The sequence below is a fragment of the Alosa sapidissima genome, chromosome 1 (genome assembly GCF_018492685.1).
Source record: "Alosa sapidissima isolate fAloSap1 chromosome 1, fAloSap1.pri, whole genome shotgun sequence".
Lineage (NCBI taxonomy): Eukaryota > Metazoa > Chordata > Actinopteri > Clupeiformes > Clupeidae > Alosa > Alosa sapidissima.
The window spans coordinates 14,591,834-14,736,012 of record NC_055957.1 but is presented as its reverse complement, the minus strand read 5'-3'; the positions used below and the strand labels follow the sequence as shown (position 1 = coordinate 14,736,012).

At 38.7% G+C, this 144,179-nt stretch overlaps 17 gene segments (V, D, J or C); all 17 read left to right on the top strand.

Annotated features, from left to right (window-relative positions):
- Positions 1 to 639: 639 nt before the first annotated feature.
- On the top strand, positions 640 to 7,901 carry LOC121723255. The segment is given in 5 exon segments: positions 640 to 771; positions 879 to 1,192; positions 3,319 to 3,323; positions 6,107 to 6,238; positions 7,898 to 7,901. Coding segments are annotated over 5 exon segments (501 nt in total).
- A 1,471-nt stretch (positions 7,902 to 9,372) lies between these two features.
- LOC121717848 lies at positions 9,373 to 10,214 on the top strand. The segment is given in 2 exon segments: positions 9,373 to 9,702; positions 9,857 to 10,214. Coding segments are annotated over 2 exon segments (402 nt in total).
- A 1,771-nt stretch (positions 10,215 to 11,985) lies between these two features.
- On the top strand, positions 11,986 to 12,752 carry LOC121719591. The segment is given in 2 exon segments: positions 11,986 to 12,215; positions 12,308 to 12,752. Coding segments are annotated over 2 exon segments (348 nt in total).
- A 13,478-nt stretch (positions 12,753 to 26,230) lies between these two features.
- Positions 26,231 to 26,776, top strand: LOC121723250. The segment is given in 2 exon segments: positions 26,231 to 26,326; positions 26,430 to 26,776. Coding segments are annotated over 2 exon segments (405 nt in total).
- A 300-nt stretch (positions 26,777 to 27,076) lies between these two features.
- Positions 27,077 to 28,329, top strand: LOC121716642. The segment is given in 2 exon segments: positions 27,077 to 27,285; positions 27,467 to 28,329. Coding segments are annotated over 2 exon segments (426 nt in total).
- A 1,440-nt stretch (positions 28,330 to 29,769) lies between these two features.
- Positions 29,770 to 30,969, top strand: LOC121715935. The segment is given in 2 exon segments: positions 29,770 to 29,900; positions 30,547 to 30,969. Coding segments are annotated over 2 exon segments (465 nt in total).
- Positions 30,970 to 38,732: 7,763 nt separating this feature from the next.
- Positions 38,733 to 39,328, top strand: LOC121718146. The segment is given in 2 exon segments: positions 38,733 to 38,823; positions 38,935 to 39,328. Coding segments are annotated over 2 exon segments (387 nt in total).
- A 3,658-nt stretch (positions 39,329 to 42,986) lies between these two features.
- LOC121723134 lies at positions 42,987 to 45,251 on the top strand. The segment is given in 2 exon segments: positions 42,987 to 43,366; positions 44,830 to 45,251. Coding segments are annotated over 2 exon segments (465 nt in total).
- A 5,459-nt stretch (positions 45,252 to 50,710) lies between these two features.
- Positions 50,711 to 58,237, top strand: LOC121723091. The segment is given in 5 exon segments: positions 50,711 to 50,842; positions 50,950 to 51,263; positions 53,391 to 53,395; positions 56,179 to 56,310; positions 58,234 to 58,237. Coding segments are annotated over 5 exon segments (501 nt in total).
- Positions 58,238 to 59,709: 1,472 nt separating this feature from the next.
- LOC121717692 lies at positions 59,710 to 60,551 on the top strand. The segment is given in 2 exon segments: positions 59,710 to 60,039; positions 60,194 to 60,551. Coding segments are annotated over 2 exon segments (402 nt in total).
- A 1,771-nt stretch (positions 60,552 to 62,322) lies between these two features.
- On the top strand, positions 62,323 to 63,089 carry LOC121719515. The segment is given in 2 exon segments: positions 62,323 to 62,552; positions 62,645 to 63,089. Coding segments are annotated over 2 exon segments (348 nt in total).
- A 13,478-nt stretch (positions 63,090 to 76,567) lies between these two features.
- LOC121723059 lies at positions 76,568 to 113,825 on the top strand. The segment is given in 3 exon segments: positions 76,568 to 76,663; positions 76,767 to 77,071; positions 113,769 to 113,825. Coding segments are annotated over 3 exon segments (420 nt in total).
- Positions 79,584 to 81,073, top strand: LOC121715550. The segment is given in 3 exon segments: positions 79,584 to 79,672; positions 79,862 to 80,243; positions 80,890 to 81,073. Coding segments are annotated over 3 exon segments (507 nt in total).
- Positions 113,826 to 115,946: 2,121 nt separating the features above from the next.
- Positions 115,947 to 117,192, top strand: LOC121718994. The segment is given in 2 exon segments: positions 115,947 to 116,176; positions 116,805 to 117,192. Coding segments are annotated over 2 exon segments (360 nt in total).
- A 2,321-nt stretch (positions 117,193 to 119,513) lies between these two features.
- On the top strand, positions 119,514 to 141,847 carry LOC121719752. The segment is given in 2 exon segments: positions 119,514 to 119,536; positions 141,441 to 141,847. Coding segments are annotated over 2 exon segments (327 nt in total).
- On the top strand, positions 125,023 to 125,751 carry LOC121719267. The segment is given in 2 exon segments: positions 125,023 to 125,318; positions 125,404 to 125,751. Coding segments are annotated over 2 exon segments (348 nt in total).
- On the top strand, positions 133,167 to 134,434 carry LOC121718924. The segment is given in 2 exon segments: positions 133,167 to 133,396; positions 134,037 to 134,434. Coding segments are annotated over 2 exon segments (360 nt in total).
- Positions 141,848 to 144,179: the final 2,332 nt, after the last annotated feature.

Genomic DNA, 144,179 nt, shown 5'->3' with positions numbered 1-144,179 from the left:
TGACATCAAAATTTGTCAGTCAACCTTATGAGTGCAGTTATCATTTCAAACTGAGGGGGCATAATTGTACTATAAGACTGCCCGTTTCTCACTCATCAGTGCATCCATGGCAATGTCCCCCCTACCTACTCACCCCACTAAACCCCACTAAACATGGTCCCTCTGTTCTACTCACTCAAAGTGCCTCCACACCCCCAGGACAAGACTTAGAACAAAGAGCCTTCTGTTCTGCTGCCCCTCGTCTGTGGAATGCCCTCTCTGACACTCTGACGGACTGTCACTGCCTACGGACAGTTTTAAACGGAGACTTAAAACATTTATTTTTAGCAAAATATATGACTTTAACCTGGCTAGCTGTTGTTTAATCCTGGTGGCTGTTGCCTCTTATGATACTTAATGTGTTTTTCCTTCTTTCACTGTTTTTAATGTTGCTTTTACCCTGTAACACTTAGATTGGCTGAGAATGTACAGTATAACTGAGTTAATCTGCTCTGCAGGTTGGTCTATGAAAGTGTCCGTTGACGTCTTTGAATATAAGGCTTGTTGTGCTGCACTTTCTGCTGTTCTCATTGTGAACTGTGGGGGGCGCAAATGTAATGTCAAAACCTGCTAAATGAAGCTCCAATGCACCATATGTGTGTGTCAGAATGTTATATAAGAACTGAAGGAGACAGACAGAGTCCAAAGTGAGCTGCATTATCACTGGTAGTAACCACAGTTCAACCATGGAATATTGCATCAGAGTATTCATACTAGTTGCTTATTTCAGTGGTAAGAGATATCTTAAAATGCAATATATACTGTAATGTTTCACACAATTTCTGTATTTGTTTTTAAATATTCTTTTTGTATTTCATGTGGATCTATTGTCTTCACAGTGTGCTCTGCAAAGGGGGACTTCATTACTCAACCTGAAGATGAGACGGGTCTGGAGGGCAGCATGGTGACACTCAGCTGCCAGTATGAGACCACTGCATTAGCATCTCAACAGTATCTTTTCTGGTACCAGCAGAAACCAAACGGATTCCCAAAATATATTCTACAGAAACCAGCTTTAGGACAAGACAATGGCCCAGATTTTAAGAGGAGATTCAATGCTACACTCAACACAGACACAAAAGCTGTTAATCTGACGATCCAGGATCTGCAAGTCTCTGACTCTGCTGTGTACTACTGTGCTCTGCAGCCCACAGTGACAGCTGCAGACTCAGCTCTCATACAAAAACAATCATAGTCAAGAGACACCTGGAAATGGTAATAATACAAATGTGGAAAACATCATTTAATTGATTTTAGTTAAAAAATATTCAGAGAAAATGCACATAATAGTGTTGTGTTTGTAATGTTTTAAAGACAGAGCCTGATACATTCCCTACTTTCTGATGTGAACACCTACTGTAAAGCGGAGAGGGCAATAAACACTAACCAACCACCAAGATTGTTACATCTGGCACACATAAAAAATATTACTACAAATAATTCTGTGAGTGGCTCAAAGAAATAGCAAACAACATAACAACAACAATGTATTCGTTCCGTGGAGAAAACTGATGACCTAAATGAGAAATGAATAAATAGAATGTAACTTCTGACAATTCTGAACCATCAATTAAAAGTAAGTGACATTTCTATTGGTCTGACTGACCAGCGGCCACCAGTCACTCCATTTTACTCGTAGCTATACGCCCACATTGCCCCTTATCCACAGGGAGTGCCAGTGGAGATCGTTTGTGAGCATAATATGCATCCCATCCCTTTTGGACCATGGCCAGCTACCAAGCCACACATTTTATTCTCATTCCTACCATAAATTATAAAGTTGGTTATAGATGGGTGTCCTTTACACAGATACAAACACAGTGCAATGTGTGTCTAACACAAAGCTCATGAAAAACACTATAGGATATACACTGGGAAATGGTATTTCAACAGTCATAACAGTACAGTGCTGTGCAGATTGATGACAAGACCTGCTGATGCATGTGTCACGGTCGGGTCTAGAACCCTGGCCGTCGGAGTGGCAAACTGACTTTTAACCCACTAGGCCACTGAGACTAATGACTCAAGTGCAGAGCAGACAAAGTAAGATTAACTGAGTTTATTTCAGGTTTTAGACACAAAAGCTCAGAAGATCCGAAAAAAAGTCAAAAACAGTCCAAAAAGTTAAATCCAAAAACATCAATCCAAGGCGTAATCCAGAAAATCAAAGTCCAAGAGCCAAGCCAGGGTTCAGATAACGGAGTTCAGTCCGAGGGAGGAAAGGCAAACAAATCCAATAGGAGAATCCAAAGGAGATACCTTAAACAGTCCGGGTCAACACAGAGGTAAAGAATCCACAGGGCAAAAACTTCCACAAATTTCCACAAAGGCTTAGAGCTTGAGACACACAGGGTAATCATGAAGACTTAGCAAAGACACAGACAAAGAGCAGGGTTTAAATACACTGACACAATGAGGAAATGAGACATGTGACCAGAGACAATGAGGAACAGGTTAATTGGATAACAAGAGGATTGGGTAACAAGTGACTAGCTAGGGACAGAACAGAAGTTTTTGGCGACATCTAGTGGCCAAAATAGTTAATGCGTGACAGCATGTGTAACTAGATGTACCGCAGAGCGGTACAAAATATGACACCGCTCACTGGTCTCCCAGTCCAGCACATTTTTTCCACAAAAATAAATCACGCCTAACTGTCAAACTGTCTCACTAAATTGCACTATGCACACTCAATTATCACTGGTATCTGCTGGACAACAAGTACCAAAACATGAATAGTTCATAGATTTCACATGTAAAATTAATTTTATACAACCCCACCACCATCTTGCCTGTTCATAATTCTGAGAAATTCTTGAATTGTGTGCATGTGTGCGTGTACATGTTTATGTGTGTGTGTGTGTGTGTGTGTGTGTGTGTGTGTGTGTGCATGCTTGTGGGTGTGCCTGCGTATGTGCCTGTGTGTGTGCATGTGCATGCATGCGTAAATATGTCTACTGTGTGAGTATGTGTCATACGTATGATTACTGTGATGTGTGTGCGTGTGTATCTGTTTATGCACATGTGTGCATTTGGAATGGGTTAACATGACCCCTGGAGGCAAACATACGCAAAAAATTGGTCATCCTAGGCCCTACGGTTCTCAAGATATTCACAGAAAACTCTGTTGGTGTACGGTCACTATAGTCTAGGTCAATTTTTAAAAGAAATTAACCCTGAAGGCAAATCATGTTAATTTTTGGCATACAACATTTTTATTTATTTTTTTAAATATATATTTTTTGGGCTTTTTATGCCTTTAATGACAGGACAGTGAAGAATGACAGGAAGTGAGTGGGAGAGAGAGTCGGGGCGGTTCAGCTCTCTCAGAGCAGTTCATGTGCCGGGGGTCTTGAATGCTGCGGGCAACATCTTATCAAGAGGCGGCCCACATCCCGGAGAGTGAAGGCTCTAGTTAGCTTCTTCCTAGGCTAACTAGCTAACGTTTTTTAGTTTCTTATAATATATTAATTATTCTGTTAGCCTATACATAATCCTCACATAACAATCTTTACATGCTATTACAGATGTATTACATGGTCCTAAACAAATTGTTATGATATGTTATAGTTTACCTGTTACTGCTGAGCATCATGTGAGGGGAGCGACATAATTCACAAGCACCTACTCAGTGTATAGATAGACGGTGTGGCCTCATTCAGGGTATTTGTGTGTGTAGGCGTAAGGGTAGGGAGGGATGGGCAAACATGTCATCATAGCACACTGGACATCAAAACAATAGGCTGAGGTACAATATTTCATTAGTAGGCAAATCTAGTTGTAACAGTTTTATGCCTTTAGCTTAAGAGTTTCAAGCATTTTCTTCAAATACTAAATAAATAGTAAATAAGATAAATAATATAAATATATAGTTAAAATATGGTATTCAACCTTGCTTCTAAACATGTTTCAAGTAAATTCTTCAGAACGCCATCAACCTGTTTCATGGTCCTCTTTTTTCATGAATTATTCATTATCCGAGACAACAATTGTATGTACATTTCAAGCATTTTCTTTAGTCTTGATCTTAAATCTGAGCATGACATTGAATTCCATTTTGGGGCATTATGGGACATTTTTGAGCCTGGCATACAGAAGATTTGAATTCAGCACCCTTCAAAACTCCTAAAAATGTTGTATGCCAAAAATTAACATGATTTGCTTTCGGGACTTTAAATAAAAAATGTTTTATTTAAATACTACATTAAAAATAATAATTTTCCAAAATCCTGCCTAGTCTATAAAGTATCTATCTATCTATCTATCTATCTATCTATCTACCTGTGCACACACCTTGGAAACTCTAGATGATAATGATGATGGTAGTTGTGAATAGCAGCAACCAAAGTCTGAAGTACCATCACAGAGGCTAGCTAGAGTTTCTTACAGCAGCTTCTTCTACTGTGTAATGTAGTTAGCGTTAGCCTTTTCACAACAGCGACACCTCTGTTCAGGAGAATATTGCAACTAGTGTCGCGACCACCACGCGCGAGTATCAAGGGGGCAGGCGAATTCCCGGAAGTAGAAGAATCAGAATGTAAGCTGGAGGGACCACTTCTCTGCTAACCCCATAGAAGCCCATTCATTTTAGGATTTTTTTGAAATACCATAACTTTATATAACACATATGTACAAATAAATGATTTTATTGTAAGGCCCCCCATGAACAAAAGTTCACGAAACTTGGCATGCATTCGGAGGGTGTCATAATGATCCTACACTTTCAATTTCGTGCAGTTTTGACCATGTCAGCCAGAGATACTGTGATGAAAACACCTAATTTTTTGCTTTTTAATTTTTAACTAGGTGGCGCTATACATGAAATAAGTGGTAATGGGATGGGTTGACATGCCCCCTTAAGACCAACATACAAAAAAAGATGGACCTCCTAGGCCCTACGGTTCTCAAGATATTCACAGAAAACTGTCTCCGACCACCTACAGGCCAGTTGGTGTATAGTAACATAAATTAATTTATTGTGTGGCCCCCCATGAGCAGAATTTAACGAAACTTGGCATGCATTCAGAGGGTGTCATAATGATCCTACACTTCCAATTTCGTGCAGTTTTGACTATGTTAGGTCACAGATACCTGCGATTAAAACACCTCATTTTTACTTTTTTTGTGTTTAACTAGGTGGCGCTATACATGAAAGGAGTGGTTATGGAATGGGTTGACATGGCCCCTTGAGATCAACATACAAAAAAAAATGGTCCTCTTGGTGGTTCCGATGGTTCCATGCTATCCATGTGGGGTTACATGCCCACCAAGTTTCGTGTACCCCTGACTAAAATCTGACTAAACCTATATGACCGCCACTTCGCTGCGCGGCGGTCATAATAATTGATTACATAAAAAGGTTACTCAAGACACGTGATTTTGATATTTTCATGTCTGGGAAAATTTTGGGATTAAGTCATGTTTTGGATTTGTCCCTTCGTGTTACTCTTCTGATGGCGTGGATGTTATGGAGTAATAAGGTATATGGCCACTGGATGGCAGCATTTCTGAATGTATTCTGCAATTCAGTTCCATTTAATTTTATTTAGATAGCATCATACCAATGTATATCTCTCACAGCACTTAAAACAACCCAATGTGAGTTTGAGACACTAAGGTGAGAGGAGGAAATCTTGAGTACAACCATGACTAATAAGGGGTACCTATATCTTCTTGGAGACAGCGTGGTAAAGAGACGAGTTTAACTTTTGTATCAGCATAAGTACATTAGCATATGGTGCAGCATTGGTGCAAGAAATGTAGAAATGTAGTATGATGTAGTTTGTTATAAAACAATATGCATCATCATCAAATTATATCAGTTCATATTATCACAACATGAGCAAGAGGTCACTTTAGAGGCCAAATAAAAAAAAAAATTAAAAAGAGCAACATTCTCATTTATATTCTGAGTACTCATACAACATTTAATATAATATACAGTGTAAAGACTGCGTTGACATGGTAACATTGATCTTTGTAAAAGTGATATTTGAGGTATTGGTATTACAAAATGAACACAGTTGTGATGATGTACAGAGCTTACTCTGTACACATTGTCTGTTAGTCCACTTAAGGTATTCCTGAGTAGCCCCACCTCAGCAGCTCAGCTGATGCTTGATTTGATGCATCAGCCACTTCTGCAGGAGGAGGAGCTGACAGGATGTGTTCTGAAAAACTTTCCCACCCAGATGAGAATGTGAGTTTGAGCTCAATAAGGGCCTATCGTGATCTTCACTGAGTTCACTATGCTTCACTACTTAGTGCTACTCCTCATGACCATAGCAGGTAGAGATAACATTTTTAAATGTAATTTTCACATAACATTTGGTGTAATAATAAATAATAAGCATACAGTATCTGGGATACAAAATTGAATGAATGTCATACCATACGGCAACATTGCTACATGGTTAATATATTTTAGTTCTTAATAAGGAAAATTCTATTTATTTTTCTTCTCATAGGACTCACTCATGGGAATGATATTACTCCAGACAGGACTGAAGTGTCTGATGTGGAGGGATCCGTTTCATGCGGCTACTCTTATTTAGGTTCACCCAACATGTTTTGGTATCGACAGCATCCAAAATCAGCTCCTCAGCATCTTATGACCTTTGCCTTTGCCGGGCAGAATCAGACATCAGATGTGGACCCTCGTTTGTTTGGGAGAATGACTAAAAACAAACTCTATCTGGATCTCTCCTCTGCTGAAATTTCAGATTCTGCGCTCTACTTTTGTGCCCTGAGGCCCACAGTGAAGACTAACTAGTTAACTGTCACACAAAAACCTAACAGGAAGTTCTGTCTCTACTGTACTCATAATACTACGCTCCTTCCAAAAACACTACAGTCACAGAGTAATACCAAGTGACACATCTTAAATTATGAAATTTTCCAGACTTCTCCTTTTATTTCTGGTTGAGAGAGGATCATACAGCCACTGGTTTAAGTTTCGGTTCCCATCTACTAAATGGAGTCAAAAGCAATGTTGAGGACATTATTGTTTCAATTGAGTAAGTTTTCTTTTGTCCTGCACCTGCCAGAAGGTGGGATGTGCACACAATAACTGTTTGCTAAAGATAATAATGATGTGTCATGCATGGCAAAGAAACTGACAATAAAATTATACTCCACCTCTCATTCATAACCTCCCAGGGATCAAGAGAAGTCATGCTTATTCTGATCATTTGGAATTGGTGAGATATCTTTTTGATTACTGGGGTTTGTCAGATGGGCACCCTCACCTGTCTGTGAATTTAAGTTCCCAATAGTCTTGTCAGTGGTGTTGTCTAGCATCCCATATCCACCCTCTCTATACTTACACTTGATAACTGGGACACATGTCAATACCCAACCCAACAACACCTCAGGATACACCTCCAGCATTACTGCGAGACTTGCAGAGACTCCACAACTATGACCGAAGGTCAGTCCAGTCCTTCAGCTATACTTAAAGCCCCATATTTCATAGAATGTGCTCAAGGCCAAATTCACAGCATTCGGTCCCTTAAAACATGAGAAAGTGAATAGATTATATAACAACATGGTGATAAACTAGAATGTTACATGGGTGAGGTGACCCATATGTTTGTAATAGACTCATAAAAACAGACTTCCCTGATCTGCTTCCCTTCCAAGTCATCCATTGATAGTTTGGATCTCTTAGCTGTGTGCTGTATTTTACAGGCTATGAGTTTTTTTTACTGGTGACAAATACTCTTCCTGTGTCTTGTTTCATCTCCAGTGAGCAGACAATCACACACACAATAGCACATCAGAAAGAGCACATTACTGACTTGCTGCTGCATCAGACTTATGTAGAAAACACTTCTGCTAATCCTCTTTATGTCTACAGGTAAGCTGTAAACCAAACCAAAGGAATAATTATTCAAGAAATCATTATTATTCTTTCTGTATTGTTACATACTGTTAGGGTTAGTAGCCATAATTCTAATTCGAAATGTTTGATATTATCCACACATATGAAATTTTCTTTCTTTTTTTTAATTCATTTTCATTTCAGACACAATGGCTGACAGATTGGATCCCGAGAGACAGACAATCTCTCACCATGAAGGGGACTTGGTGAAAATGAAGTGCTCATTTGTAGCCAGCAGCAATTACATTTGGATTTACTGGTACAGAAAGCATCCAAATGAAGCTCCTCAGTATTTACTGCGGAAAGGGGCTCGATCTGAGACAAATGAACATAAATCTGACCAACGGTTTGGTATTACTACGGAGCAGTCATCTACTGAACTCATTATTAATGGCCTGACTTTGGCAGACACAGCTCTCTACTACTGTGCCCTGAGGGTTGTTACCCAGTGATACAAAGTCAGCAAGAAGCTGAACAAAAACTAATTTGTCTTTCATGCCAACAGACATCAAAGACATTTCCTGTTAGTGTTCTCATAACAGTTGCCTGTCATCAGATTTTTGGAGTTGAACACTGACTGTGGTCACACCTGTTACCAGAAATAAATGCTATTAGACTGTAGTAACTCATGGCTGTTACCAGAAATAAAAGCTATTAAACTGTACGGTAACTCATGGTTGTTACCAGAAATAAATGCTATTAAACTGTACAGTAACCCATGGCTGTTACCAGAAATAAATGCTATTCAACTGTACAGTAACTCATACAAATACATATCAATACACTTTAGAAATTATGCTAATACAGAGGAAAGGTGTACTGTACATATACATATGTATCAGGGTATTTTCCACGGTGGCCAATCAACATTACACAACAAGGCTGTAAGGTTTTCAAACAGGCAAGGTCCTTCATCTGTACTTTGTTGAATTAGGCCCATGATATCTACAGAATTAGGCCCATGACATCTACAAAATGCTCAACACAGAATGCTTTGTGTGCAAAACTGCAAAAAGCAAATGTAATCTTTCGGGAATATTAACATCGGCAAACAGTAAAAGTAAAAAGTTAACATCAAAATGTGTTAGTCTACCTTATGATGCACTTATCATTTCAAACTGAGGGGACATAACTGTATTATAAGACTGCTGGTTTCTCACTCACCAGTGCATCCATGGCAATACCACCCCCTACCTACTCACCCCACTAATCTCAAGATGATCCCTCCATTCTACTCACTCAAAGCGTCTCCACACCCCAGGACAAGACTTAGAACAATGGGTGATCGGGCCTTCTTCTCTGCTGCCCCTTATGGAATGTCCTCTCTTAAAAACTTAAAACATTATTTTTTAGCAGACTAAAACCTGGCTAGCTGCTTTTTTAACCCTATAATTGCTGCTGCCTATTATAATATCTTAATGTTTTTTTTTATTTCTTTCAGTGTTTTTAATGTTTAAATGTCTTTTGCCCTGTAGCACATAGAGATTGGCTGAAAATGTATAACTGAATGAATTTTCTCTGCAGGTTGGTCTGGAAAAGAGTCCATTGATGTCTTTGTTAAGGCTTGTCGCTCTGTACTTTGTGCTGTTCTCATTGTGAACTGAGGGGGGCGCAAATGTAATGTCAAAACCTGCAGAATGAAGCTCCAATGCACCATATGTGTGTGTCAGAATGTGATATAAGAACTGAAGGAGACAGAGAGAGTCCAAAGTGAGCCAGTCACCACAGTTCAACCATGGAATATTACATAAAGGCATTCATTCTAGCTGTTTATTTCAGTGGTAAGAAATATCCTAAAATGCAGTATAGATAGATAGATAGATAGATAGATACTTTATTGATCCCTAAGGGGAAATTCAAGATACAGTATACTGTAATGTTTAATCATATTTTTCAATCTTTTTGGTATTTCATGTGGCTCTGTTGTCTTCACAGTGTGCTCTGTAAAGGGCGACTCTGTTACTCAACCTAAAGATGAGACGGGTCTTGAAGGCAGCATGGTGACCCTCAGCTGTCAGTATGAGACCACAGCGTCCACTGCTAATCAGTACCTCTTCTGGTATCAGCAGAAACCAAATGGATTCCCAAAATATATTCTACTGAAAACATCTCTTAGACAAGACAATGGCCCAGATTTTAAGAGGAGATTCAATGCTACACTCAACACAGACACAAAAGCTGTTAATCTGACGATCCAGGATCTGCAAGTGTCTGACTCTGCTGTGTACTACTGTGCTCTGCAGCCCACAGTGACAGCTGCAGACTCAGCTCTCATACAAAAACAATCATAGTCAAGAGACACCTGAAAATGGTAATGACACAAATGTGGAAAACATCATTTACACTGAATTGATTTTAGTTAAAACATATTCAGAGAAAATGCACAAATGTACTAGATCCTCGTCTGATGGTGAGGCAGAGAGTGACGGAATCTATGCTTATATTAGTGCTTGCAATGAACAAACATATGTACTGGGCAAAAATGTAAGCAAAAGGAATAATAGTTTGCGATAAAAAGGGAAAAGGGAATAACAATATCACTTTCTCCAGCACCTGTTTTATCCAGCAGGTGAACCAACATGTCACACTGACATTGTAAATGCCTGTTGTTAGCTAGCCTATCTCTAAATAGAGACTGTTAATGCCAGGCACCATCTTTTAGGATATCATCTGTCAGGCAATCTCAGGGTATCACCTCTTTCCTTAGTGGTCTAAAAGTGTTGGTCAGTGGCACAAAGAATTTTGCTAACACTTTACTTGAAGGTATCTACATAAGAGTGACATGAAACTGTCATAACACTAACCCTAACTTGTCATAACAAAAACCGAATTACACTTGACAGAAGCGAGTGAAAGAAGTGTTATGTCATGAACAATAATAACTTGTTCATAATGTTTATTACACGTTCATGACAGTGGCATGTCACTCTAATGTAGATACCTTCAAGTAAAGTGTAATCAGACTTAACTCAACCTATCTTGTTTCCAGGGGATGAGGTTACACAATTATTGCACAGTATTAAAACATGACACTAGAGGCAGTGAAAGACAGTGAAAGAGAGAGAAAATAAAAACAGCATAATAAGCTGCATTGGTTGTTGGCTGTCATCACAGTTCAATTATATGACTATAGCAGAACGATGCTGTCTCTCATTTTAGCAACCCGTAGGCAAAATAATTTGCTATAAATTCTAAATGCATATCTACAGATTACTAATTCTTTGTGCCATTAAAACAAACAAATTGTGTCCATTATTGGTACAGTACCCACATTAAAGCTGCAGTTGGGAAGTCGATTGAGGGGACTTGAGGAGCCAAAATTTTCGATGTTTACAACTCTCATGCCCCTCCCCCACTACCACCGAGCACCCTCTCATCGAGTTTGTGCTCTTCAGTGCGCACCTGACTGCACCAGACTGTGATTGACCGTCAGATCTCACACAGCCCTGCTCTGATTGGACTCGAAGAACTGGGAGCTGTGGATTTTTGCAAAACAAATAACAGGTGGAGGTAGAAGTGGGTTTTTTTTTCTAAAACCGGCTGGTTTATGTTGTTCTATTGGTGCATAGTGTCGGTTTCAGTGAATATGATCAAAAAAATCTTGCCAATTGCAGCTTTAAGGTCACATCAATCTTTCATGAATCAGTTCACTCACTTCACTGAGTGCACAATTGTGCGAATTGCATTTGCCAACCAGACCGTTTGAGTTTGGGGGAAGGGAGCTTTGGGGAATTTTAGAAGGAGAAAAGTGAGTTTTTTGCTGCTGAAAGGTTTTTTTTTGCTGCCGTTTTGTTTACATACTGTACAGTTTTTCAAAAATGTGATGTCATCCAGTATTGCTTTACATCACTTCAAGTTACATGACTCCATCCAGTCCCTTTTGCCTAATTGTAATGTTTTAAATGTAGTATTGAAACTTATCTCAAGACGGCAATGATTCAACACCAATGTTTAAAAACACCTGTGAAAAAAAGACTGAAAAAAAAAGCTTTCACTGAACAGGTGTTTTAAAAACCCTCACTAAATGTACAACATGTTCAGTCATGACCCACTAAATGAATAGAAATCGTTAATGAGTGTAATAATGCTGTTGTGCTGTGTGACATGAGAGTGTAACTTCCTGATGCATTTCCTTTCTCTTTTAAAAGGTAGCTACAGACACACTTTCAGTCATCCACAGAGCAGCACATCAGTCAACAAATTACACACACACACACACACACACATACCAAGAACAACTGATCTGGAAGGGACATGGGTAAACCACTACTTCTGATTCTCATTATCATCACTGGTAAACTGACTTTTTTCTCTTTTTTTCTCATGTTTTATGTATCACCATGATGCACATTTTGATTTTGATTTCTTTAATGTGCTTGTTTGCAGAAATAATAGCTGACAGCATTGATCCTGATCGGGACCGTGTAAGTCACCCAGAAGGAATGAAAACAGTTACCCTGAAATGTTCATATGAGACAAGCAGCCGTTATGTTTACCTTTACTGGTACAGACAGTATCCTCATCAGGCACCACAATGGCTTCTATACAAAGGTGCTCGATCAAACAGTGATGATCGTAGCTCAGACCAACGATTTACCTCTAATACCGATGAAACATTTACTGAACTCATCATTAAAGATCTGACGCTGGCAGACACAGCTCTCTACTACTGTGCTCTGTGGGTAGCCCAGTGATACAAAGACTCAGAGAAGCTGTACAAAAACTCACATTTTAAATAGGATGCTTTTTATTCAGAGATCAAAGTAATTTTCTCTCAGTGCTCTGATATCAGTTTAACACCATCAGAGGTTTTCCGGTGAATAGCATCTGTGGTCACACCTGTTGCATCATTGAAATGCATGCTGTTGTAACAAACTGTTACAAAATACAAATTACCTGATATATTTGACTGCATTTGTCAAACTGTTGACTTTGGTGTGTCATTTTCCTTTCAAATACATTCATTTTTTGTCCAATATTCAATGGTATAACATAATGTTTTTATTATTGTTGTTTATTTGACACTGGTATATATCCTGATCAGGCACCTCAATGGCTTCTATATAAAGGTGTCCTAAATGTGTCCCTTACCACTGGTTCAGTACTCTTTGTACTTGTCAACATTACCCACCTCTAACATGCGTTTACTGAACTCATAATTGAAGATTTGGCTCTGGCAGAAACAGCTCTCTATCACTCCTCTACTCCTCTCGTGCTCTTGTAGAAAAAAGATACAGAGTTACTCTTACACAACTGCAGCTTATTTTCGAGAGTCTTCTGGGCAGAACCGGCTTTATGGGGTCCTATGGGGCCCTAAGCATACTTTGATTTGGGAACCCCCCACCACCTTAGCACCACCAATAATATTGAATATGATCTATGCTTGATCAATTACACCATTGGCGATCCTTAGACATTATCGAATTATGACTTCAGTGGGCTATAATGAGGTCATCATGTCATTACCGGGCTAGATTCAACCTGCACTGTTCTCATCTAGCATGAAACAGCAAGTCGTTTCCTCATTATCCTCCCCAAGAAACATGCGGAGTGTCGTATTTGGATGAATTTAATGAAGAAAAGGTAAATCTTCAATAAATACAAATTACACAGGTAAGTGCTACAAATTATAATTTTTCTTTCACAGCTTATGGTAATCGTTTAGCCTTTCAGGTAAGTATGTTTCTAATAAACCAAATACAGGTTCATTAGCAAATTGGTAATGACGGTTAAAAGTGATTAGGGGCGAGGCGAGAGACACGTATGGAGCACAGCTGAAGACGCACTGTCACAAGATATAAGCAACTCTTTGAACTCACTTTGCCAATGAGTTCAAATAATAGAGGAGTGCAAATGTGTGAAGGCTATGCTAGGTTTTAGTAAAGCATGGTTTAGTGCAGTGGTTCTTAAACGTTTTGTCTGGCGGCCCCCCAAAAAACATGGGCCAAGTCTCGTGACACCCTTCTCTCTAACCGACATAATTTGATTTTGAAATGTTGTGAGATGGGGATTGGAAGCAGAGGCAGAAAATGTCTTCTCTCATAGGTATACCGTATAGGTCAACATCAAAGGCATTATGTCAATGGGAGCCTTTGACTAAAAACCTTTACAAAAAATCAAATGCAAATCATTTCGCGACCGCTCCAATATTTTTGCCGACCCCCAGTTTGAGAACCACTGGATTAGTGGGATGACTATTCCATACGGTCTCGTAAGCAGCCTCCTTCAAATGCACCGTTGAATGTCAAAATAACGATGAATTTAATTGATATCGTGCTTTGCGCCGTTAAAGGGAATGACAGATGTCATTCTCATTGGGTTAAATGATGTTAGGCCCAAAACACACCCATGACTGATTAAAAAAAAAACTGAGGAACACCTTGTTGTGCCATGCGCTCAACGTTTGATAACGAAAACCCTCCCATTGTGGACTGGACATCCTACTAAATTTGAATAAGCTTTTGACGAGTGACGATGACTTTCATGATAGGGCCCTGATATTAGCATGCCATCAGAAGGACCTGGCGAATGGGTGGGCGTGACCTGGTCTGCCCCGCAGCTTGTTTCTTGCACTGTCTGACTGCAGGAACTCACACACAAAAAGCAGATCCACCAATCCATGGGTCGTCTGTTAAAGTGAACAGTAAGAAGAAACAGCTGTTTCTGGAGATCTCATTCGCTGAAGTCTCAGACTCTGCTGTCTACTACTGCGCCCTGCAGCCCACAGTGTCAAGAACCTAACAACACTGTACAAAAACTAAAATTACACACACAGTTGTGTCTAACAGGAGGCCACATATGACACATCTTTTGTCATGACAATTGTCTAAACTACAGTATAAACTGTTTTTGATTGTGCTACAAATGGTACAATTTATGAACATACAAATACTAAATCTCTCTCTCTCTCTCTCAACTGTCATTTTTCAGAATAAACACATTACATGTATTATAGTTTTTTCTCTATTTTAGTAATCCATCTGACTCAAATCAGAGGTCAGAGTTTATGTTAGTGTTCTAGTCTACCATCTGACTCAGACAGTTTATTGTTACCATAACTCAAAACATAGTGGGCATATTATCATGTGGATGTCTCCAAAAGTGATGGGAACATTTTTTTTTTCAGTTTTATCATTATCCTTATCACCAAAGATATTATGAAGTTCACCAACCCTCTACCAGTCAGAGGAGGAGCTGAACAGACAGCATCATGGTGACATCAGATTTAAGTGAAGGTGAAGAACTGAATCCAAGCAGATCTGCATACCACCCTGCCTCATGAACTACACTATGGACATTACAATGATGATTCATGTAGCACTGCTACTGTTTTTAGCCTTCTTAGGTAAGAGCAGTTCTACATTTGCAATAGTATTACACAGCAAAATTATTATTATTATTATTATTTTAAAGAATGAGAAAGAAAAAAGCAGCACATACAGTATTATGCATACTGATATATGCACAACTCTCATTCATAGCTGTTATATTTATTTATTTCAGGTTACATACATTTCTGTTTCTTTTCCTCTGGCAGGACTCATCAATGCTGATATGATTACTCCAGATAGTACTGAGGTCTCTCATGTGGAGGGATCTGGTTTAACCCTTTCATGCAGCTACTCCTCCTCAAATCCACAGTCTTGACAGTGGTACAGGGGTATCACCAGCATCCAAACTCAGCTCCTCAGCATCTTCTCAGCATCTTCTCTCCTGGGCCAAATCAGACGTCAGATGTAGACCCTCGTCTGTCATATTCCACAACACTCAACATAACTTCAAAAACAGTTCCTTTGACCATCCAGAGTCTGCAAGTGTTGGACTCTGTTGTCTACACTGCTGTGTATTTCTGTTCCCTGAGCTCCACAGTGTCACTCAACCCTCCAACAAAAAACTCTCTACTCACACTTACACCTTAAATGCAAATACTGGCATGCAGTCTGCAAGTGCCTCAAATGCCATTTCATTTAAAGGGACAGCAGGCAAACCTGATGATTTTTCTCTACGAAACTCCCCCTCGCTCGGTCTGAAGCTCTTTTCCTTTTCTTTGCGTCTTCCATCAAGGGTTTTCGCTGCTTTTATTTTTCGCTGCCATTATACATACGTTTGCAACAATCTCCAGCATTTCGTTAGCCTGACTCTGTGCTGTAAACTGATCCTGCTTCAGTCGGCGGGTACGATACACTGAACTTGCAAGCGGGATATTCTTCCTACAGGCAGTAGGGACGGGCGAGAGAGTCTTCATTCGCCCTGTAACGAGTCATTTAACCATATACCGACTTACGAAGATGAGTAATTAACACGAAAACGTTGCCTGGTGTCCCTTTAAATGGTGTCGTGGCCTTTATTGACATATATCCTTTAGTTTATATATCTTTTATGTAGTATCTTTATTCTGTATAATATCATTGTTTTGTGAAACTGAAGTCTGTAGTATGTTCAGTGTGGGAAAGGAAGACTGGTGTAAGTGAAAGAGCAGGCCTGGCAGAAAATGGCATAGACAAGGTTTGGTGCCAGGAAATGTAAGCAAAACCTAAAGAATGGCACAACCTAAAGAATGTAGGAATAACAGGATGAGAGGGCAAAGGTGAAGTACCATATATTACTTGGTCAGTTATCTGTAAACATAGAGTGACTTGTCTGGGATGACTTGAAGGGTATAAAGGCTGGACAACAGCCAGAGGATGTTAGCTCACTTTGCTCACTGCTCACTTTCTTACTTTGCTTTCACTTACTTGCTTGCTTCACTAATGCTCCGGAGTGCATTAAAGCCATCATCTGCAGTATACATCCACAGTGTGCGGACTTCTTTTGATGTTGTATTATTTAATGTGGATTTGACACCACATAATTGGCGAGCCAGCCAGGAGTTGGAAAGGACAATATTTAGGCATCATCTCAGAGTCCAGGGTTTGGTCAGGGGAGAGGCTGATGCGCAACTTAAACTAAGGTGAGCAACTTTTGCTTAATAGCAGCTAGACTCCTCTGATCAGGCTGTACACTGAGTTATGAATACTTGTCTAAAACGTCCTCCAGTCAAAGAATCTTGCTAAAACAAAGACCAAGGGATTAATACTGCAGATTATGGTAAGCATTTGTGTGTACACTAATGGAAATGATTTTGCATGTGGAAAATCAAAAGAAATCAAGAGTTCTGCATGTGGAGAACTAGGCAAATTCCTGCATGTGAAGGAATACTATAGCCATATCAAAGAAGTTTTGCATGAGGAAAACTTAAAGTTCTGCATGAGGAGAACTAACTCAATTCCTGCATGAGAAGGAATGAGAGAGATAAAAGTAACAGTTTTGCATGTGAAAAACTGAAAGGTCTGCGTGTGAAGACCTCATTTCCTGCATGTGGAGGAAATAATACTAACAAGTTGAGTACAGCTGATATCTGATATCAGGTCTGAATAAGTTGAAGTTGAAACACTCCAAGAGTGAGTGGACATGTTGTGTTAAAGTTGTGGATGTAAAGCTAAAAGAAGTGTTGAATGGAAGTATACTTGATTTTTAGTATATGTTGCTGGTAGAATTAGAAGTCCATGGCAGAGCATTGGTAAAAGACGTCATATATTTGCATAACTTGTGATTAAGGAGAAGAGGCTGTGTGTGTGTGTGTGTGTGATACCAGGCAGAGGAGCTGCTGGTTGAAATAGGAAAAGGTGGGGGCTTGTGTAAAGGTCTGCTGGGGACAAAGGATGTAGGTCTGAGATGGTTAAGGCATGTTGAACTGGGAAATATTGGAAAATATTTCATTTTGAAAGATTTTTGGGGAATGTTTAATACTGCAAAGTGTTGGGTTGAATGTCTTGGTCTTCCATGATCAAAATATTAGAAATGGTTGATAATGAGAATGTGGTAGTGGGAAAATGGTTTTGAAAGGTTGGTAACGCCAGAACAGAATGGTTCTGAATTACAGTGGGCAGTTGTCTGCAGAAGTGGAGTGCTGCTTGCTGAGAATATAATATTACCATAATAGATGGGCAAAGCAAAAGAGGAATAGCTTCATTGCTTGACACTGGGGCTGTCATAGTCACTTTGACCTTTTAAAAATTGAATTGGCAATAATGAGAGATACAGAAACAGTTCTGCTAGTTTTTGATTTTCTTTAAAATACTCTACAGTTCTATGTTAAAAGATTTTCATGATACTCTATAAAAGGCAATGATATTAGTGTTTACATACTTTAGTCATATAGCTTACGTGTATAAATAATTCACTATGGTAGTAGTCCCATAATGTATAGTGTATTGGTTGGTTAATAGTCTCTTTAGGTTTCTGTTATGCTTAAAAGGTCATTTCAAGTTAGCCTTGTTTATAATAAGAGTATTATTAGATAGAGAGAGTTAGTGGGAAAAATCACATCTGTGCTATGCTGTGGATGAGTAGACCAACTGACAGATGCATAAGTAGGCCCATCATGGTTAAATATAGAGTTTTAAGATCCAGGATTTGGGATGAATGCTGATGGCGGTTCCAGGTGTTGGAAAAGTGTTGTTGTGTCCAGTGTTGACTAAGATATATTATGTATTAGTAGTAGTAGTAAGTTGGCAATTGATAGGTTATATTAGTGGTAGCCTACTAATGATATACAATATATTAGCTTATCAGTAGGTGGTAGGTTCAACTATTAAATTAGCATTGTTAAGGATATGATAATTATGATAGTAGTATTAATAATATGTCTAAATTAAATAGCTTAGCTATTAGCATGACTAGGCTAGGTTTGCATAGTATTATTAGGCTCAGATAGCTGTTGACATTATTAGGCTAAAGCTGGGTCAGCAACTGGCATTACTACACTGGATAGCAGTATTGAAGTTAATTTGGTTCATGGTAACATTGTTGAAGCTTAGGTATGCTTTAGAAAGATTTTGTGATGGATTATAGTTCATGGAGGACCACAATGTTATTGGGGAAAAATAATTGAATTTAAGACTCCTTTGGATAATGTTCTAGACATATACAGGAACTCCATAAGGTTTATCAATAACTCACATTGCAGTTATATGTCTGGTGTATTGTGGTATGTGTGTCATGAGTATGTGTGTTATGAGTGAACACCTTGTGGTGTTATGGGTGTTAATATACAATAAGATAAGGTATTGTTTCTATGTACATTTACAGTTAAAGGTACAGGTGACTGTTTAGCTCTGAAGAGGTGGTTTGGGCAAGGTCATTTGGTTTTAGAGCTGTCCTGCTATGTGGAAAAGGTTTATGGCTATAGGCTATGGTTATAGCCTTCCCACATAGTCCTGTTTTTGTTAAGAGTTGGAAAAGGGGTTTTGTATTGTCCACATCACTGGTTGCATAAGCCAAGATCAACTGACATATGATAATAATCAAAAAATGGTTAATATTTGAAATAACGGCGACACTGAAAAAGACTGACTCTGACTGACTTAAAACGTTTTGGATTACTACTTTATATTTAACAATCTAGATGATGGGGATATTGATGGTTTCAGAAGATCTCTGGGGTTATTTAGTTTCTACCTGTCAAATGGGTTGAAGAATCATATGGTATAAGGCAGCAATTGTTGTTAGCACTGAGGGGTTATTTGATGGAAAGTGGTGCTAAGCTGCTTGGCCCTAGAGTATCATTTGTTATTTGCATAGCTATATTATAATTTAGATAATACTGGTATAATTAAGTGGTTATAGGGTTATATGGGGTGTTAGTTAATTTGCTGTTGGGGGTTTTATGGGAGCTCAGTACAGAGGGAACTGAGTAGTGACTCCCTTAGCAAAATTAGTTTGTGAAATGTACTGTGGGTCTATTTATTTCTAACTAAGAATATGCATAGCTTAAACTTTTTGTGTAAAAATCATAGAAATGGGAAATTGATTTATACTTGGCATACATAAAGGAGTTTAAGTATATCTAGCCTACACTTATACTTAGATTTATACTTAGAGACTGTATATGTACTATAGTATATGTATACTGAAGGAAAGGTTTAAGGATACTTATTTAACTATAGCTAGAGGTTGGGATAGATAGATGGATGCTTTATTTATCCCAAAGGGGAAATTCAAGAATGAATGTTGAATGTTGAGAGGAGGTATGATAAGGTATGATAAAGTTAATTTCATAAAATTCATTTAGTAAATTTTAATATTACACTTTTGATAAAGTTACGGTGCTAAGGGATATAAAAATACATGGAGACCACTGGGGAATTATACTTCAATGGCTTAAGTGATAAAATTAACAGGAAGTATGTTTTGGTAGTGAGGAATGGCATAATATATTAGACCATTCACTGTGGAATGCAGCATATGGACAGTAAGAGCCAGGTATAGAATTATATAAGATAATTACTCTAGTAATGTTTAGAGAAACTGGGTAAGCTGACTAATGGTAAAGGGAATGCCATGGTCAACCAAGTAAGTATGGAAATTTGATAGTCACCTATAAGGTAATAAGTAGTGTTACAGAAACCCCAGGCTAAAGTAAAATGATTTAGTGTAAAGTGTAATTCCCATTCTGATGGTTAAAGAGACCGAAAGGGATCAGTGGGTAAACAGTAAAATGAAAAAGTGTTGCAGAAAAGTGGTTGAGAGAATGAGGAAATATACAGATGTATGGCCTATACAAGAATTAATGGATTTAGCACCGTTACAAAGATCAGGGATTACATGAAAATTGACAATAGTAGAGCTATAAGAAGAATAGGTCAGTTATAGTGGAAATAGTAGGAGAAAGAGGTATTTAAAATGCTCAAAAACATCTTGACATCTTGATAGATTAATACAATAGGAGATAAGAGGCAGAAGTAAGGAGATGACTTGGGAGTGAGTGACCATAACTGTAGGAATAATAATAGATGCAGATGTTATAGGACGATATAAGGGATAAAATGTACAGTTAATGGTAAATTACAAAAGGGCAAGATAAAGTAGATGATAGATAGAGAGTAATCTAGAAAATACTACAAGCTGACTGCAGCATGATTTCCTCATTCCCTCCAGCTAAACAGTAAATGTAATGTTGCCTCTTATATCTATGGGGGGAAAGGCTCATTACCAGCCGTGTGAGGACATGCTGATGTGCAGGGGTTAATCCAAGTACTCCCTGTCCTGACTGAGTTCTGAGCAAGTTCAGCACAACAGTGCTAAGCGACAAACTGAAAATAGATAAGGACTCTGAGGCCTTTGTTAAGGCAACAGTGGCAAGCTGGAGAGCAAAGAGGGAACTTGGAAGTGCAATGGAAGCGCTTGCAGCATCAAAAAGACAATACAGGCACCTATGGTGACCTAAGGCTTCAAGTCTGGGGAAACCAGTAGCAGCACCATCCTCAACACTATGGCAGTAGGAGCAACCATCACAGGTGTTCCCAAACCTGTCAGTCTACTGGCCTATGGATACCTATTATAGTGGGCACAGTCAAGCCCATGGCAGCCACAATCTCCACGTCAGTGGGGGTGGAGACTAAGACAAGATGGGAATAACTAAGGCAGAGTGAGAGGAAATTACAGAGGAGGCATCATGTGAGAATGGACATCTGAATCGAGACAATCATCAGTTTGTTTTGACTGTCAAACAAGTGGACAAAAGAAACAGGACAGGGAGAGGGAGGAGACACCCAGGCACTGAAGGATGAGCCCAACGAGCATGCCTTCCTCTTCCCTTGTGAAATAGCATAGTTTTAAGGAGGCCTAGAGAATTCTACAAGAGAAGGTGTATACCAATACTATCAAAGGGAGTTGATGAGGAAACCATGATGAGGGACTATCTTATGGGTGAGCCCACCTGATACCCAGCGATGCCCTGACTAGGTACAGAGAAGGTAGTTAAGACATCTCAGGGTAAGTAGGTAAATACTTTGTTAAGCAAATTTAAAGTATGATTACTCTTATTCTTACCTTTATTATATTTTTATTGTTATTTTGAATAGAAGTGACTACTATTTAATTAATTGTAAATGCAAATGTTTTGATCAAATTAAGTGACAAAGTGATAACACTGCTATTTTTAATGTCAAATGACACTCCATTAATTTTTCAGGATAGGTGGTGGTGTAAGTAGGTAAGACTAACTTGACTATGTCCTAGGGACTGTTACATATTAAAATATTACCTCTAGATCATGGGAGTTCCCTAGTGGTCACTCACACTCAACAAGTCTAAGGAATAGAATGATTTAGCTTTAATGGGAAAAATAAAGTTTGTAGAAATATTGAAATGATGTAATATCTGCTTTACATGTAACTAATGTGAAGCCAAAAGATCTTACGTACTATACTATAACATTTGATAAAGAAAGCAATAGATAAAATAAAGAAAGCAGAGAAATAGGATTGATAGAATAAGAAAATAGAACTAGGATTTACTAATAGTTTAGATAGCCTAGATAAAGTAGTATAGGGTTAGAATAATTAGGAATAGAGGTAAGCTTAGTTTTTGAAGAATAAAACATTATAAAAGTCTATGACATGCAGAGAAAATTGGAGTAAGGTATGTTGAAGAATGATGAGATTACTGTATGTCCTAGAACATCTAATTAATATAGCTTACATAATAACCAGTCTTAAAGTAGTATCTCAAATTGAAAATAAGTAAAATAAAATTTCTTATAGGGAAATTTGTTTAATCTCTATGCAAAAAGAGAATAGATGGAATTAGGATTATTATAAGTCATTGTCAGAAGATTAAAATGTTTTATTATTTCAGAAATAGAAAAGCTGGTGGAAAGATGTTGGTCTTCATGGAAGGAATGGAGGTCCACCAACTCTATTCTGTTAATCACAGTAACAAAGGGGGGCGAACCCCTGGTAGAATGTTAAATTGTATGATTTGTTACATTTGTTACCTTGGGTTACAGATTTTTTTTATAATTTTCACTGTCAGTATTTGATTAATGTTTTATTTGAATGTCCCTTTGGGAAAAAAAGAGTCTGCTGAATACAATAACTGTAACTTTAATGGTTAGTGGCATTTATATGATACTAACCAGATACTTTCCCAACAGATACAGTACTTGATATGGTGCTTTCCTTTGCGCATAGTTGGGATCTATGCGCAAGGGGGGAGTAGGAAAGAGGAATATTTTTATTGAAGGATTTTCATAGTTACAGGAAGTTATTGATGATAGTCTAACAGATGTCATGTGTATAGTCATAATATCAGAAAGTGATAGTGTTGTCTAAACCATTAGGTCCCAGAAGGATCATGAAAACACTTAGTTATTGATTACATTGATATGATAAAAATAAGAAACTTTGGTAGTGGTTTGTAGGGGTTTTCAGATGATAAGGGCAAATGACGTTAAAAGGGAGAATTGCTAAAATATATGCCTCAACAGATTTAAACTGGTTTGATGCCTTACGCATTGCTTCGATGCAAATAAGGTCACAATAAAACCAGAGTAATCACTTTTTGCATTAAAGATAAAAGCTGAGAGGTCCACCAGAGGCCCACCTTTGGATCAGCTCCAAGGATAAATGAGAAATTATATGGAATAATCAGGAAAAGGACTTTCAGAAGGACCTACAGGAAAAGAGTCAACAACCTACAGTATACTGCCTGGGGACAGAAATGATCCTGGCAGAGGTGGGTATAGTGTTTTTGGCATGTATGCTCCTGTTCCCCTGTTGAGGGTAGACTTTCGGGCAAGGAATCCAGTGAGGAAGGGGGGACATTGTCCCAGCAACATCTGCCCTGATAACAATCAGGGAATGGACAGAAAACGGCAGAGATCCCAGTCCATGACATACCACCAAACCACCAGGAAATGAGCCATTCAACTGTTTTTTCACAAGTGAGGCCGACAAAGAAGACTCAGGTAACACAGAAATTATTGACTGACAAAATCTTATCAACCACCAGGAATCTGGAATATTGGTGAATCTTCCAATATGAACGACTGCGGATGTTATGTGCTTGGAGCACTAAGAGAACAGGTGGCTGCAACCTGGGTAGCTATGCACAACTGGATGATGTTGGATCAGATATTAGCCAAAGAAAATGGAGTGTGTGTCAACATAGGAGTATATTGCAGTACTTTTATTCCCATAACATAGCTATGGCAAAACTAATAATGATAGAATGCTAGTTAAGGGGGCATTAGGAGGATTAGAAATATGGCTAGCACAAATAGGAATAGTTGTAGGAATAGGTTTGCTTGTATTTGTGCTTGTTTTCTCTTTGTTTCTTCCTTGTTTGAGATCCATAGTGCTTAAAACAGTGGCTGGGAGAAATGGATCACTGCTGTTGATGAATGAAGCAAATGGCAACCCTAGTGGAAGGAGATACTAGTGCCAGGACAGATGACAAGGAAATGGAAACATGACAGTGATGCCAGTGATGCCAGAACTGATGCTTCTCATAGAGGATTGGAGAAAGGAGGAAATTAGGATACAGTATGCTGGTTGGAAGCAAAACCAGCTCTTTCATTGATGAAGTGGGATTGGGTGTGGACTCCACTCCGCCCAACAGCCAAGCCACTAATGTTCTCAGAGCATATGAGATGGAGTGCAGAACTAAGACAATGGCTTTTGTTTTTGTGAATTGCAATATTCGTAACATACCTCACACTTGAAGCGCAGCATCCAACATTTGCTAATACATCTGCGATTGCATTTACACTCTGCCATCTCCGAGGAACAAGCAATGGACTAAAAACTGTGTGTAATGAGAATGTATTATTAATAGTTTGGTGTTACCCTCTTCTCTAAAAACAAAGTAATTATAGCATGTAACCTATCTTCATGTAGAATCTTAGAATATTATAGGACTAGCCCTATCTGAAAACACCCATCAGGAATTCTTATGTGATCTGTTTGCTCATTTGATGAATTTATGGGGATGGAAAAGCATATGTGTAGTTGAAGGAAAGTTTCTCCTTTCGCTTGTTGTAAACAAGTGTTGCTGTACAAACAGGACAGTAGAAGAGTTTCCCTTATGAAGGTTTTTTCCTCTAAAAACAAGAAAAAAAGAGGTTTTCCTTAAGGGTTTTCGCTTCCTCCGAGAGGATTTGAAACTTGCCATTCTATTTGATAATAACACTACACTATTGGATTTGATTTTAGTGAGGGTTGGTTCAAGGGTGTAATAACAGTACTAATATAAGTGTTTTATGTTTAGCAGTGGTATTGGGGACAATTGCTTAATGTCATAGTTGCTACTGAGTTAACTGGTTTGCTTAGCTGACTGTTTATAGTGTGACTCAGCTTAGCAGCTGTATTTTCTTGATAGTAGGAGATGTGTTAAAATAGTGATAAATGTTTGATCTTGCTGCATAAGTGAGCACTTCATGCTCAAAGGGGGGAATGTCGTGGCCTTTATTGACATATATCCTTTAGTTTATATATCTTTTATGTAGTATCTTTATTCTGTATAATATCATTGTTTTGTGAAACTGAAGTCTGTAGTATGTTCAGTGTGGGAAAGGAAGACTGGTGTAAGTGAAAGAGCAGGCCTGGCAGAAAATGGCATAGACAAGGTTTGGTGCCAGGAAATGTAAGCAAAACCTAAAGAATGGCACAACCTAAAGAATGTAGGAATAACAGGATGAGAGGGCAAAGGTGAAGTACCATATATTACTTGGTCAGTTATCTGTAAACATAGAGTGACTTGTCTGGGATGACTTGAAGGGTATAAAGGCTGGACAACAGCCAGAGGATGTTAGCTCACTTTGCTCACTGCTCACTTTCTTACTTTGCTTTCACTTACTTGCTTGCTTCACTAATGCTCCGGAGTGCATTAAAGCCATCATCTGCAGTATACATCCACAGTGTGCAGACTTCTTTTGATGTTGTATTATTTAATGTGGATTTGACACCACAATGGCATCAAAGTCATTGTCCACACTTTCAAGAACATTTTGAAGAGTCTTTTAATCAGCATTAATCATAATCAAGGAGTTCACATGGTGCCATTTCTCAGCTGTTTTTGGTGATTGACATTATTTGATTATTAAAACATGCTAAGATATTCATAATCATAACTATATCTGTTTGTATTAATTAGATATTATCTATCTGTTTGTTTATTCATTCAACATTGTGGGGGCTCATCGTTGTAAACAAATCAATTGATTTGAAGTAATTCACAAAAAAGGATTACTGAGCCCACAAGTGTGAGTAATATATACATCAAACATTCTTTTCACAAATACACAGGCAAATGAGAAGTCTTCCAAATTGTCAACATGTAAGTCACTTTGGATAAAAGTGTCTGCTAAATTAATACATGTGTAGGATATGTTGACATGCTCTTGTTCCCATTTAAGCCACTAGGAGGTGTCATGGTGCCAGTGACATGTCAAACTAAAGTGTGTTCCCTGCAGGTCTCATATTGTCTGCTTCATCACACTGCTGCAGGCAGTGTTTCAACACAGGATGCCTCTCTCAGGCTGCTGGATGAGGATCTTTGTCATTGTAGTGGCAAATTGCATCGGTACAGTAGATCTTCACTTGCAGAGCGTTAAATGTGTAGAAATAGAAATGTGTAAGACAGAAATAATGTGATACATGCCAATGAACATTTCCCTGTTTTCCAGTTGCAGTGTGCAGAGGAGATTCTGTTCATCAAACGGAATCCAATGTGATCAGTACTGAAGGGGAGATGGTGACTCTCGCCTGTGCATATGAGACGGCAGGCAATCCTTATCTTCTCTGGTATAAACAGCAACCAAACAGTGTGCCCACTTACTTACTAGGCAGGGGCAAGTTTGGATCTGGCCATAACGGCACTGAGTTCAGTGAGAGATTCAACTGCACCTTCTCCTCCAGCTCTGTTCCTCTGACAATCAGGAATCTGCAAGTGTCTGACTCTGCTGTCTACTACTGTGCCCTGCAGCCCACAGTGAGAACAACACTGTACACACCCACACAAAAACCTATCTGACCAAACCTATCTCACAGTGCCCTCAGTATAGCTCTACTACAAATTAATGAATAAATTGTGCTATAAACTTCAATCAGCAGTTACTGTAGATATTCAATGTTTTTATACACAGTAAAGCTGAATATTGTAGGTGTTAGGGAATAGTTAGGTAATTCATCCAACTATACTGTGAGAAAGATACTGATTAGAAATAATTATTCCACATGAGAAAAAAGTAATTTTCTTCTCGTAACATGATGTTTTAAACAGTACATATCAGAGTGCAGAGTGATTCGTTCCATTATGATCACTGTCATAAGAGCTCTCCAATCAGCATCCTCTGCTGCTGACTCTGCTACTGTATGAGGGCATTGACTGGAGGAGGAGCATAGAAGACACATTTTGTCTCCTCAGTCACCCTGTAGGCCTTGCAAATATATTTGAAGGGTTCAGTTCAAGCTGTATTTGTTTTCTGGAGATGACGTTAACAATGCTACTCTACAGAGTTCTTTGGCTCAGCATCCTAACAGGTATCATATAAATGGGCAATATTCCAGTAAATATTACAGGGTTCTGCATTTTGACACAGTTATATATAATAACATTACATTATTTATATAACATAATAACAATTAAAATGATCTGACCAAATAATATTTGAAACTATTTGAAACATTTCAAATATATGTTTTCTTTTTGTTTTTTTTAAAGGTGTTTGCACAGGACAGAAAATTACTTCAGACAGAACTGAAGTGTTCCCAGAGGAAGGAGTGAATGTTAGCTTGTCCTGTAGCTACTCCTCTGCATATTCTCTCCAGTGGTATGTCCAGTATCCCAGATCAGCTCCACAGTTCCTCCTGCTTGTGCTGCACTCCACTGGGAAAGACCCGAGCCCAGGCAAACATCCTCGCCTGATGGGGAAACTAAACCAAGAGAAAACTCAAGTGTTTCTGCAGATCTCCTCTGTTCAAGTCTCTGACTCTGCGCTGTACTACTGTGCTCTGACGCCCACAGTGACACGAAACCACAGACTGCAATACAAAAACCTGACTGACAGCGAGGGATTGTATTGCTCTGTTGTCTGAAATGCAGGGACAAGGAACTCTAACTAAAAACAATTAATTTCTCCTATAGAATTACAGTAAACAAATCTTAAGGGGCCATACACTGTATCTACAAATGTCTTTTATGCAAACAATAACTCATAACTCTATGATCAACAATGCATGTGTGATCACTCCATTAATTTGTTAATTCATCATGTTCATAATAATAATAACACCAAGGTAACAAAAACCCAATAACATTTTAGAGGCATATAACAATTAAATCTGTATGACATACAAAATTAAAATTAAAACATGCGGATGAATCAAAATATAAAATGTTCTTTAATCTGTTTCCAGACCACGTTATCCATATACCTACTGTACATGCATTTTATATAATGTGAAATAATATCTCTTTTCATTTTCTAGTGTGAAATGTGGGAATGAAAATCAGCTCCTCGGCATCTCATCAGTACTGTGAGGCAAAAACAGACTTCAGCTGTAGATCCTCGTCTGTCTTCAAAGGTACTGACTACAAGGTAGCCAACTCACCAAACCTTTTTTTCTCAGCAAAGTTTCAGTCTATATTTCACATTTCATATTCACATAGAAAACACAGCTGCACTTGGACTGCAATATGACTGGGAACCAGGGTGGGGCGACATTTCAACACTACATGTTGATTAGATGCTGTCAGATTTGGTTCCGAGGACACAAGTTGCCTATTGTCAGGGGGGGTCAGTGTTTGTACCGGATCAGTGTTTGCATATTTAACATGTTTAATACATGTGTTTCAACACTGCATTTCAGTCGTTGCTTTTACCTTACCAAAAGCCTACGCATGCCAGTTACAGTATGTATCCACCAGAAACTGCAGCCTACTTCCAAAACTCCAAAGCTTCTGTCATTTGGTTCCGAGGACACAAGTTGCCTATTGTGTATCAACAACACTCGATAACAGTTTATGTGATGTGTTAATCAATTAAATTCCCAGAAATTTGACAATAGCCAGTTGTAAGGATATATATTAGCTTAACATTAGAACACATTTGTTTGGCTATAGCCAAATTACAAATGTCTGTATCCTTGTTATAGTACCAATGATAATAGTTTATATATATATATATATTAAGGAGGATAAAATAGACTACAATGCAAAAAGTGCACAGTGCACAGACTAGATGAATTGCGCCGGTTGGCTTCTAATGGGTTAGAGTTTGATTGGAGTGTTATGTACAAAAAATGCTGAGTCATCGATCTGAGTTTGTTTAGAAGGCTGAAAGGGACCAAGTGTGAAAACACCCCGAGTCAGAGGAAAGTAAAAAATCAGCCGGTAAAGTCATTAATTAATGTCATTAAATATTTTTTTTGGCTGGTCCTTTACACAACAATAACTCCAGTGGATGGGGCGGAGTCAGGAAATGTGTGTGTGTAAAGAAGGTGTCGAGATGCTTGCAGTCACTCTGTCAGTGCTGGCTAATCATGATGGTACTTGGTGCATTCCTGCTCTTATTTCTCTTAATAGGTAAGATCTTTGAGTATTACCATTTATATTTGTCACATAAGGAAGTAAAATCTAGGCGTAATATAATAATGCATGCACAGTTAAGTATATACTCAAATTATCTAGTTATCTCAAATCATCTAGAATCCATCACAGAAGCAGAAATATCCATCTTCACATGCTCTTCATCTCTTTCTTCATCATTCACAGGAGAATCTGTTGGGAATACTACAACACCCTCTCATTCCTCAGTGGTCATCAATGAGGGAGAAAGTGTCACTTTCTCCTGTAACTACAGCAGTAGTGATGTCAGTAACTTGCAGTGGTATCGGCAATATCCCAACTCTATCCCAGAGTTCCTCTACTACATATATGAGGCTGGTACCACTTCAGACCCAGTTCCCCGTCTGACTCCCTCCATAAAGACAGAGGAAAAGCGTGTGTTTCTGGAGCTCTCCTCTGCAGAGGCGTCTGACTCTGCTGTGTACTACTGCGCCCTGGTGCCCACAGTGACAGGAACTCAGACTCTGCTGTACAAAAACCTCTCAGATGTGCAGGAGGAGGGAGATTCAACATGTCCCCTTCACAGACAGTACATCCATTTATACACTCTGACTATTAATCCAGTCTGTTCTGTATTTATCAATTATAATACTGTGAAAGAAATTCATTTAATTTTAAATATATTTAGATGGAATATGCATATAATACATATAATAAAATGAACATAAATTAGTATCTGTGAATGTATCCGCAGTGCTCTTTTTATACCCAAAAATGATTCCAGTTGAAATATATTAGGCAGAATTCGTTTTAAATGAGAAAAGTATCAGCCGGTAAAGTCATTCATTGATATCATTAAAACACTTTTACACAACAATAACCACAGTGGATGGGGCGGAGTCAGGAAATGTATGTGTGTAAAGAAGGTGTCGAGATGCTTGCAGTCACTCTGTCAGTGCTGGCCAGTCATGATGGTACTACGTGCATTCCTGCTCTTGTCTCTCTTAATAGGTAAGATCTTTAGATGTTGTATATAATAGGCGTTTTATCATAATGCATGTATAGTTAAGTATATCAACAAGGTATAGTATATTAGAATGAAATGTACTGTAGAGTCCATCATAGAGGCATGTTTCAGTGATATCCAGATGAATTTGTGCTTGTCTAAATTTTACCTCCATTTAAAAGAACTGGCATCTTCACATGTTCTTCATCTCTTTGTTCATTATTCACAGGAGAATCTGTTGGGAATACTATAACACCCTCGCATTCTTCACTGATCGTCATCGAGGAAGAAGCTGTTACTTTCTCCTGTAACTACAGTGGTAGTGTCACTAACTTGCAATGGTATCGGCAGTATCCCAACTCCATCCCAGAGTTCCTCTACTACATATATGTGGCTGGTACCACTTCAGACCCAGTTCCCCGCCTGACTCCCTCCATAAAGACAGAGGAAAAGCGTGTGTTTCTGGAGCTCTCCTCTGCAGAGGCGTCTGACTCTGCTGTGTACTACTGCGCCCTGAGGCCCACAGTGACAGGAACTCTGACTCTGCTGTACAAAATCCTCTCAGATGTGCAGGAGGAGGGAGATTCAACATGTCCCCTTCACAGACAGTACATTCATTTATACACTCTGACTATTAATCCAGTCTGCTGATACAGATTTGAATTCATCATCATTTTACTGATCTGTATTTATCATGTGAATTATAATACTCTTAAAGAAATGCATTAATTTGTACATAGCTTCAAATAAAATATGCACCTATAATACATAAAAAAATTATATTTACACAATTAAAAAAATATGTATTTTGAAAATTGAGTTAAATAATGGGCTTCAACCGTTAATGTATAAAGATAATTTAACGTGTATGTATATACTAAGTTATATGCAATATATTATATATTTATATACGTATGACACTGCCGTTAGAAAGTCACAATAAATAAATTTCCACTCCACTCCTTTATAGACAGAATACCAGATGAGATCAGTTGCATTGCTTTTTTTTTTACATTTTTACATTTAGATTACATTTTGTCCTTACATAAATGTGAACGGGTTCTCCAATGTTTTATCAGTTAGCCTTTTAAACTGGTATCAGATAAGTAAACAGAATGTAGCCTACCTTTGAAACATTGGATGAATGGGTGCTGATAATTGGCAATGCAGATATTGCATTAAAGATCCATTTCTTTCTACAAGTAATTTTCAACATTAATGATGAAAACAAGGACATTTCTAAGTGACTCCAAACGTTTGAATGGTAGTGTATGTATATTTGAAATGCATAGCCAAAAATTCAACTGAATATCACCATTATTCGTGGTTGCCAATCCCTGTAAGCATCCCTTTTCTCATAACAATACTCTAGTGATTAGAGTCTAATTTACATGTAATGCATGACATGTCATGTCACCATGACACCAGGAGGAGGCGCTCAATGCTTTAGATTAAGACCATGAAACCCAGAGGAGGTTACAGCAGATCCACCCCTCATGCGCCACTGTATGTGTGAGCTGTCAGTCTTTGTCTCGAAGAAACAATTACAGAATGGCTTCCCTCTGTGCTACGATAATTTATATTATCACCTGGAAAAAAGAAAGCTGTACAACAAACTTAAACAAACTGGCAACCGGGTGATAAGCGGGATAACGACCTTTGCGGGTCTCGGCGGCCGTTATCCCTTACATGTATGACTTAACTGATAGGCCTCTTTTCCAACTAGTACATGCATGCTTGTTGTGTGTTGTTTGTGTGTGTGTTTTGTGGGGGGGGAAATATACATATTGAGACCATGGGTGTCATCAGGCCATTCTGCCTGGGTTTCAATGCGGAATATTTAACATAAGTAATGCTCTGAATGTAATTTTAAAAGTAGACTGAAAAAGCCTATTGTTTTGTGACACAGCTTAACACTGGTCTCTGTCTAAACTGTTTAGAATGTCCATAACATATTGAAGTGCAATCTAATAAATCTACAAACATAAAACACATACTCAGTTTTCATGCGTGCAGGACATAAAAGAAAATCAGATAAAAAGAACTCTAACAAATCTACATCATACCTTTTTCATGTGCACGGGAGAGAGAGGGTGCACAGTTCTTTTATGATTGTTACAGTAGCTTCTGATTTCAGCTTGCTAATTCACTGAAAAAAATACTTATTGTTATGGATATAAGGAGCAATCTGAAGGAAAGGATTAGGGCAACGAAGAGCAGGACTAACAGTGGAGGACTCTCTTGTTGCTCTATCAGCAGATGGGAAGGACCTGAGCATGCCTTTGACTGTCTTTTCTAGGCTCACATGCTGGTGAGGGAGAACACTTCATCTAGCTAGATAGTTGAGCACAGTGATTCTATTCTCTGGTGAGAAGGCACACCATTTATAAAAGCAATAATTCTCCTGGCAGAGTTTTACAAAATGTGACAGCCATGTAATCATAAATAATAATACACACCTGGTACACCAGTGTGTGCTATGGCACAGTTTGAGAACCACTGCCTCCACTCACTGTTGGCTAATATGCTAAGCTGGAAATCAGGTCAGTATTAACAGTATGATGTCCACACAAAATAACATTTCTGTTTTTAACACAGCAAAGTGGTTTTTTTTCTAGTTTGTGGATAAACTATAGGCTATCCATGACAATTTCAAGCAGATGTCTGGATAATGGGTGAAGTAATGGTCAAGAGTCAAATGACAGGATGTCTTCTAAAGGCTTATTTTGCATGACCTTCAGCGAACCTTTAGAGAACATTCCCAAGATGTCGCATGTTTACTGCCATTACATTACCACACAGTCTGGTTAGGGAGATGAGTGGGTGGCTGTATTGACAATCCTGCATTGGGGCAGGGTGTTGGCTCAATATGCCACTGTCATGATGATAACAAAGAGCTATTCATTTTACATTCACTAATTAATATACAGTATATACCACTGCCCTCTGGGAGAAGATATAGGTCCATCAGGGCCAAAACCAGCAGGCTGGCCAACAGTCTTTACCCCCATGCAGGCAGGCTGCTTAATGGACAGTCTAACCCCCCACTCCCCATCGGACATTCCTCTGAAACATATGTCTCTGTCCATACACCCCCATTACCTGTGACCTGGACTTTGCATTGCTGCAAAAACACTCCAACAACCTTACCTGTATTAGATTTATTAATTATTGCACCAAGCACTTTACTGGACATAGCACTTTATGGGGTTTTCTAGGGGGTATTTATGGGGAGCTAAATTAAGTGCAAAGTAATGGGTGATTCATGAGGATGTAAATTGATATAAGGCAAATGGATGAACAACCTCAAACTATATGCCTGTCTGTTTTTGTTCTAACAACATTTCGTTGTTATCCTGTAACAAAGACAAATAAAAAACTGAACTGAACTGAACTGAACTACATGTATATATTTAGTTAATCAATTAGTCATGGTCATATTGTCTATGTTATTAAATTACTTATTCTCTGAATGAATGAGTGACTTATTAAATAATCAAATTTTCAGAAACAATGAAATCAATTGAAATACAAAATCTAAAACAATGAAATGAAATTGGCCTTCCAGTCCACGGCAAAATGTGAAGATTGAAAGGTTGAGAATGGCAATGGTATTTGCTAGTTGATACTTAATCCTACTACAGAGGAGTAAGCCAATTTTGAGAGCAGCTACACTGGCCTAATATAGAAAATGATCCATCACCATTTTGTTTTGTTTTTTTTGCATTTAGATACCCTCCACAGTGAATTGATTGAGTCTAAATTAAATTTCAGAGCAGAAACTTGTGTGAGAAATCTCTACCATAAAGCAGAGTGGTTCATCTTCTCATCTGAAGGCAGAGCTTTCAGTACATTAAATGATTCGCTATTAAGGTGACCTGCTATGGACAGACCACCTTAATGTCAATAAGCATGTCAACAAATAATGCTGATTTACAGAGTTACGGAGGTGAGATCGATGATAAAAAAAGAAAGAAAGCCCGACTGAAATTTCTGACAAAGGCCCACCCATTTACATGAGAGGTGTGTCCCTATGTTAGCCCATTTGAACACTAAAGGTGGTACTCTGTACAATATAGCTGAAGCACAGTGTATTCCCACCATAACACAGCCTCCGCAGTAAAGAGAAACTATTATTTTTACTGAAAGTTCATTATGATTATTCTTTATCTGCTTCTACACGTAGGTAATGCTCATGTGTGTTACATCTATATATTTAATTGACAACCAAGAGCAGATATGAGTATATGTGGGCTTTTTTTTAACGGTAGGCTTATGTCCTATACCATGGATCTCCAGGGACTGACTGACCTGTGTTTCTGTTTATTTTGGCACCAGCTCTGGCCTGTGAGTTTCAATGCAGGAATGGAGTGTGTAAAATGAGGAGTGATGTTTGTGATGGTTATGATGATTGCGGGGACAACAGTGACGAAGAAAATTGTTTCTGTAAGTATATAAATATAGAATACCACAACCCTCCCAAACTAAACCTGTAAAGGAAGGTTTTTTTAGCCTCCTTGTGTATTCACTGGGATCACCCCATCAGTCTGTCATCATTGGGGGATCATTTCTATAGTGTTAATGGTATGACAACACATACCATAGAAGCTGCATATCTGCTGTTCTAAATGTGGAAGTTTATAACCTGGAAGGATATTAACAATAATTAAATATGTAATTTACATTACTGGCCATTGTTTTTTTTTTTTTCAACAGATATCATCAATCCAGTGGAACAACACATTCTCACTGATGAAGAGAAATCAGTTACACTGAGATGCTCATATGACACAAATGCTACACGGGTGATTCTTTACTGGTACAGGCAATATCCTGATCAAGCTCCTCAGTTTTTACTGAGGAAAGGGGCAAGACACTACGATGGAGAATACGACTATAACCCTACATCACACACATCAACTGCATCAGAAGCATCAACTGAACTCCATATTAAAAACCCAACTCTGGCACACACAGCTGTCTACTACTGTGCTCTGAGGGTAGCCCAGTGATACAAAGACTCTGACATGCTGTACAAAAACTTGAACAGAAAAACTTACTTTGAAATCAGGGAGATAAAATAAATTCACCACAGTTACATCTGCCAACTTTGTGGTCTGCCAAATTCTGTATTCAAGGGGATGCTGTGGTCATTTGCACCTGTTAGATTATTTTAAGTTGTTTATCAGGAAGTGGTTTTAATCATTCTCAAAGCAAAGTCGTTAAGTTAAGATGACAATGTTACAACTATTAACTTGGGGCACAGAGGCTATCAGATCATTTAGCAGGTGGTGTTCAAGATTTACACTAATGGACTTAATTTAGTTTTCATTTCACAAGCCTAGCTTTCAGAGTGTTTTGTATGCACATGTAGTCATTGTGATGGAGGGGGTGGAGTGAGGAGAGCAAAGGGAGTAGCTGAAGGGAAACTGAAGCAGGAAACATTCAACTTTCCACTGTAAGGCTCACATTCTCTCATTCTGCCAGTAGGCTGTACAGTAGCTCAGCTGTCAAGGAACTCAGGATATTCCTTGTCTCGTCACCCTCGCTAGGTAGGTTAACTGGAATATGTATCGTAACATTGTTTCAGCCCATAAACAGTCTTGGCATATTTTGGCTGTGCATTTTCTTTGTCTTCCTTTGTATCAGTGGAAAGTCTGTACACTGTATTCTCTTTGTCCATCACTTTGTCCATAAGAAGAGAACCTGTTGGAAATGCCACAACACATCTTGTTCTTCAGTGATAATCAGTGAGAGAGATGCCACTTCCTCCTGTGACTACAGTGGTGCTGTCAATACATTACAGTGATATCGGTAGATTTCCAACTTTATCTCATATGAGACAATAATATAATGTAAATGCAAATGTAAATCAGGTTAGGCCAAGTATATTTGTTTCATGGCCATTATAATTGATTTTATCATATACAGTACATAATTGAATTTCTACAATATTGAAAAATGAAAACCGTAAATACAGCTTATATATTCATCATCATCATGAACAATTTCCTTTTCTCTATAATTATTTCAAAATATAATATCGTATAATATGTACCCCAGTTTGAGCATTGTCAGCTTGTCAAAAATCTACCCAGATTAAAATAATCTGCAAAAATCAATTTCTATGACATTTAGTTTTCATGTGCTGATCTGAAAACACCTCTACTCTACTCAAGACTGCCATCATGTGGGTTATGAGGGGTTAAGCATTTGCACTACATGACAGATTCATACCACACCATGGCTCTCCAAGGTTGCAGCTTCAGTTAACCCTTTCATGCAGCTACTCAAATCCACAGTCTTTACAGTGGTATCGCCAGCATCCAAACTCAGCTCCTCAGCATCTTCTCAGCATTTACGCTGTTGGGAAGAATCAGACATTGATGTGGACCCACATCTGTCTGCAAGAATGACTAAAGACAAACTCTATCTGCACATCTCGTCTGCTGAACTCTCAGACTCTGCTCTCTACTACTGTGCCCTGAGGCCCACAGCGACTGACAAACACACATCCTCATACAAAAACCTGCCCGTTCTAAATGTGACCTTAAAGGAGAATTCCGGTGTGATATTGACCTAAAGTGTATCGAAACATGATACCGAGTGTGAACGTATGTCTCATAGCCCATCTCGGCTTGTCCCCTGCACTCCAAAATCTGGCGCTAGTTAGCCGATGCTACCAACATCTTTTTCAATAGTGGTGCTTCGGCATCGGGCTAGCCATGCAAATAAATCACTGTTTTACACCCATTTACGAGGCTCAATGTATCTCCACACTTCATTGGTAGACTTCCGAGGGCCCTGACATTTAAAACGAGACATTGAGAACTTTGAAAAAGCACTGGTAGTTTACTTACAAGACGATTTATACAGACAGTATCTTCACGAAGTTTAGCGTTTGCAGCCATCTTGAATTTAGTCACGATAAGTCGAGCAACGAGTAAGAATGAACAGCTATGATAAGGGATCAGATTCCAAAAATAATTCAGTGGAAATGCATGGATTCCAGTTGCTGCTACTGGAAGAAACTGGAATCCATGCATTTCCACTGAATTATTTTTGGAATCTGATCCCTTATCATACCTGTTCATTCTTACTAGTTGCTCGACTTATCGTGACTAAATTCAAGATGGCTGCAAACGTTAAACTTCGTGAAGATACTGTCTGTATAAATCGTCTTGTAAGTAAACTACCAGTGCTTTTTCAAAGTTCTCAATGTCTCGTTTTAAATGTCAGGGCCCTAGGAAGTCTACCAATGAAGTGTGGAGATACATTGAGCCTCGTAAATGGGTGTAAAACAGTGATTTATTTGCATGGCTAGCCCGATGCCGAAGCACCACTACTGAAAAAGTTGTTGGTAGCATCGGCTAACTAGCGCCAGATTTTGGAGTGCAGGGGACAAGTCGAGATGGGCTATGAGACATACGTTCACACTCGGTATCATGTTTCAATACACTTTAGGTCAATATCACACCGGAATTCTCCTTTAAGTTTTATTTATAGAGCTTATTACAATTTCCTCAATCATACACAATTATTGTGGTTTCCTAATGGTATCACATATCTGCAATTTGTATCAATGATATGGATGGCCATGCATGCAAATGCAAAACATACAAATGTTCATTTTATTTTATTTTGAGATTTCACAGAAAAAATCATACTTAATGTTAATTAACACCTAAAGCTGTCTCATTGGAATGTGGTTCTTCAACCTGAATCTTTCTTAATCTCGTTTATAATTAGTTACTCTATTGACAGACTAAAACATTGTTTTTCTTTCTGACATATGAAAGCATCTTTCATAGTAACCACAGCTGACCAAAAAAAGAGGGACACTCCATACACTCTATGCATGTCCATGCACTTCCTACAAACAACCTCATATTAAATGACCCATTATGTGACCTAACATTACAAAAGGACTTGAGGGGCACACAGAGACACTTTAGACTGAACTGATGATTAATCACAAACTTCAGCCATGACACACTGGATTAGGATTTCACTTGAGATTGTACTCTTGCCACAGTATACATTATGAAGAGAAATGAACAGAACATATTTCTGCATTCTGGCAGAAAGTATTGGTAGACACTCTTCAGTGAATCTCACCAGAGAAAGCTGTTTTATGTCATCATGGTGCCATCTAGTGGAATGGTGGTGTATGGCAGATATTCTTTACTGAATATCTGTCTGTGGCCTTAAACCAAATCATTAGGTCTCACACACACATACACACACACACACACACACAGGTGCACACATCACCTTATTCTGCTGAAAGTGTACAAAAACAGCAGTATTTCAACTGTTGAAAAGATTAGTTTCAATGGGGGTGTGTACAACTGTACAGACATGTGAGAAGGAGGAGTCTTACAGCTGTGTTTGGGTACTCATGAAGAACAACTGAAGAGTTGTCATGTGTGGACTCTGTTACTGATTCTATTACACACAATTATGACCATGTGCAGCCTTCTCATTCTGCTTTTCACACTGATAGGTTGGTTTATTTCAGTTTTGAAAATAAAAAATAAGTCAGACTCAAAAATTATGAAACACAAGTCTGTATGTTTTAAGTATTTTTAAAAAGATCTTTTTTTTTTCTTTTTAGGTGACAGTTTTCAAGCTGACATCACTTCAACCTCTACAGAACTTCTTGTCTCAGAGGGTGAAACAGCTTCTCTCTCCTGCACATACAGTGTTGCTGTGAACAATCTGCAATGGTATCGCCAGAATCCAGGATCTAAACCAGAATTCATCATCATGTTGTTTGAATCCAACAGTGATCCAGTGAAATCAACTCCTCCTCATCCTCGTGCCTCTGGTAAAGTGGACAAAGGCTCTAAACAGGTTCATCTGAATATCTCATCTGCTGAAGTCTCAGACTCTGCTGTCTACTACTGCGCTCTGAGGCCCACAGTGACAGGAAACCCTACAACACTGTACAAAAACTAAATTACATGAATTCTATGTGAGCGTACTGTAAGCAAAGTGTAGCCGGAATGGACTGCTCACATAATTATGACCGCCGCGCAGCGAAGCATGGCCAAATTTCCGTCAAGGATTCCCGGGACACTGAAAGACCGGGTTGCACAAAACTTGGTGGTCATGTAGCCCCACAAGGATAGCATGGAACCATTGTTTTTCGTTTTGATCTGTGTACCCCCCCCTCGCTGGACTGGACCCCCCGAAAGGAGGGTAGGGCGGACACAGTTTTCTGTGAATATCTCGAGAACCGTAGGGTTTAGGAGGACCACCTTTTTTTTGTATGTTGATCTTAAGGGGCCATGTAGCCATTCCATAACCACTCATTTCATGTATAGCTCCACCTAGTTAAAAACGAAAAAGTAAAAATGAGGTGTTGTAATCGCAGGTATCTGTGACCTAACATGGTCAAAACTGCATGAAATTGGAAGTGTAGGATCAGTATGATACCCTCTGAATGCACGCCAAGTTTCGTGGAATTCCGTTCATGGGGGGCCATACAATAAATTAATTTATGTTACTGTACACCAACTGGCCTGTAGGTGGCCGGACACAGTTTTCTGTGAATATCTCGAGAACCGTAGGGTTTAGGAGGACCACCTTTTTTTGTATGTTGGTCTTAAGGGTCATGTCAACCCATCCCATTACCACTCAATTCATGTATAGCGCCACCTAGTTAAAAATGAAAAAAAAAAAATTAGGTGTTGTAATCACAATATCTCTGGCTGACATGGTCAAAACTGCACGAAATTCAAAAGGGTAGGATCATTATGACACCCTCTGAATGCATGCCAAGTTTCGTGGATTTTCGTTCATGGGGGACCATACAATAAATGAATTTATGTGTACATTTAGTGACCATACACCAACAGAGTTTTCTGTGAATATCTTGAGAACCGTAGGGGCTAGGATGACCAATTTTTTGCATATGTTTGCCTCCAGGGGTCATGTTAACCCATTCCATATCCACATATGTGCATAAACAGATGTATTTTACATGTGAAATCTATGAACTAATCATGTTTTGGTTAGTACTTGGATAAGAAACCTCCTTGGAAGAGTAGGTTCCTGCTGGAAGTAGAACATCAATCCCAATGTCCTATTGCAGTGACAGGGACACTGTACTGCAGATGTTTTCCTTTGCATGAATGTTAAATTGAGGTCCTGACTCACCATGGTTGTTAAAGATCCCATGGCACTTACTTAAAGAGTAGGTGGTTCCCTGATTTGCTTTATTTATGTACACATACATAAAGACACACACACATGAAAACGCACACACACACAAAGACACGTTAACACACACACACTACACATGCACACACACACATACATGCACACACACGACACGCACAAACACGCACACAAACACATAAACACACATACACACACACAACACGCACAAACACGCACACAAACACATAAACACACATACACACACACACACACATGCACCCATACAAACACACCTACATACACAAACATACAGTAAGCACACGAACACACACACACACACACACACACAAAAAAAAACACACACACAAAACACATATACACAAAAACAACCACACACTCTGCACACACTCAATTACAAACACACAAAAAAGGAACAAAGTAGGAAATGAACACAATTTGACAAGCGTGACTTATTTTTGTGTAAAAAAAAATGTGCTGGACTGGGTGGCAGTCATATTTTGTACATCTAGTTGTGTCTCTGTTGTGTCCAACAGGCCACTCACAACAAGTGTTTTGTCGTGACAAATACTAAAGAATACACTTTAATTCACAGTGATTGTGCTAAACCACATCCGATCACTCATCAACTCTTAACCTGTAAATATTCTTTTTTTCAAAATAAACATGTGGAAGTTATTATTGTGTCTCTTTGTACAGTACTCCATCTGACTGATTGACATTTCTTAGTCAGTGGAAAGAGTTTATGTTTGTGCAATATGCCATCTGGCTCAGATGGGTTTAGAATCAACCTCAGTATACACAAAATATAATGGACATACATTAGCATATGTGAAGTAATGGGTGTATTTTTCAAATCACTGTATTATTATATTGATCAATAAAGTTCTCTAAATTATGCTAAATACTCAAACCATCAGGGGCGGAGCTGAACAGACAGCATCACGGTGAGGTCAGGATAAAGTGTTTGAGAGTAAACAACTGAATCCAAGCAGACCTGCATATCACATGAACTCCACAATGTGCTCTACCATGATGAATGTGGTAACATTGCTAATGTTTTCAACCTTCTTGGGTAAGAACATTTTTATATTTTGCTGTAGTATTAGACAGCAGCCTTTATTAAGAAAATAGAATATAAATGAGTAAGAGCAACAGACAATATGCATACTGATATTTGTGCAAAACTCTCTCATTAAAGGTAAGAGTGTTGGAAACTCTATTACTCCAGTCACTACAGTCAAGCATGCAATAGAAGGAGAACATGTTGAGCTCTCCTGCAAGTACGATGGAACAGACTACAGTCTGCACTGGTATCACCAGTTCTCTTACTCAGTACCACGGTTTCTCATTCAGGAATATCGAGGCTACATAACCAATGCAACTCCTCCTGTTCCTGGGTTATCAATCAAACATGACAAGACAGCAAAGCAAGTTTCTCTGGAGATCTCATCTGCTGAAGTCTCAGACTCTGCTGTATACTACTGTGCCCTGCAGCCCACAGTGTCAGGAAACCCAGCTGCACTCAACAAAAACCCCCACAGCTAAGATCTTGAATAACAGAGTGCAATAACACCTAATTAAATATCATATTAACAATTGTTCTCAGTAAATCACAGTTGTCTGTCATAGAAAGCATACTATAGCTACCTATCGATATGAATGATCAAGTAGATGCTGTTATGTACATGTAGACAGTCAATTTTTGCAATTAATGTGTCAGTCATGGTATGATTTCTGAGGAGGAGCTTCCTTGTCCTGAAATGATCGTTGGTACATGTACACAGATGTCAGTGTGAGTCTGAGTTGGGATCAGCTGCCCAAGCTGCACTCTTTCCTGTGTTGTGAACTTTGCTGAGTTAATCATGCTTCTCTATGCAGTGCTATTCCATACCGGATCAGTGTTTGCATATTTACAGTAACATGTTTCATACACGTGTTTCAACACTGCATTTCGGTTGTTGCTTTTACCTTACCAAAAGCCTATGCCAGTTATATATCCACCAGCTGCATACATGTACCTACAGCCTACTTCCAAAACTCCAAAGCTGCTGTCAGATTTGGTTCCGAGGACACAAGTTGCCTATTATGTATCAACAACACTCGATAACAGTTTATGTGATGTGTTAATCAATTAAATTCCCAGCAATTTGACAACAGCCCATTGTAATGTATATAACATTAGCATAACATTAGAACAGATTTGTTTGGAATGTCTGTATCCTGTTTTGTTATAGGCCCAATGATAATAGTTATATTTATATATATAAATGGCATGCCTTCTCTTTTGGCAATGGCAAGTCAAGGAGGATAAAATAGACTACAATGCAAAAAGTGCACAGTGCACAGATTAGATGAATTGCGCCGTGACCACCGGTTCACTTTTGATGGGTTGGAGTTTGTTTGGAGTGTTATGTACAACAATACAATACTGAGTCATCGATCTGAGTTTGTTTAGAAGGCTGAAAGAGACCACGTGTGAAAACACCCTGAGTCAAAGTAAAGTGTTTATGTGTTAGTGCACGACTAGCACCATCTGGCTCATATGGACCACAGTATAGTGTTAACATTAGCCCATTCATGTTTACAGAAATTATAACATGCATAGCATGTGTTTATGTATCTGCAGTGCTCTTTTAATACTCAATTATGGTTTCAGTTGAAATATATTATATAATTCAGTTAAATGATTAAGACATACGCTGGTAAAGCCATAAATGAATGATATACCACCTCCAGTGGATGGGGCGGTGTCAGGAAATTTGTGTGTGTAAAGAAGGTGTTGAGATGCTTGCAATCACTCTGTCAGTACAGGCCAGTCATGATGGTACTGGGTGTATTCCTGCTCTTGTCTCTCTTAATAGGTAAGATCTTTGAGTATTACCATTTTTATTTATAACCATAAGGAAGTATATAATCTAGGTGTTACATAATACAGTATGCACAGTTAAGTATATAATCAAATTATCTACAGTAGTTATCTCAAATCATCTAGACTCACAGAAGCATATACAGTATCAGAAATATCCATCTTCACATGCTCTTCATCTCTTTGTTCATCATTCACAGGAGAATCTGTTGGAAATGCCATAACATCATCTCATTCTTCACTTGTCGTCATTAAGGGAGAAACTGTCACTTTCTCTTGTAACTACAGCAGTAGTAATGTCAATAGTTTACAGTGGTATCGGCAGTATCCCAACTCCATCCCACAGTTCCTCTACTACATACTTGAAAGTAAGACCATTTCAGACCCAGTTCCCCGTCTGACTCCCTCCATAAAGACAGAGGAAAAGCGCGTGTTTCTGGAGCTCTCCTCTGCAGAGGCGTCTGACTCTGCTGTGTACTACTGCGCCCTGGTGCCCACAGTGACAGGAACTCAGACTCTGCTGTACAAAAACCTCTCAGATGTGCAGGAGGAGGGAGATTCAACATGTCCCCTTCACAGACAGTACATCCATTTTTACACTCTGGTTATTAATCCAGTCTGTTCTGTATCATGTGAATATACTGTGAATGAAATTCATTTCATTTTAAATATCTTTAGATGGAATATGCATATAATACATATAATAAAATGAACATAAATTGGTATCTGTCAATGTATCTGCAGTGCTCCTTTTATCCCCAATTATGATTCCAGTTGAAATATATTAGGTAGAATTAATTTTAAATGAGTAAAGCATCAGCCAGAACTCATTAATTGATATCATTAAAACACTTTTACGCAACAATAACCACCTCCAGTGGATGGGGTGGAGTCAGGAAATGTATGTGTGAGTAAAGAAGGTGTCGAGATGCTTGCAGTCACTCTGTCAGTGCAGGCCAGTCATGATGGTACTACGTGCATTCCTGCTCTTGTCTCTCTTAATAGGTAAGATCTTTGTAGATGTTGTATATAATAGGCGTAATATTATAATGCATGTATAGTTAAGTATATAAACAAGGTATAGTATAGTATATTATAGTATAGTATAGTATAGTATAGTATGGACCCTTTCAAGAGAGTTCCATTATCAGCATCATAGTTGGCCCCACAAGACTTCCTTTTTAACATTCCATATGTTATTTTAATGCAGAGGAAGTAGATTGGGGCCCAAATAGAACGTTCAAGCATTGTTTTTGTTTTTATTGATGAAAGGGTCTATAGTATAGTATACTATAGTATAGTACAGTATAGTGTATTATAAGAATGATATCTACAGTCCATCATACAGTAGCATGTTTCAGTGATGTCCAGATGAATTTGTGTTTGTTTGAATTTTACCTCCATTTAAAAGGACTGGCATCTTCACATGCTCTTCATCTCTTTGTTCATCATTCACAGGAGAATCTGTTGGGGATACCATAACACCGTCGCATTCTTCACTGGTCGTCATAGAGGGAGAAAGTGCCACTTTCTCCTGTAACTACAGTGGTAGTGTCACTAACTTGCAGTGGTATCGGCAGTACCCCAACTCCATCCCAGAGTTCCTCTACCTCATATATGAGCATGGTTCCCCTTCAGGCTCAGTTCCCCGTCTGACTCCCTCTATAAAGACAGAGGAAAAGCGCGTGTTTCTGGAGCTCTCCTCTGCAGAGGCATCTGACTCTGCTGTGTACTACTGCGCCCTGGTGCCCACAGTGACAGGAACTCAGACTCTGCTGTACAAAAACCTCTCAGATGTGCAGGAGGAGGGAGATTCAACATGTCCCCTTCACAGACAGTACATCCATTTATACGCTCTGACTATTAATCCAGTCTGCTGATACAGATTTGAATTCATCAACATTTTACTGATCTGTATTTATCATGTGAATTATAAAACTCTTAAAGAAATGCATTTATTTTTACATAGCTTCAAATAAAGTATGCACATGTAATACATAAATAAAATAATATATATATATATACACAATTAAAAAAAATAATATATATATATACACAATTACAAATATATATATTTTGGAAATTGATTTAGAAAATGAGCTTTAACACATAATTTAATGTGTATGTATATATCAAGTTATATGCATTATATTATATATTTATATACTGTACATATGACACTGTCATTAGAAAGTCACTAGAAAGAAATTCCCACTACACTCCATTATAGACAGAATACCAGATTGTTTTTTTTTACATTAGATTACATTATATGCTTACATAATTGTGCAAGGGTTGTGCAAGGGTTCTCCAATATTTTATCAGCCTTTTAAACTGGTATCAGATTAGTAAACAGAATGTGTCTTTGAAACATTGGATGAATGGTTGCTGATAATTGGCAATGAAGATATTGCATTAAAGATCAACCATTTCTTTCTACAACAGTCATTTACAACATTAATGATGAAAACAAGGACATTTCTAAGTGACTCCAAACTTTTGAATGGTAGTGTATGTATATTTGAAATGCATAGCCAAAAATTTAACTGAATATCACCATTCATGGTTGCCAATCCCTGTAAGCATCCCTTTTCTCATAACAATACTCTAATGATTAGAGTCTAATTTAATGTATGACATGTCATGTCACCCTGATACCAGAAGGAGGCGCTCAATGCTGTAGATTAAGACCATGAAACCCAGAGGAAGTTACACTAGATCCACCCCTCATGCTCCACTGTATGTGTCAGCTGTCAGTCTTTGTCTTGAAGAAACAAATACAGAATGGTTTTCCACTGTGCTATGATAATTTAAATTATGACCGTTATCCTTTACATATATGACTTGATATTTTCCAACTAGTACAGAATGCATGCTTGTTGTGTGTTTAAACTTGTGTGTGTGTGTGTCTCTCTCTCTCTCTCTCTCTCTGGGTGTACTACAGCCCTTATTTGGTGGATGGAGGTGCAAATTCCTTTCTTTAGTTATTGTCCGCGTCCGCGATTCACATTAACTGTAGGCTACTACTGCCAGTGCATTGTAAACTATATTTTCCCCAAGTTCTGTGGCATCGTCACATTTGAGTCTTACGTTTTGCCTGCATGCATGCGCGATTGAGTGCGCGTCTTAATGTAACATGCAAGAACCGTTTATAAAAGGCCTATAAACAGGTTAATTTCTGACATTACTACTACTGTAGCAAATGAATGCATTACTTATGTTGTAAGTACAGTGTACATTTTAGGACATCCTCACCTGTCAGAGTCAGATCAAAAGGCATCAGGTCTCAGGAAAACCGCTGTCAAGTTCACGGAATTACACAGTCATGTCTCAGACATCAGATAAAAAAGGAGTCAGGTCTCAGGAAAACCGCTGTCAGAAAAAGTGGAGTCAGATGAAAAGTTGTCAGATGAAAAGTTATCAGAGTCAGGTTTTAGAAATCAGATTAAAAGGAGTCAGGTCTCAGGAAAAGCGGAGTCAGACTAAAAGGTCTCAGATAAAAAGTTATCAAAGTCAGGTTTCAGACATCAGATAAAAAGGGGTCAGGTTTCAGGAGAACAGCTATTTCTGTTAACTGGTAAAACAAGCAAACTTATTATATATATTATATAGTGATTGTCATCTGCTTCCTGAATTTTTGGTCAACGATACCCGGGACACCGAAACACCGGGGCACAAGAAATGTGGTGGGTATGTAGCCCCACTAGACTTTTACGGAAAAATTTCATTTGGTCCCCGGGGCCACTCCCCCAACCCCCCCGCGCTGGGCCCCCCGAACCCCAAAAAATGCAGTTTTTCCTAAATAACTACCTGAACCGTGGCACCGAGGATGAAGATTTTTTTATGGTATGTTGGTCTCAAGGGCCCACATCAACCTAGCCCACAATCACTCATTTGTAATTTGCACCCCCCGGTAAAAAATTAAAATGCAATATCATTCTGCTTTAATCGCCCCTCTCTTCAGTTAAGATGTTCAGAACTGCACCAAATTTTATGTGTATGATTAACCTGACATTCTCTGGGGGTATGCCAAGTTTTGTAAAATTTCATCCATGGGGGGTCTAAAAAATGAAGTTATGTGTACATTTAGTGACTGTACACTCATTGGCCTGTAGATGGTGGTGCACACATATACACACGCACACACACACAGGCACGCACATACTATCGGTATCGGCAATTAGAACGGCCGATACATAATTACAAATTCAGTAGGATTAAAGGAAAACCAAATATTCATCATTATTATTTGCCTGCTTTTCCAGTATTGGCGTTACGTAGTCGTTTGTCCACCAGATGGCGCATCGTTGCAGTAAGACGTAATTTTGTTGGAAGTTAATATAAAGTGGGTTGGAAAGACAAGCTTCCTACAAGGACAACACTGTAGTTTACTGCAGAGAACGTCTAATAAGGGTAGGATGATTTCACATGAAATGTAATTACCATTTCTTCTTGAAGCCGAAATAAATCTGAGAATGTTTATCAGACATGCTTGGTTTTTACTGCAGGTACGTTAATCTTATACAAGTTACGTATATCAATAGCCTACGACCTAGGTAAAATAATGTTAGGCCTACCGTTAGCATTGGTTGAGTGATGGAGGCCAATTTGATTAGGCTATTGGTGTATTTGTAGAAAACCATAAATGCGTTTACCAAGCAAATTGATATCAGCGCTGTAATTGTATCTTTCGACTGTCATCTCATTCTTTTCTGACACTAGCCTACAGGAGCTAAGTGAGTTAGCCACAACATGTTCGCTAACCTGATGGTTTTCTAATGGAAAATATAGGCCTACCTGAAAGACCTGTCTATGAAGCATCCTAAACAGGCTGGGACATTTCTGCTTGCTAAATTAGACTACATACATTCGTCAAAGTGAATCATTTGTGTCAACTCGTCACAATGTAGATTTATTAACGCACCCGTGATGATCTACATCTCCATTTAAACCAAATGTTTTAGAGCGAGACGTATTGTATGCAGGGCAGGGCTGTACCTGTTGCACGTGCTACAAAAATCATTCTGTGCGATGGATGATTTACCAACGTTACGTCTGATACAGTTTTGCCTATGGCTATATCCATGCGTGAGACTGAGACGCTTGTTTGTTTGTTTGAAGTGCGTGTTTAGGGTGTGAGAGGTGAATCGGTGTGCTTTGATTCCAGCTTGGTAGTCTATGTGATTTAAAAGCACGTATGTGTGTGAAGTATCCAAACAATGATAACACTTTCATTATGGCTGCTTTAGCCACAGACCTTCAGCTAGGCTACTGTACAGTGGGTCCCATTTAGAAGTGGCCACTTCATTCATGCTTTCTTTGATTCACGCAGCTGGGTGAAATGTATTACAACTTTTCGCCAAGAGGTGACAGCCTAAGTCCGCTTGATACTGTAAGCCAGATGTTTTCAACCAGTGGTCCGAGGACATTGCTGGTGGTCCCTGATCATGGATTCAGTAGTTGCAATGTGGAAATCAGTAGTTTTCCCACAAACAATAACTGACGCAGCTCACAACTTAGCCCGTTAAAATGTGAACAGTCTAGCGTCGCATTTCATGAAGGCCCTTTTGGACATGTCAGTTATTTGTACCACTGGTTAGATGTAAAACTGCATTTCGTTTTAGACTATTGGTATTTAATTTGTGCATCGACAATAAAGTTGAATATCATATGAACTAAAGATGACTGAAATCTTGCAAATGTAGAAGAAGAAACATTCACAAAAATCCATGGCATGACCTCTCTTCTTGATAGCTGTTGAAAACTGCATGGGAATGACAGGGATTGTTTTGTTTGTAAATTAATAAATAAATAAATACATGTAAAACTGATACCTTCTGCTTTCCCCAAAAACAATGTAGCCTACAGGTGTACATGACCTTTCATCAGTCCAGTTGCAATGGATGAACTGTGATGAACTGCCCTACTTGTGATTGTTTAGAGATTTTAAAGGTTTTATAACAATGCTACAAATTGTTTGGCTAGTGCTACAAATCTATTCACCTTTGCAGCGCCAGTAGGCTACTTGCTGTGCGGCCAGCACACACACACACACACACACACACACACAGGCATGCCAAACAAGCATACACAAAATTTTCAAGAGTGGGGGATGGAGTAGAAGATGGATACAAATTGATTAGGGTGATTTATGTTCGCGGACCGGATGTACAGGACTGAGCGGCAGTCATATTTTGTTTAAGATATGATAGGCTACGAAATAGGCCTAGTTGTTTTCTGCCAGCTAGTTCACTCGTTTAGACTAAAGCAAAACCACGTTGCCATGGATTCTACAAACAAACTCTTTTTAGCTTTAATGTCATTACACCATTACAAACATGGCTTTGAAATGTTTTGTTGGCCGATATCAATGATCTATGTATCTAAAAGGCAAGAAGCGTCTGTGTGTCCTAATGTCTGTGGCACGCATATCTCGCTGACCGTTTGTCAGACTGACCTAAGATTTCGTATGTGGCTCGCGTGTGGCACAAAGGTGTGTAATCTCGATTTTGAAATGCATATTTCAAAATATGCTTATTTACGGTTATTTCAGGGGAACGTTTCAGGGGAGCTCCACCCCATGTCTATTGTGTGGCTAGGTCTCACTTTGATGATAGACAGTCACCGAGAAACACGCTTTGGATTCCGCTTACACTTTGGTAAATAATATCAATATTGGCAGACGGTAAAAGTAAAATGATGACATCAAAATTTGTCAGTCAACCTTATGAGTGCAGTTATCATTTCAAACTGAGGGGGCATAATTGTACTATAAGACTGCCCGTTTCTCACTCATCAGTGCATCCATGGCAATGTCCCCCCTACCTACTCACCCCACTAAACCCCACTAAACATGGTCCCTCTGTTCTACTCACTCAAAGTGCCTCCACACCCCCAGGACAAGACTTAGAACAAAGAGCCTTCTGTTCTGCTGCCCCTCGTCTGTGGAATGCCCTCTCTGACACTCTGACGGACTGTCACTGCCTACGGACAGTTTTAAACGGAGACTTAAAACATTTATTTTTAGCAAAATATATGACTTTAACCTGGCTAGCTGTTGTTTAATCCTGGTGGCTGTTGCCTCTTATGATACTTAATGTGTTTTTCCTTCTTTCACTGTTTTTAATGTTGCTTTCACCCTGTAACACTTAGATTGGCTGAGAATGTACAGTATAACTGAGTTAATCTGCTCTGCAGGTTGGTCTATAAAAGTGTCCGTTGACGTCTTTGAATATAAGGCTTGTTGTGCTGCACTTTCTGCTGTTCTCATTGTGAACTGTGGGGGGCGCAAATGTAATGTCAAAACCTGCTAAATGAAGCTCCAATGCACCATATGTGTGTGTCAGAATGTTATATAAGAACTGAAGGAGACAGACAGAGTCCAAAGTGAGCTGCATTATCACTGGTAGTAACCACAGTTCAACCATGGAATATTGCATCAGAGTATTCATACTAGTTGCTTATTTCAGTGGTAAGAGATATCTTAAAATGCAATATATACTGTAATGTTTCACACAATTTCTGTATTTGTTTTTAAATATTCTTTTTGTATTTCATGTGGATCTATTGTCTTCACAGTGTGCTCTGCAAAGGGGGACTTCATTACTCAACCTGAAGATGAGACGGGTCTGGAGGGCAGCATGGTGACACTCAGCTGCCAGTATGAGACCACTGCATTAGCATCTCAACAGTATCTTTTCTGGTACCAGCAGAAACCAAACGGATTCCCAAAATATATTCTACAGAAACCAGCTTTAGGACAAGACAATGGCCCAGATTTTAAGAGGAGATTCAATGCTACACTCAACACAGACACAAAAGCTGTTAATCTGACGATCCAGGATCTGCAAGTCTCTGACTCTGCTGTGTACTACTGTGCTCTGCAGCCCACAGTGACAGCTGCAGACTCAGCTCTCATACAAAAACAATCATAGTCAAGAGACACCTGGAAATGGTAATAATACAAATGTGGAAAACATCATTTAATTGATTTTAGTTAAAAAATATTCAGAGAAAATGCACATAATAGTGTTGTGTTTGTAATGTTTTAAAGACAGAGCCTGATACATTCCCTACTTTCTGATGTGAACACCTACTGTAAAGCGGAGAGGGCAATAAACACTAACCAACCACCAAGATTGTTACATCTGGCACACATAAAAAATATTACTACAAATAATTCTGTGAGTGGCTCAAAGAAATAGCAAACAACATAACAACAACAATGTATTCGTTCCGTGGAGAAAACTGATGACCTAAATGAGAAATGAATAAATAGAATGTAACTTCTGACAATTCTGAACCATCAATTAAAAGTAAGTGACATTTCTATTGGTCTGACTGACCAGCGGCCACCAGTCACTCCATTTTACTCGTAGCTATACGCCCACATTGCCCCTTATCCACAGGGAGTGCCAGTGGAGATCGTTTGTGAGCATAATATGCATCCCATCCCTTTTGGACCATGGCCAGCTACCAAGCCACACATTTTATTCTCATTCCTACCATAAATTATAAAGTTGGTTATAGATGGGTGTCCTTTACACAGATACAAACACAGTGCAATGTGTGTCTAACACAAAGCTCATGAAAAACACTATAGGATATACACTGGGAAATGGTATTTCAACAGTCATAACAGTACAGTGCTGTGCAGATTGATGACAAGACCTGCTGATGCATGTGTCACGGTCGGGTCTAGAACCCTGGCCGTCGGAGTGGTAAACTGACTTTTAACCCACTAGGCCACTGAGACTAATGACTCAAGTGCAGAGCAGACAAAGTAAGATTAACTGAGTTTATTTCAGGTTTTAGACACAAAAGCTCAGAAGATCCGAAAAAAAAGTCAAAAACAGTCCAAAAAGTTAAATCCAAAAACATCAATCCAAGGCGTAATCCAGAAAATCAAAGTCCAAGAGCCAAGCCAGGGTTCAGATAACGGAGTTCAGTCCGAGGGAGGAAAGGCAAACAAATCCAATAGGAGAATCCAAAGGAGATACCTTAAACAGTCCGGGTCAACACAGAGGTAAAGAATCCACAGGGCAAAAACTTCCACAAATTTCCACAAAGGCTTAGAGCTTGAGACACACAGGGTAATCATGAAGACTTAGCAAAGACACAGACAAAGAGCAGGGTTTAAATACACTGACACAATGAGGAAATGAGACATGTGACCAGAGACAATGAGGAACAGGTTAATTGGATAACAAGAGGATTGGGTAACAAGTGACTAGCTAGGGACAGAACAGAAGTTTTTGGCGACATCTAGTGGCCAAAATAGTTAATGCGTGACAGCATGTGTAACTAGATGTACCGCAGAGCGGTACAAAATATGACACCGCTCACTGGTCTCCCAGTCCAGCACATTTTTTCCACAAAAATAAATCACGCCTAACTGTCAAACTGTCTCACTAAATTGCACTATGCACACTCAATTATCACTGGTATCTGCTGGACAACAAGTACCAAAACATGAATAGTTCATAGATTTCACATGTAAAATTAATTTTATACAACCCCACCACCATCTTGCCTGTTCATAATTCTGAGAAATTCTTGAATTGTGTGCATGTGTGCGTGTACATGTTTATGTGTGTGTGTGTGTGTGTGTGTGTGTGTGTGTGTGTGTGCATGCTTGTGGGTGTGCCTGCGTATGTGCCTGTGTGTGTGCATGTGCATGCATGCGTAAATATGTCTACTGTGTGAGTATGTGTCATACGTATGATTACTGTGATGTGTGTGCGTGTGTATCTGTTTATGCACATGTGTGCATTTGGAATGGGTTAACATGACCCCTGGAGGCAAACATACGCAAAAAATTGGTCATCCTAGGCCCTACGGTTCTCAAGATATTCACAGAAAACTCTGTTGGTGTACGGTCACTATAGTCTAGGTCAATTTTTAAAAGAAATTAACCCTGAAGGCAAATCATGTTAATTTTTGGCATACAACATTTTTATTTTTTTTTTTAAATATATATTTTTTGGGCTTTTTATGCCTTTAATGACAGGACAGTGAAGAATGACAGGAAGTGAGTGGGAGAGAGAGTCGGGGCGGTTCAGCTCTCTCAGAGCAGTTCATGTGCCGGGGGTCTTGAATGCTGCGGGCAACATCTTATCAAGAGGCGGCCCACATCCCGGAGAGTGAAGGCTCTAGTTAGCTTCTTCCTAGGCTAACTAGCTAACGTTTTTTAGTTTCTTATAATATATTAATTATTCTGTTAGCCTATACATAATCCTCACATAACAATCTTTACATGCTATTACAGATGTATTACATGGTCCTAAACAAATTGTTATGATATGTTATAGTTTACCTGTTACTGCTGAGCATCATGTGAGGGGAGCGACATAATTCACAAGCACCTACTCAGTGTATAGATAGACGGTGTGGCCTCATTCAGGGTATTTGTGTGTGTAGGCGTAAGGGTAGGGAGGGATGGGCAAACATGTCATCATAGCACACTGGACATCAAAACAATAGGCTGAGGTACAATATTTCATTAGTAGGCAAATCTAGTTGTAACAGTTTTATGCCTTTAGCTTAAGAGTTTCAAGCATTTTCTTCAAATACTAAATAAATAGTAAATAAGATAAATAATATAAATATATAGTTAAAATATGGTATTCAACCTTGCTTCTAAACATGTTTCAAGTAAATTCTTCAGAACGCCATCAACCTGTTTCATGGTCCTCTTTTTTCATGAATTATTCATTATCCGAGACAACAATTGTATGTACATTTCAAGCATTTTCTTTAGTCTTGATCTTAAATCTGAGCATGACATTGAATTCCATTTTGGGGCATTATGGGACATTTTTGAGCCTGGCATACAGAAGATTTGAATTCAGCACCCTTCAAAACTCCTAAAAATGTTGTATGCCAAAAATTAACATGATTTGCTTTCGGGACTTTAAATAAAAAATGTTTTATTTAAATACTACATTAAAAATAATAATTTTCCAAAATCCTGCCTAGTCTATAAAGTATCTATCTATCTATCTATCTATCTATCTATCTACCTGTGCACACACCTTGGAAACTCTAGATGATAATGATGATGGTAGTTGTGAATAGCAGCAACCAAAGTCTGAAGTACCATCACAGAGGCTAGCTAGAGTTTCTTACAGCAGCTTCTTCTACTGTGTAATGTAGTTAGCGTTAGCCTTTTCACAACAGCGACACCTCTGTTCAGGAGAATATTGCAACTAGTGTCGCGACCACCACGCGCGAGTATCAAGGGGGCAGGCGAATTCCCGGAAGTAGAAGAATCAGAATGTAAGCTGGAGGGACCACTTCTCTGCTAACCCCATAGAAGCCCATTCATTTTAGGATTTTTTTGAAATACCATAACTTTATATAACACATATGTACAAATAAATGATTTTATTGTAAGGCCCCCCATGAACAAAAGTTCACGAAACTTGGCATGCATTCGGAGGGTGTCATAATGATCCTACACTTTCAATTTCGTGCAGTTTTGACCATGTCAGCCAGAGATACTGTGATGAAAACACCTAATTTTTTGCTTTTTAATTTTTAACTAGGTGGCGCTATACATGAAATAAGTGGTAATGGGATGGGTTGACATGCCCCCTTAAGACCAACATACAAAAAAAGATGGACCTCCTAGGCCCTACGGTTCTCAAGATATTCACAGAAAACTGTCTCCGACCACCTACAGGCCAGTTGGTGTATAGTAACATAAATTAATTTATTGTGTGGCCCCCCATGAGCAGAATTTAACGAAACTTGGCATGCATTCAGAGGGTGTCATAATGATCCTACACTTCCAATTTCGTGCAGTTTTGACTATGTTAGGTCACAGATACCTGCGATTAAAACACCTCATTTTTACTTTTTTTGTGTTTAACTAGGTGGCGCTATACATGAAAGGAGTGGTTATGGAATGGGTTGACATGGCCCCTTGAGATCAACATACAAAAAAAAATGGTCCTCTTGGTGGTTCCGATGGTTCCATGCTATCCATGTGGGGTTACATGCCCACCAAGTTTCGTGTACCCCTGACTAAAATCTGACTAAACCTATATGACCGCCACTTCGCTGCGCGGCGGTCATAATAATTGATTACATAAAAAGGTTACTCAAGACACGTGATTTTGATATTTTCATGTCTGGGAAAATTTTGGGATTAAGTCATGTTTTGGATTTGTCCCTTCGTGTTACTCTTCTGATGGCGTGGATGTTATGGAGTAATAAGGTATATGGCCACTGGATGGCAGCATTTCTGAATGTATTCTGCAATTCAGTTCCATTTAATTTTATTTAGATAGCATCATACCAATGTATATCTCTCACAGCACTTAAAACAACCCAATGTGAGTTTGAGACACTAAGGTGAGAGGAGGAAATCTTGAGTACAACCATGACTAATAAGGGGTACCTATATCTTCTTGGAGACAGCGTGGTAAAGAGACGAGTTTAACTTTTGTATCAGCATAAGTACATTAGCATATGGTGCAGCATTGGTGCAAGAAATGTAGAAATGTAGTATGATGTAGTTTGTTATAAAACAATATGCATCATCATCAAATTATATCAGTTCATATTATCACAACATGAGCAAGAGGTCACTTTAGAGGCCAAATAAAAAAAAAAATTAAAAAGAGCAACATTCTCATTTATATTCTGAGTACTCATACAACATTTAATATAATATACAGTGTAAAGACTGCGTTGACATGGTAACATTGATCTTTGTAAAAGTGATATTTGAGGTATTGGTATTACAAAATGAACACAGTTGTGATGATGTACAGAGCTTACTCTGTACACATTGTCTGTTAGTCCACTTAAGGTATTCCTGAGTAGCCCCACCTCAGCAGCTCAGCTGATGCTTGATTTGATGCATCAGCCACTTCTGCAGGAGGAGGAGCTGACAGGATGTGTTCTGAAAAACTTTCCCACCCAGATGAGAATGTGAGTTTGAGCTCAATAAGGGCCTATCGTGATCTTCACTGAGTTCACTATGCTTCACTACTTAGTGCTACTCCTCATGACCATAGCAGGTAGAGATAACATTTTTAAATGTAATTTTCACATAACATTTGGTGTAATAATAAATAATAAGCATACAGTATCTGGGATACAAAATTGAATGAATGTCATACCATACGGCAACATTGCTACATGGTTAATATATTTTAGTTCTTAATAAGGAAAATTCTATTTATTTTTCTTCTCATAGGACTCACTCATGGGAATGATATTACTCCAGACAGGACTGAAGTGTCTGATGTGGAGGGATCCGTTTCATGCGGCTACTCTTATTTAGGTTCACCCAACATGTTTTGGTATCGACAGCATCCAAAATCAGCTCCTCAGCATCTTATGACCTTTGCCTTTGCCGGGCAGAATCAGACATCAGATGTGGACCCTCGTTTGTTTGGGAGAATGACTAAAAACAAACTCTATCTGGATCTCTCCTCTGCTGAAATTTCAGATTCTGCGCTCTACTTTTGTGCCCTGAGGCCCACAGTGAAGACTAACTAGTTAACTGTCACACAAAAACCTAACAGGAAGTTCTGTCTCTACTGTACTCATAATACTACGCTCCTTCCAAAAACACTACAGTCACAGAGTAATACCAAGTGACACATCTTAAATTATGAAATTTTCCAGACTTCTCCTTTTATTTCTGGTTGAGAGAGGATCATACAGCCACTGGTTTAAGTTTCGGTTCCCATCTACTAAATGGATCAAAATAAGTTCCAAAAATACAACTTATAGATAAACAAATGGAAAACCCAGTTATTTTCAACCAAATCTGCTTTAAGGTTGTATAATGTTTAATTTTACCAATCACTCCAGGGATAGAAGTGTCCTCACATTGCAATGCCACTGCAAACCTTGGTGGGGTGAAATCAGTTCATATCACATCACATGGTAAATAATAATGATGTCTTTTGCCGGAAGAAGACCCAGGGTCGAAACGTTACCTGTTGTGAGTTAAATATATGGGAGTCAAAAGCAATGTTGAGGACATTATTGTTTCAATTGAGTAAGTTTTCTTTTGTCCTGCACCTGCCAGAAGGTGGGATGTGCACACAATAACTGTTTGCTAAAGATAATAATGATGTGTCATGCATGGCAAAGAAACTGACAATAAAATTATACTCCACCTCTCATTCATAACCTCCCAGGGATCAAGAGAAGTCATGCTTATTCTGATCATTTGGAATTGGTGAGATATCTTTTTGATTACTGGGGTTTGTCAGATGGGCACCCTCACCTGTCTGTGAATTTAAGTTCCCAATAGTCTTGTCAGTGGTGTTGTCTAGCATCCCATATCCACCCTCTCTATACTTACACTTGATAACTGGGACACATGTCAATACCCAACCCAACAACACCTCAGGATACACCTCCAGCATTACTGCGAGACTTGCAGAGACTCCACAACTATGACCGAAGGTCAGTCCAGTCCTTCAGCTATACTTAAAGCCCCATATTTCATAGAATGTGCTCAAGGCCAAATTCACAGCATTCGGTCCCTTAAAACATGAGAAAGTGAATAGATTATATAACAACATGGTGATAAACTAGAATGTTACATGGGTGAGGTGACCCATATGTTTGTAATAGACTCATAAAAACAGACTTCCCTGATCTGCTTCCCTTCCAAGTCATCCATTGATAGTTTGGATCTCTTAGCTGTGTGCTGTATTTTACAGGCTATGAGTTTTTTTTACTGGTGACAAATACTCTTCCTGTGTCTTGTTTCATCTCCAGTGAGCAGACAATCACACACACAATAGCACATCAGAAAGAGCACATTACTGACTTGCTGCTGCATCAGACTTATGTAGAAAACACTTCTGCTAATCCTCTTTATGTCTACAGGTAAGCTGTAAACCAAACCAAAGGAATAATTATTCAAGAAATCATTATTATTCTTTCTGTATTGTTACATACTGTTAGGGTTAGTAGCCATAATTCTAATTCGAAATGTTTGATATTATCCACACATATGAAATTTTCTTTCTTTTTTTTAATTCATTTTCATTTCAGACACAATGGCTGACAGATTGGATCCCGAGAGACAGACAATCTCTCACCATGAAGGGGACTTGGTGAAAATGAAGTGCTCATTTGTAGCCAGCAGCAATTACATTTGGATTTACTGGTACAGAAAGCATCCAAATGAAGCTCCTCAGTATTTACTGCGGAAAGGGGCTCGATCTGAGACAAATGAACATAAATCTGACCAACGGTTTGGTATTACTACGGAGCAGTCATCTACTGAACTCATTATTAATGGCCTGACTTTGGCAGACACAGCTCTCTACTACTGTGCCCTGAGGGTTGTTACCCAGTGATACAAAGTCAGCAAGAAGCTGAACAAAAACTAATTTGTCTTTCATGCCAACAGACATCAAAGACATTTCCTGTTAGTGTTCTCATAACAGTTGCCTGTCATCAGATTTTTGGAGTTGAACACTGACTGTGGTCACACCTGTTACCAGAAATAAATGCTATTAGACTGTAGTAACTCATGGCTGTTACCAGAAATAAAAGCTATTAAACTGTACGGTAACTCATGGTTGTTACCAGAAATAAATGCTATTAAACTGTACAGTAACCCATGGCTGTTACCAGAAATAAATGCTATTCAACTGTACAGTAACTCATACAAATACATATCAATACACTTTAGAAATTATGCTAATACAGAGGAAAGGTGTACTGTACATATACATATGTATCAGGGTATTTTCCACGGTGGCCAATCAACATTACACAACAAGGCTGTAAGGTTTTCAAACAGGCAAGGTCCTTCATCTGTACTTTGTTGAATTAGGCCCATGATATCTACAGAATTAGGCCCATGACATCTACAAAATGCTCAACACAGAATGCTTTGTGTGCAAAACTGCAAAAAGCAAATGTAATCTTTCGGGAATATTAACATCGGCAAACAGTAAAAGTAAAAAGTTAACATCAAAATGTGTTAGTCTACCTTATGATGCACTTATCATTTCAAACTGAGGGGACATAACTGTATTATAAGACTGCTGGTTTCTCACTCACCAGTGCATCCATGGCAATACCACCCCCTACCTACTCACCCCACTAATCTCAAGATGATCCCTCCATTCTACTCACTCAAAGCGTCTCCACACCCCCAGGACAAGACTTAGAACAATGGGTGATCGGGCCTTCTTCTCTGCTGCCCCTTATGGAATGTCCTCTCTTAAAAACTTAAAACATTATTTTTTAGCAGACTAAAACCTGGCTAGCTGCTTTTTTAACCCTATAATTGCTGCTGCCTATTATAATATCTTAATGTTTTTTTTTATTTCTTTCAGTGTTTTTAATGTTTAAATGTCTTTTGCCCTGTAGCACATAGAGATTGGCTGAAAATGTATAACTGAATGAATTTTCTCTGCAGGTTGGTCTGGAAAAGAGTCCATTGATGTCTTTGTTAAGGCTTGTCGCTCTGTACTTTGTGCTGTTCTCATTGTGAACTGAGGGGGGCGCAAATGTAATGTCAAAACCTGCAGAATGAAGCTCCAATGCACCATATGTGTGTGTCAGAATGTGATATAAGAACTGAAGGAGACAGAGAGAGTCCAAAGTGAGCCAGTCACCACAGTTCAACCATGGAATATTACATAAAGGCATTCATTCTAGCTGTTTATTTCAGTGGTAAGAAATATCCTAAAATGCAGTATAGATAGATAGATAGATAGATAGATACTTTATTGATCCCTAAGGGGAAATTCAAGATACAGTATACTGTAATGTTTAATCATATTTTTCAATCTTTTTGGTATTTCATGTGGCTCTGTTGTCTTCACAGTGTGCTCTGTAAAGGGCGACTCTGTTACTCAACCTAAAGATGAGACGGGTCTTGAAGGCAGCATGGTGACCCTCAGCTGTCAGTATGAGACCACAGCGTCCACTGCTAATCAGTACCTCTTCTGGTATCAGCAGAAACCAAATGGATTCCCAAAATATATTCTACTGAAAACATCTCTTAGACAAGACAATGGCCCAGATTTTAAGAGGAGATTCAATGCTACACTCAACACAGACACAAAAGCTGTTAATCTGACGATCCAGGATCTGCAAGTGTCTGACTCTGCTGTGTACTACTGTGCTCTGCAGCCCACAGTGACAGCTGCAGACTCAGCTCTCATACAAAAACAATCATAGTCAAGAGACACCTGAAAATGGTAATGACACAAATGTGGAAAACATCATTTACACTGAATTGATTTTAGTTAAAACATATTCAGAGAAAATGCACAAATGTACTAGATCCTCGTCTGATGGTGAGGCAGAGAGTGACGGAATCTATGCTTATATTAGTGCTTGCAATGAACAAACATATGTACTGGGCAAAAATGTAAGCAAAAGGAATAATAGTTTGCGATAAAAAGGGAAAAGGGAATAACAATATCACTTTCTCCAGCACCTGTTTTATCCAGCAGGTGAACCAACATGTCACACTGACATTGTAAATGCCTGTTGTTAGCTAGCCTATCTCTAAATAGAGACTGTTAATGCCAGGCACCATCTTTTAGGATATCATCTGTCAGGCAATCTCAGGGTATCACCTCTTTCCTTAGTGGTCTAAAAGTGTTGGTCAGTGGCACAAAGAATTTTGCTAACACTTTACTTGAAGGTATCTACATAAGAGTGACATGAAACTGTCATAACACTAACCCTAACTTGTCATAACAAAAACCGAATTACACTTGACAGAAGCGAGTGAAAGAAGTGTTATGTCATGAACAATAATAACTTGTTCATAATGTTTATTACACGTTCATGACAGTGGCATGTCACTCTAATGTAGATACCTTCAAGTAAAGTGTAATCAGACTTAACTCAACCTATCTTGTTTCCAGGGGATGAGGTTACACAATTATTGCACAGTATTAAAACATGACACTAGAGGCAGTGAAAGACAGTGAAAGAGAGAGAAAATAAAAACAGCATAATAAGCTGCATTGGTTGTTGGCTGTCATCACAGTTCAATTATATGACTATAGCAGAACGATGCTGTCTCTCATTTTAGCAACCCGTAGGCAAAATAATTTGCTATAAATTCTAAATGCATATCTACAGATTACTAATTCTTTGTGCCATTAAAACAAACAAATTGTGTCCATTATTGGTACAGTACCCACATTAAAGCTGCAGTTGGGAAGTCGATTGAGGGGACTTGAGGAGCCAAAATTTTCGATGTTTACAACTCTCATGCCCCTCCCCCACTACCACCGAGCACCCTCTCATCGAGTTTGTGCTCTTCAGTGCGCACCTGACTGCACCAGACTGTGATTGACCGTCAGATCTCACACAGCCCTGCTCTGATTGGACTCGAAGAACTGGGAGCTGTGGATTTTTGCAAAACAAATAACAGGTGGAGGTAGAAGTGGGTTTTTTTTTCTAAAACCGGCTGGTTTATGTTGTTCTATTGGTGCATAGTGTCGGTTTCAGTGAATATGATCAAAAAAATCTTGCCAATTGCAGCTTTAAGGTCACATCAATCTTTCATGAATCAGTTCACTCACTTCACTGAGTGCACAATTGTGCGAATTGCATTTGCCAACCAGACCGTTTGAGTTTGGGGGAAGGGAGCTTTGGGGAATTTTAGAAGGAGAAAAGTGAGTTTTTTGCTGCTGAAAGGTTTTTTTTTGCTGCCGTTTTGTTTACATACTGTACAGTTTTTCAAAAATGTGATGTCATCCAGTATTGCTTTACATCACTTCAAGTTACATGACTCCATCCAGTCCCTTTTGCCTAATTGTAATGTTTTAAATGTAGTATTGAAACTTATCTCAAGACGGCAATGATTCAACACCAATGTTTAAAAACACCTGTGAAAAAAAGACTGAAAAAAAAAGCTTTCACTGAACAGGTGTTTTAAAAACCCTCACTAAATGTACAACATGTTCAGTCATGACCCACTAAATGAATAGAAATCGTTAATGAGTGTAATAATGCTGTTGTGCTGTGTGACATGAGAGTGTAACTTCCTGATGCATTTCCTTTCTCTTTTAAAAGGTAGCTACAGACACACTTTCAGTCATCCACAGAGCAGCACATCAGTCAACAAATTACACACACACACACACACACACATACCAAGAACAACTGATCTGGAAGGGACATGGGTAAACCACTACTTCTGATTCTCATTATCATCACTGGTAAACTGACTTTTTTCTCTTTTTTTCTCATGTTTTATGTATCACCATGATGCACATTTTGATTTTGATTTCTTTAATGTGCTTGTTTGCAGAAATAATAGCTGACAGCATTGATCCTGATCGGGACCGTGTAAGTCACCCAGAAGGAATGAAAACAGTTACCCTGAAATGTTCATATGAGACAAGCAGCCGTTATGTTTACCTTTACTGGTACAGACAGTATCCTCATCAGGCACCACAATGGCTTCTATACAAAGGTGCTCGATCAAACAGTGATGATCGTAGCTCAGACCAACGATTTACCTCTAATACCGATGAAACATTTACTGAACTCATCATTAAAGATCTGACGCTGGCAGACACAGCTCTCTACTACTGTGCTCTGTGGGTAGCCCAGTGATACAAAGACTCAGAGAAGCTGTACAAAAACTCACATTTTAAATAGGATGCTTTTTATTCAGAGATCAAAGTAATTTTCTCTCAGTGCTCTGATATCAGTTTAACACCATCAGAGGTTTTCCGGTGAATAGCATCTGTGGTCACACCTGTTGCATCATTGAAATGCATGCTGTTGTAACAAACTGTTACAAAATACAAATTACCTGATATATTTGACTGCATTTGTCAAACTGTTGACTTTGGTGTGTCATTTTCCTTTCAAATACATTCATTTTTTGTCCAATATTCAATGGTATAACATAATGTTTTTATTATTGTTGTTTATTTGACACTGGTATATATCCTGATCAGGCACCTCAATGGCTTCTATATAAAGGTGTCCTAAATGTGTCCCTTACCACTGGTTCAGTACTCTTTGTACTTGTCAACATTACCCACCTCTAACATGCGTTTACTGAACTCATAATTGAAGATTTGGCTCTGGCAGAAACAGCTCTCTATCACTCCTCTACTCCTCTCGTGCTCTTGTAGAAAAAAGATACAGAGTTACTCTTACACAACTGCAGCTTATTTTCGAGAGTCTTCTGGGCAGAACCGGCTTTATGGGGTCCTATGGGGCCCTAAGCATACTTTGATTTGGGAACCCCCCACCACCTTAGCACCACCAATAATATTGAATATGATCTATGCTTGATCAATTACACCATTGGCGATCCTTAGACATTATCGAATTATGACTTCAGTGGGCTATAATGAGGTCATCATGTCATTACCGGGCTAGATTCAACCTGCACTGTTCTCATCTAGCATGAAACAGCAAGTCGTTTCCTCATTATCCTCCCCAAGAAACATGCGGAGTGTCGTATTTGGATGAATTTAATGAAGAAAAGGTAAATCTTCAATAAATACAAATTACACAGGTAAGTGCTACAAATTATAATTTTTCTTTCACAGCTTATGGTAATCGTTTAGCCTTTCAGGTAAGTATGTTTCTAATAAACCAAATACAGGTTCATTAGCAAATTGGTAATGACGGTTAAAAGTGATTAGGGGAGAGGCGAGAGACACGTATGGAGCACAGCTGAAGACGCACTGTCACAAGATATAAGCAACTCTTTGAACTCACTTTGCCAATGAGTTCAAATAATAGAGGAGTGCAAATGTGTGAAGGCTATGCTAGGTTTTAGTAAAGCATGGTTTAGTGCAGTGGTTCTTAAACGTTTTGTCTGGCGGCCCCCCAAAAAACATGGGCCAAGTCTCGTGACACCCTTCTCTCTAACCGACATAATTTGATTTTGAAATGTTGTGAGATGGGGATTGGAAGCAGAGGCAGAAAATGTCTTCTCTCATAGGTATACCGTATAGGTCAACATCAAAGGCATTATGTCAATGGGAGCCTTTGACTAAAAACCTTTACAAAAAATCAAATGCAAATCATTTCGCGACCGCTCCAATATTTTTGCCGACCCCCAGTTTGAGAACCACTGGATTAGTGGGATGACTATTCCATACGGTCTCGTAAGCAGCCTCCTTCAAATGCACCGTTGAATGTCAAAATAACGATGAATTTAATTGATATCGTGCTTTGCGCCGTTAAAGGGAATGACAGATGTCATTCTCATTGGGTTAAATGATGTTAGGCCCAAAACACACCCATGACTGATTAAAAAAAAAACTGAGGAACACCTTGTTGTGCCATGCGCTCAACGTTTGATAACGAAAACCCTCCCATTGTGGACTGGACATCCTACTAAATTTGAATAAGCTTTTGACGAGTGACGATGACTTTCATGATAGGGCCCTGATATTAGCATGCCATCAGAAGGACCTGGCGAATGGGTGGGCGTGACCTGGTCTGCCCCGCAGCTTGTTTCTTGCACTGTCTGACTGCAGGAACTCACACACAAAAAGCAGATCCACCAATCCATGGGTCGTCTGTTAAAGTGAACAGTAAGAAGAAACAGCTGTTTCTGGAGATCTCATTCGCTGAAGTCTCAGACTCTGCTGTCTACTACTGCGCCCTGCAGCCCACAGTGTCAAGAACCTAACAACACTGTACAAAAACTAAAATTACACACACAGTTGTGTCTAACAGGAGGCCACATATGACACATCTTTTGTCATGACAATTGTCTAAACTACAGTATAAACTGTTTTTGATTGTGCTACAAATGGTACAATTTATGAACATACAAATACTAAATCTCTCTCTCTCTCTCTCAACTGTCATTTTTCAGAATAAACACATTACATGTATTATAGTTTTTTCTCTATTTTAGTAATCCATCTGACTCAAATCAGAGGTCAGAGTTTATGTTAGTGTTCTAGTCTACCATCTGACTCAGACAGTTTATTGTTACCATAACTCAAAACATAGTGGGCATATTATCATGTGGATGTCTCCAAAAGTGATGGGAACATTTTTTTTTTCAGTTTTATCATTATCCTTATCACCAAAGATATTATGAAGTTCACCAACCCTCTACCAGTCAGAGGAGGAGCTGAACAGACAGCATCATGGTGACATCAGATTTAAGTGAAGGTGAAGAACTGAATCCAAGCAGATCTGCATACCACCCTGCCTCATGAACTACACTATGGACATTACAATGATGATTCATGTAGCACTGCTACTGTTTTTAGCCTTCTTAGGTAAGAGCAGTTCTACATTTGCAATAGTATTACACAGCAAAATTATTATTATTATTATTATTTTAAAGAATGAGAAAGAAAAAAGCAGCACATACAGTATTATGCATACTGATATATGCACAACTCTCATTCATAGCTGTTATATTTATTTATTTCAGGTTACATACATTTCTGTTTCTTTTCCTCTGGCAGGACTCATCAATGCTGATATGATTACTCCAGATAGTACTGAGGTCTCTCATGTGGAGGGATCTGGTTTAACCCTTTCATGCAGCTACTCCTCCTCAAATCCACAGTCTTGACAGTGGTACAGGGGTATCACCAGCATCCAAACTCAGCTCCTCAGCATCTTCTCAGCATCTTCTCTCCTGGGCCAAATCAGACGTCAGATGTAGACCCTCGTCTGTCATATTCCACAACACTCAACATAACTTCAAAAACAGTTCCTTTGACCATCCAGAGTCTGCAAGTGTTGGACTCTGTTGTCTACACTGCTGTGTATTTCTGTTCCCTGAGCTCCACAGTGTCACTCAACCCTCCAACAAAAAACTCTCTACTCACACTTACACCTTAAATGCAAATACTGGCATGCAGTCTGCAAGTGCCTCAAATGCCATTTCATTTAAAGGGACAGCAGGCAAACCTGATGATTTTTCTCTACGAAACTCCCCCTCGCTCGGTCTGAAGCTCTTTTCCTTTTCTTTGCGTCTTCCATCAAGGGTTTTCGCTGCTTTTATTTTTCGCTGCCATTATACATACGTTTGCAACAATCTCCAGCATTTCGTTAGCCTGACTCTGTGCTGTAAACTGATCCTGCTTCAGTCGGCGGGTACGATACACTGAACTTGCAAGCGGGATATTCTTCCTACAGGCAGTAGGGACGGGCGAGAGAGTCTTCATTCGCCCTGTAACGAGTCATTTAACCATATACCGACTTACGAAGATGAGTAATTAACACGAAAACGTTGCCTGGTGTCCCTTTAAATGGTGTCGTGGCCTTTATTGACATATATCCTTTAGTTTATATATCTTTTATGTAGTATCTTTATTCTGTATAATATCATTGTTTTGTGAAACTGAAGTCTGTAGTATGTTCAGTGTGGGAAAGGAAGACTGGTGTAAGTGAAAGAGCAGGCCTGGCAGAAAATGGCATAGACAAGGTTTGGTGCCAGGAAATGTAAGCAAAACCTAAAGAATGGCACAACCTAAAGAATGTAGGAATAACAGGATGAGAGGGCAAAGGTGAAGTACCATATATTACTTGGTCAGTTATCTGTAAACATAGAGTGACTTGTCTGGGATGACTTGAAGGGTATAAAGGCTGGACAACAGCCAGAGGATGTTAGCTCACTTTGCTCACTGCTCACTTTCTTACTTTGCTTTCACTTACTTGCTTGCTTCACTAATGCTCCGGAGTGCATTAAAGCCATCATCTGCAGTATACATCCACAGTGTGCGGACTTCTTTTGATGTTGTATTATTTAATGTGGATTTGACACCACATAATTGGCGAGCCAGCCAGGAGTTGGAAAGGACAATATTTAGGCATCATCTCAGAGTCCAGGGTTTGGTCAGGGGAGAGGCTGATGCGCAACTTAAACTAAGGTGAGCAACTTTTGCTTAATAGCAGCTAGACTCCTCTGATCAGGCTGTACACTGAGTTATGAATACTTGTCTAAAACGTCCTCCAGTCAAAGAATCTTGCTAAAACAAAGACCAAGGGATTAATACTGCAGATTATGGTAAGCATTTGTGTGTACACTAATGGAAATGATTTTGCATGTGGAAAATCAAAAGAAATCAAGAGTTCTGCATGTGGAGAACTAGGCAAATTCCTGCATGTGAAGGAATACTATAGCCATATCAAAGAAGTTTTGCATGAGGAAAACTTAAAGTTCTGCATGAGGAGAACTAACTCAATTCCTGCATGAGAAGGAATGAGAGAGATAAAAGTAACAGTTTTGCATGTGAAAAACTGAAAGGTCTGCATGTGAAGACCTCATTTCCTGCATGTGGAGGAAATAATACTAACAAGTTGAGTACAGCTGATATCTGATATCAGGTCTGAATAAGTTGAAGTTGAAACACTCCAAGAGTGAGTGGACATGTTGTGTTAAAGTTGTGGATGTAAAGCTAAAAGAAGTGTTGAATGGAAGTATACTTGATTTTTAGTATATGTTGCTGGTAGAATTAGAAGTCCATGGCAGAGCATTGGTAAAAGACGTCATATATTTGCATAACTTGTGATTAAGGAGAAGAGGCTGTGTGTGTGTGTGTGTGTGATACCAGGCAGAGGAGCTGCTGGTTGAAATAGGAAAAGGTGGGGGCTTGTGTAAAGGTCTGCTGGGGACAAAGGATGTAGGTCTGAGATGGTTAAGGCATGTTGAACTGGGAAATATTGGAAAATATTTCATTTTGAAAGATTTTTGGGGAATGTTTAATACTGCAAAGTGTTGGGTTGAATGTCTTGGTCTTCCATGATCAAAATATTAGAAATGGTTGATAATGAGAATGTGGTAGTGGGAAAATGGTTTTGAAAGGTTGGTAACGCCAGAACAGAATGGTTCTGAATTACAGTGGGCAGTTGTCTGCAGAAGTGGAGTGCTGCTTGCTGAGAATATAATATTACCATAATAGATGGGCAAAGCAAAAGAGGAATAGCTTCATTGCTTGACACTGGGGCTGTCATAGTCACTTTGACCTTTTAAAAATTGAATTGGCAATAATGAGAGATACAGAAACAGTTCTGCTAGTTTTTGATTTTCTTTAAAATACTCTACAGTTCTATGTTAAAAGATTTTCATGATACTCTATAAAAGGCAATGATATTAGTGTTTACATACTTTAGTCATATAGCTTACGTGTATAAATAATTCACTATGGTAGTAGTCCCATAATGTATAGTGTATTGGTTGGTTAATAGTCTCTTTAGGTTTCTGTTATGCTTAAAAGGTCATTTCAAGTTAGCCTTGTTTATAATAAGAGTATTATTAGATAGAGAGAGTTAGTGGGAAAAATCACATCTGTGCTATGCTGTGGATGAGTAGACCAACTGACAGATGCATAAGTAGGCCCATCATGGTTAAATATAGAGTTTTAAGATCCAGGATTTGGGATGAATGCTGATGGCGGTTCCAGGTGTTGGAAAAGTGTTGTTGTGTCCAGTGTTGACTAAGATATATTATGTATTAGTAGTAGTAGTAAGTTGGCAATTGATAGGTTATATTAGTGGTAGCCTACTAATGATATACAATATATTAGCTTATCAGTAGGTGGTAGGTTCAACTATTAAATTAGCATTGTTAAGGATATGATAATTATGATAGTAGTATTAATAATATGTCTAAATTAAATAGCTTAGCTATTAGCATGACTAGGCTAGGTTTGCATAGTATTATTAGGCTCAGATAGCTGTTGACATTATTAGGCTAAAGCTGGGTCAGCAACTGGCATTACTACACTGGATAGCAGTATTGAAGTTAATTTGGTTCATGGTAACATTGTTGAAGCTTAGGTATGCTTTAGAAAGATTTTGTGATGGATTATAGTTCATGGAGGACCACAATGTTATTGGGGAAAAATAATTGAATTTAAGACTCCTTTGGATAATGTTCTAGACATATACAGGAACTCCATAAGGTTTATCAATAACTCACATTGCAGTTATATGTCTGGTGTATTGTGGTATGTGTGTCATGAGTATGTGTGTTATGAGTGAACACCTTGTGGTGTTATGGGTGTTAATATACAATAAGATAAGGTATTGTTTCTATGTACATTTACAGTTAAAGGTACAGGTGACTGTTTAGCTCTGAAGAGGTGGTTTGGGCAAGGTCATTTGGTTTTAGAGCTGTCCTGCTATGTGGAAAAGGTTTATGGCTATAGGCTATGGTTATAGCCTTCCCACATAGTCCTGTTTTTGTTAAGAGTTGGAAAAGGGGTTTTGTATTGTCCACATCACTGGTTGCATAAGCCAAGATCAACTGACATATGATAATAATCAAAAAATGGTTAATATTTGAAATAACGGCGACACTGAAAAAGACTGACTCTGACTGACTTAAAACGTTTTGGATTACTACTTTATATTTAACAATCTAGATGATGGGGATATTGATGGTTTCAGAAGATCTCTGGGGTTATTTAGTTTCTACCTGTCAAATGGGTTGAAGAATCATATGGTATAAGGCAGCAATTGTTGTTAGCACTGAGGGGTTATTTGATGGAAAGTGGTGCTAAGCTGCTTGGCCCTAGAGTATCATTTGTTATTTGCATAGCTATATTATAATTTAGATAATACTGGTATAATTAAGTGGTTATAGGGTTATATGGGGTGTTAGTTAATTTGCTGTTGGGGGTTTTATGGGAGCTCAGTACAGAGGGAACTGAGTAGTGACTCCCTTAGCAAAATTAGTTTGTGAAATGTACTGTGGGTCTATTTATTTCTAACTAAGAATATGCATAGCTTAAACTTTTTGTGTAAAAATCATAGAAATGGGAAATTGATTTATACTTGGCATACATAAAGGAGTTTAAGTATATCTAGCCTACACTTATACTTAGATTTATACTTAGAGACTGTATATGTACTATAGTATATGTATACTGAAGGAAAGGTTTAAGGATACTTATTTAACTATAGCTAGAGGTTGGGATAGATAGATGGATGCTTTATTTATCCCAAAGGGGAAATTCAAGAATGAATGTTGAATGTTGAGAGGAGGTATGATAAGGTATGATAAAGTTAATTTCATAAAATTCATTTAGTAAATTTTAATATTACACTTTTGATAAAGTTACGGTGCTAAGGGATATAAAAATACATGGAGACCACTGGGGAATTATACTTCAATGGCTTAAGTGATAAAATTAACAGGAAGTATGTTTTGGTAGTGAGGAATGGCATAATATATTAGACCATTCACTGTGGAATGCAGCATATGGACAGTAAGAGCCAGGTATAGAATTATATAAGATAATTACTCTAGTAATGTTTAGAGAAACTGGGTAAGCTGACTAATGGTAAAGGGAATGCCATGGTCAACCAAGTAAGTATGGAAATTTGATAGTCACCTATAAGGTAATAAGTAGTGTTACAGAAACCCCAGGCTAAAGTAAAATGATTTAGTGTAAAGTGTAATTCCCATTCTGATGGTTAAAGAGACCGAAAGGGATCAGTGGGTAAACAGTAAAATGAAAAAGTGTTGCAGAAAAGTGGTTGAGAGAATGAGGAAATATACAGATGTATGGCCTATACAAGAATTAATGGATTTAGCACCGTTACAAAGATCAGGGATTACATGAAAATTGACAATAGTAGAGCTATAAGAAGAATAGGTCAGTTATAGTGGAAATAGTAGGAGAAAGAGGTATTTAAAATGCTCAAAAACATCTTGACATCTTGATAGATTAATACAATAGGAGATAAGAGGCAGAAGTAAGGAGATGACTTGGGAGTGAGTGACCATAACTGTAGGAATAATAATAGATGCAGATGTTATAGGACGATATAAGGGATAAAATGTACAGTTAATGGTAAATTACAAAAGGGCAAGATAAAGTAGATGATAGATAGAGAGTAATCTAGAAAATACTACAAGCTGACTGCAGCATGATTTCCTCATTCCCTCCAGCTAAACAGTAAATGTAATGTTGCCTCTTATATCTATGGGGGGAAAGGCTCATTACCAGCCGTGTGAGGACATGCTGATGTGCAGGGGTTAATCCAAGTACTCCCTGTCCTGACTGAGTTCTGAGCAAGTTCAGCACAACAGTGCTAAGCGACAAACTGAAAATAGATAAGGACTCTGAGGCCTTTGTTAAGGCAACAGTGGCAAGCTGGAGAGCAAAGAGGGAACTTGGAAGTGCAATGGAAGCGCTTGCAGCATCAAAAAGACAATACAGGCACCTATGGTGACCTAAGGCTTCAAGTCTGGGGAAACCAGTAGCAGCACCATCCTCAACACTATGGCAGTAGGAGCAACCATCACAGGTGTTCCCAAACCTGTCAGTCTACTGGCCTATGGATACCTATTATAGTGGGCACAGTCAAGCCCATGGCAGCCACAATCTCCACGTCAGTGGGGGTGGAGACTAAGACAAGATGGGAATAACTAAGGCAGAGTGAGAGGAAATTACAGAGGAGGCATCATGTGAGAATGGACATCTGAATCGAGACAATCATCAGTTTGTTTTGACTGTCAAACAAGTGGACAAAAGAAACAGGACAGGGAGAGGGAGGAGACACCCAGGCACTGAAGGATGAGCCCAACGAGCATGCCTTCCTCTTCCCTTGTGAAATAGCATAGTTTTAAGGAGGCCTAGAGAATTCTACAAGAGAAGGTGTATACCAATACTATCAAAGGGAGTTGATGAGGAAACCATGATGAGGGACTATCTTATGGGTGAGCCCACCTGATACCCAGCGATGCCCTGACTAGGTACAGAGAAGGTAGTTAAGACATCTCAGGGTAAGTAGGTAAATACTTTGTTAAGCAAATTTAAAGTATGATTACTCTTATTCTTACCTTTATTATATTTTTATTGTTATTTTGAATAGAAGTGACTACTATTTAATTAATTGTAAATGCAAATGTTTTGATCAAATTAAGTGACAAAGTGATAACACTGCTATTTTTAATGTCAAATGACACTCCATTAATTTTTCAGGATAGGTGGTGGTGTAAGTAGGTAAGACTAACTTGACTATGTCCTAGGGACTGTTACATATTAAAATATTACCTCTAGATCATGGGAGTTCCCTAGTGGTCACTCACACTCAACAAGTCTAAGGAATAGAATGATTTAGCTTTAATGGGAAAAATAAAGTTTGTAGAAATATTGAAATGATGTAATATCTGCTTTACATGTAACTAATGTGAAGCCAAAAGATCTTACGTACTATACTATAACATTTGATAAAGAAAGCAATAGATAAAATAAAGAAAGCAGAGAAATAGGATTGATAGAATAAGAAAATAGAACTAGGATTTACTAATAGTTTAGATAGCCTAGATAAAGTAGTATAGGGTTAGAATAATTAGGAATAGAGGTAAGCTTAGTTTTTGAAGAATAAAACATTATAAAAGTCTATGACATGCAGAGAAAATTGGAGTAAGGTATGTTGAAGAATGATGAGATTACTGTATGTCCTAGAACATCTAATTAATATAGCTTACATAATAACCAGTCTTAAAGTAGTATCTCAAATTGAAAATAAGTAAAATAAAATTTCTTATAGGGAAATTTGTTTAATCTCTATGCAAAAAGAGAATAGATGGAATTAGGATTATTATAAGTCATTGTCAGAAGATTAAAATGTTTTATTATTTCAGAAATAGAAAAGCTGGTGGAAAGATGTTGGTCTTCATGGAAGGAATGGAGGTCCACCAACTCTATTCTGTTAATCACAGTAACAAAGGGGGGCGAACCCCTGGTAGAATGTTAAATTGTATGATTTGTTACATTTGTTACCTTGGGTTACAGATTTTTTTTATAATTTTCACTGTCAGTATTTGATTAATGTTTTATTTGAATGTCCCTTTGGGAAAAAAAGAGTCTGCTGAATACAATAACTGTAACTTTAATGGTTAGTGGCATTTATATGATACTAACCAGATACTTTCCCAACAGATACAGTACTTGATATGGTGCTTTCCTTTGCGCATAGTTGGGATCTATGCGCAAGGGGGGAGTAGGAAAGAGGAATATTTTTATTGAAGGATTTTCATAGTTACAGGAAGTTATTGATGATAGTCTAACAGATGTCATGTGTATAGTCATAATATCAGAAAGTGATAGTGTTGTCTAAACCATTAGGTCCCAGAAGGATCATGAAAACACTTAGTTATTGATTACATTGATATGATAAAAATAAGAAACTTTGGTAGTGGTTTGTAGGGGTTTTCAGATGATAAGGGCAAATGACGTTAAAAGGGAGAATTGCTAAAATATATGCCTCAACAGATTTAAACTGGTTTGATGCCTTACGCATTGCTTCGATGCAAATAAGGTCACAATAAAACCAGAGTAATCACTTTTTGCATTAAAGATAAAAGCTGAGAGGTCCACCAGAGGCCCACCTTTGGATCAGCTCCAAGGATAAATGAGAAATTATATGGAATAATCAGGAAAAGGACTTTCAGAAGGACCTACAGGAAAAGAGTCAACAACCTACAGTATACTGCCTGGGGACAGAAATGATCCTGGCAGAGGTGGGTATAGTGTTTTTGGCATGTATGCTCCTGTTCCCCTGTTGAGGGTAGACTTTCGGGCAAGGAATCCAGTGAGGAAGGGGGGACATTGTCCCAGCAACATCTGCCCTGATAACAATCAGGGAATGGACAGAAAACGGCAGAGATCCCAGTCCATGACATACCACCAAACCACCAGGAAATGAGCCATTCAACTGTTTTTTCACAAGTGAGGCCGACAAAGAAGACTCAGGTAACACAGAAATTATTGACTGACAAAATCTTATCAACCACCAGGAATCTGGAATATTGGTGAATCTTCCAATATGAACGACTGCGGATGTTATGTGCTTGGAGCACTAAGAGAACAGGTGGCTGCAACCTGGGTAGCTATGCACAACTGGATGATGTTGGAATAGATATTAGCCAAAGAAAATGGAGTGTGTGTCAACATAGGAGTATATTGCAGTACTTTTATTCCCATAACATAGCTATGGCAAAACTAATAATGATAGAATGCTAGTTAAGGGGGCATTAGGAGGATTAGAAATATGGCTAGCACAAATAGGAATAGTTGTAGGAATAGGTTTGCTTGTATTTGTGCTTGTTTTCTCTTTGTTTCTTCCTTGTTTGAGATCCATAGTGCTTAAAACAGTGGCTGGGAGAAATGGATCACTGCTGTTGATGAATGAAGCAAATGGCAACCCTAGTGGAAGGAGATACTAGTGCCAGGACAGATGACAAGGAAATGGAAACATGACAGTGATGCCAGTGATGCCAGAACTGATGCTTCTCATAGAGGATTGGAGAAAGGAGGAAATTAGGATACAGTATGCTGGTTGGAAGCAAAACCAGCTCTTTCATTGATGAAGTGGGATTGGGTGTGGACTCCACTCCGCCCAACAGCCAAGCCACTAATGTTCTCAGAGCATATGAGATGGAGTGCAGAACTAAGACAATGGCTTTTGTTTTTGTGAATTGCAATATTCGTAACATACCTCACACTTGAAGCGCAGCATCCAACATTTGCTAATACATCTGCGATTGCATTTACACTCTGCCATCTCCGAGGAACAAGCAATGGACTAAAAACTGTGTGTAATGAGAATGTATTATTAATAGTTTGGTGTTACCCTCTTCTCTAAAAACAAAGTAATTATAGCATGTAACCTATCTTCATGTAGAATCTTAGAATATTATAGGACTAGCCCTATCTGAAAACACCCATCAGGAATTCTTATGTGATCTGTTTGCTCATTTGATGAATTTATGGGGATGGAAAAGCATATGTGTAGTTGAAGGAAAGTTTCTCCTTTCGCTTGTTGTAAACAAGTGTTGCTGTACAAACAGGACAGTAGAAGAGTTTCCCTTATGAAGGTTTTTTCCTCTAAAAACAAGAAAAAAAGAGGTTTTCCTTAAGGGTTTTCGCTTCCTCCGAGAGGATTTGAAACTTGCCATTCTATTTGATAATAACACTACACTATTGGATTTGATTTTAGTGAGGGTTGGTTCAAGGGTGTAATAACAGTACTAATATAAGTGTTTTATGTTTAGCAGTGGTATTGGGGACAATTGCTTAATGTCATAGTTGCTACTGAGTTAACTGGTTTGCTTAGCTGACTGTTTATAGTGTGACTCAGCTTAGCAGCTGTATTTTCTTGATAGTAGGAGATGTGTTAAAATAGTGATAAATGTTTGATCTTGCTGCATAAGTGAGCACTTCATGCTCAAAGGGGGGAATGTCGTGGCCTTTATTGACATATATCCTTTAGTTTATATATCTTTTATGTAGTATCTTTATTCTGTATAATATCATTGTTTTGTGAAACTGAAGTCTGTAGTATGTTCAGTGTGGGAAAGGAAGACTGGTGTAAGTGAAAGAGCAGGCCTGGCAGAAAATGGCATAGACAAGGTTTGGTGCCAGGAAATGTAAGCAAAACCTAAAGAATGGCACAACCTAAAGAATGTAGGAATAACAGGATGAGAGGGCAAAGGTGAAGTACCATATATTACTTGGTCAGTTATCTGTAAACATAGAGTGACTTGTCTGGGATGACTTGAAGGGTATAAAGGCTGGACAACAGCCAGAGGATGTTAGCTCACTTTGCTCACTGCTCACTTTCTTACTTTGCTTTCACTTACTTGCTTGCTTCACTAATGCTCCGGAGTGCATTAAAGCCATCATCTGCAGTATACATCCACAGTGTGCAGACTTCTTTTGATGTTGTATTATTTAATGTGGATTTGACACCACAATGGCATCAAAGTCATTGTCCACACTTTCAAGAACATTTTGAAGAGTCTTTTAATCAGCATTAATCATAATCAAGGAGTTCACATGGTGCCATTTCTCAGCTGTTTTTGGTGATTGACATTATTTGATTATTAAAACATGCTAAGATATTCATAATCATAACTATATCTGTTTGTATTAATTAGATATTATCTATCTGTTTGTTTATTCATTCAACATTGTGGGGGCTCATCGTTGTAAACAAATCAATTGATTTGAAGTAATTCACAAAAAAGGATTACTGAGCCCACAAGTGTGAGTAATATATACATCAAACATTCTTTTCACAAATACACAGGCAAATGAGAAGTCTTCCAAATTGTCAACATGTAAGTCACTTTGGATAAAAGTGTCTGCTAAATTAATACATGTGTAGGATATGTTGACATGCTCTTGTTCCCATTTAAGCCACTAGGAGGTGTCATGGTGCCAGTGACATGTCAAACTAAAGTGTGTTCCCTGCAGGTCTCATATTGTCTGCTTCATCACACTGCTGCAGGCAGTGTTTCAACACAGGATGCCTCTCTCAGGCTGCTGGATGAGGATCTTTGTCATTGTAGTGGCAAATTGCATCGGTACAGTAGATCTTCACTTGCAGAGCGTTAAATGTGTAGAAATAGAAATGTGTAAGACAGAAATAATGTGATACATGCCAATGAACATTTCCCTGTTTTCCAGTTGCAGTGTGCAGAGGAGATTCTGTTCATCAAACGGAATCCAATGTGATCAGTACTGAAGGGGAGATGGTGACTCTCGCCTGTGCATATGAGACGGCAGGCAATCCTTATCTTCTCTGGTATAAACAGCAACCAAACAGTGTGCCCACTTACTTACTAGGCAGGGGCAAGTTTGGATCTGGCCATAACGGCACTGAGTTCAGTGAGAGATTCAACTGCACCTTCTCCTCCAGCTCTGTTCCTCTGACAATCAGGAATCTGCAAGTGTCTGACTCTGCTGTCTACTACTGTGCCCTGCAGCCCACAGTGAGAACAACACTGTACACACCCACACAAAAACCTATCTGACCAAACCTATCTCACAGTGCCCTCAGTATAGCTCTACTACAAATTAATGAATAAATTGTGCTATAAACTTCAATCAGCAGTTACTGTAGATATTCAATGTTTTTATACACAGTAAAGCTGAATATTGTAGGTGTTAGGGAATAGTTAGGTAATTCATCCAACTATACTGTGAGAAAGATACTGATTAGAAATAATTATTCCACATGAGAAAAAAGTAATTTTCTTCTCGTAACATGATGTTTTAAACAGTACATATCAGAGTGCAGAGTGATTCGTTCCATTATGATCACTGTCATAAGAGCTCTCCAATCAGCATCCTCTGCTGCTGACTCTGCTACTGTATGAGGGCATTGACTGGAGGAGGAGCATAGAAGACACATTTTGTCTCCTCAGTCACCCTGTAGGCCTTGCAAATATATTTGAAGGGTTCAGTTCAAGCTGTATTTGTTTTCTGGAGATGACGTTAACAATGCTACTCTACAGAGTTCTTTGGCTCAGCATCCTAACAGGTATCATATAAATGGGCAATATTCCAGTAAATATTACAGGGTTCTGCATTTTGACACAGTTATATATAATAACATTACATTATTTATATAACATAATAACAATTAAAATGATCTGACCAAATAATATTTGAAACTATTTGAAACATTTCAAATATATGTTTTCTTTTTGTTTTTTTTAAAGGTGTTTGCACAGGACAGAAAATTACTTCAGACAGAACTGAAGTGTTCCCAGAGGAAGGAGTGAATGTTAGCTTGTCCTGTAGCTACTCCTCTGCATATTCTCTCCAGTGGTATGTCCAGTATCCCAGATCAGCTCCACAGTTCCTCCTGCTTGTGCTGCACTCCACTGGGAAAGACCCGAGCCCAGGCAAACATCCTCGCCTGATGGGGAAACTAAACCAAGAGAAAACTCAAGTGTTTCTGCAGATCTCCTCTGTTCAAGTCTCTGACTCTGCGCTGTACTACTGTGCTCTGACGCCCACAGTGACACGAAACCACAGACTGCAATACAAAAACCTGACTGACAGCGAGGGATTGTATTGCTCTGTTGTCTGAAATGCAGGGACAAGGAACTCTAACTAAAAACAATTAATTTCTCCTATAGAATTACAGTAAACAAATCTTAAGGGGCCATATACTGTATCTACAAATGTCTTTTATGCAAACAATAACTCATAACTCTATGATCAACAATGCATGTGTGATCACTCCATTAATTTGTTAATTCATCATGTTCATAATAATAATAACACCAAGGTAACAAAAACCCAATAACATTTTAGAGGCATATAACAATTAAATCTGTATGACATACAAAATTAAAATTAAAACATGCGGATGAATCAAAATATAAAATGTTCTTTAATCTGTTTCCAGACCACGTTATCCATATACCTACTGTACATGCATTTTATATAATGTGAAATAATATCTCTTTTCATTTTCTAGTGTGAAATGTGGGAATGAAAATCAGCTCCTCGGCATCTCATCAGTACTGTGAGGCAAAAACAGACTTCAGCTGTAGATCCTCGTCTGTCTTCAAAGGTACTGACTACAAGGTAGCCAACTCACCAAACCTTTTTTTCTCAGCAAAGTTTCAGTCTATATTTCACATTTCATATTCACATAGAAAACACAGCTGCACTTGGACTGCAATATGACTGGGAACCAGGGTGGGGCGACATTTCAACACTACATGTTGATTAGATGCTGTCAGATTTGGTTCCGAGGACACAAGTTGCCTATTGTCAGGGGGGGTCAGTGTTTGTACCGGATCAGTGTTTGCATATTTAACATGTTTAATACATGTGTTTCAACACTGCATTTCAGTCGTTGCTTTTACCTTACCAAAAGCCTACGCATGCCAGTTACAGTATGTATCCACCAGAAACTGCAGCCTACTTCCAAAACTCCAAAGCTTCTGTCATTTGGTTCCGAGGACACAAGTTGCCTATTGTGTATCAACAACACTCGATAACAGTTTATGTGATGTGTTAATCAATTAAATTCCCAGAAATTTGACAATAGCCAGTTGTAAGGATATATATTAGCTTAACATTAGAACACATTTGTTTGGCTATAGCCAAATTACAAATGTCTGTATCCTGTTTTGTTATAGTACCAATGATAATAGTTTATATATATATATATATATTAAGGAGGATAAAATAGACTACAATGCAAAAAGTGCACAGTGCACAGACTAGATGAATTGCGCCGGTTGGCTTCTAATGGGTTAGAGTTTGTTTGGAGTGTTATGTACAAAAAATACTGAGTCATCGATCTGAGTTTGTTTAGAAGGCTGAAAGGGACCAAGTGTGAAAACACCCCGAGTCAGAGGAAAGTAAAAAATCAGCCGGTAAAGTCATTAATTAATGTCATTAAATATTTTTTTTGGCTGGTCCTTTACACAACAATAACCACAGTGGATGGGGCGGAGTCAGGAAATGTGTGTGTGTAAAGAAGGTGTCGAGATGCTTGCAGTCACTCTGTCAGTGCTGGCTAATCATGATGGTACTTGGTGCATTCCTGCTCTTATCTCTCTTAATAGGTAAGATCTTTGAGTATTACCATTTATATTTGTCACATAAGGAAGTAAAATCTAGGCGTAATATAATAATGCATGCACAGTTAAGTATATACTCAAGTTATCTAGTTATCTCAAATCATCTAGAATCCATCACAGAAGCAGAAATATCCATCTTCACATGCTCTTCATCTCTTTCTTCATCATTCACAGGAGAATCTGTTGGGAATACTATAACACTCTCTCATTCCTCAGTGGTCATCAATGAGGGAGAAAGTGTCACTTTCTCCTGTAACTACAGCAGTAGTGATGTCAGTAACTTGCAGTGGTATCGGCAATATCCCAACTCTATCCCAGAGTTCCTCTACTACATATATGAGGCTGGTACCACTTCAGACCCAGTTCCCCGTCTGACTCCCTCCATAAAGACAGAGGAAAAGCGTGTGTTTCTGGAGCTCTCCTCTGCAGAGGCGTCTGACTCTGCTGTGTACTACTGCGCCCTGGTGCCCACAGTGACAGGAACTCAGACTCTGCTGTACAAAAACCTCTCAGATGTGCAGGAGGAGGGAGATTCAACATGTCCCCTTCACAGACAGTACATCCATTTATACACTCTGACTATTAATCCAGTCTGTTCTGTATTTATCAATTATAATACTGTGAAAGAAATTCATTTAATTTTAAATATATTTAGATGGAATATGCATATAATACATATAATAAAATGAACATAAATTAGTATCTGTGAATGTATCCGCAGTGCTCTTTTTATACCCAAAAATGATTCCAGTTGAAATATATTAGGCAGAATTCGTTTTAAATGAGAAAAGTATCAGCCGGTAAAGTCATTCATTGATATCATTAAAACACTTTTACACAACAATAACCACAGTGGATGGGGCGGAGTCAGGAAATGTATGTGTGTAAAGAAGGTGTCGAGATGCTTGCAGTCACTCTGTCAGTGCTGGCCAGTCATGATGGTACTACGTGCATTCCTGCTCTTGTCTCTCTTAATAGGTAAGATCTTTAGATGTTGTATATAATAGGCGTTTTATCATAATGCATGTATAGTTAAGTATATCAACAAGGTATAGTATATTAGAATGAAATGTACTGTAGAGTCCATCATAGAGGCATGTTTCAGTGATATCCAGATGAATTTGTGCTTGTCTAAATTTTACCTCCATTTAAAAGAACTGGCATCTTCACATGTTCTTCATCTCTTTGTTCATTATTCACAGGAGAATCTGTTGGGAATACTATAACACCCTCGCATTCTTCACTGATCGTCATCGAGGAAGAAGCTGTTACTTTCTCCTGTAACTACAGTGGTAGTGTCACTAACTTGCAATGGTATCGGCAGTATCCCAACTCCATCCCAGAGTTCCTCTACTACATATATGTGGCTGGTACCACTTCAGACCCAGTTCCCCGCCTGACTCCCTCCATAAAGACAGAGGAAAAGCGTGTGTTTCTGGAGCTCTCCTCTGCAGAGGCGTCTGACTCTGCTGTGTACTACTGCGCCCTGAGGCCCACAGTGACAGGAACTCTGACTCTGCTGTACAAAATCCTCTCAGATGTGCAGGAGGAGGGAGATTCAACATGTCCCCTTCACAGACAGTACATTCATTTATACACTCTGACTATTAATCCAGTCTGCTGATACAGATTTGAATTCATCATCATTTTACTGATCTGTATTTATCATGTGAATTATAATACTCTTAAAGAAATGCATTAATTTGTACATAGCTTCAAATAAAATATGCACCTATAATACATAAAAAAATTATATTTACACAATTAAAAAAATATGTATTTTGAAAATTGAGTTAAATAATGGGCTTCAACCGTTAATGTATAAAGATAATTTAACGTGTATGTATATACTAAGTTATATGCAATATATTATATATTTATATACGTATGACACTGCCGTTAGAAAGTCACAATAAATAAATTTCCACTCCACTCCTTTATAGACAGAATACCAGATGAGATCAGTTGCATTGCTTTTTTTTTTACATTTTTACATTTAGATTACATTTTGTCCTTACATAAATGTGAACGGGTTCTCCAATGTTTTATCAGTTAGCCTTTTAAACTGGTATCAGATAAGTAAACAGAATGTAGCCTACCTTTGAAACATTGGATGAATGGGTGCTGATAATTGGCAATGCAGATATTGCATTAAAGATCCATTTCTTTCTACAAGTAATTTTCAACATTAATGATGAAAACAAGGACATTTCTAAGTGACTCCAAACGTTTGAATGGTAGTGTATGTATATTTGAAATGCATAGCCAAAAATTTAACTGAATATCACCATTATTCGTGGTTGCCAATCCCTGTAAGCATCCCTTTTCTCATAACAATACTCTAGTGATTAGAGTCTAATTTACATGTAATGCATGACATGTCATGTCACCATGACACCAGGAGGAGGCGCTCAATGCTTTAGATTAAGACCATGAAACCCAGAGGAGGTTACAGCAGATCCACCCCTCATGCGCCACTGTATGTGTGAGCTGTCAGTCTTTGTCTCGAAGAAACAATTACAGAATGGCTTCCCTCTGTGCTACGATAATTTATATTATCACCCGGAAAAAAGAAAGCTGTACAACAAACTTAAACAAACTGGCAACCGGGTGTTAAGCGGGATAACGACCTTTGCGGGTCTCGGCGGCCATTATCCCTTACATGTATGACTTAACTGATAGGCCTCTTTTCCAACTAGTACATGCATGCTTGTTGTGTGTTGTTTGTGTGTGTGTTTTGTGGGGGGGGAAATATACAGATTGAGACCATGGGTGTCATCAGGCCATTCTGCCTGGGTTTCAATGCGGAATATTTAACATAAGTAATGCTCTGAATGTAATTTTAAAAGTAGACTGAAAAAGCCTATTGTTTTGTGACACAGCTTAACACTGGTCTCTGTCTAAACTGTTTAGAATGTCCATAACATATTGAAGTGCAATCTAATAAATCTACAAACATAAAACACATACTCAGTTTTCATGCGTGCAGGACATAAAAGAAAATCAGATAAAAAGAACTCTAACAAATCTACATCATACCTTTTTCATGTGCACGGGAGAGAGAGGGTGCACAGTTCTTTTGTGATTGTTACAGTAGCTTCTGATTTCAGCTTGCTAATTCACTGAAAAAAATACTTATTGTTATGGATATAAGGAGCAATCTGAAGGAAAGGATTAGGGCAACGAAGAGCAGGACTAACAGTGGAGGACTCTCTTGTTGCTCTATCAGCAGATGGGAAGGACCTGAGCATGCCTTTGACTGTCTTTTCTAGGCTCACATGCTGGTGAGGGAGAACACTTCATCTAGCTAGATAGTTGAGCACAGTGATTCTATTCTCTGGTGAGAAGGCACACCATTTATAAAAGCAATAATTCTCCTGGCAGAGTTTTACAAAATGTGACAGCCATGTAATCATAAATAATAATACACACCTGGTACACCAGTGTGTGCTATGGCACAGTTTGAGAACCACTGCCTCCACTCACTGTTGGCTAATATGCTAAGCTGGAAATCAGGTCTGTATTAACAGTATGATGTCCACACAAAATAACATTTCTGTTTTTAACACAGCAAAGTGGTTTTTTTTCTAGTTTGTGGATAAACTATAGGCTATCCATGACAATTTCAAGCAGATGTCTGGATAATGGGTGAAGTAATGGTCAAGAGTCAAATGACAGGATGTCTTCTAAAGGCTTATTTTGCATGACCTTCAGCGAACCTTTAGAGAACATTCCCAAGATGTCGCATGTTTACTGCCATTACATTACCACACAGTCTGGTTAGGGAGATGAGTGGGTGGCTGTACTATTGACAATCCTGCATTGGGGCAGGGTGTTGGCTCTTTATGCCACTGTCATGATGATAACAAAGAGCTATTCATTATACATTCACTAATTAATATACAGTATATACCACTGCCCTCTGGGAGAAGATATAGGTCCATCAGGGCCAAAACCAGCAGGCTGGCCAACAGTCTTTACCCCCATGCAGTCAGGCTGCTTAATGGACAGTCTAACCCCCCACTCCCCATCGGACATTCCTCTGAAACATATGTCTCTGTCCATACACCCCCATTACCTGTGACCTGGACTTTGCATTGCTGCAAAAACACTCCAACAACCTTACCTGTATTAGATTTATTAATTATTGCACCAAGCACTTTACTGGACATGGCACTTTATGGGGTTTTCTAGGGGTTATTTATGGGGAGCTAAATTAAGTGCAAAGTAATGGGTGATTCATGAGGATGTAAATTGATATAAGGCAAATGGATGAACAACCTCAAACTATATGCCTGTCTGTTTTTGTTCTAACAACATTTCGTTGTTATCCTGTAACAAAGACAAATAAAAAACTGAACTGAACTGAACTGAACTACATGTATATATTTACTTAATCAATTAGTCATGGTCATATTGTCTATGTTATAAAATTACTTATTCTCTGAATGAATGAGTGACTTATTAAATAATCAAATTTTCAGAAACAATGAAATAAATTGAAATACAAAATCTAAAACAATGAAATGAAATTGGCCTTCCAGTAGCCAAGGCAAAATGCGAAGATTGAAAGGTTGAGAATGGCAATGGTATTTGCTAGTTGATACTTAATCCTACTACAGAGGAGTAAGCCAATTTTGAGAGCAGCTACACTGGCCTAATATAGAAAATGATCCATCACCATTTTGTTTTGTTTTTTTGCATTTAGATACCCTCCACAGTGAATTGATTGAGTCTAAATTAAATTTCAGAGCAGAAACTTGTGTGAGAAATCTCTACCATAAAGCAGAGTGGTTCATCTTCTCATCTGAAGGCAGAGCTTTCAGTACATTAAATGATTCGCTATTAAGGTGACCTGCTATGGACAGACCACCTTAATGTCAATAAGCATGTCAACAAATAATGCTGATTTACAGAGTTACGGAGGTGAGATCGATGATAAAAAAAGAAAGAAAGCCCGACTGAAATTTCTGACAAAGGCCCACCCATTTACATGAGAGGTGTGTCCCTATGTTAGCCCATTTGAACACTAAAGGTGGTACTCTGTACAATACAGCTGAAGCACAGTGTATTCCCACCATAACACAGCCTCCGCAGTAAAGAGAAACTATTATTTTTACTGAAAGTTCATTATGATTATTCTTTATCTGCTTCTACACGTAGGTAATGCTCATGTGTGTTACATATATATATTTAATTGACAACCAAGAGCAGATATGAGTATATGTGGGCTTTTTTTTAACGGTAGGCTTATGTCCTATACCATGGATCTCCAGGGACTGACTGACCTGTGTTTCTGTTTATTTTGGCACCAGCTCTGGCCTGTGAGTTTCAATGCCGGAATGGAGGGTGTAAAATGAGGAGAGATGTTTGTGATGGTTATGAGGATTGCGGGGACAACAGTGACGAAGAAAATTGTTTCTGTAAGTAGGCATATATAAATACAGAATACCAAAACCCTCCCAAACTAAACCTGTAAAGGAAGGTTTTTTTAGCCTCCTTGTGTATTCACTGGGATCACCCCATCAGTCTGTCATCATTGGGGGATCATTTCTATAGTGTTAATGGTATGACAACACATACCATAGAAGCTGCATATCTGCTGTTCTAAATGTGGAAGTTTATAACCTGGAAGGATATTAACAATAATTAAATATGTAATTTACATTACTGGCCATTGTTTGTTTTTTTTCAACAGATATCATCAATCCAGTGGAACAACACATTCTCACTGATGAAGAGAAATCAGTTACACTGAGATGCTCATATGACACAAATGCTACACGGGTGATTCTTTACTGGTACAGGCAATATCCTGATCAAGCTCCTCAGTTTTTACTGAGGAATGGGGCAAGACACTACGATGGAGAATACGACTATAACCCTACATCACACACATCAACTGCATCAGAAGCATCAACTGAACTCCATATTAAAAACCCAACTCTGGCACACACAGCTGTCTACTACTGTGCTCTGAGGGTAGCCCAGTGATACAAAGACTCTGACATGCTGTACAAAAACTTGAACAGAAAAACTTACTTTGAAATCAGGGAGATAAAATAAATTCACCACAGTTACATCTGCCAACTTTGTGGTCTGCCAAATTCTGTATTCAAGGGGATGCTGTGGTCATTTGCACCTGTTAGATTATTTTAACTTGTTTATCAGGAAGTGGTTTTGATCATTCTCAAAGCAAAGCCGTTAAGTTAAGATGACAATGTTACAACTATTAACTTGTGGCACAGAGGCTATCAGATCATTTAGCAGGTGGTGTTCAAGATTTACACTAATGGACTTAATTTAGTTTTCATTTCACAAGCCTAGCTTTCAGAGTGTTTTTGTATGCACATGTAGTCATTGTGATGGAGGGGGTGGAGTGAGGAGAGCAAAGGGAGTAGCTGAGGGGAAACTGAAGCAGGAAACATTCAACTTTCAACTGTAAGGCTCACATTCTCTCATTCTGCCAGTAGGCTGTACAGTAGCTCAGCTGTCAAGGAACTCAGGATATTCCTTGTCTCGTCACCCTCGCTAGGTAGGTTAACTGGAATATGTATCGTAACATTGTTTCAGCCCATAAACAGTCTTGGCATATTTTGGCTGTGCATTTTCTTTGTCTTCCTTTGTATCAGTGGAAAGTCTGTACACTGTATTCTCTTTGTCCATCACTTTGTCCATAAGAAGAGAACCTGTTGGAAATGCCACAACACATCTTGTTCTTCAGTGATAATCAGTGAGAGAGATGCCACTTCCTCCTGTGACTACACTGGTGCTGTCAATACATTACAGTGATATCGGTAGATTTCCAACTTTATCTCATATGAGACAATAATATAATGTAAATGTAAATGTAAATCAGGTTAGGCCAAGTATATTTGTTTCATGGCCATTATAATTGATTTTATCATATACAGTACATAATTGAATTTCTACAATATTGAAAAATGAAAACCGTAAATACAGCTTATATATTCATCATCATCATGAACAATTTCCTTTTCTCTATAATTATTTCAAAATATAATATCGTATAATATGTACCCCAGTTTGAGCATTGTCAGCTTGTCAAAAATCTACCCAGATTAAAATAATCTGCAAAAATCAATTTCTATGACATTTAGTTTTCATGTGCTGATCTGAAAACACCTCTACTCTACTCAAGACTGCCATCATGTGGGTTATGAGGGGTTAAGCATTTGCACTACATGACAGATTCATACCACACCATGGCTCTCCAAGGTTGCAGCTTCAGTTAACCCTTTCATGCAGCTACTCAAATCCACAGTCTTTACAGTGGTATCGCCAGCATCCAAACTCAGCTCCTCAGCATCTTCTCAGCATTTACGCTGTTGGGAAGAATCAGACATTGATGTGGACCCACATCTGTCTGCAAGAATGACTAAAGACAAACTCTATCTGCACATCTCATCTGCTGAACTCTCAGACTCTGCTCTCTACTACTGTGCCCTGAGGCCCACAGCGACTGACAAACACACATCCTCATACAAAAACCTGCCCGTTCTAAATGTGACCTTAAGTTTTATTTATAGAGCTTATTACAATTTCCTCAATCATACACAATTATTGTGGTTTCCTAATGGTATCACATATCTGCAATTTGTATCAATGATATGGATGGCCATGCATGCAAATGCAAAACATACAAATGTTCATTTTATTTTATTTTGAGATTTCACAGAAAAAATCATACTTAATGTTAATTAACACCTAAAGCTGTCTCATTGGAATGTGGTTCTTCAACCTGAATCTTTCTTAATCTCGTTTATAATTAGTTACTCTATTGACAGACTAAAACATTGTTTTTCTTTCTGACATATGAAAGCATCTTTCATAGTAACCACAGCTGACCAAAAAAAGAGGGACACTCCATACACTCTATGCATGTCCATGCACTTCCTACAAACAACCTCATATTAAATGACCCATTATGTGACCTAACATTAAAAAAGGACTTGAGGGGCACACAGAGACACTTTAGACTGAACTGATGATTGATCACAAACTTCAGCCATGACAATCTGGATGAAGATTTTACTTGAGACTTTTGATTGCTAAGATATCTTATACTGGGGCTTTATTATTTTCCCAGTGAAATATATACCGTATTTGCTCTTGCCACAGTATACATTATGAAGAGAAATGAACAGAACATATTTCTGCATTCTGGCAGAAAGTATTGGTAGACACTCTTCAGTGAATCTCACCAGAGAAAGCTGTTTTATGTCATCATGGTGCCATCTAGTGGAATGGTGGTGTATGGCAGATATTCTTTACTGAATATCTGTCTGTGGCCTTAAACCAAATCATTAGGTCTCACACACACATACACACACACACACACATACACAGGTGCACACATCACCTTATTCTGCTGAAAGTGTACAAAAACAGCAGTATTTCAACTGTTGAAAAGATTAGAGTCTCAATGGGGGTGTGTACCACTGTACAGACATGTGAGAAGGAGGAGTCTTACAGCTGTGTTTGGGTACTCATGAAGAACAACTGAAGAGTTGTCATGTGTGGACTCTGTTACTGATTCTATTACACACAATTATGACCATGTGCAGCCTTCTCATTCTGCTTTTCACACTGATAGGTTGGTTTATTTCAGTTTTGAAAATAAAAAATAAGTCAGACTCAAAAATTATGAAACACAAGTCTGTATGTTTTAAGTATTTTTAAAAAGATCTTTTTTTTTTTAGGTGACAGTTTTCAAGCTGACATCACTCCAACCTCTACAGAACTTCTTGTCTCAGAGGGTGGAACAGCTTCTCTTTCCTGCACATACAGTGTTGCAGTGAGCAATCTGCAATGGTATCGCCAGAATCCAGGATTTAAACCAGAATTCATCATCATGTTGTTTGAATCCAACAGTGATCCAGTGAAATCAACTCCTCCTCATCCTCGTGCCTCTGGTAAAGTGGACAAAGGCTCTAAACAGGTTCATCTGAATATCTCATCTGCTGAAGTCTCAGACTCTGCTGTCTACTACTGCGCTCTGAGGCCCACAGTGACAGGAAACCCTACAACACTGTACAAAAACGAAATGACATGAATTCTATGTGAGCGTACTGTAAGCAAAGTGTAGCCGGAATGGACTGCTTACATAATTATGACCGCCGCGCAGCGAAGCATGGCCAAATTTCTGTCAAGGATTCCTGGGACACTGAAAGACCGGGGTGCACAAAACTTGGTGGTCATGTAGCCCCACAAGGATAGCATGGAACCATTGTTTTTCGTTTTGATCTGTGTACCCACCCCCCCCCCCTCCCCCTCGCTGGACTGGACCGAGCAACGAGTAAGAATGAACAGGTATGATAAGGGATCAGATTCCAAAAATAATTCGGTGGAAATGCATGGATTCCAGTTTCTTCCAGTAGCAGCAACTGGAATCCATGCATTTCCACTGAATTATTTTTGGAATCTGATCCCTTATCATACCTGTTCATTCTTACTCGTTGCTTGACTTATCGTGACTAAATTCAAGATGGCTGCAAACGCTAAACTTCGTGAAGATACTGTCTGTATAAATCGTCTTGTAAGTAAACTACCAGTGCTTTTTCAAAGTTCTCAATGTCTCGTTTTAAATGTCAGGGCCCTCGGAAGTCTACCAATGAAGTGTGGAGATACATTGAGCCTCGTAAATGGGTGTAAAACAGTGATTTATTTGCATGGCTAACCCGATGCCGAAGCACCACTATTGAAAAAGCTGTTGGTAGCATCGGCTAACTAGCGCCAGATTTTGGAGTGCAGGGGACAAGTCGAGATGAGCTATGAGACATACGTTCACAATCGGTATCATGTTTCAATACACTTTAGGTCAATATCACACCAGAATTCTCCTTTAAGGGGCCATGTAGCCATTCCATAACCACTCATTTCATGTATAGCTCCACCTAGTTAAAAACGAAAAAGTAAAAATGAGGTGTTGTAATCGCAGGTATCTGTGACCTAACATGGTCAAAACTGCATGAAATTGGAAGGGTAGGATCAGTATGATACCCTCTGAATAAACGCCAAGTTTCGTGGAATTCCGTTCATGGGGGGCCATACAATAAATTAATTTATGTTACTGTACACCAACTGGCCTGTAGGTGGCCGGACACAGTTTTCTGTGAATATCTCGAGAACCGTAGAGCCTAGGAGGACCACCTTTTTTTGTATGTTGGTCTTAAGGGCCATGTCAACCCATCCCATTACCACTCAATTCATGTATAGCGCCACCTAGTTAAAAATGAAAAATAAAAAAATAGGTGTTGTAATCACAATATCTTTGGCTGACCTGGTCAAAACTGCACGAAATTGAAAGTGTAGGATCATTATGATACCCTCTGAATGCATGCCAAGTTTCGTGGATTTTCGTTCATGGGGGGCCATACAATAAATGAATTTATGTGTACATTTAGTGACCATACACCAACAGAGTTTTCTGTGAATCTCTTGAGAACCGTAGGGGCTAGGATGACCAATTTTTTGCATATGTTTGCCTCCAGGGGTCATGTTAACCCATTCCATATCCACAAATGTGCATAAACAGATATTCACACACACACATACATTCACAGTAATCATACGTATGACACATACACACACAGTAGACATATGTACGCATGCATGCACATGCACACACACAGGCACACCCACAAGCACAAGCACAAGCACATGCACACATGCACGCACACACACACACACACACATGTATAAAATGTATTTTACATTTACATGTACACGTTAAATCTATGAACTAATCATGTTTTGGTTAGTACTTGGATAAGAAACCTCCTTGGAAGAGTAGGTTCCTGCTGGAAGTAGAACATCAATCCCAATGTCCTATTGCAGTGACAGGGATTCTGTACTGCAGATGTTTTCCTTTGCATGAATGTTAAATTGAGGTCCTGACTCACCATGGTTGTTAAAGATTCCATGGCACTTACTTAAAGAGTAGGTGGTTCCCTGATTTGCTTTATTTATGTACACATACATAAAGACACACACACATGAAAACGCACACACACACAAAGACACGTTAACACACACACACTACACATGCACACGCACACATACATGCACACACATGACACGCACAAACACGCACACAAACACATAAACACACATACACACACACACACATGCACCCATACAAACACACCTACATACACAAACATACAGTAAGCACACGTAAACACACACACACTACACATGCACACACACACATACATGCACACACACGACACGCACAAACACGCACACAAACACATAAACACAGATCAATATAATAATACAGTGATTTGAAAAATACACCCATTACTTCACATATGCTAATGTATGTCCATTATATTTTGTGTATACTGAGGTTGATTCTAAACCGTGGCCCATCTGAGCCAGATGGCATATTGCACAAACATAAACTCTTTCCACTGACTAAGAAATGTCAATCAGTCAGATGGAGTACTGTACAAAGAGACACAATAATAACTTCCACATGTTTATTTTGAAAAAAAAATATTTACAGGTTAAGAGTTGATGAGTGATCGGATGTGGTTTAGCACAATCACTGTGAATTAAAGTGTATTCTTTAGTATTTGTCACAACAAAACACTTGTCGTGAGTGGCCTGTTGGACACAATAGTGTTCAAAATACTAGATGTACCGCAGAGCGGTACAAAATATGACCGCCGCCCAGTCCAGCACATTTTTTTTTACACAAAAATAAGTCACGCTTGTCAAATTGTGTTCATTTCCTACTTTGTTCCTTTTTTGTGTGTTTGTAATTGAGTGTGTGCAGAGTGTGTGGTTGTTTTTGTGTATATGTGTTTTGTGTGTGCATGTGTTTTTTTTGTGTGTGTGTGTGTGTGTGTGTGTGTGTGCTTACTGTATGTTTGTGTATGTAGGTGTGTTTGTATGGATGCATGTGTGTGTGTGATCAATAAAGTTCTCTAAATTATGCTAAATACTCAAACCATCAGGGGAGGAGCTGAACAGACAGCATCACGGTGAGGTCAGGATAAAGTGTTTGAGAGTAAACAACTGAATCCAAGCAGACCTGCACATCACATGAACTCCACAATGTGCTCTACCATGATTAATGTGGTAACATTGCTAATGTTTTCAACCTTCTTGGGTAAGAACATTTTTATATTTTGCTGTAGTATTAGACAGCAGCCTTTATTAATAAGAAAATAGAATATAAATGAGTAAGAGCAACAGACAATATGCATCATACTGATATTTGTGCAAAACTCTCTCATTAAAGGTAAGAGTGTTGGAAACTCTATTACTCCAGTCACTACAGTCAAGCATGCAATAGAAGGAGAACATGTTGAGCTCTCCTGCAAGTACGATGGAACAGACTACAGTCTGCACTGGTATCACCAGTTCTCTTACTCAGTACCACGGTTTCTCATTCTGGAATATCGAGGCTACATAACCAATGCAACTCCTCCTGTTCCTGGGTTATCAATCAAACATGACAAGACAGCAAAGCAAGTTTCTCTGGAGATCTCATCTGCTGAAGTCTCAGACTCTGCTGTATACTACTGTGCCCTGCAGCCCACAGTGTCAGGAAACCCAGCTGCACTCAACAAAAACCCTCACAGCTAAGATCTTGAATAACAGAGTGCAATAACACCTAATTAAATATAATTTTAACAATTGTTCTCAGTAAATCACAGTTGTCTGTCATAGAAAGCATACTATAGCTACCTATCGATATGAATGATCAAGTAGATGCTGTTATGTAGACAGTCAATTTTTGCAATTAATGTGTCAGTCATGGTATGATTTCTGAGGAGGAGCTTCCTTGTCCTGAAATGATCGTTGGTACATGTACACAGATGTCAGTGTGAGTCTGAGTTGGGATCAGCTGCCCAAGCTGCACTCTTTCCTGTGTTGTGAACTTTGCTGAGTTAATCATGCTTCTCTATGCAGTGCTATTCCATACCGGATCAGTGTTTGCATAGTTACAGTAACATGTTTCATACACGTGTTTTAACACTGCATTTCGGTTGTTGCTTTTACCTTACCAAAAGCCTATGCCAGTTATATATCCACCAGCTGCCTACCTGCAGCCTACTTCCAAAACTCCAAAGCTGCTGTCAGATTTGGTTTCGAGGACACAAGTTGCCTATTATGTATCAACAACACTCGATAACAGTTTATGTGATGTATTAATCAATTAAATTCCCAGCAATTTGACAACAGCCCATTGTAATGTATATAACATTAGCATAACATTAGAACAGATTTGTTTGGAATGTCTGTATCCTGTTTTGTTATAGGCCCAATGATAATAGTTATATTTATATATATAAATGGCATGCCTTCTCTTTTGGCAATGGCAAGTCAAGGAGGATAAAATAGACTACAATGCAAAAAGTGCACAGTGCACAGATTAGATGAATTGCGCCGTGACCACCGGTTCACTTTTGATGGGTTAGAGTTTGTTTGGAGTGTTATGTACAACAATACAATACTGAGTCATCGATCTGAGTTTGTTTAGAAGGCTGAAAGAGACCAAGTGTGAAAACACCCTGAGTCAAAGTAAAGTGTTTATGTGTTAGTGCACGACTAGCACCATCTGGCTCATATGGACCACAGTATAGTGTTAACATTAGCCCATTCATGTTTACAGAAATTATAACATGCATAGCATGTGTTTATGTATCTGCAGTGCTCTTTTAATACTCAATTATGGTTTCAGTTGAAATATATTATATAATTCAGTTAAATGATTAAGACATACGCTGGTAAAGCCATAAATGAATGATATACCACCTCCAGTGGATGGGGCGGTGTCAGGAAATTTGTGTGTGTAAAGAAGGTGTTGAGATGCTTGCAATCACTCTGTCAGTACAGGCCAGTCATGATGGTACTGGGTGTATTCCTGCTCTTGTCTCTCTTAATAGGTAAGATCTTTGAGTATTACCATTTTTATTTATAACCATAAGGAAGTATATAATCTAGGTGTTACATAATACAGTATGCACAGTTAAGTATATAATCAAATTATCTACAGTAGTTATCTCAAATCATCTAGACTCACAGAAGCATATACAGTATCAGAAATATCCATCTTCACATGCTCTTCATCTCTTTGTTCATCATTCACAGGAGAATCTGTTGGAAATGCCATAACATCATCTCATTCTTCACTTGTCGTCATTAAGGGAGAAACTGTCACTTTCTCTTGTAACTACAGCAGTAGTAATGTCAATAGTTTACAGTGGTATCGGCAGTATCCCAACTCCATCCCACAGTTCCTCTACTACATACTTTAAAGTAAGACCATTTCAGACCCAGTTCCCCGTCTGACTCCCTCCATAAAGAAAGAGGAAAAGCTCGTGTTTCTGGAGCTCTCCTCTGCAGAGGCATCTGACTCTGCTGTGTACTACTGCGCCCTGGTGCCCACAGTGACAGGAACTCAGACTCTGCTGTACAAAAACCTCTCAGATGTGCAGGAGGAGGGAGATTCAACATGTCCCCTTCACAGACAGTACATCCATTTTTACACTCTGGTTATTAATCCAGTCTGTTCTGTATCATGTGAATATACTGTGAATGAAATTCATTTCATTTTAAATATCTTTAGATGGAATATGCATATAATACATATAATAAAATGAACATAAATTGGTATCTGTCAATGTATCTGCAGTGCTCCTTTTATCCCCAATTATGATTCCAGTTGAAATATATTAGGTAGAATTAATTTTAAATGAGTAAAGCATCAGCCAGTAGTCATTAATTGATATCATTAAACCACTTTTACACAACAATAACCACCTCCAGTGGATGGGGCGGAGTCAGGAAATGTATGTGTGTGTAAAGAAGGTGTCGAGATGCTTGCAGTCACTCTGTCAGTGCTGGCCAGTCATGATGGTACTACGTGCATTCCTGCTCTTGTCTCTCTTAATAGGTAAGATCTTTGTAGATGTTGTATATAATAGGCGTAATATCATAATGCATGTATAGTTAAGTATATAAACAAGGTATAGTATAGTATAGTATGGACCCTTTCAAGAGAGTTCCATTATCAGCATCATAGTTGGCCCCACAAGACTTCCTTTTTAACATTCCATATGTTATCTTAATGTAGAGGAAGTAGATTGGGGCCCAAATAGAACGTTCAAGCATTGTTTTTGTTTTTATTGATGAAAGGGTCTATAGTATAGTATACTATAGTATAGTACAGTATAGTGTATTATAAGAATGATATCTACAGTCCATCATACAGTAGCATGTTTCAGTGATGTCCAGATGAATTTGTGTTTGTTTGAATTTCACCTCCATTTAAAAGGACTGGCATCTTCACATGCTCTTCATCTCTTTGTTCATCATTCACAGGAGAATCTGTTGGGGATACCATAACACCGTCGCATTCTTCACTGGTCGTCATAGAGGGAGAAAGTGCCACTTTCTCCTGTAACTACAGTGGTAGTGTCACTAACTTGCAGTGGTATCGGCAGTACCCCAACTCCATCCCAGAGTTCCTCTACCTCATATATGAGCATGGTTCCCCTTCAGGCTCAGTTCCCCGTCTGACTCCCTCCATAAAGACAGAGGAAAAGCGCGTGTTTCTGGAGCTCTCCTCTGCAGAGGCATCTGACTCTGCTGTGTACTACTGCGCCCTGGTGCCCACAGTGACAGGAACTCAGACTCTGCTGTACAAAAACCTCTCAGATGTGCAGGAGGAGGGAGATTCAACATGTCCCCTTCACAGACAGTACATCCATTTATACACTCTGACTATTAATCCAGTCTGCTGATACAGATTTGAATTCATCAACATTTTACTGATCTGTATTTATCATGTGAATTATAAAACTCTTAAAGAAATGCATTTATTTTTACATAGCTTCAAATAAAGTATGCACATGTAATACATAAATAAAATAATATATATATATACACAATTAAAAAAAATAATATATATATACACACAATTAAAAATATATATATTTTGGAAATTGAGTTAGAAAATGAGCTTTAACACATAATTTAATGTGTATGTATATATCAAGTTATATGCATTATATTATATATTTATATACTGTACATATGACACTGTCATTAGAAAGTCACTAGAAAGAAATTCCCACTACACTCCATTATAGACAGAATACCAGATTGTTTTTTTTTACATTAGATTACATTATATGCTTACATAATTGTGCAAGGGTTGTGCAAGGGTTCTCCAATATTTTATCAGCCTTTTAAACTGGTATCAGATTAGTAAACAGAATGTGTCTTTGAAACATTGGATGAATGGTTGCTGATAATTGGCAATGAAGATATTGCATTAAAGATCAACCATTTCTTTCTACAACAGTCATTTACAACATTAATGATGAAAACAAGGACATTTCTAAGTGACTCCAAACTTTTGAATGGTAGTGTATGTATATTTGAAATGCATAGCCAAAAATTTAACTGAATATCACCATTCATGGTTGCCAATCCCTGTAAGCATCCCTTTTCTCATAACAATACTCTAATGATTAGAGTCTAATTTAATGTATGACATGTCATGTCACCCTGATACCAGAAGGAGGCGCTCAATGCTGTAGATTAAGACCATGAAACCCAGAGGAAGTTACACTAGATCCACCCCTCATGCTCCACTGTATGTGTCAGCTGTCAGTCTTTGTCTTGAAGAAACAAATACAGAATGGTTTTCCACTGTGCTATGATAATTTAAATTATGACCGTTATCCTTTACATATATGACTTGATATTTTCCAACTAGTACAGAATGCATGCTTGTTGTGTGTTTAAACTTGTGTGTGTGTGTCTCTCTCTCTCTCTCTCTCTCTGGGTGTACTACAGCCCTTATTTGGTGGATGGAGGTGCAAATTCCTTTCTTTAGTTATTGTCCGCGTCCGCGATTCACATTAACTGTAGGCTACTACTGCCAGTGCATTGTAAACTATATTTTTCCCAAGTTCTGTGGCATCGTCACATTTGAGTCTTACGTTTTGCCTGCATGCATGCGCGATTGAGTGCGCGTCTTAATGTAACATGCAAGATGCAAGAACCGTTTATAAAAGGCCTATAAACAGGTTCATTTCTGACATTACTACTACTGTAGCAAATGAATGCATTACTTATGTTGTAAGTACAGTGTACATTTTAGGACATCCTCACCTGTCAGAGTCAGATCAAAAGGCATCAGGTCTCAGGAAAACCGCTGTCAAGTTCACGGAATTACACAGTCATGTCTCAGACATCAGATAAAAAAGGAGTCAGGTCTCAGGAAAACCGCTGTCAGAAAAAGTGGAGTCAGATGAAAAGTTGTCAGATGAAAAGTTATCAGAGTCAGGTTTTAGACATCAGATTAAAAGGAGTCAGGTCTCAGGAAAAGCGGAGTCAGACTAAAAGGTCTCAGATAAAAAGTTATCAAAGTCAGGTTTCAGACATCAGATAAAAAGGGGTCAGGTTTCAGGAGAACAGCTATTTCTGTTAACTGGTAAAACAAGCAAACTTATTATATATATTATATAGTGATTGTCATATGTTTCCCCCCCCCCCGTCATCTGCTTCCTGAATTTTTGGTCAACGATACCCGGGACACCGAAACACCGGGGCACAAGAAATGTGGTGGGTATGTAGCCCCACTAGACTTTTACGGAAAAATTTCATTTGGTCCCCGGGGCCACTAAAATATTTGGAAAACCAAATATTCATCATTATTATTTGCCTGCTTTTCCAGTATTGGCGTTACGTAGTCGTTTGTCCACCAGATGGCGCATCGTTGCAGTAAGACGTAATTTTGTTGGAAGTTAATATAAAGTGGGTTGGAAAGACAAGCTTCCTACAAGGACAACACTGTAGTTTACTGCAGAGAACGTCTAATAAGGGTAGGATGATTTCACATGAAATGTAATTACCATTTCTTCTTGAAGCCGAAATAAATCTGAGAATGTTTATCAGACATGACTTAACTAAGTGAGTTAGCCACAACATGTTCGCTAACCTGATGGTTTTCTAATGGAAAATATAGGCCTACCTGAAAGACCTGTCTATGAAGCATCCTAAACAGGCTGGGACATTTCTGCTTGCTAAATAGGATGAGGTTGATTCACTCACAGTCCTTGGTGGCCCTGTTAGTGCTTTGTAAAGTGCTGCATGAAGACCACAAAAAGTCTCAAAATGCATCTGAGCTGACGTTCATTCCCAAACACCGCTACTTCAATCCTCTATTTTCAAAGGTGTTTCAAGTAATGTTAAGGAAAAGTATGGCTCAAAGTAAAGTAACTAGGGCTGAGACGACGTAATTGACTAGACTACATACATTCGTCAGAGTGAATCATTTGTGTCAACTCGTCACAATGTAGATTTATTAACGCACCCGTGATGATCTACATCTCCATTTAAACCAAATGTTTTAGAGCGAGACGTATTGTATGCAGGGCAGGGCTGTACCTGTTGCACGTGCTACAAAAATCATTCTGTGCGATGGATGATTTACCAACGTTACGTCTGATACAGTTTTGCCTATGGCTATATCCATGCGTGAGACTGAGACGCTTGTTTGTTTGTTTGAAGTGCGTGTTTAGGGTGTGAGAGGTGAATCGGTGTGCTTTGATTCCAGCTTGGTAGTCTATGTGATTTAAAAGCACGTATGTGTGTGAAGTATCCAAACAATGATAACACTTTCATTATGGCTGCTTTAGCCACAGACCTTCAGCTAGGCTACTGTACAGTGGGTCCCATTTAGAAGTGGCCACTTCATTCACGCTTTCTGTGATTCACGCAGCTGGGTGAAATGTATTACAACTTTTCGTCAAGAGGTGACAGCTTAAGTCCGCTTGATACTGTAAGCCAGATGTTTTCAACCAGTGGTCCGAGGACATTGCTGGTGGTCCCTGACCATGGATTCAGTAGTTGCAATGTGGAAATCAGTAGTTTTCCCACAAACAATAACGGACGCAGCTCACAACTTGGCCCGTTAAAATGTGAACAGTCTAGAGTCGCATTTCATGAAGGCCCTTTTGGACATGTCAGTTATTTGTACCACTGGTTAGATGTAAAACTGCATTTCGTTTTAGACTATTGGTATTTAATTTGTGCATCGACAATAAAATTGAATATCATATGAACTAAAGATGACTGAAATCTTGCAAATGTAGAAGAAGAAACATTCACAAAAATCCATGGCATGACCTCTCTTCTTGATAGCTGTTGAAAACTGCATGGGAATGACAGGGATTGTTTTGTTTGTAAATTAATAAATAAATAAATACATGTAAAACTGATACCTTCTGCTTTCCCCAAATACAATGTAGCCTACAGGTGTACATGACCTTTCATCAGTCCAGTTGCAATGGATGAACTGTGATGAACTGCCCTACTTGTGATTGTTTAGAGATTTTAAAGGTTTTATAACAATGCTACAAATTTTTTGGCTAGTGCTACAAATCTATTCACCTTTGCAGCGCCAGTAGGCTACTTGCTGTGCGGCCAGCACACACACACACACACACACACACAGGCATGCCAAACAAGCATACACAAAATTTTCAAGAGTGGGGGATGGAGTAGAAGATGGATACAAATTGATTAGGGTGATTTATGTTCGCGGACCGGATGTACAGGACTGAGCGGCGGTCATATTTTGTTTAAGATATGATAGGCTACGAAATAGGCCTAGTTGTTTTCTGCAAGCTAGTTCACTCGTGTAGACTAAAGCAAAACCACGTTGCCATGGATTCTACAAACAAACTCTTTTTAGCTTTAATGTCATTACACCATTACAAACATGGCTTTGAAATGTTTTGTTGGCCGATATCAATGATCTATGTATCTAAAAGGCAAGAAGCGTCTGTGTGTCCTAATGTCTGTGGCACGCATATCTCGCTGACCGTTTGTCAGACTGACCTAAGATTTCGTATGTGGCTCGCGTGTGGCACAAAGGTGTGTAATCTCGATTTTGAAATGCATATTTCAAAATATGCTTATTTACGGTTATTTCAGGGGAACGTTTCAGGGGAGCTCCACCCCATGTCTATTGTGTGGCTAGGTCTCACTTTGATGATAGACAGTCACCGAGAAACACGCTTTGGATTCCGCTTACGCTTTGGTAAATAATATCAATATTGGCAGACGGTAAAAGTAAAATGATGACATCAAAATTTGTCAGTCAACCTTATGAGTGCAGTTATCATTTCAAACTGAGGGGGCATAATTGTACTATAAGACTGCCCGTTTCTCACTCATCAGTGCATCCATGGCAATGTCCCCCCTACCTACTCACCCCACTAAACCCCACTAAACATGGTCCCTCTGTTCTACTCACTCAAAGTGCCTCCACACCCCCAGGACAAGACTTAGAACAAAGAGCCTTCTGTTCTGCTGCCCCTCGTCTGTGGAATGCCCTCTCTGACACTCTGACGGACTGTCACTGCCTACGGACAGTTTTAAACGGAGACTTAAAACATTTATTTTTAGCAAAATATATGACTTTAACCTGGCTAGCTGTTGTTTAATCCTGGTGGCTGTTGCCTCTTATGATACTTAATGTGTTTTTCCTTCTTTCACTGTTTTTAATGTTGCTTTTACCCTGTAACACTTAGATTGGCTGAGAATGTACAGTATAACTGAGTTAATCTGCTCTGCAGGTTGGTCTATAAAAGTGTCCGTTGACGTCTTTGAATATAAGGCTTGTTGTGCTGCACTTTCTGCTGTTCTCATTGTGAACTGTGGGGGGCGCAAATGTAATGTCAAAACCTGCTAAATGAAGCTCCAATGCACCATATGTGTGTGTCAGAATGTTATATAAGAACTGAAGGAGACAGACAGAGTCCAAAGTGAGCTGCATTATCACTGGTAGTAACCACAGTTCAACCATGGAATATTGCATCAGAGTATTCATACTAGTTGCTTATTTCAGTGGTAAGAGATATCTTAAAATGCAATATATACTGTAATGTTTCACACAATTTCTGTATTTGTTTTTAAATATTCTTTTTGTATTTCATGTGGATCTATTGTCTTCACAGTGTGCTCTGCAAAGGGGGACTTCATTACTCAACCTGAAGATGAGACGGGTCTGGAGGGCAGCATGGTGACACTCAGCTGCCAGTATGAGACCACTGCATTAGCATCTCAACAGTATCTTTTCTGGTACCAGCAGAAACCAAACGGATTCCCAAAATATATTCTACAGAAACCAGCTTTAGGACAAGACAATGGCCCAGATTTTAAGAGGAGATTCAATGCTACACTCAACACAGACACAAAAGCTGTTAATCTGACGATCCAGGATCTGCAAGTCTCTGACTCTGCTGTGTACTACTGTGCTCTGCAGCCCACAGTGACAGCTGCAGACTCAGCTCTCATACAAAAACAATCATAGTCAAGAGACACCTGGAAATGGTAATAATACAAATGTGGAAAACATCATTTAATTGATTTTAGTTAAAAAAATATTCAGAGAAAATGCACATAATAGTGTTGTGTTTGTAATGTTTTAAAGACAGAGCCTGATACATTCCCTACTTTCTGATGTGAACACCTACTGTAAAGCGGAGAGGGCAATAAACACTAACCAACCACCAAGATTGTTACATCTGGCACACATAAAAAATATTACTACAAATAATTCTGTGAGTGGCTCAAAGAAATAGCAAACAACATAACAACAACAATGTATTCGTTCCGTGGAGAAAACTGATGACCTAAATGAGAAATGAATAAATAGAATGTAACTTCTGACAATTCTGAACCATCAATTAAAAGTAAGTGACATTTCTATTGGTCTGACTGACCAGCGGCCACCAGTCACTCCATTTTACTCGTAGCTCTACGCCCACATTGCCCCTTATCCACAGGGAGTGCCAGTGGAGATCGTTTGTGAGCATAATATGCATCCCATCCCTTTTGGACCATGGCCAGCTACCAAGCCACACATTTTATTCTCATTCCTACCATAAATTATAAAGTTGGTTATAGATGGGTGTCCTTTACACAGATACAAACACAGTGCAATGTGTGTCTAACACAAAGCTCATGAAAAACACTATAGGATATACACTGGGAAATGGTATTTCAACAGTCATAACAGTACAGTGCTGTGCAGATTGATGGCAAGACCTGCTGATGCATGTGTCACGGTCGGGTCTAGAACCCTGGCCGTCGGAGTGGCAAACTGACTTTTAACCCACTAGGCCACTGAGACTAATGACTCAAGTGCAGAGCAGACAAAGTAAGATTAACTGAGTTTATTTCAGGTTTTAGACACAAAAGCTCAGAAGATCCGAAAAAAAGTCAAAAACAGTCCAAAAAGTTAAATCCAAAAACATCAATCCAAGGCGTAATCCAGAAAATCAAAGTCCAAGAGCCAAGCCAGGGTTCAGATAACGGAGTTCAGTCCGAGGGAGGAAAGGCAAACAAATCCAATAGGAGAATCCAAAGGAGATACCTTAAACAGTCCGGGTCAACACAGAGGTAAAGAATCCACAGGGCAAAAACTTCCACAAATTTCCACAAAGGCTTAGAGCTTGAGACACACAGGGTAATCATGAAGACTTAGCAAAGACACAGACAAAGAGCAGGGTTTAAATACACTGACACAATGAGGAAATGAGACATGTGACCAGAGACAATGAGGAACAGGTTAATTGGATAACAAGAGGATTGGGTAACAAGTGACTAGCTAGGGACAGAACAGAAGTTTTTGGCGACATCTAGTGGCCAAAATAGTTAATGCGTGACAGCATGTGTAACTAGATGTACCGCAGAGCGGTACAAAATATGACTGTCTCCCAGTCCAGCACATTTTTTCCACAAAAATAAATCACGCCTAACTGTCAAACTGTCTCACTAAATTGCACTATGCACACTCAATTATCACTGGTATCTGCTGGACAACAAGTACCAAAACATGAATAGTTCATAGATTTCACATGTAAAATTAATTTTATACAACCCCACCACCATCTTGCCTGTTCATAATTCTGAGAAATTCTTGAATTGTGTGCATGTGTGCGTGTACATGTTTATGTGTGTGTGTGTGTGTGTGTGTGTGTGTGTGTGTGTGTGCATGCTTGTGGGTGTGCCTGCGTATGTGCCTGTGTGTGTGCATGTGCATGCATGCGTAAATATGTCTACTGTGTGAGTATGTGTCATACGTATGATTACTGTGATGTGTGTGCGTGTGTATCTGTTTATGCACATGTGTGCATTTGGAATGGGTTAACATGACCCCTGGAGGCAAACATACGCAAAAAATTGGTCATCCTAGGCCCTACGGTTCTCAAGATATTCACAGAAAACTCTGTTGGTGTACGGTCACTATAGTCTAGGTCAATTTTTAAAAGAAATTAACCCTGAAGGCAAATCATGTTAATTTTTGGCATACAACATTTTTTTTTTTTTTTTTAAATATATATTTTTTGGGCTTTTTATGCCTTTAATGACAGGACAGTGAAGAATGACAGGAAGTGAGTGGGAGAGAGAGTCGGGGCGGTTCAGCTCTCTCAGAGCAGTTCATGTGCCGGGGGCCTTGAATGCTGCGGGCAACATCTTATCAAGAGGCGGCCCACATCCCGGAGAGTGAAGGCTCTAGTTAGCTTCTTCCTAGGCTAACTAGCTAACGTTTTTTAGTTTCTTATAATATATTAATTATTCTGTTAGCCTATACATAATCCTCACATAACAATCTTTACATGCTATTACAGATGTATTACATGGTCCTAAACAAATTGTTATGATATGTTATAGTTTACCTGTTACTGCTGAGCATCATGTGAGGGGAGCGACATAATTCACAAGCACCTACTCAGTGTATAGATAGACGGTGTGGCCTCATTCAGGGTATTTGTGTGTGTAGGCGTAAGGGTAGGGAGGGATGGGCAAACATGTCATCATAGCACACTGGACATCAAAACAATAGGCTGAGGTACAATATTTCATTAGTAGGCAAATCTAGTTGTAACAGTTTTATGCCTTTAGCTTAAGAGTTTCAAGCATTTTCTTCAAATACTAAATAAATAGTAAATAAGATAAATAATATAAATATATAGTTAAAATATGGTAATCAACCTTGCTTCTAAACATGTTTCAAGTAAATTCTTCAGAACGCCATCAACCTGTTTCATGGTCCTCTTTTTTCATGAATTATTCATTATCCGAGACAACAATTGTATGTACATTTCAAGCATTTTCTTTAGTCTTGATCTTAAATCTGAGCATGACATTGAATTCCATTTTGGGGCATTATGGGACATTTTTGAGCCTGGCATACAGAAGATTTGAATTCAGCACCCTTCAAAACTCCTAAAAATGTTGTATGCCAAAAATTAACATGATTTGCTTTCGGGACTTTAAATAAGCACATTTTCCAAAATCCTGCCTAGTCTATAAAGTATCTATCTATCTATCTATCTATCTATCTACCTGTGCACACACCTTGGAAACTAGATGATAATGATGATGGTAGTTGTGAATAGCAGCAACCAAAGTCTGAAGTACCATCACAGAGGCTAGCTAGAGTTTCTTACAGCAGCTTCTTCTACTGTGTAACGTAGTTAGTGTTAGCCTTTTCACAACAGCGACACCTCTGTTCAGGAGAATATTGCAACTAGTGTCGCGACCACCACGCGCGAGTATCAAGGGGGCAGGCGAATTCCCGGAAGTAGAAGAATCAGAATGTAAGCTGGAGGGACCACTTCTCTGCTAACCCCATAGAAGCTCATTCATTTTAGGATTTTTTTGAAATACCATAACTTTATATAACACATATGTACAAATAAATTATTTTATTGTAAGGCCCCCCATGAACAAAAGTTCACGAAACTTGGCATGCATTCGGAGGGTGTCATAATGATCCTACACTTTCAATTTCGTGCAGTTTTGACCATGTCAGCCAGAGATACTGTGATGAAAACACCTAATTTTTTGCTTTTTAATTTTTAACTAGGTGGCGATATACATGAAATAAGTGGTAATGGGATGGGTTGACATGCCCCCTTAAGACCAACATACATAAAAAAGGTGGACCTCCTAGGCCCTACGGTTCTCGAGATATTCACAGAAAACTGTCTCCGACCACCTACAGGCCAGTTGGTGTATAGTAACATAAATTAATTTATTGTGTGGCCCCCCATGAGCAGAATTTAACGAAACTTGGCATGCATTCAGAGGGTGTCATAATGATCCTACACTTCCAATTTCGTGCAGTTTTGACTATGTTAGGTCACAGATACCTGCGATTAAAACACCTCATTTTTACTTTTTTGTGTTTAACTAGGTGGCGCTATACATGAAAGGAGTGGTTATGGAATGGGTTGACATGGCCCCTTGAGATCAACATAAAAAAAAAAAATGGTCCTCCTGGTGGTTCCGATGGTTCCATGCTATCCATGTGGGGTTACATGCCCACCAAGTTTCGTGTACCCCTGACTAAAATCTGACTAAACCTATATGACCGCCACTTCGCTGCGCGGCGGTCATAATAATTGATTACATAAAAAGGTTACTCAAGACACGTGATTTTGATATTTTCATGTCTGGGAAAATTTTGGGATTAAGTCATGTTTTGGATTTGTCCCTGCGTGTTACTCTTCTGATGGCGTGGATGTTATGGAGTAATAAGGTATATGGCCACTGGATGGCAGCATTTCTGAATGTATTCTGCAATTCAGTTCCATTCAATTTTATTTACATAGCATCATACCAATGTATATCTCTCATAGCACTTAAAACAACCCAATGTGAGTTTGAGACACTAAGGTGAGAGGAGGAAATCTTGAGTACAACCATGACTAATAAGGGGAACCTATATCTTCTTGGAGACAGCGTGGTAAAGAGACGAGTTGAACTTTTGTATCAGCATAAGTACATTAGCATATGGTGCAGCATTGGTGCAAGAAATGTAGAAATGTAGTATGATGTAGTTTGTTATAAAACAATATGCATCATCATCAAATTATATCAGTTCATATTATCACAACATGAGCAAGAGGTCACTTTAGAGGCCAAATAAAAAAAAAATTAAAAAGAGCAACATTCTCATTTATATTCTGAGTACTCATACAACATTTAATATAATATACAGTGTAAAGACTGCGTTGACATGGTAACATTGATCTTTGTAAAAGTGATATTTGAGGTATTGGTATTACAAAATGAACACAGTTGTGATGATGTACAGAGCTTACTCTGTACACATTGTCTGTTAGTCCACTTAAGGTATTCCTGAGTAGCCCCACCTCAGCAGCTCAGCTGATGCTTGATTTGATGCATCAGCCACTTCTGCAGGAGGAGGAGCTGACAGGATGTGTTCTGAAAAACTTTCCCACCCAGATGAGAATGTGAGTTTGAGCTCAATAAGGGCCTATCGTGATCTTCACTGAGTTCACTATGCTTCACTACTTAGTGCTACTCCTCATGACCATAGCAGGTAGAGATAACATTTTTAAATGTAATTTTCACATAACATTTAGTGTAATAATAAATAATAAGCATACAGTATCTGGGATACAAAATTGAATGAATGTCATACCATACGGCAACATTGCTACATGGTTAATATATTTTAGTTCTTAATAAGGAAAATTCTATTTATTTTTCTTCTCATAGGACTCACTCATGGGAATGATATTACTCCAGACAGGCCTGAAGTGTCAGATGTGGAGGGATCCGATTTAACCCTTTCATGCAGTTACTCTTATTTAGGTTCACCCAACATGTTTTGGTATCGACAGCATCCAAAATCAGCTCCTCAGCATCTTATGACCTTTGCCTTTGCCGGGCAGAATCAGACATCAGATGTGGACCCTCGTTTGTTTGGGAGAATGACTAAAAACAAACTCTATCTGGATCTCTCCTCTGCTGAACTTTCAGATTCTGCGCTCTACTTTTGTGCCCTGAGGCCCACAGTGAAGACTAACTAGTTAACTGTCACACAAAAACCTAACAGGAAGTTCTGTCTCTACTGTACTCATAATACTACGCTCCTTCCAAAAACACTACAGTCACAGAGTAATACCAAGTGACACATCTTAAATTATGAAATTTTCCAGACTTCTCCTTTTAATTCTGGTTGAGAGAGGATCATACAGCCACTGGTTTAAGTTTCGGTTCCCATCTACTAAATGGATCAAAATAAGTTCCAAAAATACAACTTATAGATAAACAAATGGAAAACCCAGTTATTTTCAACCAAATCTGCTTTAAGGTTGTATAATGTTTAATTTTACCAATCACTCCAGGGATAGAAGTGTCCTCACATTGCAATGCCACTGCAAACCTTGGTGGGGTGAAATCAGTTCATATCACATCACATGGTAAATAATAATGATGTCTTTTGCCGGAAGAAGACCCAGGGTCGAAACGTTACCTGTTGTGAGTTAAATATATGGGAGTCAAAAGCAGTGTTGCGGACATTATTGTTTCAATTGAGTAAGTTTTCTTTTGTCCTGCACCTGCCAGAAGGTGGGATGTGCACACAATAACTGTTTGCTAAAAATAATAATGATGTGTCATGCATGGCAAAGAAACTGACAATAAAATTATACTCCACCTCTCATTCATAACCTCCCAGGGATCAAGAGAAGTCATGCTTATTCTGATCATTTGGAATTGGTGAGATATCTTTTTGATTACTGGGGTTTGTCAGATGGGCACCCTCACCTGTCTGTGAATTTAAGTTCCCAATAGTCTTGTCAGTGGTGTTGTCTAGCATCCCATATCCACCCTCTCTATACTTACACTTGATAACTGGGACACATGTCAATACCCAACCCAACAACACCTCAGGATACACCTCCAGCATTACTGCGAGACTTGCAGAGACTCCACAACTATGACCGAAGGTCAGTCCAGTCCTTCAGCTATACTTAAAGCCCCATATTTCATAGAATGTGCTCAAGGCCAAATTCACAGCATTCGGTCCCTTAAAACATGAGAAAGTGAATAGATTATATAACAACATGGTGATAAACTAGAGTGTTACATGGGTGAGGTGACCCATATGTTTGTAATAGACTCATAAAAACAGACTTCCCTGATCTGCTTCCCTTCCAAGTCATCCATTGATAGTTTGGATCTCTTAGCTGTGTGCTGTATTTTACAGGCTATGAGTTTTTTTTTACTGGTGACAAATACTCTTCCTGTGTCTTGTTTCATCTCCAGTGAGCAGACAATCACACACACAATAGCACATCAGAAAGAGCACATTACTGACTTGCTGCTGCATCAGACTTATGTAGAAAACACTTCTGCTGATCCTCTTTATGTCTACAGGTAAGCTGTAAACCAAACCAAAGGAATAATTATTCAATCATTATTATTCTTTCTGTATTGTTACATACTGTTAGGGTTAGTAGCCATAATTCTAATTCGAAATGTTTGATATTATCCACACATATGAAATGTTCTTTCTTTTTTTTAATTCATTTTCATTTCAGACACAATGGCTGACAGATTGGATCCCGAGAGACAGACAATCTCTCACCATGAAGGGGACTTGGTGAAAATGAAGTGCTCATTTGTAGCCAGCAGCAATTACATTTGGATTTACTGGTACAGAAAGCATCCAAATGAAGCTCCTCAGTATTTACTGCGGAAAGGGGCTCGATCTGAGACAAGTGAACATAAATCTGACCAACGGTTTGGTATTACTACGGAGCACTCATCTACTGAACTCATTATTAATGGCGTGACTTTGGCAGACACAGCTCTCTACTACTGTGCCCTGAGGGTTGTTACCCAGTGATACAAAGTCAGCAAGAAGCTGAACAAAAAGTAATTTGTCTTTCATGCCAACAGACATCAAAGACATTTCCTGTTAGTGTTCTCATAACAGTTGCCTGTCATCAGATTTTTGGAGTTGAACACTGACTGTGGTCACACCTGTTACCAGAAATAAATGCTATTAGACTGTAGTAACTCATGGCTGTTACCAGAAATAAAAGCTATTAAACTGTACGGTAACTCATGGTTGTTACCAGAAATAAATGCTATTAAACTGTACAGTAACCCATGGCTGTTACCAGAAATAAAAGCTATTAAACTGTACGGTAACTCATGGTTGTTACCAGAAATAAATGCTATTAAACTGTACAGTAACCCATGGCTGTTACCAGAAATAAATGCTATTAAACTGTACAGTAACTCATACAAATAAATATCAATACACTTTAGAAATTATGCTAATACAGAGGAAAGGTGTGCTGTACATATACATATGTATCAGGGTATTTTCCACGGTGGCCAATCAACATTACACAACATGGCTGTGAGGTTTTCAAACAGGCAAGGTCCTTCATCTGTACTTTGTTGAATTAGGCCCATGATATCTACAGAATTAGGCCCATGACATCTACAAAATGCTCAACACAGAATGCTTTGTGTGCAAAACTGCACAAAGCAAATGTAATCTTTCGGGAATATTAACATCGGCAAACAGTAAAAGTAAAAAGTTAACATCAAAATGTGTTAGTCTACCTTATGATGCACTTATCATTTCAAACTGAGGGGACATAACTGTATTATAAGACTGCTGGTTTCTCACTCACCAGTGCATCCATGGCAATACCCCCCCTTACCTACTCACCCCACTAATCTCAAGATGATCCCTCCATTCTACTCACTCAAAGCGTCTCCACACCCCCAGGACAAGACTTAGAACAATGGGTGATCGGGCCTTCTTCTCTGCTGCCCCTTATGGAATGTCCTCTCTTAAAAACGTAAAACATTAATTTTTTAGCAGACTAAAACCTGGCTAGCTGCTTTTTTAACCCTATAATTGCTGCTGCCTATTATAATATCTTAATGTTTTTTTTTTTATTTCTTTCAGTGTTTTTAATGTTTAAATGTCTTTTGCCCTGTAGCACATAGAGATTGGCTGAAAATGTATAACTGAATGAATTTTCTCTGCAGGTTGGTCTGGAAAAGAGTCCATTGATGTCTTTGTTAAGGCTTGTCGCTCTGTACTTTGTGCTGTTCTCATTGTGAACTGAGGGGGGCGCAAATTTAATGTCAAAACCTGCAGAATGAAGCTCCAATGCACCATATGTGTGTGTCAGAATGTGATATAAGAACTGAAGGAGACAGAGAGAGTCCAAAGTGAGCCAGTCACCACAGTTCAACCATGGAATATTACATAAAGGCATTCATTCTAGCTGTTTATTTCAGTGGTAAGAAATATCCTAAAATGCAGTATAGATAGATAGATAGATAGATAGATACTTTATTGATCCCTAAGGGGAAATTCAAGATACAGTATACTGTAATGTTTAATCATATTTTTCAATCTTTTTGGTATTTCATGTGGCTCTGTTGTCTTCACAGTGTGCTCTGTAAAGGGCGACTCTGTTACTCAACCTAAAGATGAGACGGGTCTTGAAGGCAGCATGGTGACCCTCAGCTGTCAGTATGAGACCACAGCGTCCACTGCTAATCAGTACCTCTTCTGGTATCAGCAGAAACCAAATGGATTCCCAAAATATATTCTACTGAAAACATCTCTTAGACAAGACAATGGCCCAGATTTTAAGGGGAGATTCAATGCTACACTCAACACAGACACAAAAGCTTTTAATCTGACGCTCCAGGATCTGCAAGTGTCTGACTCTGCTGTGTACTACTGTGCCCTGCAGCCCACAGTGACAGCTGCAGACTCAGCTCTCATACAAAAACTGTCTTAGTCAAGAGACACCTGAAAATGGTAATGACTCAAATGTGGAAAACATCATTTACACTGAATTGATTTTAGTTAAAACATATTCAGAGAAAATGCACAAATGTACTAGATCCTCGTCTGATGGTGAGGCAGAGAGTGACGGAATCTATGCTTATAATATAAACATAGATTCCGTCACTCTCACCATTTTACACCACAATATTATTAGTGCTTGCAAGGAACAAACATATGTACTGGGCAAAAATGTAAGCAAAAGGGAAAAGGGAATAACAATATCACTTTCTCCAGCACCTGTTTTATCCAGCAGGTGAACCAACATGTCACACTGACAATGTAAATGCCTGTTGTTAGCTAGCCTATCTCTAAATAGAGACTGTGGCATCTGTGTGGCACTGAATATCATCTGTTAGGCAATCTCAGGGTATCACCTCTTTCCTTAGTTGTCTAAACGTGTTGGTCAGCGGCACAAAGACTTTTGCTACTTTACTTGAAGGTATCTACATAAGAGGAGCTGACTTGAGGAGCCAAAATTTTCGATGTTTACAACTCTCATGCCCCTCCCCCACCACCACCGAGCACCCTCTCATCGAGTTTGTGCTCTTCAGTGCGCACCTGACTGCACCAGACTGTGATTGACCGTCAGATCTCACACAGCCCTGCTCTGATTGGACCCGAAGAACTGGGAGCTGTGGATTTTTGCAAAACAAATAACAGGTGGAGGTAGAAGTGCGTTTTTTTTCTAAAACTGGCTGGTTTATGTTGTTCTATTGGTGCATAGTGTCGGTTTCAGTGAATATGATCAAAAAAATCTTGCCAATTGCAGCTTTAAGGTCACATCAATCTTTCATGAATCAGTTCACTCACTTCACTGAGTGCACAATTGTGCGAATTGCATTTGCCAACCAGACCGTTTGAGTTTGGGGGAAGGGAGCTTTGGGGAATTTTAGAAGGTATGTATGCCGTTTTGTTTACATACAGTATTTCAAAAATGTGATGTCATCCAGTATTGCTTTACATCACTTCAAGTTACATGACGCCATCCAGCCCCTTTTGCCTAATTGTAATGTTTTAAATGTAGTATTGAAACTTCTCAAGACGGCAATGATTCAACACCAATTTTTAAAAACACCTGTGAAAAAAAGACTGAAAAAAAAAGCTTTCACTGAACAGGTGTTTTAAAAACCCTCACTAAATGTACAACATGTTCAGTCATGACCCACTAAATGAAGAGAAATCGTTAATGAGTGTAATAATGCTGTTGTGCTGTGTGACATGAGAGTGTAACTTCCTGATGCATTTCCTTTCTCTTTTAAAAGGTAGCTACAGACACACTTTCAGTCATCCACAGAGCAGCACATCAGACAACAAATTACACACACACACACACACACACACACATACCAAGAACAACTGATCTGGAAGGGACATGGGCAAACCACTACTTCTGATTCTCATTATCATCACTGGTAAACTGACTTTTTTCTCTTTTTTTCTCATGTTTTTTTATGATGCACATTTTGATTTTGATTTCTTTAATGTGCTTGTTTGCAGAAATAATAGCTGACAGCATTGATCCTGATCGGGACCGTGTAAGTCACCCAGAAGGAATGAAAACAGTTACCCTGAAATGTTCATATGAGACAAGCAGCCGTTATGTTTACCTTTACTGGTACAGACAGTATCCTCATCAGGCACCCCAATGGCTTCTATGGAAAGGTGCGCGATCAAACAGTGGTGATGAGAGCTCAGACCCACGATTTACCTCTAATACCGATGAAACATTTACTGAACTCATCATTAAAGATCTGACGCTGGCAGATACAGCTCTCTACTACTGTGCTCTGTGGGTAGCCCAGTGATACAAAGACTCAGAGAAGCTGTACAAAAACTCACATTTTAAATAGGATACTTTTTATTCAGAGATCAAAGTAATTTTCTCTCAGTGCTCTGATATCAGTTTAACACCATCAGAGGTTTTCCGGTGAATAGCATCTGTGGTCACACCTGTTGTATCATTGAAATGCATGCTGTTGTAATAAACTGTTACACAAAATACAAATTACCTGATATATTTGACTGCATTTGTCAAACTGTTGACTTTGGTGTGTCATTTTCCTTTCAAATACATTCATTTTTTGTCCAATATTCAATGGTATAACATAGTGTTTTTATTATTGTTGTTTATTTGACACTGGTATATATCCTGATCAGGCACCTCAATGGCTTCTATATGTCATATTCCACAACACTCAACATAACTTCAAAAACAGTTCCTTTGACCATCCAGAGTCTGCAAGTGTTGGACTCTGTTGTCTACACTGCTGTGTATTTCTGTTCCCTGAGCTCCACAGTGTCACTCAACCCTCCGACAAAAAACTCTCTACTCACACTTACACCTTAAATGCAAATACTGGCATGCAGTCTGCAAGTGCCTCAAATGCCATTTCATTTAAAGGGACACCAGGCAAACCTGATGCTTTTTCTCTACGAAACTCCCCCTCGCTCGGTCTGAAGCTCTTTTCCTTTTCTTTGCGTCTTCCATCAAGGGTTTTCACTGCTTTTATTTTTCGCTGCCATTATACATACGTTTGCAACAATCTCTAGCATTTCGTTAGCCTGACTCTGTGCTGTAAACTGATCCTGCTTCGGTCGGCGGGTACGATACACTGAACTTGCAAGCGGGATATTCTTCCTACAGGCAGTAGGGGCGGGCGAGAGAGTCTTCATTCGCCCTGTAACGAGTCATTTAACCATATACCGACTTACGAAGATGAGTAATTAACTCGAAAACGTTGCCTGGTGTACCTTTAAATGGCATCAAAGTCATGGTCCACACTTTCAAGAACATTTTGAAGAGTCTTTTAATCAGCATTAATCATAATCAAGGAGTTCACATGGTGCCATTTCTCAGCTGTTTTTGGTGATTGACATTATTTGATTATTAAAACAAGCTAAGCTATTCATAATCATAACTATATCCGTTTGTATTATCTAATTAGATATTTATCTATCTATTTGTTTATTCATTCAACATTGTGGGGGCTCATCGTTGTTAACAAATCAATTGATTTGAAGTAATTCACAAAAAAGGATTACTGAGCACAAGTGTGAGTAATATATACATCAAACATTCTTTTCACAAATACACAAGAAAATGAGAAGTCTTCCAAATTGTCAACATGTAAGTCACTTTGGATAAAAGTGTCTGCTAAATGAATACATGTGTAAATGTAATTTTCTTATTGTAACATTTGTAACACTTATATCAGAGTGCAGAGTGATTGGTTCAATTATGATCACTGTCAGTATAAGAGCTCTCCAATCAGCATCCTCTGCTGCTGACTCTGCTACTGTATGTGGGCATTGACTGGAGGAGGAGCATAGAAGACACATTTTGTCTCCTCAGTCGGGTTGTAGGCCTTGCAAACATGTTTGAAGGGTTCAGTTCAAGCTGTATTTGTTTTTTGGAAATGACGTTAACAATGCTACTCTACAGAGTTCTTTGGCTCAACATCCTAACAGGTATCATATAAATGGGCAGAAATGTAAATATTGCAGGTGTGAGGGAGTACCGTCACTACAGTTGAGTATGCGCTCTGACTACCTCAACGGGCCTGGCTCTTTGGCGATGCTATTAAGCTGCAAGTTGAGTGCCTGCATGGAGACTTAGATTCAGGACCAGGTGGTGTCACTGCTCTCTCCATTTGCTACAACAGGGTTCTGCATTCTGATGCATTAATAAAGAATCAAATTATTTAAGAACATTCCATATTATGTTATTGAATAATATTTGAAATTATTTCAAACATTTCAAATATGTTTTTTTTTTTTTAAGGTGTTTGCACAGGACAGAAAATGAGTCCAGACAGAACTGAAGTTTCGCCAGAGGAAGGATCTAATGTAACCTTGTCCTGTAGCTACTCTTCAGCATATACTCTCCAGTGGTATCGCCAGTATCCCAGATCAGCTCCACAGTTCCTCCTGCTCATGCTACACAGCACTGGAGAACCCCAAATGTCAAAAGAAGATCCTCGCCTGCTTGTGAAACTAAACCAAGAGAAAACTCAAGTGTTTCTGGACATCTCCTCTGTTCAAGTCTCTGACTCTGCACTGTACTACTGTGCTCTGAGGCCCACAGTGACACTAAACCACAGACTGCCGTACAAAAACCTGACAGACAGTGAGGGATTTTGCAGCTTTGTTGTCTGAAATGCAGGGACACAGAACACTAATTGAATACAATTATATAATTATATATAACATATATTATTATACAATACGACATACAATTATATATAACAAATAACATATAACATATAACATTTATATAATTAAACAAATCTTCAGGGGTTGAATAGAAATTATTCTCTGGAAAGTAGGTTACAGTTTCAAATATGCCATTTAAATATGTAGCCCACCTGTTCAAAGCATTTGAGTAGGATGCCATCAAGTGGATAACATTGTTATGGCCTTCAAATCTTATGTTATATAGTACTAGTGTCATCAGAGACTTTCTACTGAGGAGACACAGCACTAAAAGAATCTCCCATACAAAAATGTATGGGATTAGTTTGTTAAGCAAACATGGCAGTCGTATTGACAGTCCTACACATATTCCGCCGCTTCCAGGTGAATACATCTGTGTGTTCACGTGATTCGTGAAACCTTGCACACAGGCATTTCTGTCTGAAAGAGATGCCTGATAAGTGCCCAAAAGGCATTACAATATGGACGCCGAGTGCAGGGACTTGCCTAAAATGACTTTGGTGTCACCACTGTCAGTATCCAAGCTGCACATATAGTCATAAATAAAGAATTAACTCACCTCTATGATCAACAACATATGCGTGATCACTTCATTCATTTGTATTCAAGGTAACCAAAACCCAATAACCTTTTAGATATAATAATTATTTTTTTATGACAGATTTACAAAAACAAAAACAAAAAAATCATGCAGATGAATCAAAATGTAGAATGTTCTTTAATTTCTTTCCAGACGAATTTCTGTTTATTCAGAGTCTGGCATCATTCTAGGAGGAGCACTGAGATCTCTGCTCAAGGGTTGTCTGATTTAATACTACTACTACACCCAGTTTTGGTATCAACATCATCCAAAATCTGCTCCTCAGTATCTTATCAGTATTTGGGGCAAAACCAGACCTCAGCTGTAGATCCTCATCTGTCTGCAAGGTAGCACAGATTGTTGATATTAAACGAAAACAATGGCAATGACTATTGCAAATAAATGCATAAACTATGCCTATAGGAAAACAATGACATTGGGCTTGATTCCTAATTTCATGTCTCTGAACCTCACAGTGTCAGATGGTGCTCTTTATGAAATTGAAATATATATATATATAATTCAAAAAGACGTACTTTGGAAAATAGATTTTATTTTTGTGCAACTACATTTTTGTGTATCTACATTGTAGATACCGAATAGCATACATCAAAAGACAGGTTTTCAAACCTTGCCTGCCATGAAGCATGACCTTTTAAGATGTTCAGACCAATAAAGCACTTCATTCAAATTCACAAGCGAACATCTATCATACATTTATTAATATTTATTGCAAAAACTTTCCAATGCATACAGTGTGGAACTGAATCCATAACGCTCTCACAAAGTCATTTCTGTTTGTATTGGAGCCAGGAGGGAGGAGCTAGAAAGAGAAGATCATGATGACGTCACAATGCCTACCCATGGGAAACTTGTCTTCACAGGACTGACATTCAAATTGTGTTACTTTAGCAGACCTCACAGTTGCAAACCTCCAAAATGATTTTCTTTCTAGGCATATTACTTATGGACCTCTCAGGTAAACACAATGTTTTGTGGCATGCTGTTGGTCGTTATGAACTTTCAGAATTTAGCACTTCTGTCAAATAATGGAGAAAGAGACATAACAACAGATAAAAATATATTTTTTTTTCTTTTTAATTGTCTTTTTTTTTTACTTTTTATCATTTGTTAATTTGTTTGTTGTCTGTCTTGTATGCCTTAGTGTCACGGGTACGCTGACAACTATGCCACTCCATCTGGCATCTTTTGTTTGTGTTTATTATTTTTGAAATATATTTGTCATGTCTTGGTGTCACGGGTACGCTGGCGACTACATTGCTCCATCTGGTATCTTTTGTTTTGTGTGTTAATGTATTGTATGCCAGGGGGGCTAGTAACGGGGGCGCTGGGCAGATGTGCTGCTCCTTTTGGCCTATTTTTGTTTGATTAATGATTTGTTTGCTGTTTAATTTGTTTGTTCGTCTGTCTGTGCTAGGCTTGGCGAGTGACGCCGCTCCAGTCCAGCACATAATTGTTTTTATTAGATTCTTTGTTTGTAAACTCAGAGCATTGCTGTAAAAGAGTTTAATGCTCAGTCAATTTCCCCTGATTAAACAATGTTTGATGATGATGATGATGAAATATGACATACCATCTCTTTTCAGGTAACGCCCATGGGAACAAAATCACTCCAAACAGTGTTGAACTCAACATGATTCAGGGACATAATTTAACCCTCTCCTGCAGCATTAGTTACAGCTCTGGAGACGATCTACAGTGGTATCGACAGTACCCAAGATCAGCACCTCAGTTTCTCTTGTTCATCCTTAGTGATAAGACAGAAACATCAAATGTGGATCCTCGATTCTCTGGGAGAATGAATAAGGAGAAAAGTCAAATGTTCCTGGAACTCACTGCAGCTGAACTCACAGACTCTGCTCTCTACTACTGTGCCCTGAGGCCCACAGTGAAGGAAATGTGCTAACTGTTGTACAAGAACTTTCCTGACATGACAAGACATGGAATAAAATGCACCATATCTTACATTCCAATAAAGAGGTCTGCATGAACCTCTTTATTGGAATTAAACCTACATAGATTAAAGTCATCAAATGAATACATACAAGTTTATTTATGTTTATTATGATTACATTCATGTTCATGATCCATCAAATTGATTCTCTAACCCCTGTTTACTGAACCTCTGCAGGAGCCAATGAGTCATACTAAATCATAACATGTAAAACAATGTTTTTTTTGTACAATTGTAGCTCACATTCAGTGTTTTATATAAAATGTATTTGACTGTATGTCATACTAGAAAACTCAGCTGCACTTGGACTGCAATATCACTGGGAACCAGGCTGGGGCGACATTTTAACACTACATGTTGATTAGATGAAGATGTTTATTTGTGTCTCAGAGCTGAAAGACATTAGACAGCTCCAGTGCCATTACACAGAATAGCCATGACCCTCTGGAGAAATATATTACACAATATATTACACATTCTGATTGTTTCTTACTGTGGTACCGGTAAGTAAACTTTTCCAACCAGCTTCACGTTAGTGATTGATTGATAGTTTCAATTGTTAAATGTTTCAGTACTTAAGTTAATATCTGCCAATCTGGGCATTTTTCTTATCTTGTAAAATGTCTGATGTCTGTTTTTTTACAGTTGACGGAGGGATGGAGGACTCTGTTGATCAGCCATCAAATAAGGTAGTCAGCATAGAGGGTGAATTGGTGACACTCAGCTGTAAATATGATGTGACTAATACAGGCTACCAGTTTGGTACAAATTTCAAGAAAATGACTTCCCTCGATATACAGTATGCTGCAGAGATACTCTTTCAGAGATAGGGGTCAATGATGGACTCAAAGGAAGACTTAAAGCTCAACTCAACACCACTGTGAAATCTGTCCCTTTAACAATCCAGAATCTGCAAGTGTCTGACTCTGCTCAGATCTAACTGACTGCCCATATTTTACAATCATACAGTACTGTACCTCAAAAACAGTAAATCATTGTCCTCATTAAGTATTACATATGTCACATATAAACTAAGTTGTGGGGAGTATAATCAACTTGCCAGTCAGCCTGTTGAAAGCATATTGGCTGAATTTATCAGAAAATATATTTCCCAGCCCTTTTCCCAACAATATCCCATCCACTGTAAAAATCGGCACACTTAGAAAATGATAGAGAATTGCAGAGGCAATATTGAGTATTGTATTGTGATAAAAATGTAAATGTAATGAACAGACCTGGTACAATGTCCCCATATCATCCCTGACCGGAATTTATTGGAAATTAGATGATTGCACATTGAAATGTGTCAAAAATAAAAATCCCTAAAATATGACTATGTTATTTGCCAATGGTCACAATTGTGACCGAACATCCTTTTCACCCACATTTTCATGAAAATTCGCTGCGCGGCGGTCATAATAATTGATTACTTAAAAAGGTTACTCAAGACACGTGATTTTGATATTTTCATGTCTGGGAAAATTTTGGGATTAAGTCATGTTTTGGATTTGTCCCTGCGTGTTACTCTTCTGATGGCGTGGATGTTATGGAGTAATAAGGTATATGGCCACTGGATGGCAGCATTTCTGAATGTATTCTGCAATTCAGTTCCATTTAATTTTATTTACATAGCATCATACCAATGTATATCTCTCACAGCACTTAAAACAACCCAATGTGAGTTTGAGACACTAAGGTGAGAGGAGGAAATCTTGAGTACAACCATGACTAATAAGGGGTACCTATATCTTCTTGGAGACAGCGTGGTAAAGAGACGAGTTTAACTTTTGTATCAGCATAAGTACATTAGCATATGGTGCAGCATTGGTGCAAGAAATGTAGAAATGTAGTATGATGTAGTTTGTTATAAAACAATATGCATCATCATCAAATTATATCAGTTCATATTATCACAACATGAGCAAGAGGCCACTTTAGAGGCCAAATAAAAAAATAAAAAAAGAGCAACATTCTCATTTATAATCTGAGTACTCATACAACATTTAATATAATATACAGTGTAAAGACTGCATTGACATGGTAATATTGATCTTTGTAAAAGTGATATTTGAGGTATTGGTATTACAAAATGAACACAGTTGTGATGATGTACAGAGCTTACTCTGTACACATTGTCTGTTAGTCCACTTAAAGTATTCCTGAGTAGCCCCACCTCAGCAGCTCAGCTGATGCTTGATTTGATGCATCAGCCACTTCTGCAGGAGGAGGAGCTGACAGGATGTGTTCTGAAAAACTTTCCCACCCAGATGAGAATGTGAGTTTGAGCTCAATAAGGGCCTATCGTGATCTTCACTGAGTTCACTATGCTTTACTTCTTAGTGCTACTCCTCATGACCATAGCAGGTACAGATAACTGAAACAGTGTCTGAACAGAGAATGACTAAAAACAAACTCTATCTGGATCTCTCCTCTGCTGAACTTTCAGATTCTGCACTCTACTTTTGTGCCCTGAGGCCCACAGTGAAGACTAACTAGTTAACTGTCACAAAAAAACCTAACAGGAAGTTCTGTCTCTACTGTACTCATAATACTACGCTCCTTCCAAAAACACTACAGTCACAGAGTAATACCAAGTGACACATCTTAAATTATGAAATTTTCCAGACTTCTCCTTTTAATTCTGGTTGAGAGAGGATCATACAGCCACTGGTTTAAGTTTCGTTTCCCATCTACTAAATGGATCAAAATAAGTTCCAAAAATACAACTTATAGATAAACAAATGGAAAACCCAGTTATTTTCAACCAAATCTGCTTTAAGGTTGTATAATGTTTAATTTTACCAATCACTCCAGGGATAGAAGTGTCCTCACATTGCAATGCCACTGCAAACCTTGGTGGGGTGAAATCAGTTCATATCACATCACATGGTAAATAATAATGATGTCTTTTGCCTGAAGAAGACCCAGCAGGGTCGAAACGTTGCCTGTTGTGCATTAAATATATGGGAGTCAAAAGCAGTTTTGCGGACATTATATTGTTTTAATTGAGTAAGTAACAACTTTAGTCCTGCACCTGCCAGAAGGTGGGATGTGCACACAATAACTGTTTGCTGAAAATAATAATGAGTATAAAATTATACTCCACCTCTCATTCAAAACCTCCCAGGGATCAAGATAAGTCATGTTTATTCTGATCATTTGGAATTGGTGAGATATATTTTTGATTAATGGGGTTTGTCAGATGGGCACCCTCACCTGTGAATTTAAGTTCCCAATAGCCTTGCCAGTGGTGCTGTCTAGCATCCCATATCCACCCTCCCTAAACTTACACTTGATTAATGGGACACATGTCAATACCCAACCCAACAACACCTCAGGATACACCTCCAGCATTACTGAGAGACTTCTTCACAACTATGACCGAAGGTCAGTCGAGTCCTTCAGCTATACTTAAAGGCCCATATTTCATAGAATGTGCTCAAGGCCAAATTCACAGCATTCGGTCCCTTAAAACATGAGAATATTAATAGATTATATAACAACATGGTGATAAACTAGAGTGTTAAATGGGTGAGGTGACCCATATATCTGTAAAAGACATGAGAACAGACTTCCCTGATCTGCTTCCCTTCCAAGTCTTCCATCGATAGTTCGGATCTCTTAGCTGTGTGCAGTATTTTACAGGCTATGATATTTTTTTTTTTACTGGTGACAGATACATTTCCTGTGTCTTGTTTCATCTCCAGTGAGCAGACAATCTGATAAACACACACAATAGCACATCAGAAAGAGCACATTACTGACTTGCTGCTGCATCAGACTTATGGAGAAAACACTTCTTCTGATCCTCTTTATGTCTACAGGTAAACTGTAAAACAAACCAAAGAAATAATTATTCAAGAAATCATTTTTATTCTTTCTGTATTGTTACATGGTACTGTTGGGGTTAGTAGCCATAATTCTAATTTGAATTGTTTGATATTATCCATGGATTTTTTTTTCATTTGGTTTTTTTTTTATTCATTTTCATTTCAGACATAATGGCTGACAGATTGGATCCCGTGAGACAGACAATCTCTCACCATGAAGGGGACTCAGTGAAAATGAAATGCACATTTGTAGCCAGCAGCAGTAACATTTGGATTTACTGGTACAGAAAGCATCCAAATGAAGCTCCTCAGTATTTACTGTTGAAAGGGGCTCGATCTGAGACAAGTGAACATAAATCTGACCAACGGTTTGGTGTTACTACGGAGCACTCATCTACTGAACTCATTATTAATGGCGTGACTTTGGCAGACACAGCTCTCTACTACTGTGCCCTGAGGGTTGTTACCCAGTGATACAAAGTCAGCAAGAAGCTGAACAAAAACTAATTTGTCTTTCATGCCAACAGACATCAAAGACATTTCCTGTTAGTGTTCTCATAACAGTTGCCTGTCATCAGAGGTTTGGAGTTGAACACTGACTGTGGTCACACCTGTTACCAGAAATAAATGCTATTAGACTGTAATAACTCATGGCTGTTACCAGAAATAAAAGCTATTAAACTGTACGGTAACTCATGGTTGTTACCAGAAATAAATGCTATTAAACTGTACAGTAATCCATGGCTGTTACCAGAAATAAATGCTATTAAACTGTACAGTAAATCATACAAATACATATCAATACACTTTAGAAATTATGCTAATACAGAGGAAAGGTGTACTGTACATATACATATGTATCAGGGTATTTTCCATGGTGGCCAATCAACATTACACAACATGGCTGTGAGGTTTTCAAACAGGCAAGGTCCTTCATCTGTACTTTGTTGAATTAGGCCCATTATATCTACAGAATTAGGCCCATGACATCTACAAAATGCTCAACACAGAATGCTTTGTGTGCAAAACTGCACAAAGCAAATGTAATCTTTGGGAATATTAACATCGGCAAACAGTAAAAGTAAAAAGTTAACATCAAAATGTGTTAGTCTACCACATGAGTGCAGTTTTAATTTCAAACTAAGGGGACATAACTGTATTATAAGACTGCTGGTTTCTCACTCACCAGTGCATCCATGGCAATACCCCCCCTTACCTACTCACCCCACTAATCTCAAGATGATCCCTCCATTCTACTCACTCAAAGCGTCTCCACACCCCCAGGACAAGACTTAGAACAATGGGTGATCGGGCCTTCTTCTCTGCTGCCCCTTATGGAATGTCCTCTCTTAAAAACGTAAAACATTAATTTTTTAGCAGACTAAAACCTGGCTAGCTGCTTTTTTAACCCTATAATTGCTGCTGCCTATTATAATATCTTAATGTTTTTTTTTATTTCTTTCAGTGTTTTTAATGTTTAAATGTCTTTTGCCCTGTATAGCACATAGATATTGGCTGAAAATGTATAACTGAATGAATTTTCTCTGCAGGTTGGTCTGGAAAAGAGTCCATTGATGTATTTGATAAGGCTTGTCGCTCTGTACTTTGTGCTGTTCTCATTGTGAACTGAGGGGGGCGCAAATGTAATGCCAAAACCTGCAGAATGAAGCTCCAATGCACCATATGTGTGTGTCAGAATGTGATATAAGAACTGAAGGAGACCCAGAGAGTCCAAAGTGAACCAGTCACCACAGTTCAACCATGGAATATTACATAAAGGCATTCATTCTAGCTGTTTATTTCAGTGGTAAGAAATATCCTAAAATACAGTATAAATAGATAGATAGATACTTTATTGATCCCCCAAGGGGAAATTCAAGATACAGTATATACTGTAATGTTTAATCATATTTTTCAATCTTTTTGGTATTTCATGTGGCTCTGTTGTCTTCACAGTGTGCTCTGCAGTGGGGGACTCTGTTACTCAACCTAAAGATGAGACGGGTCTGGAGGGCAGCATGGTGACACTCAGCTGTCAGTATGAGACCATTGCATTAGCAGGCAGCCAGTATCTCTTCTGGTACCAGCAGAAACCAAACAGATTCCCAAAATATATTCTACTGAAAACATCTCTTAGACAAGACAATGGCCCAGATTTTGAGGGGAGATTCAATGCTACACTCAACACAGACACAAAAGCTGTTAATCTGACCATACAGGATCTGCAAGTGTCTGACTCTGCTGTGTACTACTGTGCTCTGCAGCCCACAGTGACAGCTGCAGACTCAGCTCTCATACAAAAACTGTCTTAGTCAAGAGACACCTGAAAATGGTAATGACTCAAATGTGGAAAACATAATTTACACTGAATTGATTTTAGTTAAAACATATTCAGAGAAAATGCACAAATGTACTAGATCCTCGTCTGATGGTGAGGCAGAGAGTGACGGAATCTATGCTTATAATATAAACATAGATTCCGTCACTCTCACCATTTTACACCACAATATTATTAGTGCTTGCAAGGAACAAACATATGTACTGGGCAAAAATGTAAGCAAAAGGGAAAAGGGAATAACAATATCACTTTCTCCAGCACCTGTTTTATCCAGCAGGTGAACCAACATGTCACACTGACAATGTAAATGCCTGTTGTTAGCTAGCCTATCTCTAAATAGAGACTGTGGCATCTGTGTGGCACTGAATATCATCTGTTAGGCAATCTCAGGGTATCACCTCTTTCCTTAGTTGTCTAAACGTGTTGGTCAGCGGCACAAAGACTTTTGCTACTTTACTTGAAGGTATCTACATAAGAGTGACATGACACTGTCATAACACTAACCCTAACTTATCATAACAAAAACCGAATTACACTTGACAGAAGCGAGAAGTGTTATGTCATTTACAATAATAACTTGTTCATAATGTTTATTACACGTTCATGACAGTGGCATGTCACTCTAATGTAGATACCTTCAAGTAAAGTGTAATCAGACTTTAACTTAACTCAACCTATCTTGTTTCCAGGGGATGAGGTTACACAATTATTGCACAGTATTAAAACATGACACTAGAGGCAGTGAAAGACAGTGAAAGAGAGAGAAAATAAAAACAGCATAATAAGCTGCATTGTTTGTTGGCTGTCATCACAGTTCAATTATATGACTATAGCAGAACGATGCTGTCTCTCATTTTAGCAACCCATAGGCAAAATAATTTGCTATAAATTCTAAATGCATATCTACAGATTACTAATTCTTTGTGCCATTAAAACAAGCAAATTGTGTCCATTATTGGTACAGTACCCACATTAAAGCTGCAGTTGGGAAGTCTGATAGATTGAGGGGACTTGAGGAGCCAAAATTTTCGATGTTTACAACTCTCATGCCCCTCCCCCACTACCACCGAGCACCCTCTCATCGAGTTTGTGCTCTTCAGTGCGCACCTGACTGCACCAGACTGTGATTGACCGTCAGATCTCACACAGCCCTGCTCTGATTTGACCCGAAGAACTGGGAGCTGTGGATTTTTGCAAAACAAATAACAGGTGGAGGTAGAAGTGCGTTTTTTTTCTAAAACCGGCTGGTTTATGTTCTTCTATTGGTGCATAGTGTCGGTTTCAGTGAATATGATCAAAAAAATCTTGCCAATTGCAGCTTTAAGGTCACATCAATCTTTCATGAATCAGTTCACTCACTTCACTGAGTGCACAATTGTGCGAATTGCATTTGCCAACCAGACCGTTTGAGTTTGGGGGAAGGGAGCTTTGGGGAATTTTAGAAGGTATGTATGCCGTTTTGTTTACATACAGTATTTCAAAAATGTGATGTCATCCAGTATTGCTTTACATCACTTCAAGTTACATGACGCCATCCAGCCCCTTTTGCCTAATTGTAATGTTTTAAATGTAGTATTGAAACTTCTCAAGACGGCAATGATTCAACACCAATTTTTAAAAACACATTTTTAAAAACACCAAAAAAAAGACTGAAAAAAAAAGCTTTCACTGAACAGGTGTTTTAAAAACCCTCACTAAATGTACAACATGTTCAGTCATGACCCACTAAATGAAGAGAAATCGTTAATGAGTGTAATAATGCTGTTGTGCTGTGTGACATGAGAGTGTAACTTCCTGATGCATTTCCTTTCTCTTTTAAAAGGTAGCTACAGACACACTTTCAGTCATCCACAGAGCAGCACATCAGACAACAAATTACACACACACACACACACACACACACACACACATACCAAGAACAACTGATCTGGAAGGGACATGGGCAAACCACTACTTCTGATTCTCATTATCATCACTGGTAAACTGACTTTTTTCTCTTTTTTTCTCATGTTTTTTTATGATGCACATTTTGATTTTGATTTCTTTAATGTGCTTGTTTGCAGAAATAATAGCTGACAGCATTGATCCTGATCGGGACCGTGTAAGTCACCCAGAAGGAATGAAAACAGTTACCCTGAAATGTTCATATGAGACAAGCAGCCGTTATGTTTACCTTTACTGGTACAGACAGTATCCTCATCAGGCACCACAATGGCTTCTATGGAAAGGTGCTCGATCATACGGTAGTGATGAGAGCTCAGACCCACGATTTGCCTCTAATACTGGTGAAACATTTACTGAACTCATCATTAAAGATCTGACTCTGGCAGACACAGCTCTCTACTACTGTGCTCTGAGGGTAGCCCAGTGATACAAAGACTCAGAGAAGCTGTACAAAAACTCACATTTTAAATAGGATACTTTTTATTCAGAGATCAAAGTAATTTTCTCTCAGTGCTCTGATATCAGTTTAACACCATCAGAGGTTTTCCGGTGAATAGCATCTGTGGTCACACCTGTTGCATCATTGAAATGCATGCTGTTGTAATAAACTGTTACACAAAATACAAATTACCTGATATATTTGACTGCATTTGTCAAACTGTTGACTTTGGTGTGTCATTTTCCTTTCAAATACATTCATTTTTTGTCCAATATTCAATGGTATAACATAATGTTTTTATTATTGTTGTTTATTTGACACTGGTATATATCCTGATCAGGCACCTCAATGGCTTCTATATAAAGGTGTCCTAAAGGTGTCCCTTACCACTGGTTCAGTACTCTTTGTACTTGTCAACATTACCCACCTCTAACATGCGTTTACTGAACTCATAATTGAAGATTTGGCTCTGGCAGAAACAGCTCTCTACCGCTCTTCTACTCCTCTCGTGCTCTTGTAGAAAAAAGATACAGAGTCACTCTTACACAACTGCAGCTTATTTTCCAGAGTCTTTTGGGCAGAACCGGCTTTATGGGGTCCTATGGGGCCCTAAGCATACTTTGATTTGGGAACCCCCCACCACCTTAGCACCACCAATAATATTGAATATGATCTATGCTTGATCAATTACACCAGTGGCGATCCTTAGACATTATCGAATTATGACTTCAGTGGGCTATAATGAGGTCATCATGTCATTACCGGGCTAGATTCAACCTGCACTGTTCTCATCTAGCATGAAACAGCAAGTCGTTTCCTCATTATCCTCCCCAAGGAACAGGCGGAGTGTCGTATTTGGATGAATTTAATGAAGAAAAGGTAAATCTTCAATAAATACAAATTACACAGGTAAGTGCTACAAATTATAATTTTTCTTTCACAAGTTATGGTAACGTTAAGGTACGTTTAGCCTTTCAGGTAAGTATGTTTCTAATTAACCAAATACAGGTTCATTAGCAAATTGGTAATGACGGTTAAAAGTGATTAGGGGAGAGGCGAGAGACACGTATGGAGCACAGCTGAAGACGCACTGTCACAAGATATAAGCAACTCTTTGAACTCACTTTGCCAATGAGTTCAAATAATAGAGGAGTGCAAATGCGTGAAGGCTATGCTAGGTTTTAGTAAAGCATGGTTTAGTGCAGTGGTTCTTAAACGTTTTGTCTGGCTGCCCCCCAAAAAACATGGGCCAAGTCTCGTGACACCCTTCTCTCTAACCGACATAATTTGGTTTTTAAATGTTGTGAGATGGGGATTGGAAGCAGAGGCAGAAAATGTCTTCTCTCATAGGTATAGGTCAACATCAAAGGCATTATGTCAATGGGAGCCTTTGACTAAAAACCTTTACAAAAAATCAAATGCAAATCATTTCGCGACCGCTCCAATATTTTTGCCGACCCCAAGTTTGAGAACCACTGGTTTAGTGGGATTACTATTCCATACGGTCTTGTAAGCAGCCTCCTTCAAATGCGCCGTTGAATGTCAAAATACCGATGAATTTATTTGATATCGTGCTTTGCGCCGTTAAAGGGAATGACAGATGTCATTCTCATTGGTTTAAATGATGTTAGGCCCAAAACACACCCATGACTGATTAAAAAAAAACTGAGAAACACCTTGTTGCGCCATGCGCTCAACATTTGATAACGAAAACCCTCCCAGTGTGGACTGGACATCCTACTAAATTTGAATAAGCTTTTGACGAGTGACGATGACTGTCATGATAGGGCCCTGATATTCACATGCCATCAGAAGGACCTGGCGAATGGGTGGGCGTGACCTGGTCTGCCCCGCAGCTTGTTTCTTGTACTGTCTGACTGCAGGAACTCACACACAAAAAGCAGATCCACCAATCCATGGGTAGTCTGTTAAAGTGAACAGTAAGAAGAAACAGCTGTTTCTGGAGATCTCATTCGCTGAAGTCTCAGACTCTGCTGTTTACTACTGCACCCTGCAGCCCACAGTGTCAGGAACCCAACAACACTGTACAAAAACTAAAATTACACTCACAGTTGTGTCTAACAGGAGGCCACATATGACACATCTTTTGTCATGACAATTGTCTAAACTACAGTATAAACTGTTTTTGATTGTGCTACAAATGGTACAATTCATGAACATACCAATACGAAATCTCTCTTTCTCTCTCAACTGTGATTTTTCAGAATAAACACATTACATGTATTATAGTGTTTTTCTCTATTTTAGTAATCCATCTGACTCAAATCAGAGGTCAGAGTTTATGTTAGTGTGACTCAGACAGTTTATTGTTACCATAACTCAAAACATAGTGGGCATATTATAATGTGGATGTCTCCAAAAGTGATGGGAACTTTTTTTTTTCAGTTTTATCATTATCCTTATCACCAAAGATTTTATGAAGTTCACCAACCCTCTACCAGTCAGAGGAGGAGCTGAACAGACAGCATCATGGTGACATCAGATTTAAGTGAAGGTGAAGAACTGAATCCAAGCAGATCTGCATACCACCCTGCCTCATGAACTACACTGTGGACATTACCATGATGATTCCTGTAGCACTGCTACTGTTTTTAGCCTTCTTAGGTAAGAGCAGTTCTACATTTGCAATAGTATTACACAGCAAAATTATTATTATTATTATTATTTTAAAGAATGAGAAAGAAAAAAGCAGCACATACAGTATTATGCATACTGATATATGCACAACTCTCATTCATAGCTGTTATATTTACATATTTCAGGTTACATACATTTCTGTTTCTTTTCCTCTGGCAGGGCTCATCAATGCTGATATGATTACTCCAGATAGTACTGAGGTCTCTCATGTGGAGGGATCTGGTTTAACCCTTTCATGCAGCTACTCCTCCTCAAATCCACAGTCTTGACAGTGGTACAGGGGTATCACCAGCATCCAAACTCAGCTCCTCAGCATCGTCTCTGCATGTTCTCTCCTGGGCCAAATCAGACGTCAGATGTGGACCCTCGTCTGTCATATTCCACAACACTCAACATAACTTCAAAAACAGTTCCTTTGACCATCCAGAGTCTGCAAGTGTTGGACTCTGTTGTCTACACTGCTGTGTATTTCTGTTCCCTGAGCTCCACAATGTCACTCAACCCTCCGACAAAAACTCTCTACTCACACTTACACCTTAAATGCAAATACTGGCATGCAGTCTGCAAGTGCCTCAAATGCCATTTCATTTAAAGGGACACCAGGCAAACCTGATGCTTTTTCTCTACGAAACTCCCCCTCGCTCGGTCTGAAGCTCTTTTCCTTTTCTTTGCGTCTTCCATCAAGGGTTTTCGCTGCTTTTATTTTTCGCTGCCATTATACATACGTTTGCAACAATCTCTAGCATTTCGTTAGCCTGCCTCTGTGCTGTAAACTGATCCTGCTTCGGTCGGCGGGTACGATACACTGAACTTGCAAGCGGGATATTCTTCCTACAGGCAGTAGGGGCGGGCGAGAGAGTCTTCATTCGCCCTGTAACGAGTCATTTAACCATATACCGACTTACGAAGATGAGTAATTAACTCGAAAACGTTGCCTGGTGTACCTTTAAATGGCATCAAAGTCATGGTCCACACTTTCAAGAACATTTTGAAGAGTCTTTTAATCAGCATTAATCATAATCAAGGAGTTCACATGGTGCCATTTCTCAGCTGTTTTTGGTGATTGACATTATTTGATTATTAAAACAAGCTAAGCTATTCATAATCATAACTATATCCGTTTGTATTATCTAATTAGATATTTATCTATCTATTTGTTTATTCATTCAACATTGTGGGGGCTCATCGTTGTTAACAAATCAATTGATTTGAAGTAATTCACAAAAAAGGATTACTGAGCACAAGTGTGAGTAATATATACATCAAACATTCTTTTCACAAATACACAAGAAAATGAGAAGTCTTCCAAATTGTCAACATGTAAGTCACTTTGGATAAAAGTGTCTGCTAAATGAATACATGTGTAAATGTAATTTTCTTATTGTAACATTTGTAACACTTATATCAGAGTGCAGAGTGATTGGTTCAATTATGATCACTGTCAGTATAAGAGCTCTCCAATCAGCATCCTCTGCTGCTGACTCTGCTACTGTATGTGGGCATTGACTGGAGGAGGAGCATAGAAGACACATTTTGTCTCCTCAGTCGGGTTGTAGGCCTTGCAAACATGTTTGAAGGGTTCAGTTCAAGCTGTATTTGTTTTTTGGAAATGACGTTAACAATGCTACTCTACAGAGTTCTTTGGCTCAACATCCTAACAGGTATCATATAAATGGGCAGAAATGTAAATATTGCAGGTGTGAGGGAGTACCGTCACTACAGTTGAGTATGCGCTCTGACTACCTTACCAACGGGCCTGGCTCTTTGGCGATGCTATTAAGCTGCAAGTTGAGTGCCTGCATGGAGACTTAGATTCAGGACCAGGTGGTGTCACTGCTCTCTCCATTTGCTACAACAGGGTTCTGCATTCTGATGCATGAAGTAGTGATGGGGACGAGACCGCCTATGCCAAGTCCGAGACAAGACCGAGTCTTTGAAGGGTCGAGACCGAGTCGAGACTGAGTCCGTTGGTTTTCAAATACAGTCGAGTCCGAGTCAAGACCGAGTCTTTGAGGAAGCAAGTCCGAGTCGAGACCGAGTCCTTTAGGAGTCGAGACCGAGTCGAGACCAAGACCATAAAAACATGTCAGTTTTCATATTCATGATTTAATATCACCCCAATTAATAATCAACAGTTAGGCCCATGGAATTTCACCATTTTATGGGCAAGGCCACTTGGCCTTCAGTTGGGCATATTTGGTGGGGGGCACAAAGGCCACATGTCAGGGCACCAAGGCCAAAGTTAACTATACAGTAGTGGGCTATAAAAATAATCAAAGTTGTATTTAGCCTATTCACAGCAGTAGACCTGCATCACTGTATGAAACATTACAAAAACATGAAACATGACATATTACATAGAACTGTAAATCATCTGATCATCTAATATTTAGATGTCTAGGCTATATTTAATATTTATATTTATTTTATATTTGGCCTGTTATGGAATCATGTATTGAACAATTTAAGCACAGCTCAGCTTTAAGAAACTCAAATAGCCTAGATGCATGCTTAGCATTTTTTGATCATTAAGACTCCTTTCACAAACTCTTACTCAGCTGTATATCCTCTGATTTTAATATTTACCTATATCTAGGCAATATTTGTAACATTTATTTTGTATTTGGCCTGTTATAAAATCATGAAGAACGATTTAAACACATTTTGAAACACTTTGGGCACCAAGGCCAACGCAAGGGGCAAAGACGTGGCCGCCGTGAAATTTCATTTTCATTTTTTTTTTATATGAACATAAAAAAATGCGCTGGTCTCGAGGACTCGGTCTGAAATTACGAGTCCTTCTCTTCCCACTGTGGTCCGAGACCGAGTCAAGACCGAGTCTTTGAAGGAACAAGTCCGAGTCGAGTCCGAGAAAGCAGAAATCGGTCTCGAGACCGGTCTCGAGTCCGAGACCGGACTCGAGTACTACATCACTGGCATGAAGAATCAAATTATTTAAGAACATTCCATATTATGTTATTGAATAATATTTGAAATTATTTCAAACATTTCAAATATGTTTTTTTTTTTTAAGGTGTTTGCACAGGACAGAAAATGAGTCCAGACAGAACTGAAGTTTCGCCAGAGGAAGGATCTAATGTAACCTTGTCCTGTAGCTACTCTTCAGCATATACTCTCCAGTGGTATCGCCAGTATCCCAGATCAGCTCCACAGTTCCTCCTGCTCATGCTACACAGCACTGGAGAACCCCAAATATCAAAAGAAGATCCTCACCTGCTTGTGAAACTAAACCAAGAGAAAACTCAAGTGTTTCTGGACATCTCCTGTGTTCAAGTCTCTGACTCTGCACTGTACTACTGTGCTCTGAGGCCCACAGTGACACTAAACCACAGACTGCCGTACAAAAACCTGACAGACAGTGAGGGATTTTGCAGCTCTGTTGTCTGAAATGCAGGGACACAGAACACTAATTGAATACAATTATATAATTATATATAACATATATTATTATACAATACGACATACAATTATATATAACAAATAACATATAACATATAACATTTATATAATTAAACAAATCTTCAGGGGTTGAATAGAAATTATTCTCTGGAAAGTAGGTTACAGTTTCAAATATGCCATTTAAATATGTAGCCCACCTGTTCAAAGCATTTGAGTAGGATGCCATCAAGTGGATAACATTGTTATGGCCTTCAAATCTTATGTTATATAGTACTAGTGTCATCAGAGACTTTCTACTGAGGAGACACAGCACTAAAAGAATCTCCCATACAAAAATGTATGGGATTAGTTTGTTAAGCAAACATGGCAGTCGTATTGACAGTCCTACACATATTCCAGGTGAATACATCTGTGTGTTCACGTGATTCGTGAAACCTTGCACACAGGCATTTCTGTCTGAAAGAGATGCCTGATAAGTGCCCAAAAGGCATTACAATATGGACGCCGAGTGCAGGGACTTGCCTAAAATGACTTTGGTGTCACCACTGTCAGTATCCAAGCTGCACATATAGTCATAAATAAAGAATTAACTCACCTCTATGATCAACAACATATGCGTGATCACTTCATTCATTTGTATTCAAGGTAACCAAAACCCAATAACCTTTTAGATATAATAATTATTTTTTTATGACAGATTTACAAAAACAAAAACAAAAAAATCATGCAGATGAATCAAAATGTAGAATGTTCTTTAATTTCTTTCCAGACGAATTTCTGTTTATTCAGAGTCTGGCATCATTCTAGGAGGAGCACTGAGATCTCTGCTCAAGGGTTGTCTGATTTAATACTACTACTACACCCAGTTTTGGTATCAACAGCATCCAAAATCTGCTCCTCAGTATCTTATCAGTATTTGGGGCAAAACCAGACCTCAGCTGTAGATCCTCATCTGTCTGCAAGGTAGCACAGATTGTTGATATTAAACGAAAACAATGGCAATGACTATTGCAAATAAATGCATAAACTATGCCTATAGGAAAACAATGACATTGGGCTTGATTCCTAATTTCATGTCTCTGAACCTCACAGTGTCAGATGGTGCTCTTTATGAAATTGAAATATATATATATATAATTCAAAAAGACGTACTTTGGAAAATAGATTTTATTTTTGTGCAACTACATTTTTGTGTATCTACATTGTAGATACCGAATAGCATACATCAAAAGACAGGTTTTCAAACCTTGCCTGCCATGAAGCATGACCTTTTAAGATGTTCAGACCAATAAAGCACTTCATTCAAATTCACAAGCGAACATCTATCATACATTTATTAATATTTATTGCAAAAACTTTCCAATGCATACAGTGTGGAACTGAATCCATAACGCTCTCACAAAGTAATTTCTGTTTGTATTGGAGCCAGGAGGGAGGAGCTAGAGAGAGAAGATCATGATGACGTCACAATGCCTACCCATGGGAAACTTGTCTTCACAGGACTGACATTCAAATTGTGTTACTTTAGCAGACCTCACAGTTGCAAACCTCCAAAATGATTTTCTTTCTAGGCATATTACTTATGGACCTCTCAGGTAAACACAATGTTTTGTGGCATGCTGTTGGTCGTTATGAACTTTCAGAATTTAGCACTTCTGTCAAATAATGGAGAAAGAGACATAACAACAGATAAAAATATATATTTTTTTCTTTTTAATTGTCTTTTTTTTTTACTTTTTATCATTTGTTAATTTGTTTGTTGTCTGTCTTGTATGCCTTAGTGTCACGGGTACGCTGACAACTATGCCACTCCATCTGGCATCTTTTGTTTGTGTTTATTATTTTTGAAATATATTTGTCATGTCTTGGTGTCACGGGTACGCTGGCGACTACATTGCTCCATCTGGTATCTTTTGTTTTGTGTATTAATGTATTGTATGCCAGGGGGGCTAGTAACGGGGGCGCTGGGCAGATGTGCTGCTCCTTTTGGCCTATTTTTGTTTGATTAATGATTTGTTTGCTGTTTAATTTGTTTGTTCGTCTGTCTGTGCTAGGCTTGGCGAGTGACGCCGCTCCAGTCCAGCACATAATTGTTTTTATTAGATTCTTTGTTTGTAAACTCAGAGCATTGCTGTAAAAGAGTTTAATGCTCAGTCAATTTCCCCTGATTAAACAATGTTTGATGATGATGATGATGATGATGATGATGAAATATGACATACCATCTCTTTTCAGGTAACGCCCATGGGAACAAAATCACTCCAAACAGTGTTGAACTCAACATGATTCAGGGACATAATTTAACCCTCTCCTGCAGCATTAGTTACAGCTCTGGAGACGATCTACAGTGGTATCGACAGTACCCAAGATCAGCACCTCAGTTTCTCTTGTTCATCCTTAGTGATAAGACAGAAACATCAAATGTGGATCCTCGATTCTCTGGGAGAATGAATAAGGAGAAAAGTCAAATGTTCCTGGAACTCACTGCAGCTGAACTCACAGACTCTGCTCTCTACTACTGTGCCCTGAGGCCCACAGTGAAGGAAATGTGCTAACTGTTGTACAAGAACTTTCATGACATGACAAGACATGGAATAAAATGCACCATATCTTACATTCCAATAAAGAGGTCTGCATGAACCTCTTTATTGGAATTAAACCTACATAGATTAAAGTCATCAAATGAATACATACAAGTTTATTTATGTTTATTATGATTACATTCATGTTCATGATCCATTAAATTGATTCTCTAACCCCTGTTTACTGAACCTCTGCAGGAGCCAATGAGTCATACTAAATCATAACATGTAAAACAATGTTTTTTTTGTACAATTGTAGCTCACATTCAGTGTTTTATATAAAATGTATTTGACTGTATGTCATACTAGAAAACTCAGCTGCACTTGGACTGCAATATCACTGGGAACCAGGCTGGGGCGACATTTTAACACTACATGTTGATTAGATGAAGATGTTTATTTGTGTCTCAGAGCTGAAAGACATTAGACAGCTCCAGTGCCATTACACAGAATAGCCATGACCCTCTGGAGAAATATATTACACAATATATTACACATTCTGATTGTTTCTTACTGTGGTACCGGTAAGTAAACTTTTCCAACCAGCTTCACGTTAGTGATTGATTGATAGTTTCAATTGTTAAATGTTTCAGTACTTAAGTTAATATCTGCCAATCTGGGCATTTTTCTTATCTTGTAAAATGTCTGATGTCTGTTTTTTTACAGTTGACGGAGGGATGGAGGACTCTGTTGATCAGCCATCAAATAAGGTAGTCAGCATAGAGGGTGAATTGGTGACACTCAGCTGTAAATATGATGTGACTAATACAGGCTACCAGTTTGGTACAAATTTCAAGCAAATGACTTCCCTCGATATACAGTATGCTGCAGAGATACTCTTTCAGAGATAGGGGTCAATGATGGACTCAAAGGAAGACTTAAAGCTCAACTCAACACCACTGTGAAATCTGTCCCTTTAACAATCCAGAATCTGCAAGTGTCTGACTCTGCTCAGATCTAACTGACTGCCCATATTTTACAATCATACAGTACTGTACCTCAAAAACAGTAAATCATTGTCCTCATTAAGTATTACATATGTCACATATAAACTAAGTTGTGGGGAGTATAATCAACTTGCCAGTCAGCCTGTTGAAAGCATATTGGCTGAATTTATCAGAAAATATATTTCCCAGCCCTTTTCCCAACAATATCCCATCCACTGTAAAAATCGGCACACTTAGAAAATGATAGAGAATTGCAGAGGCAATATTGAGTATTGTATTGTGATAAAAATGTAAATGTAATGAACAGACCTGGTACAATGTCCCCATATCATCCCTGACCGGAATTTATTGGAAATTAGATGATTGCACATTGAAATGTGTCAAAAATAAAAATCCCTAAAATATGACTATGTTATTTGCCAATGGTCACAATTGTGACCGAACATCCTTTTCACCCACATTTTCATGAAAATTATGGCCACTTCGCTGAGCGGCGGTCATAATAATTGATTACTTAAAAAGGTTACTCAAGACACGTGATTTTGATATTTTCATGTCTGGGAAAATTTTGGGATTAAGTCATGTTTTGGATTTGTCCCTGTGTGTTACTCTTCTGATGGCGTGGATGTTATGGAGTAATAAGGTATATGGCCACTGGATGGCAGCATTTCTGAATGTATTCTGCAATTCAGTTCCATTTAATTTTATTTACATAGCATCATACCAATGTATATCTCTCACAGCACTTAAAACAACCCAATGTGAGTTTGAGACACTAAGGTGAGAGGAGGAAATCTTGTCTTGTATTTTCCAGACTATTCAGTTTAAACACCTGGCTCGCAAAAACATGCTTTTCAGTTGGGATGAATTTTATTGACAATTTTAACCTTTTTTGGAATCGCAGGGAATACTTCAGACCAAATAGCACAGAGCTGAGTTGGACTGGGGCCAAGATCTTAACCGAATACTATCACCTCTCTCTCCTGCACCCAACATTTTTTCTGCCAACCTTGAGCCGAGCCTCTGATAAGCGCTCAGTGGCCATACAGACAGAACAAGCGGATGACATCAACAACTCAGCTAAACCAAAACACTCTGCACAGGCTGAAACAGAGATATGCCCAACCTCCCCTGCTGTGGGGCCCTCTGATAACCACCCGCTAGCCTCCACTGAAATGCAGACCTTGGAGAAACATAAACAACCAGCTCAACAATGCCAAGCCATGTCCACTGGACAAGATAAGATGGGTGCTGCTAAAATGACTCAAAGTCAATCACTGGCGTCAAACTCCCTGGAATCTCAGCAAACAAATGGATGTGATGAGCATGAGGAGATAGCACCTATCAAAGCTGCTGAGAGGATATCAGAAAGGAAGGGTCATGTTGTAACACCAGTACCAATACCCCTCCCCACCTCCGTCGTCTCCTTGTCACCACAAAGACACAACAACATGGAATACACTACTGGAATACATGCTGAAAGCGGAGCATCTGCAACAAACTTCCCAGAACCTCAGCAGGCAGATGGAGACTCTGGATCAATTTTCAACCCCAACCTCCTTGATTTCCCATCACCACCCACACCCAATCACGTCCCCACCCAATCAAACTCCCCAGGCCACACAGACCCCCCTAATCTCCCATCCCCATCCCCACCCCTTCATCCCACCACCCACTCAAACTCCACAGGATCCCCTGAATACCCATCACCATCCCCACCCAAGCACATGATGTTCCCTGCAAGAATGGAGAGACTGCTACCAGTAGCCATGCAGAGTTTTACTAGCCCAAGATCATTAGCACCAAAGAAGCGAAGGGCACCTCCACCCCCTCGCCCTCCCCCTCCCCGTTTAGAAGGATCTCTTAAGCAGCAGCAACCTCTTAGTTCATTTTCTCAGCCGGCATATAGCATGGAATGTGCAGTGGAAAATACAGATGGCAGCAGCAGGGGACAATTATATGATGACTGTATTGCATGATATTCTCAGGGTCCCTGCAATATAAATGGTACTGACAGTAGTTTTGAGAACATGCCGGGACCCAGTAAGCCCATGACATTCTCTATTCCTGTATTGACAAGAAATAGAACACAAATGCATCGAGCTTATAGGGTAAACCAGTCCAATCTCCTACCCGTACCACATCAACCTCAGATTTCCCCCATGGATCATATTTCCCCAACACTTAAACTAACAAAACTAGCACTCCTAAATATCAGATCTCTTTCAAACAAATCATTCTTAATTCATGATCTAATTTGCACACACAACCTTGATTTTTTACTTTTAACTGAGACATGGTTAGATCAAGCAAACAGTGCTGCTACTCTCATCGAATCAGCTCCCCCAAACTTCAGTTTTTTGAGTGCTACCAGAGCAAATAAAAGAGGTGGGGGGATAGCCACAATTTTCAAGACGTCTTTTCAGTGCAATCAGTCGTCATTCGGTGACTTTACTTCATTTGAATATCTGTGTGCATGCATTAAGTCTTCTCCTCAGATTTTATTACTGACAATTTACAGGCCTCCAAAACATTCAGCTAAAGTTTTTCTTGAAGAGCTAGGTGAACTGCTATCAGTTGTTTGCATAGAGTATGACTGTCTTATTATATCAGGGGATCTAAACTTGCATGTGGATAATCCTGAAAACAATTATGCCAAGGAATTCATTGCACTAATCGATACTTTCTCCCTAACACAGCATGTACAGGGGCCAACACACTCTCTCGGCCATACCCTCGACCTTGTTATCACAAAGGGTCTCGATGTCTCTACAGCTGTTAAAGACCTGGCCTTATCTGATCATTTTTGCGTGTTCTTTGATGTGTCTATGTCCCCACACACTCAAAACACAGCTATGATGGTAAAAAGGAGAATCATAAATGATCAGACAAGTGCTCTCTTTGAGCAAGCACTTTCACTAAAGTCAAGTCAACTGTCAGACTCTGAAGACTTATTTGATCACTTTAATGCAAAAATGGCAAACATTATGGATGACATTGCTCCATTACAATTCAAGAAAGTTAAGGACAAACAGAAAGCACCATGGAGGCAAAATCCAGCAGTTAAACTTCTAAAAAGAGAGTGTAGGAAGACTGAAAGAAAATGGCGTAAATACAAACTTCAGATCCACTATGAAATCCATAAAGAGATGCTCCGCACATATAACTCTGAAATATGCAAAGCAAGACAGTCTTTCTTTTCTAACATTATCAATAGAAGTTCAAATAACACTCGTATTCTATTTTCAACTGTTGATAAGTTAACAAATCCCCCCTCACAATTAGCGCCTGAACTTCTCTCAACTAATAAATGCAATGAGTTTTCATCTTTTTTTAAAGGTAAAATTGACAAAATCAGACTCAACATATCTGCTCAATTACAAATTCAACAACCTGAACTTCCAGCAACAAACAGAGGGAAACTAAACTTGATGTCAGAGTTCAGCTTGATAGACTACGAAACACTTGAAAAAACGGTACAGAATCTCAGCCCTTCCACATGTGTCTTAGACACTCTGCCTACCAATTTCTTACCAGTTTTTCACCTCATAGCGGCGGATGTCCTTCAAATTGTAAATGTATCATTGCTGTCTGGCACTTTTCCTAAGTCACTGAAAACAGCTGTTGTAAAGCCACTTCTCAAGAAGAATAACCTGGATGCCTCCATGCTAAACAATTACAGGCCCATATCCAATCTACCTTTTATTGGCAAAATTATTGAAAAAGTAGTCTTTAATCAATTAACCACCTTCCTAACATCAAATGGGTATTTTGATTACTTTCAGTCTGGTTTTCGGGCAAATCACAGCACTGAAACAGCTCTCATTAAAGTTTCCAATGACATACGCCTCAACACAGATTCAGGTAAAACATCAGTCCTAGTGCTACTGGACCTTAGTGCAGCATTTGACACTGTTGATCACAATATTTTACTACACAGACTAGAACACTGGGTTGGATTTACAGGCATAGTTATCAGCTGGCTAAAATCATATCTACAAGAAAGGAGCTTCTTTGTTGCCATCGGAAACTGTACCTCAACACCAACGTCCTTGACCTGTGGTGTTCCCCAGGGGTCGATCTTGGGGCCACTATTATTCAACCTCTATATGCTCCCACTTGGACAAATCATTCAAAATAATTTGATTTCATATCATAGCTATGCAGATGACACACAAATTTACTTAGCTCTATCACCAAACAACTATGGTCCTCTTGAATCTATGTGTCAGTGTATAGAACAAATCAACACCTGGATGTCTCAAAATTTTCTTCAGCTGAACAAAGAAAAAACTGAAGTAATTATATTTGGTAAAAATGAGGAAAGACTTAGGGTTGCCACTCTCCTTGACACAAAAGGGTTGAAGGCAAAGGATACTGTTAAAAACCTTGGTGTATTAATTGACAGTGATCTAAATTTCAACAGCCACATGAAAGCGATAACTAAATCAGCTTTTTACCACCTCAAAAATATTTTCAAACTCAGAGGGCTGATGTCAAAACATGACTTAGAAAAACTCATTCATGCATTTATCTCCAGCAGGGTTGATTACTGCAATGGACTGTTCACAGGCCTTCCTAAAAAGACTATTAAACAGCTTCAGGTGATACAAAATGCAGCAGCTAGGACTCTAACAAAAACTAAAAGAACTGACCACATTACTCCAATTCTTAAGTCCTTGCACTGGCTTCCAGTAAGTCACAGAATTGACTTTAAAGCACTATTGCTTGTTTATAAATCAGTAAATGGAGCAGGACCTAAATACTTGTCAGACATGCTTCAGCAGTACACACCTTCTCGTCCTCTCAGGTCCCAGGTGAAAAACCTGCTAGTAAAACCTACAGTTAGAACTAAACATGGTGAAGCAGCTTTTAGCTGCTATGCGGCTCAGCTGTGGAACCAACTTTCGGATGACATTAAAAAGGCCCCAACTGTAGCCAGTTTTAAATCTAGACTTAAGACCAAACTGTTCTCAGACGCTTTCTGCTAACTGTGCCGAGTTACAAATTCTGAATCTGCCTCGATAATTATTCTACTTTGTCTTTTATTACTTTTTTTACTACTTTTGCCTTTGTTTTTGCTTACTAATTATTCTTTATTTTTAAATGATTTTACCTTGTGTTTTATGTTTTCCTTTTATTATGATCTTTACCTTTTAACTATTCTTTGACTATATTGCCCTTCTATGCTTTTATTTGTTATTATCGTTTGGTTTTGTTTATGTAAAGCACATTGAATGACCTCTGTGTATGAAATGTGCTATATAAATAAACTTGACTTGACTTGACTTGACTTGAGTACAACCATGACTAATAAGGGGTACCTATATCTTCTTGGAGACAGCGTGGTAAAGAGACGAGTTTAACTTTTGTATCAGCATAAGTACATTAGCATATGGTGCAGCATTGGTGCAAGAAATGTAGAAATGTAGTATGATGTAGTTTGTTATAAAACAATATGCATCATCATCAAATTATATCAGTTCATATTATCACAACATGAGCAAGAGGCCACTTTAGAGGCCAAATAAAAAAATAAAAAAAGAGCAACATTCTCATTTATAATCTGAATACTCATACAACATTTAATATAATATACAGTGTAAAGACTGCATTGACATGGTAATATTGATCTTTGTAAAAGTGATATTTGAGGTATTGGTATTACAAAATGAACACAGTTGTGATGATGTACAGAGCTTACTCTGTACACATTGTCTGTTAGTCCACTTAAAGTATTCCTGAGTAGCCCCACCTCAGCAGCTCAGCTGATGCTTGATTTGATGCATCAGCCACTTCTGCAGGAGGAGGAGCTGACAGGATGTGTTCTGAAAAACTTTCCCACCCAGATGAGAATGTGAGTTTGAGCTCAATAAGGGCCTATCGTGATCTTCACTGAGTTCACTATGCTTCACTACTTAGTGCTACTCCTCACGACCATAGCAGGTACAGATAATATTTTTTAAATGTAATTTTCACATGACATTTGGTGTAATAATAAATAATAAGCATATCTGAGCTTGAATGAATGTCATACGGCAACATTGCTACATGGTTAATATAGTTTTTGTTCTTAATAAGGAAAATTCTATTTATTTTTCTTCTCATAGGACTCACTCATGGGAATGATATTACTCCAGACAGGACTGAAGTGTCTGATGTGGAGGGATCCGATTTAACCCTTTCATGCAGCTACTCTTATTTAGGTTCACCCAACATGTTTTGGTATCGACAGCATCCAAAATCAGCTCCTCAGCATCTTATGACCTTTGCCTTTGCCGGGCAGAATCAGACATCAGATGTGGACCCTCGTTTGTTTGGGAGAATGACTAAAGACAAACTCTATCTGGATCTCTCGTCTGCTGAACTTTCAGATTCTGTGCTCTACTTTTGTGCCCTGAGGCCCACAGTGAAGACTAACTAGCTAACTGTCACACAAAAACCTAACAGGAAGTTCTGTCTCTACTGTACTCATAATACTAACGCTCCTTCCAAAAACACTACATAAGTCACAGAGTAATACCAAGTGACACATCACTAAATTACTGTATGAAATTTTACTGACTTTTAATTCTGGTTGAGAGAGGATCATACAGCCACTGGTTTAATTTTCAGTTCCCATCTACTAAATGGATCAAAATAAGTTCCAAAAATACAACTTATAGATAAACAAATGGAAAACCCAGTTATTTTCAACCAAATCTGCTTTAAGGTTGTATAATGTTTAATTTTACCAATCACTCCAGGGATAGAAGTGTCCTCACATTGCAATGCCACTGCAAACCTTGGTGGGGTGAAATCAGTTCATATCACATCACATGGTAAATAATAATGATGTCTTTTGCCTGAAGAAGACCCAGCAGGGTCGAAACGTTGCCTGTTGTGCATTAAATATATGGGAGTCAAAAGCAGTTTTGCGGACATTATATTGTTTTAATTGAGTAAGTAACAACTTTAGTCCTGCACCTGCCAGAAGGTGGGATGTGCACACAATAACTGTTTGCTGAAAATAATAATGATGTGTCATGCATGGCAAAGAAACTGAGTATATAAAATTATACTCCACCTCTCATTCAAAACCTCCCAGGGATCAAGATAAGTCATGTTTATTCTGATCATTTGGAATTGGTGAGATATCTTTTTGATTAATGGGGTTTGTCAGATGGGCACCCTCACCTGTGAATGTAAGTTCCCAATAGCCTTGCCAGTGGTGCTGTCTAGCATCCCATATCCACCCTCCCTAAACTTACACTTGATTAATGGGACACATGTCAATACCCAACCCAACAACACCTCAGGATACACCTCCAGCATTACTGAGAGACTTCTTCACAACTATGACCGAAGGTCAGTCGAGTCCTTCAGCTATACTTAAAGGCCCATATTTCATAGAATGTGCTCAAGGCCAAATTCACAGCATTCGGTCCCTTAAAACATGAGAATATTAATAGATTATATAACAACATGGTGATAAACTAGAGTGTTAAATGGGTGAGGTGACCCATATATCTGTAAAAGACATGAGAACAGACTTCCCTGATCTGCTTCCCTTCCAAGTCTTCCATCGATAGTTCGGATCTCTTAGCTGTGTGCAGTATTTTACAGGCTATGATATTTTTTTTTTTACTGGTGACAGATACATTTCCTGTGTCTTGTTTCATCTCCAGTGAGCAGACAATCTGATAAACACACACAATAGCACATCAGAAAGAGCACATTACTGACTTGCTGCTGCATCAGACTTATGGATAAAACACTTCTTCTGATCCTCTTTATGTCTACAGGTAAACTGTAAAACAAACCAAAGAAATAATTATTCAAGAAATCATTTTTATTCTTTCTGTATTGTTACATGGTACTGTTGGGGTTAGTAGCCATAATTCTAATTTGAATTGTTTGATATTATCCATGGATTTTTTTTTTTTCATTTGTTTTTTTTTTTTATTCATTTTCATTTCAGACATAATGGCTGACAGATTGGATCCCGAGAGACAGACAATCTCTCACTCTCTCTCAAGGGGACTCAGTGAAAATGAAATGCACATTTGTAGCCAGCAGCAGTAACATTTGGATTTACTGGTACAGAAAGCATCCAAATGAAGCTCCACAGTATTTACTGTTGAAAGGGGCTCGATCTTTGACATATGAACATATATCTGACCAACGGTTTGGTGTTACTACGGAGCACTCATCTACTGAACTCATTATTAATGGCGTGACTTTGGCAGACACAGCTCTCTACTACTGTGCCCTGAGGGTTGTTACCCAGTGATACAAAGTCAGCAAGAAGCTGAACAAAAACTAATTTGTCTTTCATGCCAACAGACATCTACTGTAAGACATTTCCTGTTAGTGTTCTCATAACAGTTGCCTGTCATCAGAGGTTTGGAGTTGAACACTGACTGTGGTCACACCTGTTACCAGAAATAAATGCTATTAAACTGTACGGTAACTCATGGTTGTTACCAGAAATAAATGCTATTAAACTGTACAGTAACCCATGGCTGTTACCAGAAATAAATGCTATTAAACTATACAGTAACTCATACAAATAAATATCAATACACTTTAGAAATTATGCTAATACAGAGGAAAGGTGTGCTGTACATATACATATGTATCAGGGTATTTTCCACGGTGGCCAATCAACATTACACAACATGGCTGTGAGGTTTTTAAACAGGCAAGGTCCTTCATCTGTACTTTGTTGAATTAGGCCCATGATATCTACAGAATTAGGCCCATGACATCTACAAAATGCTCAACACAGAATGCTTTGTGTGCAAAACTGCACAAAGCAAATGTAATCTTTCGGGAATATTAACATCGGCAAACAGTAAAAGTAAAAA